At 41.9% G+C, this 144179-nt stretch overlaps 1 protein-coding gene across 1 annotated transcript; it reads left to right on the forward strand.

Moving 5' to 3' along the window:
- Nucleotides 1-18205: 18205 nt before the first annotated feature.
- On the forward strand, nt 18206-69365 carry NUAK1 (NUAK family kinase 1). Its single transcript, XM_062589209.1, has 7 exons — nt 18206-18484; nt 43784-43904; nt 54875-55026; nt 56314-56379; nt 63646-63765; nt 64039-64171; nt 65275-69365. The coding sequence occupies exons 1-7, from the start codon at nt 18206-18208 to the stop codon at nt 66426-66428; spliced, it is 2025 nt and encodes a 674-aa protein (XP_062445193.1). The 3' UTR covers nt 66429-69365.
- The last annotated feature ends 74814 nt before the right edge of the window (nt 69366-144179 follow it).

Here is a 144179-nt window from a genome sequence, read left to right on the forward strand (position 1 = left end):
CAAGGAAAAGAAACAGCTTCTTCATTCAGGAAGGAGATATTTGTATTTCTAAAAAATAGCCCTATTAAGCTTTTGTGAACCTGAGATTGATGGAAGGATAATTAACGTGCTGGAGTCCAAATCCTCAGAGATAATTAACAGAGGTGATAACAGCTTCTTAGACCCATGAAAAATACCTCTGTACTTGAAGACGTTCCATGATCAAACTGCATTACAACATCCCAGAAGAACGTCAGGGCCTTTCCGTGCCTGCAGGTTGGTGGTGGGGTTGGAAAAAGCCCTGTACCCACTCCCTGAGCTATTTCACCTGTAAAACAGCAGCAGTTGTAGAGGTAGCAGGACAACTCATGGCCTCCTTTGCATCCAGGGCAGGTCGTCTTAAAGCTTTCAGGTTGCCACGCATTAACACACATGCACTTCTGGGTTCTGCTGTGACAACATGAGGGAAACTAATGTAGCTGCGGAGCTGCATAAAACAAGGGTGCAGGCGACATTTGTCCCTTGTGCCGTTGTTCCCTCCCTCCATTGTATAGGCACAGGAGAAGAGCCAATCTCCCCAAAGCAGCTAAGCAACCAAGAAGAGGAGAGGGCTGAAGATGAAGTGGGCTAAAGAGATGCGGCATACAGCACGGGGAGCTCCTCCAGCGCGGGAGACCAGTAGCAGCCTCTATATCTGTTACATTTTTATAATGTTAACTTTTAGGTGTTTCTGAGTCTCCCCTCCCTGCCTTCCATGGACTCACACCTTTTATGGGATATGAGCTGAGGCCCCCGGATGTTGATGGATCCCCCAGTGTTGATTTCCATAGTCACTGGATGAGTTACATATGGGAATGGGATAGGGGAGGGTGATGACTTTGGTTACAGAGCAAAGTCTGCAAGGACCAAATAGAACGAGTAGCTCTGCTTTCCTGTCTCCTGCCTCACTACATATTTGCCAGTGTTTTGGGAGTGTTACCAGTTACTAACTTCTTCCAGGGCAAAAAATCTTCTGTTTTATCCATCCGTTCTTTCACTATGGACAGGGAGCACTTAAAATGTAGTTGGCAGTAGGTAGTGGAATTGCAGTAGTACTTGTTAAATGTAACCCTCAAAATAGTGTTTCATTCAAGTTATGTAAAAGCTATCAAGGACTTTAAGCACTGCAAATAAGTGCTCCAGAAGTGTTGGCAACTCTATAAGGTGAGGCAGAAATCACATGTTTGAACTTTCTGGAATCAGTGTATTTTCACCAAAATCCGCAGAGATCGCTTTTAATTTTGCTGCTCAAGGAAAAGCTTTGTGAGTGGCTTTGGAAGAGGATTGTGCGTCACTGAATCTAGTCCTGCACCTTGTAGTGTGCATGCTGGCTGTCTGCTGAACACAGCTGAGTGATGCAGCTCTTTTGCATGTGGAGGTCTGTCCCCAAACCTCTAACTATTGGGAAAAAAAAAACTTAATCTATCCACAAGTCCTGTTACACTACCCTTTGTTCAGCTCCTGATTTGTCTTTACTTCTCTTCGCAAAGCTTTTCGGTTTCCTTAGGTTTACTATTTCATACTTATGCTTTACCTCTAAAAATTAATTCAGTAACAGAGCTGCTTGGTTGCATTTGCTAAATCCCTGTATCTCAGCTATAAAAAAGAAGTACATCTATTAAAAAGAGTCTTTGGAACACTGTTTTCATTTTTTTTCAGTGTCTCCCATGTCACCCTAACAAAAAGTCATCCTGCTCCCAGAAAGCAATTAAATAAATCCAAGTTATAATGTTCACTGCGCAATCCAATTTCAGGACTAGGTGTGCTTGCTTGTGTTGGCAAAAGAGAAGCAAGCTGAGAAAAGATGCATTGTAGCAAGTGAAGGTTAGTGTTTGTACTTTTGTCTGAAGTATTAGAAGCTGTCAGGTGGTTTAATACAGCACTGATTTCAGTGTTCCCTAGACCTGACCTGTGAGCCAAATTTTTCTCAGGATTATGACTAAGGCTGGCTATCTGCACCTGATTCATGCAAAAAGCACTCAAAAAAGCAACAAACAAATGCCTGTTGCCATGTTCTTGAGTGAATCCAGACAGCTCCTGTGCCATGGTCGGCAAATGGGAAGGGAGTTTTGAAAGGTGCAGCAGCACTCTATTTTGAGTGTGAATGCAAGCTTGTGTTTGAGTCCAAACTGCCCTCATGCCTAAATCATTTGGAAAAAAGGCCATGCTTGGGAGCGGTATTTGGGCAGAGGAGCCTGCACTCCCTCTGCTTTCTCCCCTCTCCGCCTGCATCCAGAAAGCAGAAGCAGCACTCTGCTGGCTTATATAGGCAAAGAGAGCTTGGAGGCTCAGCTTAGACCTCTCTGTCCCACCAGTGCAATGCAACATGCTTATGTCTCTCCAAAGTTTGCACTGACTAAAGATAAACACCCCAAAGTGCTTTGTTAATACCGCAGGGATGGTCTCGACCCAGGGACCTGATTTGAAAGAGTTCTCCACTGCAAATGAAAAGCTCGAGTCAATAGATGATTTATTAGTCCCTCTTCAATGATGCTTTTGTTCTAAGAAGGCTTCAGTTACTCTCTGCTGCCTGGAATTTTTCATTTATGCTGGAGAAGTATTGCTCCTTGACTTGAAAAATGACTTCCAGGGAGCAATAAATGCTGCAGGGCTCAGCCTGCGGCTTTGGGCATGACAGCTCACCACTGGTCACTTTGCCACAGGATCCTTGCCATTCTCTCTCTGTTTGCTTTTTCTTGCTGTATGTTTTACACATGTGTTTGTAATTAACTTTTCTTTCTTTCTTTCTTTTTTCTGTTTTTTTCTAAATGTTGCCTTGTTCCACCTCCCTCTGTTCCAGGCTGTTAGTTAAGTGTTTCCCCCTAGTTAGGCCATGGGCATTCCTCACCAATGCACCTGTTGAAAAGTTTTTTACTGCAGGAGAACCCCTTTTCCTGCACTGTTCCCAGTAAAGTAAGCTTTAGCGAGTCCTTGTAGTTAAGGAAAATTTCTTTTGGAGAAAAATCCTAAGTGCAGCAAAGGACTCAAGACCACCAATTAACCTGTTTTTTTTCAATACTAATGGCAACTTTCAGAGTGTTGTTGCAATATTTTTGTACATTTTGATCTTAGTCCTTTTATGTACATTTCTGATAAAGAAATTTATCAGAATTGGTTGTACTTCTAAGTCTCCTTTTCCTCAAGGAAAGCAGCCAGGTGCTTTGGCAAATCTCTGTGCAGATTTTACAGGTAAGGATATTCTAAACAAATATTTTATTTAATATCAGTCCTCTCTACTTTTTATTAGCTGTTGATTAATTAACTGTTTATTAACTGTAGGGTCTGTCTCTTCTTTCCCCGTCTTCTGCTGTTCCCTTCAGTATTTGTTACAGACAAATACTTTATTTCAAATCTGTTCAACACAATTTACTGTTTTCAAGGACAAAAATAAACCTCTTCAAAGCAAGTTTGTTATCTAACACAGAAACTCTTGCATACCTGCAAACAAGTGGAAATGTACTTTCTTATGGTGATCTATGACAAAATCAGTAAGGCTGGAAGGGAGCTCTGGAGATCATCTAGTCTAACCTCCCAAAGATTTCTTGGTGCTGGTTCCACTGGGGCTTGAAATCAGGACCTTCATCATGTAAAGCAAATGTGATAACCATCTAAAGATGCTAAATGTCTAAATCCATGTAATTACTTGTGTGGGAGACCTTCCCAGAGCATCTGGGTGCAGCAGGATGTAGAGCTTCAACTGCAATGGTGCATATTCCTGGTTGTGCATTGGTTCTGCAGCAGAGCACAGGAAGCCTGCAACATTCTTAGGATGAGATGTAATGTTAAAGCCCTTAATTCTGCACCTTGGTTTGTTGAGACATTAGAGTCCTTTCCCATCTCTCTGGCAATGTAAATGTACATTAAAGTCAAAACAATCCCATAATCAGTCAAGATCACTTAACTCGCATTACTTAAGATCTTGTGGAGAACATGCCTGGGAGTGCCCATCTCTGGGCTAAACAACACGCTGATTAACTGCCTTTAAATCTCTCAGTATTCTCCAGCTGGAACATTTGCTGCCCTAAGCACTGCTTAGGGAAGCGAGATGCTGTTGACCAGCTTTTCTGTGGCAGAAGAAGAGATCACATGCATAATTCACACACCATTTGCTAAAGCATGCATGGATCTCTGAAGAAGAACACTGACCGCTTCTTATAAATATAGCTCAATTACAAATGTACAGATTTTCCCAAATATAGGGATGTATTGCAATTATCTTGCTAGTTGGTTTGCCTGCATGGACTTGGACAGACCACCAGCAGTCTATCTGATAATAGATCCAGACAGTGCCAAAATTCCCCTTGTATTTCTTTACACCCTTACATAGCATAATGTAAGGGTTGTGCCTGGGGATTCTTCTATAGCTTCCAACACAGCTACTGCAATAGCAATACTCAGTGCTTACTCAGTCCTGGGGGAGTAGCAGCACGTCTTGCTTCGTGCAAGATCTAGGATTCAGCTTTGTGCTGGGATTTGTTCAAAGGTGGTGAGGAAATCCCACTGCAATTCTTTTGGGATTCAGTCCCACTTCCCCTGGGTGGCTTTGAAAATCCCACTCTCAGCTCCATATCTTCCTATTTGCTTCATATGCAAACCCCTGTGCTGTAGCTTGGCTAGCATCAGTTCCTTGGAGGCAACTTGCCTTTGGCTGCCTTAAAAAGCCACAATTTAGCAGATGTGCCCGAAGAACAGACTCAGGAAACACATTAAAGTAAAGAAGAAAATCAAGAGAAAATCAGATAAGAACACTCCTCCTCATCTTTGCCTTGAAAGGAGTGAGTTAGGTTTAGAGATCAGAAGGAGCAGCCACCAAAGGAATATGTCAGGCTACCAGCAGGAGGCTACTCGGACAGCGATAACGTGAACGACGATGAGGCACGCAAAGCTTTCGAGATGCAGATATAAATTCCCTTGGTCACCGACAGAGCTCCAGGTGGCTGCTGATGTAGCAGAGCAGAACCGTACCACTGTAATCCCATTTTCTCTGCTAGGTTTCACTGACCATAAATGTCTCATTAGCGCCCTCAGCCTGAGGCAGAAAAGTCTTCAGACTAACACCTGCAGCGTCTATTTCTATAAGGCAAATGACTGATTGGTTCCATAGAGGATTCAAAAATAAAATATATTTAGTAGCCTCAAAAGGTTTCTGTTAGCTTTGTGTTTCTTTTCCCTTCCAAACTTGGGACTATATAGCCTTTACATGCTGGCTGCCACTGTTGCAGTTTTCCATAAATCTCTCCTTGTTTGGCTTCTTTAAACTTGGTGCCAGATGCTGCTCTCACTTATGCCTGCGTAAATCCAAAATAACTCCTCAGAGGCTAATAAAGCTACGCTCTGGGCTACCTGAGAAGAAAAGCTGGCCCTCGTCAGCCCCAATTTACCCCCGGCGTGACTTCATGGTGGCTGGCGGAGCCGCGGTGTGGGTGTTTGGCCTCAGCGCCGTGGCAGCACCAAACCTTTCCTCCGGGCCGCCCGCGGTCCGAGCGGTAGCAGTCGCCCAGCCGCGCGCGAGGAACGCAGCGCAGCTCCGACCCCAGGGAAAGCTCAGGAGCCGAGCCGGGGCGGTGGCGTCCCCCCTCGCTCTGCCCCACGGCACCGCGCAGCGAGGTCCAGCCCCTTGGCATGATGCTTAGGTTGCTTTTTTTTTGCCTTCCTGCCTTTCCTGCATTGCATGCAGCCCTAAGATTGTCTTCATCCTGATCTGCTCTCTGCACCTCCAAACCTTAGGCCCTTCCGCTGGCTCTGACGCTGTCTATTATTTACATGATACTACTATATTTAATCATTCTGTGGTCTGCTACCTAGTCATGCTGACATGGCCTACGGTATTAACTGCAAGCTGTGTTTCCAGGGAAAATGAGGCTGCGCGGCCGAGGAAGAGAGGGGCTGCCTCGTGCGCGTGGAGCACGAGCCGTCAGGCTCCGGTCTTTGGACAGTTAGCAAGCAGCAGAAATGACCTGCGAAGGACGCAGGCCTTCCCTGCTGGCGCCGTGGTGGCTCTGACGGCTTGCGGCAGCAGGCAGAAGGGAACAGAGCAGTCCCCAGCACCACAAACAGGATACGTACCGGGGGGGAAAATATCTGCTCCAAGGAGAAGGGATCGGGTCTGGGCACCGAAGGCCTGACTGCCTTTTTGCTGAGACTAAGTGAACCTGAAGTAAATCTATAAAAATCAGAGGGGGGTTACCTGCAGCAAAACTAGAGAAAAGCAGGAAAAGAAAATAAAACCTCCATGTTTTACTCCCTGACTTACACTAGTATAAGTTAGTATCATTTCTATCTGTCAAAATGGAGTTACTCTGGCAGGACCACAAAGAAAAACGTAGTCTCATAAAGAACAAAGGTCTGTAGATTAAATCCATTACTGGTGTAAGCAAATACATTCCATAGACCTCAAAGGAGCCATGCCTGTTTGTACCCATGGTGAATTCGGTTCACTTTCCCCTGAGGCCTTTCTCCATTTTAAATACAGAATTCTTGCAGATGGCTAGAGCTACAGTGGGGTGCACAGCCTTGCGTTAAAACAGGCAGCTTGACTTTGGTTTGAACACAATGACATCCTCCACCATGATTACATTTCTTAGAGCTATCAGTGAAGATTATTCCAGCTCCTTGTCAACTTTGGCTTTAGTATTACTTGCAGGGCCTTAAGCATCAAAATAAACATAAAAAGATGTTTAATACTGATGTTTAATATTGACAGGTTTTCTAGAATAGCTATTTAAGCAGTATGAGCTTGTGTGTGTACATCTATTGGTTTTATATATACTCATATATATGCTTGCTGCTGTTTGCCATTAAGGACATACACACATGCAGTTACTATCGGTTATAATTGTCCCTTGGAAATTAGACACTGCCATACCGATTTATCTCCTTTCCCTCAGGGTCAATCCCACCTTCTTTTCAGGAAGGCTGAATACCCACTGCTTCCATCAAATGCAGTGGCAGCCATGCACAGTAACCTCCTTTGAGAATTACATTTCCAAAAATCACAAGTCAGCTTATGACAAGATTTGGTCTGCTGGTGTTTTCCTTTTAAATAAAAATATTTCGTTATACTTCTGCAGGATCATGGTACTACCCAGCACTGGAGGGTCTGAGTCCAACAGCCATACCACTGGTGGCTGCTTTTCTTGAAAAGTCAATCTGCAAAGCCTCACCTCCAACTGAAAAGGCTCCTTTGAGCTTTGCCTGTTGTACTAAAAAGCATGTTTCCAAAAGCAAGTGCCTGTTATCAGGAGTCCAGAGTCTTCTGCTGCATTTCCAAACAGCAGCTCCTCGGGCATCTCTGACTGCATTGCACATTTGTAGGCAGGCAAAAAGACTGGCCAGGCAGCATCTGCTTTATTAAGCTTTATTAAGCACAGGAACATTTATTAGTACAGAAGAGGGTGTTCTTTTGTTCTTCCCATGGCTCTTTGCACGTGTGATGGGCAGAGAAGCTGCTCGTTCTTGTATTTTTGGAGGTAGAACAGGGCTAACATTGCTGAGGCACTGTAAAATGTCCGTGCTTGTTGTGATGAACACAGTCTCACGGCCCCCCTTTTTGCCCAGGGAGCAAATTGTTGTGGGTTGAGACCTAGTGGTACCTACAACTGATGAATGCAGCAATTAAGGGGGGATATGACAGCTGAGGGGCATATTGCACGCATGCCTTGCTAAAGCCTAATTATCATAGACACAAGCACATTACTTGTGTGTTGAAGCCCGCTTACATTCATTTTACGCGGATGTATTTTTAGTCTTTCCATGAGTTATTGCTGGTTCATAATCGGGACCATATGAGCAGCAAAGTGGATGCTCTCATACGCCTGGTGCTTGTGTGGTCCCAAAGGCTACGCCAGGACCCTTGTTTTACAAGGGACACCCCAGGCACTCCCTTTCTCTGCAAATCCCTTTGTGGCCAGGGTGAGGTTGGGCAGGAAAGCTGTTGTAGGACCCTTCCATCAGAAGAAGCCTCAAAGCAAAGAAGTGTCCTTGCATAGCAAACAGCAGTATGCAGAGTCTCCAAAGCATGTCTCTTCCCCATTTACTGATGCTGCCCTTTCTGCTGCCACTGCTCAGGTTTGGGATAAGCACATGGCATCAGCAGCAAGCGACTGGGCAATGGGAGAAGTGAGCAGGGGGTCTACAGCTGCTGCAGGGGGCACATGTTATGCAATATGAACAAGTTTTGCTCACCATTTGTCCCTGGTACAAGGGCAGCTAAGGGTACCTAAGGGCAATTTTACACTGGGAGCCTTTCCTGGAACCAGGAACCAGAGGCTGTGTTCATTTCCAATGCAAACTAAGGTCTCAAAATCTGATTACAAATTCACACAGAACTTCTTTTCAGGATAAGAAAGGTAAGCTCTGCTCAAAAAGCATGAAAAGATCTCATCTACCACTGATTCCCGATACCATTCTTCCAGTGAAAAAAATTGCCAACAGACACCTGGCTTTCAGTTCTTGCCTGTAGCACTCATAATGCAGCAAGATCATGATTTGCAACTGTAAATATCAGTTCCCCCCCCACCCCCCCAATAACAGTGAATAGACATTAAGGTTTTGTCAGCCTTTTTCCTACAGCTTTGAGTTCAGCATATCTGATACTGTCCTCGCCCACACTCACACTGGCTTCAGTGAAGCTAATCCCAATTCGCATCCAGATTTGCACAAAGAGAATAAGTTGTACCACTTCAAATGCTGTAAAGTAGTTGGCCAGTGTTGCTGTGAAGCACAGCTGCACGCTTTGGTTTTTGCTGACAGATTTTTCTACAGTTACTCAACCACTTGGTGGTGCTACAGAAAGCATCTGCTTCCTTTTCCAAAGCAAAGCAGGCTTCTTCTCTTTCTTGAAGATAGCCACAGATGGTACTAGATAAAATTGTAGCATGAAGCTGCTTTTAACCTTTTCCCCTTTCTCTTCTTTCATATGACATTGCCTTTGTGATGGTCAGGTTGAAAACCTAGAAATCCAGTCATCACATTTGTCTTTTGAATGTGCATAAAGCTGCAACCCCAGGTTATGGATCGTACTGAAAATTGCAGGGAGAGGGAGGAGCATCCCCTAAGACCTCACCCACTTAAAAATGAACATTTTGCATGCCACCTTGTGTGAAGTCAGTGAGAGCCGGGCACCAGCCTCTCCTGGATCCCTCAGGAGACCCCATGCACACTCTGACCAAGGAGGTCAACGCAAGTGAGGAGAAGGGAGCCCCAAGCAACACCCTTCTTTTTGTCAAGCAAGGCCAAAAAGACAGTGAAAACACTGGTGTAGCAATGTTCTTGAGTTTCATGCGTAGGACTAAAGGGGGAGCTGACTGCAAGAGACCTATTACATCTACTCATGGCAAGTGATAGTAGTGTTGGGGGCTGAGGGGGAAGAGTGGTGGGATCAGACAGAAGACTTCAGATAATATCATGGTGATTGTGGATGAGAGGACAGACAAGGTTAATAATTTCCAGTGGTTCTGCAGTAGCATCTGGTTGACTCTAAGCTGGCAAATTGGTATTATCTTTGTAGGCTCAGGTGCAAGCAAAGGCTCCTGTTCATGGAGCTCTCCCAGTCATTAGTGTAAGCTAAGTAAAGTGAGAAGGAGTTGGCCTTGCAATAGCCACGGGAAATAGGCAGAGGTCACATTGCTCCTCTTACTAGAATTAAATACTTCTTTCATTTTGGTAACAGACCCTCAGAAGCGTTCTTTAGAAATGAGTGCCCTGTTCCATTAAAAATATATCTGTTTCTTTCTTATAACACAATTAGTGTCAGCAAAGCATTCTGCAGATCTGAGAAGATTTATTTTTGTATAATTCTTGGGAGGTAGGAAAGAGTATTCCAGTTCTGTAGGAGAGATAAGGAGAGACAAGTTTAAAAGTGGTTTTAGGCACTGGGCCAGATTTTCCAGTTCACCATAGCACAGGGAGAACAGGGAGGAGTCTCACAGTGTCTGCAGGGATTTGCTGGGGACTGTAGCTCTGTCCTACAGCTGGTATTACCAAAAGCAGCACAGGTTTTGCATTGGTAGTGGAAATTGGCTGCATTGATACGTTGCCTTGCTTGTCCTCCATAGGATCATGGTTGCATCTTCTCTGAATGGCTGTCTCCCTGCCCTCCTCTGCAAGGCGGCTGAGCCATGAGTGTTGTTCTCCAGCACAGGCTGGTGAAGCCCATGGGTGGCTGTCACGCAGACCAGCTTGCCCTAACTCCAAAGGAAACCGCCTATCATCTCAACACTGCAAGAATGTAGCTCACCTCAGCCTCTCCTCCCCATCCCTAAAACAACCCCATCCTGACACCCTGCTGTGGGCACAGCTGTGAGGGTGACAGGGGCTCCCGCTGCTTCTCACGGGTGCCAGCACACCGTGGGGGCATCCTTTGCTCCCTTACGTCTGCTGCAGGGACTCAGAAACTCCCTATTCCCTTCATATGGCAGCAGAAGCACAAAGGAAACCTAGAGAAACACGAAGTCTTCTCCCTTGCAATTCCCTAGCCAGTGAAATGAAATTTTCATGCATAATGAATCCTTGATCAAGTTTGTCACTTAGCTAATTCGCTATTGATTTAACAGGTTCTCTCTGCTAGCCAATATGTATAAAGGATGGGAGTTTAAAAAGACCTAATGGAAGATTATATTTGATAATCTTGGGCATCAATACATGAACAGATCCATTTGACACTTAACTGCTCTTTGTAATTTGCTGCTCCAGATTTCTGGGTGTGTCTTTCTCCTGGGGAACACATTCCCTATCATTGCTACATATCCTAAAGTCATAATATTCTGTTTACATCTTTGTAATCACTTGGAATAAAATGATTATGTTGCCATTAACAGTTTTTATTTTTTGACCTAATTTTATTTACAAGTCACAGACAACGCTGTTTTCTAAAGCCAGGAAGTGGCTGCAGACAAATAAAAAAGTAAACAAAAGGAAGCTGGCAGCCTTTGTGCTGAACGCAGTTTCTAATTTGGTATTGTTTTGACTTTGAGGAACTAATGATCAGTGCAGAAAAAATGCAGACCAAATTACAGCTATGTAGCTGAGCCATGATACAAGCCATGATGAATTCCAATATTTTAGTGGGAATTTTGAGGGCGGTGCAGACTGAGGGATGATTTCTCGGAGCTGGGCTGCGTCCCTAGAACGGGGCCTGAGGCAAGGGGTGGGGTCCTCCACCGTTCCCAAGCAAGAGAAAGAGCAGCTGTTTGGGAAGGTACAATTCGGTCCTTGCTCCCCTTGGTCTACTGAGGGAAGGAGTTTGCTGGCCAGCTTGCAGCATTTGTGGGGAAGAGGCAATAGAGAGTCACTCTGTCATTTATTCCCTACACATTTATCTCCTGAAAGGAGCAACAGATACGTAATGCTCTTTCCACCTCTACACTTGAACCACACATCCATGTTGCTAAGCCAGGGCTGAACACAGGAAAGTGACGCAAATTACCAATTGAATATAATGAATGCTGTTCTTTTTGAAGAGATATCAGGGTGAATATTATTTTCTATGTTTCATGTGGTTAATTTGCTGTAATTGGGTAGGATTTGCTGTCATTGTCACTAACCAGCAGATATTTGGGATAGTGTCCTGGAAAAGCTGGCTGAGATGAGTGTGTCTGATGACATTAACATCCAGTAACTGATTTATGCTCTATCTGACATGAATCTTAGCATAAAATACTCTGCTTAAGCTTCTTGACTCTAAGAAAGATATGTATAACAAAAAGAAAACATGTTTTTACTCCCTGTATTACTAGAGTAGGCTTTTCTCAAATTAAAAAAGTATACATCTAATTGTTGCATGAAAAGAGTTAGACCTAGACCTAGATCCCCAGACCTCAACATGAAAACAAACATCTTGAGCAAAACATACATGTGGCTTTCTTCAGCACAGGCACCAGTGCAAAGACAGCCCTGCAAAAGCCACAAGCGAGGCTAGGATGCAGCTCCAGTGTGATAGGACGGGGCAGGAAATCCCAGAGTCCTGCAGGGACATATCTGCCTTGTCTCATCTGTGAGTCATCCAGGATGAAGGGGTCAAAATAGCAAAAGTTCACGCTTCCCCTTTACGTTCCCATATGAATATCTCCGAGTGAAGGCTCTTCCAGGGCGTAGGTCCTTGAGGTACATCGGGAGCCTGTGGTGGGATGCCCCAAGTCAGTCGGTGTCACAGCGGCATTTCGCTTGCCACTTCCCCTTCGCAGCCCCTGCCACCTCCCAGCCCCAACTGCAGCCGCACAACTCCACCCGTTTCCGCAGCCACCCACAGGCACTGCCACATCCTGCTCTTGTTCACCAGCCAAGAGCTCGGGGCAGCAATGCCCAAAACCGTGGTGAAGGCGATTTGCTTTTTTTTTCATAGCCTGTACCATTGCACCAGGAGGCACAGTGGCAGATTGCAAAACGGTGGCAGAAGGACAGCTCTGCCTTTAGTGCTTTGCAGAAATGCTACGTGGGGATAAGTGGCGCTGATGATGGCTGTTCTGGATTTGAGATCAGACTGTGGGCGCCATATGAAGAGCTGAGGTCCAGTTGTGTGCACGTGGCCTCGAATGCTGGCGGTTGAAAGTGAGGAAGCCTGTTTGTGCCACAAGATAAGGGCAGAAAAACACTGGTGCCGGAAGGGAGGTAACCAAAGACAAGAAAAGAAAGTGATGAGAGGAGAGGAACCTGGCACCAAGTGACTTAATTACTTATTTCACTTCTTGTTGCAGTTTGCATAGGTGAGATACACCATCCAGCCGCTGTAACTCACTGCAACTCCCTCCTAGCCATGACAAAAGCTGCAACGCTGGTTTTCCTTATTGCAGCCCGCTGATGTATGTGGACTCTAATCCTGAAAGAATTAATGTCCAGGGGAAGGGAGGGATGTTGGTAGTTTGGATTGCATGGCTCATTTATTTAATTAAAAATAATATATAAGTAACACAATAAACATGCTATCACAGTTTTACTGAAAGAATATTTAAGCTGAATGAGAAATATGAGAGCGACAGAAAACAAAGGAATTGTGTACACGTTATCCTTCTGGAAATCCAGTCCTGTGCTCTGCAGCAGAAGAGAAATTAGGCCCTTACATTTTTGTTTTCTCTTCTCTGAAGTTTGGGTAGGTTTCTCCTCCCTTCACAGTTGGGTTGAACAGTTTAGTTTAGCAACAGCTGTGAGGTGTTCAGGCATCATGCAACATTGCTGAGCACAGAAAAGCAGGCTTTACATGTACAAAATAATATATGTGTACGTATGTATGTACATACAAAGGCACCAACACACACACCTATATAAATATGTAAATGAAGTTTCAGATCTGGGGAACTGAATTCAGCTGATAATCGGTTTCCTCTGCATGACGGATAGTCTAGCAAAACACAGTCCCAAGTAAAACAAGTAACCAATATTATAAGAGAAAATGATAACATGTTCATTGTTAAAGTCATAGGAGCAAACATCTGATGCTTGGAAATGGAATTTTTAAAGATGTTTCATGGCTGTAGGACTCATCTCATATTGAAACTGTAATATATACCCTTAACAAGAACAACCCAGCGTAAACATTTCAGAGTCCTCTCCTATTCCCAACAGACATTACAACAATTTCTCCATTTTCTCATTGCCCGTAAAGCTCTGTGATGGGTCCAGGATTCAGATTCAAGGGGCCTTGACTTAAGTGATTGCATCAAGGGTTTCCCAGTGGACTGACATCTCAAGAGGCCTAGGGGCAATCAATGGGCAAGAGGAGATACACAAATTTAGATAGAACTTACACCCTCTGAGTTTGGACCCTGCATGGAGATCCAGGATCTAGACCTGGGCCTTGGTGTTCATTACTTGACTGAAGTATTGCTTTAACAGTGAAATTAAATCAGTGGTTTGCAAACAACATTGCCTGGTTGAGACATGCCTTAAAAAACACTACTTGTCAGGGTAGATTTTTTTTAATGGACTATGACAGAGAAAATCAGTGTTACAATCATAATCCTGAACTTGTCTGACTCTTGTGATTTTCATACATTGCTTCCACAAAGAATGTAAGTTCCAGGATTGGATGTGATCTAACAAGGCAGATAATATGCAGATACCTGCTGCAGGAAACAGATGGATGCCAGCCCTCTCTCTTTTTAAAGGATAATCCCTATCACTGAGTGGAACACTAACATACTTTCATTCCATCATACCAGAAAGCTCTCTATTAACATGTACTTAAATAGAGGAGGAAGTTCTGTGGAGATGATGTCCTCCTGTTTTGTCTGCTAGCAGTTGTGTAATCTTTAGATTTGCAAACCAAACTGAGCTGAGCACTTTAGCCTGCTCCAGCAAAAGGCTTATGCCTACACCTAGCCCGAGTACCCAACACAGGCAGTCAAAGCAACTGTACTGTGCTCCAATGTCTTCAGGAGTATGGCTATGCATTTCTGTAGGTATGGACTAGGGTTCAACAGGGAGGACTGCAAGGTAAGAGCAGCCCAACAACGTATTCCAGGTCTCCAACAGGCCCCTCAGTTCTATCTTCGCAGGACAGTAATCATACTGTCTCTAACACTTCACTCAAGTGTGCTTAGGAGCAAAGAATTTGTTTACGTACAAACACCACCACCTTACCCAGCTGTGCTGCAAAATATGTAATTGTTGCACAGAAAGTTTCTGGCCTCATTTTTTGAAATAATTATTTATAGGAAATGTATTTGCAATCCGATGATTAATTCTTCCAGCTAAAATACATAGAAGGAATTGACATCAGCTCTGTCAATCGTATGTATCCTTCTAGGTGTTGCAGATTTTCTGAGAAGACTTTAACATTTGACTGAAAGCTGTGAGGCCACTGTTTTTTAGCTCGAGTGTCCCTACGTCAGATATGAAGTAAGTTGTACAATTTTGAAAGTATGTGGGAAAAATTAATCCTAAAAATGTAGTGAGTTTTATGATAAATTTACATTCCTAACATGTTGCAATGTTTCAAGATTCTTTTCTGATTCACATTGACTTAAGGAAGATAAATCTATTGGCTTTATTGTTGTTATTATTATTATTACTATTATCACCTATATAGCTGAGATTTGCTGCAACATATCCTCCAATACGGTCTTGCAAATCAGAGTCTAATCCTATTTCCTTTGAAGGTGGTTAGCAGAAATCTACCGGTTTCAATGGGAGAACAACTCCTTCTTGTGAACAAGGAAAGGCATTTACATAAAATCATAATGTCAGAACTGACAAATTCCCTGGTGGTATCTACAAACTCAGAGGACAGAAATTCTTACCAAATGCTTATTTCAGAAACAACAAAACACTACATTCTTTACACTGACATGAACAACTAGGATGATGCAAATTGTCTAAAGAATTCAAAAAAGGCATTATCTAAGATTTTTGATGTCTACTCTAATATTGTTTCTTCTTTCCTCTGTGATTTTTTACTTCTTGGTATTCTCATATACATTGTGAAGGACATGATTTACTATTTGCTCTACTATTATTATTCTGGCAGTGACAAGGATAACGCTCATTGCAAAGTTGACAGAATGTTAAGACGTAAAAGGGAATATTTCCATTTAATCATATGTAATTCTATATTTAGCATTATTTCTGTTGCCACTGCTACTACTTATGAGTATATAAAGTTTCTTGTGTTCCATTTTAATTTACAAATTTGATTTGCTTAATGCCCTTTAGCTTTACATGCAAGAGAATGGAAATTTAAAGGGAAAAGTGGTATCTTTAATGCTACACAATGCCTATACTTATGCCACCATAAAAATGGCATTTTTCATTTTGGAGTTTCTGGAAATTTATTATGCTTTTTATCTGTCCAGTCACAATATGTAATGATGATTCATGACTTGTTTCTTTATGTAATTGATGGTGTGTAGTTCTAGGTAACTACAAGGGAACACTCTCCTTGGAATATTAATAAGGCTCATGACTATGACACAAATGAAAACTATTTTTTTCATGGAGATCGCTGCTTTTGGGTTACTCAAGAGGTGTAAAGGACCCAGATTTGGCTATACTGAATTCCAGCCTAAAGAGAGCTTCCAGCAGTCAGAGGGGAACCTAGCTGGACATTCCTCCCTGCTGCCTTCTGGAAGGAAAAAGCGATTTCTGAGCTGCTGTGGCAGTCCAGACCCCAGTCAAGCAGCACAGGTTAGAGCAGAAGCCAGGCTGCTGTAATTTCTGGCAGGACTAGGGCTGGCACTCCATACACAAATCCACCAGGCAGTTTTAATGTCACCTTAACAGATTGCCCTCGCCTTTGCACTCAGCGAGATTGAGACTGATCTAATCTGTTTAAGTGAAGTTGCACTGAGGCAAACCCAGCCAAACCAATTTCTCATTTCTCTTGCCAAACAAGGGCACCTCTTCAGCTCTCTGTATTGCCAGTCCCTCCCCTAGCTCGCTTTGGCCTTTCAGTGCTGCTCCATCCTCATCCCATCCCTGTGCAATCCCTACTTGCAGTACTGCCCTCTCTTCCTTCACACAACCTTTTTGTGGGGGTTTGCTCCCAGTTTGAGAAGTTCTTCCTCAGCAGGTTTCAAAGCAGGGGTGTGCAAGGAGTGGGCACAGAAGGTAACTGAGGCAGTGCCAGACCTACCTCTCCTGTCCATTCAAGTAGCCTAGGCGCTGCTTTATGTTATGTCAGCTGGCAGGAATGCAATAGCACTTTGGAGTATTAAAATAAAACAAAGAAAAAGACTGAGAGCTACTAATATAGTCTGATTGCTTACAAAGAAAAGGCCACAGAATATCCATCCTTTCCATTCCTAAAGCAAAGGAGAGGGTTGTAGGACACAGCTCTCCCTTTTGTTTAATAACTGAGTGAGGTTTCCTGCACCTTTTTTGGTTTGGAATATCTAGTTGTGTTGCACTTGTGAAAGAGATGTTGCATTTCATTCTTCAGAGCTTATGCCAGTACCTGTCTCCCAGAGATCAAGAACCTAATGGGAGATGCATTACTTCTCCTCTGACCACTAGGAGAGTCTTCTGTTTTTCCCTCAGAATGACCAGCACAGTGCTGCCTTCTGTCAGAAACAGGGTACTGCACTAGACAGACTTTTGCCTAGAGCCAGGCAGGCAATTCTGCTGATCCTAAAATGAAGCTATGGAGTCAGCAATTACGGAGAAACCTGTGTTTTCCAGTTTATCTAGTCAGAGGTGCTAGGGCTGTAACCTCAGAAAAGCCTGCTCCTGATTGCTATCTTGGTCAGAAGCCTTGAGGAAGTCTAGCCTGATGCGGGAGCCCAGGGCGCCCGAGGCACTGAACAGGCAAGCTTGCACCTCGCGGCACCCAGGCATCACCCCGTCCCGCCAACGCTCCCGAGTTAGTTGCCCCTGACAATCCCAAGCATCCGCACGAGACGGCGACTCAAACACGCTGGGCACCTGCAGCAACGCGAGCCTGAGCCCCTAAACTCCATGCCCTACCATCACCGCAGCCGCAGAGCTGGGCCGGGCGCTCACAAGCTCAGCACGTTACCCTCGCGGGGAACAGGCACTGCCGGCTGTGACCTGTAGCTTGGAGGCTGTCGGTGAGAAGGAGATGTGGAAGTCAGGGATTTCAGAGGTAGGCCTTCGCATCTGTCGGGCCAGCTACACATGCTGAAAAACGCTGAAGTTGATTTCACTCCACATTAAAAATATATATATATATTCCCACTTCTGCTAAAGCAGAGACCATCAATCTTCTGCAGTCGCGGATTTGGAGAGGGTGCCCGTTTCTAAGGGAAACATCTGATACATTTTAACCCCGGCAATAATTTATATGCCTACATTGGTTTAAGTTTTCAAGATGCCTTTTGTAAGAGAAATAACCAGCTCGCTTTAAAGCGCGGGAAGCGGTTTTTCCTCGGCGGCCCCCGGGCGGGGCGAGGGGCCGTTGGGCCCCGCGGCAACGGCCGCCCGCGGGCGGCGCGTGAGGCGGCGGGTGGGGGGACACGCACAAGGCCCCAGCGGCCGCCTCAGCGCCGCCGCGGCACAAAGGAGGCCGCGGCCGTTGCCGTTGCCGTGGCCGTTACCGTTGCCGCCCCTCCCCGCCCCGCCCCCACGCTCCGCGGCGGCGGCGCGGGCTCCCCGCGGCGAGCGGCCGCCGGGGCGGGGGGCGGTGGGGAGCCGCGGCGCCGCCCCCCGCCCCGCCCCGCCCCGCGGTGGCGGCGCGGGGCTGAGGCAGAGGCGGCGAGGCCGGCGGGGGCGCTCAGAGCCGCGCCCGCCGCCGCGGCGCATGGAGGGCGCCGAGCCGGCCGCCAGCGGCAGCGCCGCGCAGCCCCGCCGCCTCGCCGGCGGCTCCGGGGCGGCGGCCGCCATGGAGGAGCCACTCGCGGAGGCTCCGCGCCCGGAGGCGGTGGCGGTAGCGGCCGCCCCGGAGCCGAGGAAGCAGCAGGGGGTGAAGCGGCATCACCACAAGCACAACCTGAAGCACCGCTACGAGCTGCAGGAGACGCTGGGCAAAGGCACCTACGGCAAAGTCAAGCGGGCCATCGAGAGGTTTTCCGGCAGAGTGGTAAGACGGGCTGCTCTCTTCGGTTTGCGGTTATTATTGTTTTTAACACTTATTTCAAAATTAAAGCCGATTCGAGGCATCCCCGAGCCGGTGCCCCGCGGAGCTCTGCGGCGGGCGAGAGCCGCCCGGGCACCGGTGCCGGTGCCCTCCGGGAGCTCCTCTGCATCGCACCTTCCTTTGGGTCCGGTGCTGTGAGTGCAAGTCCTAGGCAGCAATTACTCATTTATTTTTGGAAAGGGGAAAGGTATTATAGTTACCCATCACTTTTAAAAATGGTATATTATTATTATTGGAAAAAATAGGGTGGCTCATTGTTTTTATTTTTGCACATGGGCGCACCACTAACAGTTTATTCTTTCCTAACTGGAAATTAACGCTGTAGGGAAACCTGTCACATTCCCCAGCTAACCCAAGCAGCTCATAAAGCACCGCCAGAGTGCCAAATGTTGGTTCTTAAATTAAAAACGCTGTGGTTCAGTCGTACTTTTGCGACCTGAACTTTGCTGACACCTTAAAAAAAAACCTGCAGGGACTGCAACACGGCCCCACTGGTTTTTACGATCCGTTTCACTGCTCGGTTGTGCCGGCTGGCGCAAGTATTAAAGCAGCCCTGAGACTGTCCTGTAATAACTCAGCCTCAGCATTTCCTCATTGGTACAGCGCTCCAACAGAGCACAAAAATACAATTGAAGAAATGTATGCATTAGTCAGTTATTGTCATTTTTCCTTCCCTGAAGTATGTAACCATTCACAGAGGACAAGCGAATGAGGGGCAGGGATTGCTTTAAAGACTGCCTGGAGAAGTAGATGCTTTTCTAAAGAGTTCTTAACACAGCTTTTCATACGAAGTAGACTAATTGATTTTTCACCAGACTTCATATTAGAGCAAGGCATTTCCCTAGTGACATTACAGGTTTTGTTTCGTTTATTTATTTTTTTATTTTTGGTTGTCTGCAAAGTCAGCACACACTGAGAGGCAGTAGCAACTGTAAAACAGAAAAATAAATTGGAGATGCAACGGCTTTAATAAGAGGTGTTTACTTTGCAACTGAATATCTTTGTGTCGACAGTGAAAATGAGAGTTTCAGCCAAGTTGTAGAGTCATATCATGTATGCTTTCAGTTTATTAGCTCATTTGGAGGCTGGCTAAAGAGAAACCAGAGATGGACATCTTTGCACATGCTTACTCCAAATGTATGATTTTTAAAGTTTGCTGTCTTGACTGTTTTACAGTTTCAGGCTAGCAAAAGCTTCTAGGCTATATTACTTACTAAGTATCATTTTATAGGTAGATAACTTTGAAGTGGATTGCACAATTTAGCAAACAAATATATTGAGAATACCTTTTTTAAAGATTTGAGAATGGGACTGTAGTTTAAACCAGATATGGTTTTGGTACAGGTTCTCTCAGAGGAAAGGATGTAGTGTAGACATATCTTCCCTTTAAGCTAACATCATATCTGCTCTTTCCATATTTTGTTAACTGTCAAGCACTGAAGCTGTACAGCTAATGATAGTTAGATGATGTGGTCTGAGCAGAATTTATATGCCTAATATGATCTTGGAGATGGAGAGAGTGAAAAATCAAAATACTCACAGAATCTTAAGGGCAATAAAAATTTAACACCTACTCTATCATCTGGTATGTAGAAACTAAACAAATCCTTATGGGGGTATTAGTTTTATATTGTAGTAATATAACCTTGGGCATATAGCACTTCATAATTATTAATTATGAACTTGTCTACAGTCGAGTTTGGGTGTAATGTTTCTATTTGAACTTCTATGTCTGTGAATGTATGTAAAATATCCACATTTTGTCTACTTACAGAATAGAAGCTAGTTGTCAGGAATCCAGCCAGACCTGAATGAAGAGAAAACACATCTTGTTTTCTGATGGTTTCCTTGTCTACCTGTTCCAGTGAATATTAATTACCCCCCTGAAAATTGCTTTCTGTCAATGAGCAGAGAGCACTGACAGGGAGACTAGTCAGAGAGGGACAGAGTTTTCCTTCAGGTTTTGTCCTTCCCTTCCTCTTTTTCTCCTCTATTCTTATTAGTCACTAGCATTTACAGTGTGAAAAAGTTTGCCTAGATGCTGCAGTGTGTCCAGCAGGGGATGCACAGAGAGAGCAATGTGGCAGGCACCATTCCTACCGGGACTTCCAAAGCAAATCATCTAAAACCAGAAGCTAGGTAGCAAGAGTCCCAAGGTCACTCTAGTCTAATCTGTTTGCTTCCCATTCTGCTACTGGTTTAGCTAATAATCTTTTTCTTTACTCAGCAGTAAGCAGATATTTGAAGCTGTATAGTAACAGACTGCAAACCTGGACCTTGGAAGCAACATTGTGTTCCCAGTATTCAGCCCTGTCCAAGTTTTTCTCATATTTGGCCTTTCCATTTTTTTTGTTCACTAACAATCTCTTTAGCTGTGTAGTGTTTCATAGAGATATTTGTGTGATTAACCAGGCTTTTAATATGAAACATGAACTTTGGATTTGCTGCCATCTGCATGGCTACAATAAACAGCTCAAGCATGAAACAGAAATTGGCAAATTTGAGTTAATGAAATAAGAGGATGAGAAGACAGTTCAGTCCCAGGTACATACATACTTCAGTCTTGTGCCATTCAAAATCAATAGCAAGATCCCTGTTGACTTGAATGGAAGTAATATTTGGCACTTTTCAACAGGTTATGTTTCTTTTTCCTTTTATCTCACTGAAATGTGATCATAAAGTTTCCTGCAATAAAGCTCCAGGGTAGATTGTATGATATATTTAGTTTGTTATTGGAAACAACGTATATGAATTTGTGTATTAGTTACCACAGTGACTACAGGCAGTATTGCGTGCTGCACAAACCAGTTAAAATAATGCCCACCACATGACGTACGAAGTGCCCAATTTTGCCAGAAAGATTTCCTTCATTAGTACTGGCTCAGTATATGCTGTGTAACTTATGATATTTTAAATTAATGCACCTGTTAGTAAGTGTAAGGATGAAGAGATGATATTGCAAGCCTGTGAAGTAGCACTCATGTTGACATTTCTGTGGGTGTTTTCTCTTCTTGTCATCTTGCACATGTTAAACCAAAGAGCTGAACTTTTGCTCATGTTATGCATTCAGTATTTGCTAGCCAAGAAATCCGGTTACACTTATGTCAGCATAAGATTTGCTGGATGTTGAAGATTTGCTGGCTATCGACCATCTCTAGCCATTCGCATGCAAGATACGCAAAGAAGGTAGATGCTGCTCGATTCTGCTGCAAGTAAAGGGCCCCACTGGAGTAAAGACTCTTTGCAATACAACTCTAAATTAGATGGGCATTTCTAGTCTTTTTAATCTGTCTTTTTTTAAGTTCTGAAATTGCACAGAAGGCACTGCCTGGTATTGCATGGATACATTTTTGTTAATCTTAGTATGCCACTCTGTAAAGCAGGGAAGACACCTGGTGAAAGGAAGCCTGTTGTGCTGCCTGACGCACTTGCAGCAGAGCTGAGCTCAATAGTTTAATACTGTGGCCTCTTTGGGAGACTTGTGCTCTCCTGGCACTGGACGTGAAGCTTGCTAGCATTGCCTGTCATTCTTTATAACCTGTCACGAAGCAGCCAGTGTTAGCTGCTCTTTTTTTTTCAGTTGCCATCTGTCCGCAACACAGATGCTCCTCTCTGCAAAAGCAAGGAGCTTTTTTTCCCTTTCTTTCCCAAGGCTGCACTTGGGAGATGGTAGGGAATAGCTGTGGGGGCCTCTGCTCCTCCCTTACTTTCTTCTCTCTGCCTCAGAGCCAGGACTTCTTTTCTTCCTCCTCACCAGCAGGTGGAGGAAGCACTATTCTTCTCTAGCCATTCCTCTAGCAAGTTAATTATTTTGGGAATTGATGACAAGCTGCAGCCCAATATGAAAACCAGGCATGTGGTGCATATTTGTGCAGGCATGTTACGGTTAATGGTGCATGTTATTTATCTTTTTTTTTGTACAGAAATGCAGGTGGAAGGATGTTGTTGGATGAAATTGGTTTCCAAATTAACATTTTACTTTTTTTTTTTTTTTTTTTAAGAGCCTTAGATCAACATAACTATTTTCATGTGCAGCTGCAGTGCAAATCTTTACTTTGAAATAATTCTGCTTTGTGATGATTCAGGAAATCCACACAGGGCTTTTGAAAATCTGAAACAGAAACATTATATATCCAAAGAAGCCCTTGCTTTGCAGATTGTATTTCTCAGTATTATGGCAATCCCAAAACACAAATGCCAGCAGTGACAGCTCTGTCATGTCAGGAATTAAGACCTTTTTTACCGCACAACCATTCATTTGTTTGCAGTGTTGCTTTTAAACATTTCAAATGACAAGATAAAAATGCGTTCATGGGTTACCAGGGACAGCGAAAGCCAAGTAGGATGTTTGTCCCAATTTTCTTGTCAGGTTTGCTGGTGCCATAAGGAGGGAGGTGGCTGTCCGCCACTTTCAAGCGCTTCAGCCAGGAACCTCAAGCCTGGTTAGCAGTCAGTACGCTGGGATTCAGTGGCTCATTACTAATTGCCTGGACACACATTCGCCTTTGTTTTCTCAGTGTATCTTCCATACAAAGAACTGGAAGTGCTCTGGCAGCCTTCAAGAACTAGTCTGTCCCAGTTAATAAAAAAGTTATGTTAAAAGCGTGTTAATGTTGCAAAGTCAAACTTTCCACAAATAGAAAATGTCAGTATCCCGCTCTTCTCTTACACACAAGAATTATCATATGATTTTAATGACATGATATACTTCCTTGTTTTCCTCAGAACTTCTGCTTCATTTAGCATGTGGGCCAGTACTTCCTATTGATTTTTGTCTTGGTCATGCAGTATGCATCATTTGCACAATAATGTCCAAATCTGGCACAAACTTAATTTTTGGGATTTTTATTTGTTGTTTTCATTAAAATATCTTTCTTGCAGATACAGGTGGAAGTATCTACTCAACACTGCTGTAATGTGAAGTGCTGGTACAGTGCTTTGCACAGCAGGCTCTTGGTTCATGAATGTGACTTCTGCAGCTATGATAATACACATGAATAATAGTAATAACGGCTTGTATCACTACCCTCATTTGACACATGAAAAATAAATTTGTAGATTAAAGTCAAAATCATCAGAAGTGTTTGCTAGTTTTGAGTGCACAGCCTAATACCTGATTTTTCAGACATGCAGAGCATGTAACATCAGAGTCCGACAGATGACAGCTGAGCAGCAGAGCTCAGTCTTCTTTTTGCAGTCTGCTCCCGCTCTTTGCCTGGAGCGTTTGTCCCTGTATGACATTCAGCTTTGCTCTTCAGTGCTGACCCCTTTGCGCTGCACTTGTGCTGCTGCCTCTGCCTTTGTTCTGCATGCCAGCGCCATGACCCGCGCGGAAGGTGCTGCTTTGCTCACTGCTTCGCAGCTCGTAGCTGCCTGCAGAGTCCTTGCAGGCTGCAATGGGTCCTGCATATGCCTCCCAGCCACTGAGCAGCTATAGGGAGCCAGAGATTCCTCAGTGGAAGAGGGGTTCTTGCAAAAAGTAGATTAGATGCCAAAAGCTAACTTTTTTTTTTTCCCTGAGAATGTATTTTTTTTTTTTTTTTTTTTTTACCTAGCAATTCATAATGTGGCTAAACTTGGACATGTTTTCGCAATGCTGGTAACGGCATGTTCCTGAAACTTCAGTTGTCTTCTGTACAATTTGTACCAAAGCATGGAAATTCTATATCTGGAATGCATGGAAATTGGAAAGAAGATATAGACTTGTATATAGTTTGTTGTTAATCTGTTATTTGTTCCATCCCTAATTATTAGCTATGTTCTGAGACTCTAAAGGGAAAAGAAAAAAAAAACTACCACATCTAATCTTGTGTGATTTGTAGTGAATACCGCAGGCTTACTACAATAGGAGTTACCATCAGGTTGTAAAAAAATTGCTTCATTCAGTCTTTGCATACATGCTTGTGTAACAGAAAAATCAAGGAAGAACTGAATTTCAAGGACTGCAAACAGAAATTACTGATTACAGCAGGTTATTAGGTAAAAGACACTAGTCTAAAATCATTGTATTATGTGCTGAAAAGTCCTGTTAGAGCAGCAGCTTGGTTCAGAGGAGTATAGTTCAGTGGTATAAAAGTCTGAATTAATGACTAGCCAGTAAGGGATCATCAAATATATTAGCTTGTCAAATCTTTTACTCAATTTAAATAACAACATTTTCTTCTTTAGCCTTGAGTGAGCATCAAGTAGTATTCCTGCAAAGATGTTGGAGTCCTTCAGATGTGAAAGAATTAGAAGGTTTTGAGGGTCTGTTGCTTCTTTTTTCATTAGATTGAGCAATTTTCAGCAGGTAATTACCTTTCCTATGTCTCAGTATATCCCTATGTGAAGGGGTACTACTTAGTGTAAGGAAGCTAGATTAATTAATGGGTGAATTTTGACCTGCTATATGTATACTGTGATCCCACTAAATCTGAAAATCACAGCAGAATTTGAGCCAATGTTTATAACGCAGTCCTCAGCTTAAAACACTGTAAAAATGCCTAAGCATTTTTACAAATGGTTTCAAAGTACCATATGTGAGAGAATTCGGCAGAATGGAAATTGCTTGTACAATGTCTTTCATTAGATATAGATAAAATATATTGTGTTTTTGGTGGCATGTGTTTTAAAAATTATTATTATTTTTTAAGAACCACAATGTGAATTTGACATGTGGAGACAATTATTGTATATATTGTAGTTCGGGGTCATGCATATTGAATAAAACCATTTGGAATGTGCAGTTCTTGCTAGCAATTGTTTATCCTTTATAGAACTGTAATCGCAGTTAGTCTGTGTTTTGTCTGGTAAATAAATAACTAGAGAATTTTTGCTGGTTGAAGAATCAGGAAGAGGCACATGGTGGCCGCAGCAGTGCCAAGGAAGAATGCCATATGTGGGTTAAAAATCAGTCGCACGTATATTAGGCATGAACACAGGCACGTCAACACGAGTAAAGGTATGATAATCAAAATGCAGAGCATAAGTGGCATATTTTCAATGACATATACCAGGGATTCATCAGCACGGTCTGCCCGACTTCTGACTTTGCCTTGATGTGGGCACCTCTGTGGCTGGTGACAGCGGCAGGATTCTCAGTCCTTTGTCTGCTGGACCACACTTACCGTACCATCTGTCTTCCCAGACCAGGAGACTTGCACCATAGCATCCCTTCCTACTGTACAAGCGGGTTCCTCCTGCTAAGACACTGTTGTTGTCCTTGCTGTCCTCTTGCACCCTCTACCTAAGTGAAGTGGGACCAAAGCCATGTTTTTCGCCTTGGCTCTGGTTGATGCTTGTGAGCTAGAAGTGCAGATGTGCCTGCAGGCATGCAGTGGGCTGGGAGCAAGGAGCAGTAGTGGCCATAGCCAGCAGCTCGGCTGTGCAGAGTGGCTGGAACATCCACAGCTCCTGATGCAGGCAGTGGCTGCTGCCAGTGCCCAGCTCTGATGTACAGTTTTGATGAGTTGCGGGCCACCAGGGGTATGAATATTTTGGCATGGGGATCTTTGATCTACACAGAGTGCTGATCTCATCCCTTCCTTGCCTTCTTTATAAATCAGGCTTTGTCCTTAAACTGTCCAGGTGTGCACCTGACACTTTATAGAAAATATTCTTGTTGTTACCTCTGATGGGTCAATGTGCTTGGAATAGTTGGTATTTCAGAGGAAATGTCTCAGATGAAAAAAGTCTGTTACTAAATATGCAAATGATATTTGTCAGTGTTTCCCTCAAATATCTTCCAGCAGATGTGAGTACCATGTGTGTCCATTTAATAAACTAAACTCAAAATAATTTCCACTTTGCTAGATATATGGGGAATAGCTGGGGGTGGGGGGCAGGGAGTGAACTACAAAGCAAGGTAAAAACTGCATATGTGTGTTGTTATATTTGATGACCAATTCATTAAAGCCATAAGTGTATCCAGTCTTTCAATAGTGTTCTCCTGCTGTTGCTTCCTGTACTCCCTGGCTACAAAATCGGTCTCTATGGCTCTCATTTGTCTTACCCACATGAAAGACTTTGAGCATCTGCAAGTTATGATTTGAGAAGTATCTGCTTTTAAACAGAATATATTTATCACCATGTCTTCACAGACAACATGGTACATTATATAAATTAGAGGATCCCAGACCTTTGAACACTAGGGGGCTGAGTGAGATATTGCATGAGGCTATGGTGTCTGGCCATCCTGATCAAACAGCCTGGACCCACACCAAAAATGCCAGATGTTGCATAGATGTAGAAGCCGTCCTATAACCTTTACTACATGCTACAATGGGAGATGGGTGGAGGATACCAGACTGTAGCTATCTACTGCTGATACGCTGTTTAATGCTCTCATTTTAGTTCAGTATTTTTCATATTTTAAATTAATCACCATGGATCTCGATCATCTTGAACTAATCACCTCAATTCATTCCTTTAAACTAATGCATAGCATTCGTACTTAACCCTCCAAAGGCAGATAGCATTTGCTGCTAGCTTTGATGGTTTACAAGATGTCAGCCCTTAAAACTGTCACTGGCCCACAATTGGATGCAAGTTCTGGATCTTGCTCAAATGTGATTTTTTTTTAGTCTCTATTCTTACACATGGAGGAAAAAAAATAAAATATTGTAATGAGTAATTCCTGATATAAATGCGCAACAATGAAGCAGTTTTGGGAAAGGGACTTGACATGACTGGAATGTTCAAAATGGTCCTGACCAGTTGCAGGTAAAGGCAAAATCACAAAAAAAAAAAATGCAGGTTATTTAGTGGTTTATGACTTATTTCATGGCTGCAGAATCTATTTCAGTGACCTCTACTAACTAGAGCGAAAACATTGTTAAGAAGACAGTTGACAGTGGTCAAGTTAATATTTGACCAACACAACTAATTTCAGGGTGACTCCTCAGCCTCCCCTTCTAGCTCACTATCTTTCTCACGACACCTCAGCCCAATCTGTAATAGAAAACTCTCCTCTTCCCAAGCCTGCTCACTCATCTTCCTGCTCAGCCCGGGTCTTTTATTGTAACTCTGCTCAGCCCTGTGCAGGCCACTTGCAACTGTCCTTGTTCCCACTGTGCTTTTTCAGAGTGGGCCAAGGGCAGTTTTGGATGCTGTGGAAGTAAGGAGAGAGGTCCTGCATACTCTGTGGAGCTGTCTATAACACAGCATTAATGCTGGAAAGGCAACTCCATCCTCATCACCTTGTCTTCCTCAGGGATATCTGCCTCTGGTGAGCCCTAAATATTATGTTAAGCCTAGAGCCCCATAGCTACTCTGGCCCCACTGCTGGCATATGGGACAACTTAGGCAAAAACTGTAGAGGAGCCAAATGTCTCTGCTCTGAGGTCTAGCTGCTTGAGGAACTTGTAATTATGCTAATGTCTCACTGTGATCGAGAGCTGAGTCAAGCACTAGTGCCTTGGAATATAGACAGTAGTTAAGGGATATTGGACTTAAAAAAGAAATTCATTGTTCCTATGAAAAGATACTGTTCCAAGTTTGGAAACTAAATTTAGCCATTCATGGATAGATCAGCAGGCTGTAGATGGAAATCACAAAAGCCTCCATATCATGTTTCCCATTCACAAAAAAGGGATTTCATCTCTCTTACAGTTTCTAATCTCCTCAAAACTCCTGCTAATGAGTGATATCTCCCTTTATTTAAGATAAAAGTGTTACTTTAAAAGTGAGTATGAATTTTTTTTACAGTGCTGATCACAAAAGGTAGCAACAAGGATTGGATGAAAGTATATCTGTTTGATCTTTCTGGTACTAAACAAGTTTTCCTTTTTGTTGAACACTGTTTTGTTGTTGTTAATGCTAAAAGAGTAAGCCTTTTGCATGTAATTTTAAAGGAGAAAGATTGCTAAGCATTTTTTTTTAAAAAGAAACTCCTATGGCATATGTTTGGAGATTTCATTCATTTGTTTATTTTTGCCATTGCATTCTGCATAAATCAAATCAAGTAACTTCTAGAATGGAGTTTAATTATGTCTGTTGCAAGGCATGATTGCCTGTTAGCCCATTGGGTAGTCTTGGAAGCTAGGGCACCTGAAGATGTCCTTAAACTTTAAACATCATTCTTAGCAGTGATTTCAGCAGTGCCAGGCTGCAGTTCATCGTTCCTGTAGAAACATTTTGGCACACGAAAAAGGTGTCTGGTAGGAGAATACTGAAAAGTGAAACATCCCTGGTTGTTGAATGCTGTACCCCTGCACAGCTTAGAGCATGAAATATCTGTGTACTACTATACTACTGTTTGAGCACAATGGTATTTAAGATACAGAAGTAAGCAGGACATTTGGACCTATGCTTGACAACTGTAATGTGATAGTTAGGATTAGCTGGCTTTGGTGGTGGGGAGGCTTAGTACATATTTTTATAATTCACTTGGTTCTGATGCCAGGAATAGATTTGGCATGGGCTTAGCTGACCTGCATAGGGGTACAGTTGAGAGACATCCACATTACCCCCTCAGGAAGATAATTTTTAACCAGACCTATACATGAGTCATACACTGTCCTTTACGCTAAGCTGCCTCTTCCTTTTGTACAGTTCAGCTTTCCCTCATTTGTATTTATTTATAGGCTTTATGTGTCATTCATCACTCTACTATTGGAGCACCTCAGAAACTCTTCCCTTGCCTCACAATTCTTTTGTTTAGTAAGTGGAATTATTCCCTCCATTTTTCCAAAGAGGAAATGAGGCAACATCTATACTTAAATGTTGCGTTAGTTTTGCTGGGTCAGCTAGTCAAGTGCAAAAGTTGCACCTTGGGCCATCCCAGGATGAGCAGGAGCTGAACAGTGGGAGCAGTTCTGGCAAGCACAGATATCCTTTCCTAGTAGTATTTATTTTCTTTGGGGTACTAAAATAAGGTGAAATAAAGAAACACTCTTCTGTGGGTTTAAGCGCTGTCTCCTATAGGATTGTGTTGTTACAGCTGTAGTTTGAGCACTGAGGGGGTAAGTGGTTTCCCTAAGGTCATCCAGAGCATCTGTGGCAGAGCCGCGAAGAGGACGATCTACGCTGGTTTCAACACTTCACTGAGCCTAGCCTTGTCTTAAACGTGTGTAACCATCTCTGTCTTAGGAAGATAGCTGGTAAAGTGATGTCCTCTTTCGTGGGTCTAGGCACATGCTGGAAGCAATGGTGCCACCTTTTCCAAAGCCCCCAGGTTGTTGCATCTGCTTCATGATTGGTCACTACTCCATACCACTTCAAGTCCTTAGGACCTGGAGAGAACAAGGCCTTCAGCTAGACTGCATGGTGTATTTACATCAAGGCCCTGGACTAGCCCTGATTTTCAACAATAGGTCTATTCTGCGTGCAATATGAGGATTTTCTCTCCGTCTCTCTATTTCTGTGAAACAAATGTGTTCTCTCAGTTCATCCTGTCTGGCATTTCATTATGAGAATGTGTTCTAATGGGACCTATGAAATGCTTCATTGTGGATTGCATATTACTAGAGAGGAATTTGTCAGGGAAAATAATTTCATTCTGTACTTTAACCTTCTTCCAGCCTTTTGCAGATGAAAAGAAAACTCTGTAGCCATGAATGTAACTGGTTATCATTATTGGATATCATTATTCACTCTCTTTGAGTGTAAAACTAAAAAAAATCATATCCCTTGTGATGTCCGTGGGTAAAATGCTGCTCATGGTTACATTAACACTGTTGTAAACTGAAGAGTAGAGCTGGCCCTTTGCTTCAATTGAAATATTTGGTTAACACAGGGACTAAACAACACTCTTGAAAGCAATTTGTGTTATTGTCTGTAGAGCAAAGCTTGTATTTTATGAACTGGCTGATCATAAAGACAGCATAAATCATATAAAGCATTCTCATTTACTTTTTCTTTCTTTCTTTCTTTCTTTTTTTTTTTTTTTTTTTTTTTTTTTTTTTTTTTTTTTTAGATGAGGCTTGTAGAGTAGAGTTGCAGTCAAATCTCTGCTCCAGGATATTTTAGTTGAACTGTGTGAGTCCATTAAACAAATGTAATGGCTTTTTGGAAAGAAGTGCTGCATGTTTCAAACCAAATGTTTTACATAGAGAACATCTGGGTAGTTCTGGGTGTTTGTATGTAGAGCACATCAGACAGCAGCCTTAGCGAGCTCAGCTGGGAGGTTGCCTGGGATGTAGTTGTAGGATATGACAGTTCAGTTGTTACAGAGAATAATTCCTATGAAGTATTGCCATGAACTGAATGCTTGGCACAAACAGCTGTATCTTCGTTTCACTCTACACCCAAGTTATTCTTCTTATCTGCCCAGCAAAACTCCGAACAGTGCTTGAACAACCCAGTAAATGCTGGCCCCTCTAAGCTGCGATGTGCGTGCTAAAGCGGGCTGCGGAAAGCAGCTGTCGTTAAGGGGAAGCTAAGCGCTGGTGTGGTTCTGCCCATTCCTGCCCTGGACAGTGCGGGGCGAGGGAGCGAGTGGCGCAGTATGTGCAAGCGCTGCGGCAGGATCGAGTTGGGAGGGATCAGCGCCGTGGCGGCGTGGCGTGTTGTTGTTTTGAGGCGTGTGAAAACACATGTAATGAGCCTGACATTTGAGTTTATTGAGGCTACTAAAAGAACTCTAACCCGCCTAAATTAGTAAGGCTCTATTTAGTTGCAACACTGGAAGTAACGTATTTCCAGGAAATGTAGAAAAGAGTCTTATTGGGGAGTTTGTTCTTAAATTATTTCTGCAGTTTAACTGAGGAATGTGTGGCTCAAATGAGATGAAAGTTGTAATTTCCAGAGTAGCAACGCAGCTTCCCCTTTCAGGGCTGTTTAAGTAAAAGTTAAACAAAATGGGTTAGGCAGTCTTCTTGCTGCAGTCCCTTGTGGACAGCAATTCACATTGCACAGCACCGCTTTAATAGTTCTCCTCGGCATGACATGATTTGTGGTATTTGCTGAGATAAATTTCTGGACTAAGCAGCGTGAGAGGGAATTGCTCCTCACCCTGAGGAAGGTGGTATATCCAAGTCTGTGCGAAGGTCACTGGCAGAGTGAAGTGGGAAGTCTGCGCCGCTGCTGCAGCACTACCTAACAGCTTAGCTTTTGGCAAAAGGAGCCCCCGAAATCTGAGTGCTAACCCTCCCTTGTTCGACTGACCCTGGCCAAGGCACATGCCAAAAAAGGTGTCTGTGCACGCTGAAGAAGGGGGCAGCAGTCCTGGAGATCACACAGTCTGGCGGAGTCCTTTGCCAAAAGCTTTCTCCTCAAGAAAAAAAAATTTGATTTGCCAAAAACCCCTCCAACATTAACTATCCCTGTAACTACTTGTGACAACAGCCTGTATCCGTGAGCTTCTCTTGCATCAGGGAAAGCAAAAATTATACCTTTAAGGCTGCAAAATTGCTTGATAGCCAGCCACTTCATTGTAGGAAAGCATAATTCATTCTTCACCCTGTCACAGCGCTCTCTGTTCCAAGCCCAGCTGGCCGTAGGGAGCCAGAGCATTCCTGTTTCTGTATTACTCTCTCCACTAAGCCGTTGGGGTGGCCTTGGTAATTTTCTTTCGATAAATAGAAAGAAACAACAGGAGGTTCCTTTACCTTCAGGAGTATAAATATTTCTTAGAAATCAGAGACGGATGGGGAAGAAATATTAGCAAAGTCCTTTCCTCCCTTTGTAGCAATTCCACCATATTCTGCCATAAATTCTAGGACAGTCCCTTCCAAAAAGGGAACGTTAAACAGGTAACTCTGGACTGGACAATGTAATACTGAAGTAGTGCTTTTACAAAAACAAATTTAATGTTATAAAGCGATCTGCAAGCCCTAGAGCAAAATAACCTGGATAAGGCTTAATAAACACAGTTGCCAATCTTCTTGTTTTCAAAAATATTTTTCCAGATAGGATGTGGGACTATGGTTCACTAGATTCCTGTCAGGAAGCAGTGTTTATCTGTTGATCCATTTGAGACTAATTTAGAATTATATGGCTATAGTTGCTCCTGAGTTGCTAGACCTGTGTCATTAACCCCTCTGACTATGCCATGTACATACATCTGTGTATATTTTGTCATATGATCTCTGTGGTCCATCATCCTTGTGTAATGAATGCCAACTCATGAATGCCAACTCATGAATGTTAACTCAAAGCCTGAACTCTAAACTCAACTTTAAAGTTGTGGCAGGTTTAAAAATCTCACTAAGTTAATTAGGAATTTGAGGTGGTTAAACAGCATGGTACTAGAGTTTAATTACCATTACCATTACCATTGCTGTGCCCCAAAATATGGAAATTCTCTGAAAGAAGAATCAATCTTCCCAAGTTTCCATGTTCTGCTGATATTCTCACAGTGAAACAATACTTTCTTTCTTTCTCAGTTGAATTAACTCTTAACCTGCTTTGAAGGAATGCAGAACCAGGAGAGCAAAATTAAAATATGTCGGCAGTTCTGAGGCTTCTCTGAACTCATAAAATACTCTAGTGAAAGAAAGAATAAGCTGAGTTACATTTATTTACCCACAGTTTCCTTCAGCAGGACTTACTGATGAACGAAGGTGTGGGGTGGCTTGTTGGAAAAAAATAGTTGTAAGAAAAACTTCAGCCAGTGTTCAACCTCCTCCTTTGCTTAATGTGAATTGCAGTCTTGCACTGATATAGCACCTTTCACCTGAACGTATGCAAAATCACTTTAGAGACTCTGGTAACTGGTGAGGCTACCATTATTTAGCAATTATTTAGCAATACATTGCAATTTTTTGCAACAGTTGATTCGAGGGTGTGAATAACCCCATTTCCAATTTAAATTATTGGGAGGAATTGCAGAACACTTAATTTCCAACTGGAACTAGATCCAGGCTTCTTAAGAAAGTCATAAAAGTCTTTTTCTAAGTAAGTAGTCAGAATCTTGGTTTTGTGTTTCATCCCCAAATCAGTGCCTTGAATAGTGTACACTCTCACTTTGGGGGATTACTTCAGTATGGTTCATTGCTTATTCACAATGAGAAAAACCCAACATTGAATTAAAGTCCCTCATTGCTGCTCCAGGTTAGCATTTTTCATTACATCAGCAGCTATGGTAGTTGCAAGATCAAGCCTCAAATTAATGTGAAATCTATCTTCCAGTTTTTGGAGGGGGAATCTGTAATACCCATATAACACTGGGAACAGTAATCTTGGGGCTTGTGAATTCTTTCACTCCTCTTTAACCTGACTTTCCAGTAATTTAATTAGTGCTAAACAGTTTGCACACAGACTTGCAGAAGTTAAAAGACTGACATATGATTCACTTCCAGTGACTTTTCCTCTTTTGCACATGTGCTGGATGGAGTTGTGCTGCAGTTGGAAGTCAATCAATAATAATTGCACAATTCTAACCTTATTTAAACTATGATATAAACAGACATGATAGAAACGGATACTACCAGGTTTTTTTCCAACTTATAAGTGAAGTCAGATTTTTTTTTTTGTTCCAATGAAATTGTAACCTGGAAGAAAAGCAGTTAGACTTTGTGAAATCCCAATTTAGTGTAGCATTTGGCTTTAGTGGAATTGGAAGCCAAAAATAAACATCTGCTTGGCAACTTCACCAGAAGTTAACTATAAATGCAGTTTTCATCTTTTCAGTGAATGTGGCATTCTGTGCTGGTTAACGTCTATTAAGGAGGAGTGATCCACAGTTGGGCTTGTAAAACATTTTTTAAAATTTTAATTACAATTATGAACATCCATTGCCTCAGGGAAATCCCCTACCCCAGTTTCTTTCCAGATAAAATTTCTAATGTGCCAAGACATGAACTTTCCTTGAAAGCTTGAAGGTAGTTGGATGGGATATTTGTGAGTTATTAGACTCTGGAAAATAGATGGTGTTTCATCAGTCTGTTCATGACATCCTCAAAACTTCAACCTGGCCATTTTTTCCCCTCTCTTCTTTAGTCCTTCTTCTGAATTAGATCATAAGACTGTTTTTTTGCAGACTAAGTTATGAACATTCTGAAGTATTAGATATTGCATCTTTGGATATGCAGACAGATCTGACCAATAGTCCCAGGTTTCCTTCCACCTCATTTGGAAGTGAAAAAAGTAAGTATGCTTGATCTTTTCACTAGGAAGATAAACTTGGTTTGTTACAGTAATTCTTTCAGGATGCCTCTCTTGGCTTCTAGTCCTGTTAGCTCATGACCACAAACATCTCTAATAACCCTATCTTGTCAGATGTCTGCTTTTCAGCAGATCCTTTGTAACCTTTGCTGCTACCAGGGCAAATTTGTTTCAGTGTGGATCTGCAAGATTGAAGTGGATGCAGGCATGTAGTAGCATGCCTTTGGGACAGTGGGAAGGGGTGAGAGAGAGCTTGATTTAGCGCCATGGGAAATACTTTGTTATTACAGAGAATAGTGATTATGTGTAAGGTCTTTCTTCTAAAACTGAACATTTCTGCAACTTGGGAATTCATTAATGTCGAATTATAAACTTCTATTTTGAGAAGAGAAAGGTGTTTTTCAATGGAGTTCTGACATATGTCAGTAGAAGTGTTGGTTTGAGGGGGTACATTCTTGTCCTTTGGGAATGCAGTTAACACTACAAAATTCAAGAGTTATCAAATGATAGCTAAGTTGGTCTAGGCTGGAACCACTGACGATCTAGAAGGAAAGAACTGGACTTCCTTTCTGAATTCTGTAGCTCTCCCTTCTTCTCCCTGTTTTGAAGAGTCACTGCCCCAAAACAAAAAATCAATAGCCACATTGCTGGCCTCTGTTTTTAAATGCTATTGGAAAGATCTCTGCTAAACTAGATGAAGGTTTTTTTTACTCCTAAGGGTAATTCAGTCCTGAAATGATTACTACGGAGCTGTCAGATCCATCTGGAAGTAAGAACGAATCAAGGCCAAGCTTCTCAGCCTTAAAAGGAAAAAGGTCTGCCAGGTAAATTTGTCAGAGGATGCATGGGGTAAAAAAGGCCAGGCTTCACAGACACAGCTGAGGATAGCAGGTACCAAACAATGAAGGGTTATAAATTTTCCAGGCAAGTGGCAGTTACTCAGGAAATGTGCACACAAATTTTGTTAACGGGCATGTTTGCAGGGGTGAGGAAAAAAGTGGAGGAAGGGTGTTGTACGTGTTCCTCCTGATACCCAGTTTGTATGTGTACAGCATAAATGTGTTAATCTGCTACCTTCCACTGCTCATTAAAACTTGGTTCCACAGGCAGTTTTCTTTATGAATAGAGATGGAACTAGAAAGAAGATATAAACCCCTTGCCTATTGTTTATGGTTAATAAATTCCTCTTCACTTGCTGAATCATCATTTGTGATATGATAACAGCAACTGCATCCAGCAGAGTTGGAAAAGGAGGATTAAAATGGAGATAAAAGTATCGAGGCTCTCACCAGTGGTGCTGGCACATTGTGCTTCAGCTTATGTAAATAAAATTTTGAATTAACATTTATGACATAGACTTGAGATGTCCAGTGCCTTGCTGCATGATTGAGTTGCTCTGTAGGTTGTTATACAGTAGTAGTAAATCAGCTTCAGTTTTCAGAAATAAAATCTCTTTTAGGTGATACATTGGGAAGAGGGAGATGAAGCAGAGAGCTGCTGATGTTTGCTCTATGCTTTTGCCTTATAGAATGAGATAGTTGTGAAAGACACTTTTGCTCTTAAAGCAGCTGGTGCATTGGGGCACCTGCACCCTCACCCTTTATGTGCTTGTTGATGGGGCGGCTGGCTTTTGAACAACAGTGTTCTGTCTTTGGTAACATCCATGTAATGACACGAACAAGCATGCAATGGAAAAGAGAAACGTGCAGAAGCCCTGAGGTTTAAATCAGCAGGGTCTTACCAGGTGCAGATGGCACCGTTTACTGTTTAGAGCAGCTTGCCTGATGATTAGATAGTTTGCCAACCCACCAGACAATAGAGTTGGGTTGTTTATAAATAATTAATTAGGATTTTGCTGCATGGTTGTCTCCCAGGCTGTATCACCATGGAGATGATCTGGCTTTCAGGATCTGAAAAGTAGCAATCTCCAAAACAATAGCATTGTGTTGACCCTACTCTTTTTCTCCTGAAGAGAGAGCTCTTGGAGACCTGTTAGCCAAATGCACAAGGCCAGGCACTAATTTTGCATTGGCTCACAATGCTCTTTTGTCCAACATTTCAGTCAGTGCATGGAGTGTTTTCTATGACTGTGCAGAAGCTGACTCTTAGACTTGCAGAGTCTGCATGCTGCTCTTTATTATTGAATTTGGCCTGGGAGTGGATTCTCAAGATCATTTTTTTCTGCACCTCAGGGAGCACAGCAAAGAAATACTTACGGGGGAAGGAGGCTTATGAGAAGAAGTCTGCATAAGGGTAGCTTTGCAGAACCCTTTGGTGCTTGACTTCCCTGTAAAAATATCCATGGTTCCCATTCAAGACCTGGAAGGTCCAGATGCCTGGTCGACACTTTTTCAGCCCATCCCCTGCCTTTCCTTGCCCAGCCTCTGGCAGTGCCATTTCAGTGCAACTGCGTTATCAGCATCCCCTTCCTTATCATCCAATTGCAGCAACTTCAGGGGCCACCCAGTTTCAGAGCTTTGTTTCTCTTCCCCTTGCACTGATGATGTCTGAGCCAAGAACTGTAGGCAGAGACTCCCCTAAAAAAACCTAACACAGTGCCGGGCTTTATTCTTCCTTGCTAAACTCCATGGAGGTGGAGAAGGAACAATGTACCTTTTCTCTCCCCACCCCCAAACATCCTCTGCTCTCCCCTTCTCTTCCTCCAGCTACTCGATCCCCCTATTCTTTACCTTCCCACCCTTGCTGGCACTTGCCCCATTGCACTTCCCACCTAGGAGACTCAAAGAAAGGAAACAGAGCTGTGAAACTGGCTGGGCTCACCCATTTCCCATTGCTGGGTGGGGTTGGCCTCAATTCACAGCTTTAGGGAAGTAGAGGTTTGTATATATTTAACCCAACTCCAGCATGAAAATTGCTTCCAATAATTTGCTTTAAGCTGCTTTTCTGATATGTCTCGCAGTGACAGTGAGTTGGTTTCCAGGTCTCAGGGGGCTGCATTCCCTTTCCTGACGTCGTTTTCCCTGCGCTCCAGAGCGCCATTGCAATAACCCATTGGAATTTGCTCCAGAGCATGACTGGTATGCACAAGAGCGGGAACCAGCTTAATATTTACAGCCCCCGCACTGGAAAAAAGCAGTTTGTTAATATCTAGCCATGGTCCTAAAAATAGCCTTGATAGATAATAGAGCAGAAGATTGTTTTCAATGAAACTGAATGAAACTGCTGAGGCAGGGTCTCTAGCTTGTGTAATTCAGGTGCTCAGTCTAGGTTACAAGACTAGCTGACTTTAAAAATCCGTAACTTCATGCGGTGTGGCGATTTCCACCTTTGTTTCTATTCACATGTCTCATGTGGAAGATATAGGTTCATTGCATTAAAAGAGAGAAACACATGAACCAACTTCCTGGAAAGAATAGAAACAGCTTTATGCTTTGATGGAAATATGATTTAGTTGCTCATCCCGTGATGCTTCAGCCACACAGGTACACTGGTGAAACCGGAATGCCCGCAATGACTCTTTGGACATAGAGGTTTGGTATGGAAACAGCCACCTACTGGCTGCTGTCCTCCGCTGGATGTTTAGAGTTTGAGATATTTTGCTGTACATGATGATCTTGATCTGCCTCTGTAAAGGAAAATTCCAACCATTTTGCTTTGCCCAACAGCCTAGAAGCCTGTAAAGGAGAGACGTTGCTCTTACCAACAGAACTGAATGTACAGAGACCTTTGCAACTGTCATGTTTTTGAAGTATTTATAGCCCAATTCAAGTTATTTGTACCAAAGAAAAGCAAAGAAGCATGAAATGTATTGGAAAATACTTTATAATCTCTCTACACTAGTTCAGAGAGTAAGTATAAATCCTGTTTCCAGCAAATGGAAACAGGTAATTTATTGCAGCTTTGAAGAGAGCAGCTTATTTCTCCATGCTTCCTGTCCAGCAAGCTCTGCAAGCTGACTCATGGAGGGGTAGCAAGCCAAAAATTGCGCTCCATCTTTCCTTTCTGCTTACTGATGGCAGAGCAATGGCTGAGCAGGAGCTGTGCTCTTGCAGAGCTGCTTGGAATTGCCTGGTGATAGCAGAGAATCACAGCCCCCTGCTTCCTCTCTGCTGCACCACACGTTTTGGACAGGACGTTCTCTCTGCCTGTTCTTGAGCTGAAGCCAGAGCCAAAACTGTCAGTGCAGGTGAAGGCGCTTCAGTCCCTTTCTGGAGCTGTCCTTTCCCCTCTCTTATCCTGTGTGGGGCACCACACCGCCGCCAAGGTTGCCGAGGCGGTACCGAGGATGTTAGTTACCTCCAGCCAGAGAGGGAGTGTGACACCATCATTTTGTTCTGTTGCTGTCACGCTTCAGGCCTATTGCTCATCCGAAAGTTTAATTTCCAGCTCTCTTACAAGGATGACTGGTGTACAGAGCCCTCTCACCTCAGAAGTTCCTACTCTCAGGCTTTGCTTTGAGACATATTTTCTTTCCTTGTCAATGTGCAAGCAGCCCTCTTCCAAACTCTTACCACTGGACGTGTCAAGCTTATTTCCTTGAGAGTGAGCAACCACTGCTAGATGGTTTTGCTTTAATTTTTGTTCATGTTTGGAGTGAATGCAGCTGTTCTGGAAGGTTACAGGATTTATGCTAGTTACAGGATTTATGCTAGTAACTCCTCTTTCTCTTTCCTGGAGAGAGTAGAGTATAGGGGCTGAATCTTTCTCAGACCCACCAGATGAATGTGATTTGATTCTGACTGGTTCAACGTTGAAGGAGTATTCCAGATGGTCTGTCCATATAAACCTTTGTTTACTATGTATCTAGCTCACAAAGCTTCTCCTAGTGTTAACTGGGAAAGGGTGTATGTGAATTTGCATGCATGCATGCAAGCAGTAAACTAGCAACTAGATCAAGGCCATCAAATTGTTCAGTACTGATCCCCGTAGGGGCCATCACATGGTCTAGTTCTAATCTGTGACCTTGATGCTTACTCACATACTGAACTTTACATGTGTGAGCTATCCCACAAGAGTCAGTGGTCTGCTCACATATGTGAAGCTAGGCATGTGCTTAAGTGTTTTGCCAGATTGGATCCTTCGTCTATAGGGACTGAGGGTGAACTTGAACCTGTTTTGCTGGGGTAAGAGGCTTTAGATTTCATTATTAAGAATCTGATATGTCACTCTGAATGCAAGGCCTTAGAGTTATCTGAAATTCTCATCAGGACAAGAAGCTAGGAAAAAAATATAAATTCCTATTACTAGAAGTACCATAATTAAATAGTCTAAGTCTTAAAACCAGTAATAAAACCAGGGAGAAGGTGTGATAGAGGTGTAAGTACAGTGTTCTGAGAATACTGAAGCAACTAATAGCACTTTCTCTGCACATCTTGAAGGGGAATATTTTGAGTAGTTAATGTAGCTGTTGTACAACAGCATATTGCATTTGCTCTACTGCTGATTCATATACTGTGACTCTTAATAAATTGTCATGGTGAATACAGTGGAGCTCTTGCTTTCAGAGAAAGCAAGGAAGGCAAGCAAGTAAGCAAGCAAGCAAGAACAGGAACCAAAGAATGCACAAACAAGTTCTTTCACAATGTATTTCTCAGTTGAGCTTATTTCTTCTTAGGCTTGCGTTGTTCAGGTTCATCAGGTTCCATATCTGGCACCAGTCCTGTAAGTGAGGTTTTGAAAAATGGAGTCAGCTCTGTCTGTGTTAAAAGCGTAAGCCTATGCTGGACATACTTTTTTTCCAGAATATATTTCTGAGTAAAATACAGTTCATAAAAGAAATTCCATTACTGGAATTTATTATTTATTCATTATTTAGAAGAGAGACTTGTTTTACAAGCTAATATCATACAGGGACCTTATTTTGCTCAAACAGATAAAAACAATGAAATATATAATAAATATCTAAAATGTGACCTTGACATGTAATGCTTCTGTGAAATATTAAAAAAAAAACCCACTGAACTGCACTCGTTTGTATTATTCTTTCAAATCAATAGATTTAAGCCCACCTGCAGCTGCTCACACAGTCTGGGTAGATTGATGCAGGTGAAAGAGTGAAGGTGAATTTTCTTGGCTGGCAGAAATCTCTTTTGTGAAGAAGAAGAGTTGGAACAAATGCCAGTATAAATTGCTGTGCACTGTTCTGCTGCTCTGTTAATCCTGTAATGGGATGCCACCTCTACCACTGAAGGTCTGCTGACAGTGATCACTCACTGCTTGGCCTTTGGGTAAGATCGTCTGCAAGGCTGTTTGCTATTGATAGTCTTTGCGATGGGGAACCCATTCACTTGGTAAGCAGGGCAGGGGAATGGGCAGGCCACCAGGCAGACGTCACAGGATAAAAATACTTATCGAGCTGCGTTTAAACTCATGAATGGAAGACTCCTTATTCTGTCTGAGCCACAGAGATGCACCTTTCACTTCCCTGAGACGCTTTGTGAGGGGAAAAAATAGCAACTGAGCAGGAGAAAAATACTGGAAACTGGCCTTTAATAATTCTATGATTTGCTGAGCAGGGCAAAAAAGGTTTGGAAGGGAGAGGCAGACAGTTATTTCTGAGATGCTACTGTCCTTGTTTCCTTTAGGAGTCCCATCAGCTTTCTGTTTCAGTTTCCCCATCTCCTAAAAGTGAATGGTGCTGTTTCATCACTTGCCGCCTAGGTTTTAAATAATTCAGGACTGTGCTTTGAGCATAATAATGTGCTATGCATGTATAAAACATTATTACGTGCAACTGTCCAGAGCCTTCCTTCAATACAGAGAGCTCATACTGGCAACTTAACTGTATCTCCGTTAAGGGGCATCACCTGCTGATTGCCTGTTTCTAAATGGCAGTCACTGCCATCTGAAGCAGTTGAGGGAGAGAAGAGAAGTCAAACTGTTGGTTAGCACCTTGAACATTAAACCCCAGTGGTGTATTTGACATCTTTCTTTCTCTATGATGGGAGGAAGTCTTAGACCTTGGATGTTACAAACAAAATCCCAAGTACTTCAACTAGACTGGTGAAGTACCATTTTCAAAATTCAATTAAACTTTTAGGAATAGCCTTTATAAATTAAGGCTCCTAGGTGGTTTACATAATACATTTATAGCACTGCTGCTCTTCGAATCACATCCGCATTTTTTAAAAATCTAAAAAGATGTTTTTGCGTATAAAATTATTCCAGACACACTACTTGCGGTAATTATGTATAGACTTAAAAAAGTTCTGTCTGCAAAACCTAGCATCAAGGCCTAGCATGCCCTCCTGGAAGCCGTTATTACTTTACCAGCTATGAATGGTGAAGAACTTGCTCCCTGTTGTATATTTGACAGTGAAAGCCTTCTTAAATTTTTCCTCAGAGCCAAGTACAAGGCTGTCTTTTAATAAAAAATGTGTTTTTACCCATGTCTATATTTACTTCTTTCAGGAATGCACATGCTGCTCCAAGAGCCACCCACATCCTTCTTGTATACAGGGTTTATTTGCATTCGCAGCCTGTCCCAGTGCAAACATGGGATGGAGGGGAAAAAAACCCAACTTTGTCTGTACTGCTAGCTGCTTTATCCATCTCTAGAACTGCTTGGTGATTATATTGATCACTCAGTCAATTAAGATCTGCTATATTACCTTTGCTAGAAATATGTGCATGATAGATAAGAGCAAAGTTATGTTGCTGCTTTTAAAATCTGTATACCAAATATTTTGGTCAAGAGGAAGAAAATAATTGTTTGGGTTTTGACATACAAATATGTTTGTCCCGTATGCTCTGCTTTTGGTTCTGTTGTCTCTGTGGGTCCCAAAGCAAGATAGCACTTGAGCATGTGGTTAATTCTAAGCATGTACTGAAATCTTTGGGAGTTCAAGGGGACTGGGCATGTGCTTAATGCTTTTTTTGAACAATGTTGCTTTTCAGAGTTGAAACCTTTGTTGGAAACTTGATCCTTTAAACTAGCTCCTGTTTATGTACATTTCAATTTTATAATATTATAAGTTTTTCCCTTCTCTCTTCAATATGCTTAATGCTGCGTCATATAATGAAAACAGTACTAGTCATGCCACTTGCAATTACTGAAGTAGGCAGTGAAATTATTTTTGTGCAGGAACCAGGAAAATCACATAAATCACAAATTTACAAATGTTTTCCCAAAAGAGGTCCATAGTAGTTGGCTGCATAGAATGACAAAAGTGTTGTTTACCCATAAAAGGGTGGTCATCTCGGCAGGTCAGTGATGTTTTTCAAAGGCTTGCTGTTGATTTTAAACTAGCTAGTAATTTATTCCTTGAACTCTGGCTTACACAAATAAAATAGGGTAAATATTTATTACAGTAGAGGCTGTGCTGCCACTCAGAATGTGCAGTACCTCCCACACTAGCTCCTCTCCATTGTTGGGTGGGCATTTCTTGTAGGGCATGATCTGACTCCTACAATTATTTATGGGGTTGTTCAGATAAGCTCTTTTTCACAGGCTACACACACACACTCACAGGGGCTGTTATAATTTGAATTTATACTGCAAATTCAGCTATCACTTCCTCTGTTCCCACCCTGCCTTTTGGAAAGGTACCCAGTCACACGATGTGCTTGTAAAAAGGTTGCTGATTGAGGAAGGATGCAGGAAGGAAATGGTTTTGCAGTGATTGCATAAGTGCTCTGCAGGACATGAAAACCTAGGGTTTACATGAGGACGAGTTTAGATGTGAATTTCAAAGAATCATTTCTTCTGATTGTTAAACAAATCATAACCCCTGAGCCTGCTTTAGAGAACAGTGGAGCAACCTGTATTAATGTAGTCCTCATTGTATTAACATAGCCAAAAAATTTGTAATCATCACCTGAAATCATCTGCCTCCTTTCCATCAGAGAACTTTACTTCAGGGAAATTGTCTCCAAATTTCTGCTTGAAATTGTCAGATGTAGTTATGTCTAACCAAAGTGCTGTTCCTGTCAGTCTTTTGAGAGTTTTACCATTTACCTCAGCTGAAGAATATTTAGGCTAACACAGAGTTCCTTTTAAAAAATCCTACATTCCCCTTCAATGAATCCCTAATACCAAAAGAACTTAAAGCTTTATGTCACTGATTACTGTAATGAGAGTGTACTTATTACTATAAAATGAAGGAGCTGGGGCATGGAGGTTTGTATTTTAAAGCCTTGTTTTGGTCATTCCACATTCTGCCAACATCTAACATCTGTATTTGTTTTTTGAACTCTCCTTAACGGATTATGTGCATCTGTTCAGTTCCAAGAGTAATGCTTGGTTTCCTGAATTTATAGGTTGCAATAAAATCCATTCGTAAGGACAAAATTAAGGATGAACAAGATATGGTTCACATCAGACGGGAGATTGAGATCATGTCATCCCTCAGCCACCCTCATATCATCACCATATATGAAGGTTAGTGAATGTGATTCTCCTCCCCAACTACTCTGTTATGTTCTTGCAGACCTAATGTTTGTATTTCTTGAGAATATGCACCAAACTCTTACTCCTAGTGTAACCCATCTCTTACCAAAGAAATTGTTTTGAGCATTACCTTCCTTCTGAACCATAATGTTTCACAATGGCATAAGCCCTTGCCTACAGGAACTTGTTTATTATTTTGTTAACTTAAGAGCTGTATCCATGGAAGATGGGCAAGTATAGCACGTACCATCTAATTTTCTTACTCCCAGTGGAAAGTTTGTTTTAATTTCAGCCTCACTCACACACCAACCTCAGCTTGTCAGCTTGTGTTCTCCAACCCTGAAACTGATCCTCATATATTTTATTTCCCCTGGACTTCACAAGATCAGTGTTGTTTGGTCTAGGCCTTTGGTCCTTCCTTACCCGCCCATTTGTCTTGCTAGTTCTGTAATAGTTGCTTTTCTCCCATGAATCTGAGCATCTGCTTCCTATCCATCTCTGTATTATTTCCTGTCAGTCTGGTTGCTGGCTAGCATTCCTGTTTCCTAATCCTGCCTTTGCTCGCTAACTCCTTTCTTCCTGGGACATGGCAGTGAAGCTGGTAATTCCTGGCTCCAGAGCTGCTCCCTAGTCTGGAGGGAAGAGCAGGAAACTAGAGACATTCTTCATTTATTTGCTTGTTTTTTTGTTTATATATTTATAGAATATCACCATGCAGTAAAATTTCCGCCTCCTTCCTTCCTTCCTTAAGTCTGTAACATCCCAAGTAGAGTTAAATAGTTCAGGCTGGGAACGTGCTAAAAAGATGCTGGCCAAGAGGTCTGCTCCCAGGGCTCCAACTAGGTTCTCAGTTGCACAGAGTACACCGGGTGTGAATTCCAGAAACTCTGAAGGATGTGAGCCTAACGACTTCGTCTCAGAGGATCACATCCTTCCTTATATGCAGAAGAGGCAGCCTGTATTAGCCCTTCATATTTACATACCCATAAGGTAAACGTACAAGGTGATGATATGTATATGGCAGCTCCATTCTGAGAGTTGATATGACTGATTAAAACAAGGACTGGCTTGGAATACTGTTACAGTATCACATATTGAGTTATTCAAAAGCATGTTCTTTTACTTGAAAAGAGATGAATATCTGTCTTTTTATTGAATAAACTCAAAACAGAATCTGGGAACAGAAAAGGGGAGGGATGCTGTGTCAGCATGTGGGTTGCAAATGGAACAAAAGTTATTTCAAATGTGCACAGGAACTCAGAAAGAAAAAAGATTAAGCATGCTGCAGTACTTTGACCAATTGCCCTTCTCATCCCTACTTTAATAGTTTTTTACTGAGTTAAAACATTTGTAAAAGTTAAAAAGATTACAGAATTTTTAAGAAGCAGGCAGTGAAATCCTGTGGGAGCAAAACTTTCCTTTCCAGCCCTGTGGAGGGAGGCGCATTGCCTCCTAGTTACACACAGCCCAACCAGTCAAGTTTTGCAATGGAGATTTCATCTAGTCTCCAGGAGGGCAAGTGCAGATGGCAAGTGACATTGTTTCCTTCCATGAACTTGAGTGGCATGGTGCTTTTGTGATCCATTAGCCAGCAGCAGCACTTTGCAGTGACAGACCTGGAGACAGCTTCTCTCTCATTTCTGGGAAGCTTTTTGTTCTGGTTTGTTTTATTTTAGAATGATCTCTGAGGAAAAAGCTATTCTCTTACTGTAACACAATAATTGTCTAGAAAGCAGAGCAGCCTTTCATGGCTTCTTATGTTTAATTCATGGCCTGAAGGGCTGAGCAGCAGAAGTCAGCTTGTTAGTTTGACAGTAGTCCAGTGGAACAAGAAATTATGTACAACAGAGGTAGAGCTACTATATAGCTCATCAAGTCTTCCCAAGCGGTCAGAACTGATGTTCTGCCTTTAGCAGCCAATATTGTCACATATATTTTGTAGTCCTGGGAAGATGTGTGAATGCACAGCCAAATTCAGAGGTGCAGTTACAAACTGCCCAGAGATTAGGATGCAAGTTCAGTGACCCTTAAGCATGTGCTTCTTTGTAAGCCTAAGAGTACTTGTAGTGAAGTTGTGGAACTACATGTGTGACTGAAATATTTGTATCCTGTTGAGGCTATATTTTGAATGTGTAGCCATTCCTCTGGAATGATACATAAAAATGATAATATTGCTCTCCTCTGGCACTAAATATTGAAGTTACTCAGTCCTCAGGGGTGGGCTTCATCTCACCAGATTTAAGTTATCCAACATGCAGGCAGTTAGTGTACATTAGAGGTCTAGTTTCCCTCTGTAGAAAAGTGAGATCAGCATCTGCACAAGGTGGTTTGCGCCCTCCTGGGACAGACTTTTCAGATAGATGGGAGAAATGACATGCTGGAACTGCTTTTCTCTCTCTCTGTTGGCTATGGACAGAGTCTAGCTGACTAACTTAGATCAGATGCTTAACTTCTAGACTGGAGAAGCCCCACATATATTTTTCTTATCTCTCACTATTTTTTAATGTAGGTATTCAGACTATGATTACACTCCTGACAGTGTTTGCTCTAGGTGCCAGGTTGCAGTGAGCCTACCTAGCATGGACCATGCTTCATTTCTCTCAAATAGCTTTGTAAGCTCTTTGTATTGCATTTACAAATGTGTTTTCCTTAAGTGGGATCCTTGTTTAGGTATCCTTTTGACCTGCCTGGTTAAAGGCAATTAACCTTTGAATTTTTTCTCAACTTGATGTAAACACAAGCTTATCTTTTTTTTTGATACTGAGCAAATCCGAATGTATGGAAACAAAGCTTTCCAGTTTAATGATATTTTTTGTAACCTAACCAAAAGGAAGACATCTTGCCCATTACTGCAAGGGTAGACATACAATTCTGAGCCCAAAGGAATTCCATCTTCTCAGCAGGGCTGTAATTGGCAATCTGTCGAGTGTGGCTGCAAGGGAAGTGCTCTTTCAAGTGACTTTAAACTCCTTGAAAGGGATTGGATAAATGAAGCTGGCTTTACCAGAACTGTTCTGATTTCAGGGCATAAATTTTCATTTATAAAATAATGGCTCTGTCCATTCATCTGTCCATCTGCCCCCCCACACACATACCTCTCCCTACCCTGTTTCTCTTTCCTCTTAAAAACTCCAGGATTTGATAATAAAGCCTATGAGAGCTAACATATTTTTCCAGGGGTAGCCTGAGTGCAAAATCTATCCCATCTGGCAATACTTTATAAAAGTTAAACCAGGGGAAGAGCGTAGGGCCTGATCCTGCAAACACTTAAACATGTGTTGAACCAATTATGAGAGTAAACTTGTGCTTGGGACATTCAGGGGCAAGCTTTTGTGTCTTTGTAGTATGAAATACAGTGCCTGCATGAGAGTTTCTGTGCTTAGGAGGACCTGTGCTGGCCTTTTTCAGCATAACCATACAGAAAAGTCCATCCATTTGCGAAATACACTTACATAATAAATAGATTTTTTGCTAACAGGTTTGTAGAAGTAGTTTAATGATGATATTCTCTGACGAATGAATAAATGTTAGGATCACAATTCAGTGCCCACAGAAGGTGATGGCATTAACAGGAACAAGTAACTAAAGGAAAGCACGTGCTTAAGTGCTTTGCTGGATTGGGGCCAGGCTGCTCGGCACTCGACTGGACTCTACATCAGCAAAGCTCTAAAAATGAATTTCCCATGTAAAAGGGACATCTTGTTTTTGTAGGCTGCGCTTTTGAAAATCATAGGAAAAAGAAACAGAAAGAATACAAAGATTCTCCATCATATAAGTACAGAGTGACTTGAGATATTTTGCATGTTTTGGTTAATCAGGAATTTAGTTCAGCTCTTGTACTTTTGAAGTCCAAAGACAATTAAAGAAAATCTGACAGTATGTAACAGTGGATGTGTAGTGTTACACAATATTAATTTTGCTTGCAAAATTCATGTTCATTCTTACATTCCATAACAGACTTCTGTGAAACAAAAAGAAAGTCAGCATTTGACATTTTAGATATACACAGGCATGTCTTCAATGCAGTGTTGTTTGAGTTTTGTCAGCCAAGTTGCTGTGTTGTGAGTGAAAGCAGCTGTTTTGCAAAAAAAAAAATGGTACATGAGTGCCTAGGTAGCAGCTGGCAGGTGCTGTCTTGAACCACTGCTTGCAGCCTGCCTCCCCACAGCAGTGCTGCTCCAGCAAGTACTCTCAGCACGTCCGCTTCACTGCCTACCCTTGGATGAGCCAGGCAGCTCAAGACTGAAATTATGGTCTACTCACTCTAGAGATTTTTGTTGCGGATAACAGTCTGGTTAAATGCAGCACTGAAGTTACGTATCTGAGGCTAGCACTACTGTGGAGGCAGTGCCAGTCTTTGCTATCTCGTATTTTTCAGACATATTCAAAACAAAGTTTAGTGCCGAATTGCACGATCCCTTCTGTGTGCAAAACACCTGAAAAGGTCAATTAAAGTCCCTTGCAACATCATATGAAGGACTGGGCTTTAAACAAGAATGATGAAAGTTGGAAAGCTGGAATGACTTTTTGACATTTAGCCAAGAGAAAGAATTTCAGCAGTGACACGATTTAACCACATTTCTAATTGGCTTCCTCTAATTATGTAAGTTTTTGACCTTATAGGGTGTTAGTTCCATTGTTTTCAGTTGATAACAAGAACATAAAGTAATATTTCTAGAGTCTGCTGATAGTAATGAAACAAGTATAAACAAACATAACTCTTTAGTTTTCATACACCACCTTAATGGATTTCCTTTTATTCAGGACGATGCCCTGCACAATGCTGCTTCTGACATAATACGAACTCAGATGTATGAGGTCATTGGCAAGTTTGATTAAGATGTCTAAATGATTCTAAGCAATGATAAAATTTATTTCCATCCCTTCACTTAAACAGGCCTCCCACGACAATGTAAATGTTTGCTTGTTTGTGGTTCCTCAGCAGTTTGTAATCATAATTAAAAATAAAAGGGGAATTAGCTCTTTTATTCTTTGCTGCAGCAAAAGGCAATTAGTGTAACATGTAGTATTGTGGCTGAATTAGCAAGTCTCATTTTTCCTTCTTTTTTAAATAGTAGACCGTCAAAACCTGTGTATCCTTGTTCTCTGAGAAACAAAATTGGCAAGGATAACGGTTCTCATTTTGATTTAATCCCCTCACTGAGGATTAATTCTAGCATGCTGTCTGATTTAAAATGATTATTGCAGGATCTTAACTGCATTCCTTTACTTTAAGAAGAGAACTGAATAAGGCCATCACTCAAGAAAGCTATTTAGCACATGCTTATCTTTAAAATGTGTATTTTGTATTTCGCTAACTTTAATTATAATTAAGCATATGCATAAATTTGAGTATATGCACCCAAGTGGTTTTCTAAATTGGACCTTGGAGGGAGAAAACTTGCTTGATTTTTTCATGCCTGCTGCATGCTCTATTTAAAAACAATCATAAACAAATAATAATGGTAAATAAAATAAAAAAATACAGTTCTAAAGTATTTTTACATCAAGGGGCTACAAAGCTTTCCAAGTATTTATGAACACAGAAGATGCATAGGACTGAAATTCTAACATAAAAAATGCTTTTCAGCATTCAGATGTCTTTTTGAAGAATAATTTGTGCATTATTACACAAATGAGGTAATTGGGTCATACATGACTTTTCTGAATGAAAAGGTTATTCTAGTCTGCATCTCTAAAATTAAAAACAAACTTGCTTGTTCTTTTGATTTGGCTGACCTTTAATAAAAGAGCATTTTGTAGCAATGGAAAGGTACTTCTGTCTGCGGCTGTTAGGAGAGTAATAAAAATACCGCTGAATGGAAAGACACCAGATGGAAGGAATGTCAACATACTGGAACTAATTTAGGAGATTGCTCTGATAGAGAGCAAAGGCATGAGGAGAATTCAAATGGTTCCAATGCAAAGAGATTGGCCGCCTCTCTTAAACTAACAAACTAAAATTCTTACCCCAGGGTTACATGTAAACCAAATGGAATCAGCCCATGAGGAGGCAGTCCATTAGTGGGAAAAAAAAATTCAACTCCCCCCTCCCCTTGCACTCAGTCTGCTTTTAGCATCCTGTAAGCTTGGAGGAAGAGAACAAGAATTTCGTTTTGCCTTTTAAATTTGATGGTAAGTAAGTCCAAAGTGAACTATGCTAATAGAGAGATGTCCAGTGTACCATGAAATCTTTCTGATTGGTCTTTGCACCATGTCTGTGTGTGTTTTCAACACTTCTGGCCTGAAACTTCATCTTCAGACACATTTAAGACAGACATTGAATATGTTCATCTGATGTCAAATTTGTCCGGGGGAGTTTCAGCGGAGAGGACTTCTGTGTAGCTAATGGGAAGAATTTAGCAACAGGGTTGAAAAGAAAAGAAGAGCATGATCAAAGTGAGGTCTCTACACTACCACTGCTATTTGGAATATGTAAAGCTGTAGAGAGAAACTGAGCTCATCATTTCATGGCCTCTAAATATAGATAAGTGGAGAGATTATATCCAAAAATTATTACTGTAGTAGAACAGACTGTGAAAGAGACTGATTGTTGATGTTACAAAATGTACTTTGTTTCGGATATGTCTTTGGTAGTGAGAAGTTAAGTTCCTTTCCAGTTTCACATTTGTATTCTTTAATGAGCTCTGAAGCTGAACAGATTTTGTTCAAATTATCTGTTTCTTTAAATAAACAAATTACATTACATTTAAGGGGAGGAATTAAAGAAAAGCTGTAAGAAATCTGTACTTGACCACTAGAACTGATTGTGCAGAGCCCTGTTCTTAGCTTCTGCTAAGGCTCGTTGGGATGGACAGAGATTTGAAACAAGTTCGTAGCCCATGGGAAAATACTTTTTCTCTGCGATGCCTTGAGCCATGTCTTAGTACATTAACACGATACTCTTGCCTCGTGTCCTAGGGATACAGTCACATTGTTCCTCATACTCTGTGATACGTCCTATTACTGCTCCGTGTTCCCCAATTTCTGATGTGCTTTCACCTTGCTGTCCCTCCCTCCTCCTCAGTGGACAGGTGGAAGTGTAGCAGTCTCGGAAGTCAGTCAGTCTTTCATTCTGTCTCAAAAGGTGTGCTCTCATATTGCAACCATTACATTACACCACTTGACCATTACAGCTCAGGTGGTATAGCTTCCCTCCAACCACACTGAGATCCTGCTGCAGCTCTCTTAGCATAATGCAGCTTGTAGAGTAGTGCGAGTAAACACAGATGGTGTGACACACAGCTTGGAGCAAGCATTTCTTCTGCTGCCTTCTCTAATATATGAGGCCCATTTCATGTCTAGGCAACCCCCATCTCTTGATTTTCAATTCACAGACCATCTCTCCTCTTACCACCTGGCTGGGTGTTGATGCTCACAATTCTCCATTTATTTTATTTGGTCAGCTCTGTTTGCAGAGTATTGATGCTTTGAAAGAAACAAGAGCAGCCCCATCTTTCTTGTAGATAACATCCCTCATTCCCTTGACCTTAATCAGGGGTTGAGGTCTGTGGAAGGCAGATTTTTATGACATCCCACCACTAGCAAGCTGTGGAGAATTCTTGGAGTGCGATATCCTGCCTAAATCATGCTGCTCTGTAATCGGTGGCTATAGCCAGGGCTCAGGCTCACTTCTAGATGGGAGTGAGTTGCAGAATGAATATGCAGTAGGATGGCAGATAATAAATCATACACAATGGAAACAAAGAGTGAACCAAGCAGTCCCAGAAGCTATATAGAGGCAATCTGTCCATCATCAGCCTGTAGGTTACAACCCAGGTGTTAACAGGGCAGTATATTTATTACCTCATTATTATTTGCAGTAAGTAAAATCCAGCCTTTAATTAATACCCTCCTCTCTTCCCCCAATCACTGGCCACAATGCTTTCTTGGAGCGTATGTTGATAAAACTACATACTGTGCTCAGAAGGGAAATTTGGAAGTGTCTCTATGAAGCATGCCTGGCATCCTAGCTGCTGCTGTGAAAATATGTGGTATACATGGCTGATGTTCTGAGAATTGCCAAAATACCATCTCATCACTGCCCAATTATTTTGACCACTGAATTCCCTTTCAAGTGCATGTGCATGTGTATGTGTGTGTATGGACATAAATCCTATTGCCTTTCCACTTCCTACTCCTTCAGTGGCAGCTCCCATTTAAGACATTTTTGTCCACTGTCCAATTCCCTTTCTAGAGAAAAGTAGCCGTACACCCTCTCATTAGATTCAGGTAATTGGATGGGTACGCTCTCAACTGAAATGATTCAGTTATAAAAAAATATTCCTCCACCTGTCTGTAAAGAAAGATTCACCCTCCACCTTTTCTCCTTGGTGAAGAGATGGATGGGTGTTCAATTCTGTAACCATTCAGCTATGGTCATGCTGAGCCTATCTACATAGAGTTATCTAGGGTAGTGTTATCCAAGGGTAGTGTTCTTGTCATAATGCTCCCTCATGAAGAAAGAGGATTGTGTACATACGTGCTTGTATTCTCATTGATTCTATTGTATTTTTGTGACAAAAATTCAAAATTCAGAACAGTCATTATCATTTCCTAAATTCAATCTTTAAGGTATTATCTTAATTTGCTAGAGGAGCAGAAAAATCATTTGAAATGGGAAGTACCTTCAAATGCATGTTCCTCCAGCCAAGTGCTCCCTACTCTGTATAAATGTAAGAAAATATTTCTGGACCAGGAATGTTACTGATATGGCACATTTTAGTCCACAGAAATTTGATATCAGAATTTAACAATTTGGAATATCAGAGACGATTTGAGCAAGCTCACCTGACTAAGCAATGAAGGCAAAACTTTAAGAAAAACATGCACTGGAAGAATACCTTGTTGTAGGAGAATGTCATTCTCAAATGCAACAGTGAGCACTTTCTAGGGCACCAGCAATTAGGAGATGGTAGTGGGAAGTGCCCCCTTTCCTTGATCTGTACCCCTCTGGCATGGCAAATGACCACCTGAATGCAGGATAGACTGGTATCGCTTGGAGTATGTGCTCCTGTGAGATACCATTGACATCAGTGTGACTACTTTACTTAACCATGAATAATGTAATAATCCCTAACTCATTAAATCAGCTGCTTATTTTTCTAATTAAATCTCTTGAATAAAATCATTTTCAGTGATTTGTCTCAGCTTAATGAAACTTTTTTCCCCCTCCCTAAGCAGCTCTGTAGTTAGCAGCCCTTTCCAAGCTTAGACATGAGAGTATGCACATTACTGCTCCACTGGTAATACATCACAACACTTCTGTGCATGACATAGGGTATGTTCAGTTTTTCCCAGGAAATATCAATCTATCATTCTTGGAGAGGATACTATAAGTAGAATCCATCCAGAGACAACTCTTCCAGTTTCCGAAGTTTATTGTTAATGAGGATGCATATAGGATGTAATCACTGGCAGGAGTCTGTGCTTCAGGGTACAGTAAGGCCAGCAGACGAGTAAGCGGCCAATTTTATCTGGCTCCTCACTCTCTCTTTTATCAGAGCTGTTTGGCTGGGGTTCAGTGGTGTCAGAGGGAACTGCGGAGGCTTATGTTTGGGGAATGGAGTGACAAGGTGTGAGAGGCATGAGACAAAGCTCGAGAGCAGCAAATATCTGTGTGTTGAGAGCGGCAGCTTTGCATTTCACTGCAAAAGCTATTTTTTTAAGCACTAAGGACTACTGGCTGAGCTTTGCTAAAGAGATATTGGAAGGCATCACTCCAGCAGTGCTGGTTAAAACTAGCATCCGTTTGTAGTAACCTCTATAGCCTCATTAATTTGCAGAAGCTTTGTTGCCAGTGCAACCTGGCTTCAGCAGGCTGCTGCCATAGAATAAAAGAGAAAGAAATCACTATGTTTTAATGGGAACAGTCATTCTTTTATGGCAGATGCAGGGAGTTTCCAGTGAGTTGCAGAGAATTTTCAGTGTCAGAAAGAAAAAAATATTTAGCACCCAGTGCATTATGGCAATTTGAGAAAACTCACAGCCTGTTTTGCTAGCTTAATTTAGTTATCAGCAACTCCCAGTAGAGTCCTTGACAGCATGTGGCACAAAGTACTTGGAGCCATGAAGGAACAGTCACGTTATAATGTGTATTAAATGAATGTTCCTTGCGCTCTTTATGTGGTAGCTACGCATTGCTGTTGGCTCTGTGCAAGTGGCAAAGGATGTATCTACAGCATGCAAGCAAACATGAGACAGAGGCACCTAATTTGGTAAGTACCATACACTGTGAGGAGATAACTGAGCTAAAGGACAGGTTAGGTGCATGAGACAGGGTGCAGAACTATGCTGACAAGAGATTGGATGCCAGCCTTTGGAGCCAAGTTGCAGTCCCAGCTCCCTCTGGTGTCAGTGCCCACCATACTCTTGCAGAGAGTTGTGCCCAAGAAGGACATAAGCATCAATTCTTCTGTTGGTTTCTGAGGGAAGGTGAAAGCAAACCAGCAGCCATTCTGAATCAGCCAAATGGTTATTCTGCATCAGCCAGTCCTTGGAGATAGAGGTTCTTATCTCTTCTATTAACTCTTTTCAAATGATGCGATAGCTTCTGATTCATATAGCCCCAAGAGTACTACAGGTAACAGACAGTCAGAGCCAGGATTCGAATACAGGCATCGCTAGCCCAAGAGCTCACCTCATCGTGTTATGATCAAGTTGACTTTTCCACCCTGTGACCCCATGTTATAGTGGCAAAGTCCTTCTTTCAGATAGCCATGGGAAAGTGAAAGTAGTCGCAACTTGCTTCTCTTGATCTTGAACATTGTAATCTTCTTTTGGAAAAGATTAACTTTGGAACTTGCTGTTTTCAATGGGGTTGGTAGTACATCTCTCTAAGCTGCCGTGATGACATGAGATTGTTTAGTCATCCTAATTCTTCTTCTCCCTGAAAAGTACCAGTTTTTAAATTCACTAGATCAACTGTTTTCTTTTTTATTTTTCTTCTTTGACCTGTGCAGTATTTGAAAATAAAGATAAGATTGTGATCATCATGGAGTACGCAAGTAAAGGAGAGTTGTATGATTACATCAGTGAGAGGCGGCGGCTGAGTGAAAGAGAGACAAGACATTTCTTCCGACAGATAGTCTCTGCTGTACATTACTGCCACAAGGTAAGCAAAGGACTTGATATTAAAAAAAGACTGTTTGAAGACTGTATAGTGTTTTATGTATTTGAAAGCATGACGGAGGCAACAGCATTTATTATTAAGTATGACAGCATATGATTGTATCAGTACAACAGGAGAGCTTGAAATGGATTGCTGACAGCAGTTCACTGCTTGCTTTTAAAGACCAGGGATATTTTGCTGTGTTATGGCATACACCAGCCATAGCAGGTATACCAGCCATAAGGGTATACCATATACTCTTATGCTAGCCCTGCATCCCATTTTTGCTTTGAAGTTATTCTCCTAACATTAAAAAAAAGATTGACATTAACAAAAAAGGCACCCCATAGTACCTGTAGAACATTAATCATTTTGATGCCTTCAAATAAATGATAGTTTGCAATTTGAATATGCAAGTGTACAACTTCAGATATCAAAGAAAATTCAAGAGGAAGGTATAAATGTTCAAATTCTACCATGTACTCATTCCAGATATGCAAAAGTAACTTTCCTGGTGTAGTAGGAGCATGGGAAAGATACCCTTTGCTATTGTCTTCATCCATCACAGCACCCACTAGAATGACAATTTACACAATTAAACCCAAGTAACTGACTGGTTATCTTCATGGACCTTTTATCCTTGCTTATGAACCAATTGCATGCTTTGCATGCAGCTAAAGGCAATGAGTAGTTAACAGTTTCTTATTTCAATTCTCAAACATTTATAATCACCACTTGAATTCTAATAAGGAAGGGAAGTTTGTGAAGTCCTCATTGCACAGTGCTGAAAAGCTACAGTGGCCTTCTCTGCAGTTATTTTTTTCCTCAAAATTCTTTAAAGAAGGCTCTGACCTAAACCCAGCTTGTGAGTTTCCATCCCTAACTTTTACAGTCTTTTAGGATTATAACTTCCTTGATCCAAGCGGTTGCACATTGGAGGAATGAGAGCTTTTGTAAGGACTAACGTCATTGACAGATATTGTTTTCTGGTGCCTGGGAAGAATATATTGCTTTCACACAGTGGGGGTAGGATACGAATTGGAATTAAGTTCCGAAAAGAATCCCCCTGCTGTTTTACAGGCTTTGTGGGAGGACAGATTCCAGTCATTCTTCTCTTAACCACACACCAAGTGACTAATACATCTCCTGTCACTAGTCACTGGGCCGTGAGTGTTATGACAGTGGAATCAGCCCTGAAATGTAGATGCAAAGACCACCCTGCCAGGTCACCTTTAATTTGTCCAATATTTTTTCATCTTATTTCCCTTGGTTTTTTTCTTCTCATTTCAGAATGGTGTTGTCCACAGGGACCTAAAATTGGAAAACATCCTTCTTGATGACAATTTTAACATTAAGGTAGGATTCATTCTCTCAGCTTCTCTGAATAGATTTGCATGTTTTGTAGCACTTTTATCCAAGGTGTTAGAAGAACCAGTGTTATGGCAACAGCTACTAAGCAACAGCATCTGGCAAGAGACTCAGGGATTTGGAGCTTGGGGAAGGAGCATCACTTGTGACTAGGCATAAACACTAAATGAAGCTTTGTGTAATTTGGGGGAAAAGGGCCTGTCCTGCCACTCAAGAGCCACGATTGCTGAAGCAATATCTATTTATTGGTAGAAAACAGCAATGCATTTTGTGCAATCAGGTTTATTTTACAAATGGTATTCTTGGTGGCTGTTGCTGAGGCTAGAAAAAACTCTCCTGGTCTACAGGGTTTAAGTGGCTCCTACTGAACACTCTGAATGTCCTTTTGATCATGCCTGGAAAATAAGCAAATAGAGTTTCAAAATAAACCTAGTAAAGCACATGTGCTTCATTAGGAAATGGCCTTGGAGCTCCAGACACAAACGTATACTTTTGATAGTGATGTCTGTGATGTCATTTCCATGTCATTTCTCCCCAGTGAAAGCATGGGAATGACCTTTTTTCCCTTTCTCGTCTTTTTTTCCTAATACCTGTAACACAAAGATAAATAATGCAGAGATTAGTGAAGTTTCCAGGTGGCTGAACCTGTCTCACTTTCAACTTTGTTCCTGCCTGGGCAACTAGATGAGAAAGTGGCTGACTGCACTGATCTGTAGACAAACAAGGACAGGGAGGGATGGTAAAGTTCCTGTCAACTCCTGGGTATCCTTGCTTAATTACCAAAGCAAAGCAATGAAGGAACTATCTCCATAGCCAAGCTTCTAAATAGCCTGGATTTTGGTTCGGTCTCCACTGAAAGTCACAAGGCTGCGTGAGCTGCTTTTTGAGTTTTACACTGGCGAGATTGTCTTCAATTGCTGATGTGCAATGGAAATGGAAAGTAACATATGGTAGCTGCCATCTGTGTAAAACTGATGACAGAAGCTAACTTGGATCAACCAGTGGATTAAAGACACACAAATATGTGGTCTCTAAAAATAGACTTTTACAGAAGACACATCCTATGCAATACGTGGACATTGTGCTGTTAAAGACCAGTGTTAGAATGAACCTCTTCACTTCTGTTCCAAAAGTATCACTAGCTGCAGTAGCCTGAACTGTTTTCAGCAGTGCTGAAAACAAAAAGTCGCCTTTATAGGATATTGTATACGAAACAGACTTCCGCAGGCAGGATGACCTTTCCTTCCACATTACACACCAAACTATCTTCCCAGCTAATCAGAGTATTCTTGAGAGAAAAGAAGAATTTGGGGAATTTGCTAACTGTGGTGATGTGGACATCAGAAGTGTAGTCATCATATGCAAAACCCATCACTTTCCCAAGCCTCCAGGGAGCCTGGCTTTGTCAAAAGACTCAATCCTCCTCCTGTGTCTTTTTTATGAGAGCCTAATCTTTGTGCTGAGGGAAGCAGGAGAAAGGGACAGGGACAATTAGCTTTGTATTTATATCCAGACCATTTAGGTGACTGAAGGACATCAGAACTACAGAGGTATTTCAGCTATTATAGTGACTGGCATTACTGTAGAAAGATGGACAGGTGAAAGGAAAAAATGTCAGAGGGCTCCAACATACAAGCACTTCACTCACTCTTTGGTAGTTGTAAGAAAGAGACAGTCTTTTATTTTTTTTTTCTGTGTGTGTGTGTGTGTGTGTGACCAGGAGTCTGGACTAGTGTCCATGTCCATCCCATTAAAAACAATATTCTCTTGGTGACCTCAGAGGGATCAAGCTTTTCCAACTGAGTCTTAAATATTTTGAGTACTGCTACAGTTGTTTGAAGTAAATGCAGTACTCAGGAAATACATGAAGAAGTTCTGTTAGCTGCAACTCCTCACATCCCCTCCAATAATTTGGGCTCCTCTTTTTCTTGAAGATTTGCCTTTCCTGAACTGAGGTGTGTTTAAGCTGCCATGTAGGTATTTTGCCTGTTTCCAGCCTTTTCTCAGTTAGTATTCTCAGTCACTGTTCTCCATTACTGCAAACTGTAAGGCATGCCTATGAGTGGGAAGAATGCCTGGGCATAGATATACATGTACAAGTGGTTGTAAGCTATCTTGCTGTCTACCAGTAACTGTTTTCACGAAGGGACTCATGAAGCCGATAGACTGAGCTTGGGAAGCAGTTTGTATTTCATACATCTTACTAGCAATGGCACTAAAATTGGGATTACTTCAAGATTACTTATGTTGTATTCCTTTATTTCACCTTTCCTACAGCATGACAGAATGACTCGTTTTGAGTACTTGATGTTAAGCGTATTGACACTATCTGCTTTGATACCAAAGCTTTGAATGTGTTATTCTGGTTTCTGTGTTACTTATATAGAATTTTATCTCCCACCTTTTCTTTGTTTCACTAAACAATAACTGTTGGCAAGGAAACAGATATGGAGCAGTAGGCTATTTATTAGCAGTTGAGTAAATCTATCAGGTCCTGATTCTGAAAGTATTTATATATAGTTTATTCAGGCACAAAAATAAATATACAATTTAGGGCTTGGTATGGATGGTTGGCTTCAAATAGTCAGTGGAAGACATTTTCCAGAAATAGGGTGATAGTTGTATCTGTACGTTCCCAGGACTGTAATTATATTTCATTCAATAGACTACAAAGCACTTACAAACTTCACAGATTGATTTTAAGAATGGAAAAATGAAAGGAATCCCTTTGTTCCTGGGTGTAATATATAATTAAATACATATTTCTGAAGAAGTCAGTGATCTAGACGTTATGGTTTACATAAATATGCCATAGTAATGTGAGAAAAAAAAACATAAAAATAGATCCATATATATATGTAGCAACTTAAGCAGTACTTTCAGAATAGGAAATAAAGAGGATAATTAATCCATTAGAAATTATTATGTCATCTAAAATGGTCCATGAGTCAATGTATATAATACAGTGCTAAATTTGGAACCATTTAAATTTTAGCTAATTAAATGTAGGTAATGAAACTGGTGAGCAGTGTATGGCGATATAGTCAGCTTTTTTTTAAGTTTAAACATTGAGCAAAAGTCTCTGGAAACAGAGTCATGTGTTGAAGCACAGTAACTAGGAAACACCAGCGGCTGAAGGGGACAAATACTTAAAAGTTTTGAAGAGTTCTGCAGGTCCTCAGGCCAGAGCTTGAGGATGATTTGGGAAAGCTGACCTGTATTATGTAATAATGTTTTTGAGGGACTTGGTGTCTGCGTGGTAGTATTTCCTGCAAACTATTATTTAACGGTTTACTATGCTAAATGCTGCAAACACAAATAAATAAACTGAGTTTTAAACTATGAGACTGAATATGCACACAGATCTGTTGGGTACCAGGAGTTCAGCCAGCCAGTTCATCAAACAGTGGCTTGTCTGTCTCCCCAGATGTACACCCTTGTATCCAACAGAAACCCCAAGTCTGAATGTTTCTCCTGTGAACTAGTCTATCTGGCAAGGTCAATAGTGGGGCAAAATCCTAAAACTAAACCTTCCCAAGACATTGCCACCTCCCAAGGTAGAAAAAGATTATTTACTTTCTTGCCTTATTCATAGTGCCACATACTTAAAACAAATATTTAAGTAACACGACAAAGAAATTAGGGACTCTACCACATGTACAAGCCTATCCTTCTTCATATTCATGTGCCAGCTACTAACAGCACAAATCAGCTTAAAACTACTCTGTTCTGCTTTCATCTCCCACTGCTTCTTCCACTTCTCCTTTGCATCCTCCAGCTCTAGGTGACTTGGAGCTGCCCCCTCTGCTTGCCCTGAATTCCCATGGGGAGATAACAGCTGCTGCCTCAACAGCGCAGCAGCAAAGCAGTCTCTCCCTGACATTTTCATTCTATGAAGAGGATATCGTCTTTCATAATCGTAACACAAATGCATGTGGGCAAGGTTAGATAGATAGCAGGGCTAAAGGAACCCTAAAGCATCAAAAGAGCTCCTCTGAACTGGTGAACTAGAAAGTTACACGCAGGGGGAATTTCACACCAACTTAAGGCATCTGCCTTTGGTGGTCTTAAAAGCCTGCTGGTGGTACCATCTTCTCACCATTAGTTTTAAAGGGACAGAGGATGCTATTTTTTGATTCATTGTAGGTGTGAATTTACTCAAAGAAATAGCAGTGGGGTGAGGGTATAGTTTCCCCCAAATAACATGTAGCTCCTGCAGTTTAGCATGATGAGGGCTGGTATAGTCCCAGCGCAGCCTTGCTGCTGCTTTCTAGTACCAAAATCCTGTATGCAGCGAGCTGGAGAGAAACTGCTGCACATTGCAGCAGCTAAGGAATCAGTGCTTCTCTCAGACTTATCCAAGTGCTGCATCTCTGCCTCCATCCCACAGCCTACCCCAAGGGGAGGCCACTGTCATGTAGCCTGGCGCGATGGAGAAAAAAACCTTCCTGTTCACAGTAGGGCTGTGGCGGCCGTTGGGCTGGGAATCGCATCTAAAAGGGACGCATAGCACAGCTTGAAGTAAACTATATGATCCATCCTGAAGTGATAGAAGGAGAGAAAAATGTGAGTATAGTAGTAACATAATCCTGCTAACTATGCTTTCTCTGGGGCTGGTAAGCAGACACCGATCAGACTAACCACTAAAAACCCATGAGGGTTTCATATATACGCAGTAAGTGTATGTAATTGGGATTTACTGTGCTGGAAGTCTCACCCACTGCACATAAGTTTCATTTGCTTTGAGAGACCTAATTATTTGTCTATCTGGAAGTACAAAGCGCCAGATTCTTAAGTAGTGTAAAATTGGCAATTTCCATGAATGCAAACTTCACAGAATTTATAGTCCATGCTTAAGCAACAAAATTACATCTGATTTATCATAGCTAACAGTAAATATGAAACATACACCTCTTGAAGCAAAGGGAATACATTCCACTTCCCAGCTCCTCCCAATTTAGGAAGTTTTTTGACTTGATGCCTTAGTTCCACTTAAGTGCCAAGAACATGAAGTAATGTTGGCTTCTATTAATCTTGTTTTGGGGGGCATGACAGTTTTAATGGGAAAAGCTGATAAACATCAGTCTGTGAGTATGGGAGTGGACTGTAACATAAATACTCTTTTCCTGAATGGTCAAAATGAAAACATGAATGTCCAAGTCTGAGAGTTTCTTAGTATGAGGAATGGTATGTGTATCTCTATATATGTTCATGCACATCTACATGCATTTTATACATTCCATGGTGTTCAGGGAATATATTTTCTTAAGGAAGCATATTGTGCAGTGTTTGCCCCTGTCTTAGCTGCATCCTGAACTAAAATAAAACTCAATGACCAGCACAAAGTTTTAACACTGAAATGATCCCATTCTTCCCCTGATTGACAGGGCACACTTCATAAGACTTAAAACCAACTTCCTGCAAGCTAGTCTGGGTGACCTGATAAGAAAGTGGAATTTAGGGCAATTAAGTGCAATCTGAGCCATGAGAATATGCTTGCAGACTGCAATTGTACACCAGCTGTTTTCAATGACATTCCAGCCATACAATGAAGATTTTACAAACCACATTTATTTAAAGGTTGAATTTTCTGTCATGGGTTGATAATACCCTATTTGGGGGATTGAACAAATTCAGACTATGAATGGATATGGTGAGATGAATTAACATTAATGAACAGGAATCAGCTGCTCTTTGTGCCGGATATTGAGTCCAAATTTTCAGCAGAACACCTGCAAATGCAGGAAATCAAAATAGGAGTGTAAAGTGTGAAATCTCATATTTGCTCTGTGAGTTTGAAAAAATATGTGGATTTTTTTTTAATGTAAAAAGGTATATATATCTAGCTATGTTAAGGTAAAAGAAAGGAAATTTGGATCTCCTGTCCATACCTCACCAACTTTTTTTATTTTTATCTTGACTGTCATTTTTTTGTTGTAGTTGTAGGAGTTTAGATGGTTAATAGAGATAAAGGCTTTATGTCTCCCAAGAGTTTGCTAAGTCTTGCAGTAGAAAGGTATTAGCAGCAATGATGATACATATTTTAAAAAGCCAGGGGTGAATGATGCTGTTGGTAAATCCATTTCCTTTCTGATCACTTTGTCTTTTCTTGATTTTTCTGTTGTGATTTCAATTAATCACTACTACTCCCCAGGTTTTAATTTCTTTCTGGTATGAAAGATCTCAGCAGGATGAAGAAAACCCAATAGAGAACTCCTGTCTCTTATGGCTACAAATTGATAATGCTTTTTTTTTTTGCGTGTGCTTTATATCTTTTATGTATGTCTTATGTCAATAGTGAGCAGTAAAAAAAGTGTCTTTAGGAAAACAGAAGCATTTTGGTTTTAAACAAGATAAAAATTGAGATGTGCTGCTTTAAGCTAGAGAAACAAAGGAAATGCAAAGGTTGTGGGAGTATTTAGTGTTGCTATCCTCAGCCTTTGTTTTATAAGAACAAGAGCAGAGAATTGAAGTAAACAAACTGTTTGGACTTAATCCTGCAATTCCTATATGGGCAAAATTCCCAACAGTCTCAAGGGGAGTTTTACTTCTGTTGGGAAAGCCGGATTTGGGCCCATTGTTTCCAGTTAGGAACCGGACTTGTGTTTATTATCTTGTGATAGACATCTTGTTTGTTTAACAACTCAGATTCCTCAGCGTGGAGTCCCTGAATCTGGAACAGTTAGCAAGTACCTCACTCTCCCACTTCTTCTAGCAGAGTTATGTTCCAGATGATTTAAAAATTCCCTTTCTTCTGTAATCTTGTGCTTAGTTTCCTATGACACTCCTGCCTCACTCCTCCTGTTGAATTTAAAGGTCCTGGCTCTGGCTTTGCATGCGCAAGAACATGTATTGCTTTCCCTTGATTTAATGATTATACACAACAAACAGCAGTCAGTGGTGAATAGGTCCATTGCCTTCTAGCAGAAGATTGTCTTTGCACTTCATCCTGGACGACTGATGGCTGTGCAGCCAGTTAGTCAGTGACCTGACTATGAATAGAACCCAAGAGTCCTGGTTCCTAATCTGGAGGATTTAACCTGGGGATCCTTCTACCTCTTTAGAATACCCTTAGAGAGGAATGTCATAAAATCACAGAAAAAATGGTTATGTAGGGAACTTGAGAGATTATCCAAGTCGAGATTCCTGCCCTACAGCATGGTCAAGTACAGCTAAGTCTTTCCCGATAAACATTTTTCTATTATATTAAAAAATTGTTAATGCTACAGAAGCTTTGTGTAATTGTCTTTGCAGATTGCTGATTTTGGACTCTCCAACCTTTATCACAAAGACAAGTTTCTACAGACCTTTTGTGGAAGCCCACTGTATGCTTCTCCTGAAATAGTTAATGGGCGACCTTACAGAGGCCCAGAGGTAAGAAGAATCAGATTTCTGGTAGTGGTATGAGGATGGCTTGCCTTTGCTGATAGTGCTTTATGCTTGTACTACTGCACATGTGGGCTAGAGTGGTTCTCTCTCATACTGATAGTTGTCAAGCTGTTTTGCTTATGGTTTGTCAGATGTTAGATACCTGTATGCCGTAAGTAAGCGCAGCTGGACTTGATGCTGCTATTGTGGTGCTAATAGTTTGGAAGATGGTGCGGATCAACTTTCCTAGCTTTTACATGCATTGTCTCTCTGTTTCAGGTTGACAGCTGGGCCCTTGGTGTATTGCTTTACACTCTGGTTTATGGAACGATGCCCTTTGATGGCTTTGATCACAAAAATCTCATCAGGCAGATCAGCAGTGGAGAATATCGTGAGCCAACACAGACCTCAGGTATATAAAAGGAGTGAGGGTAATGTATGGAGCTGACAGAAGTTCGGAATGAAGGGTTTACCCTGCCTCTTTCAACATGTTTTGGTGTCACGTTAGAATGACACAAAAAAAAAAAAAAAAAATCTCAGATTCCCCTACTGACTTCATCTGCTATCAATTCCCATCTGGGTAAAGCATTTACCAAAAGCCCTTTTGAAATGAAAGTTTTATAGCAGATAGATTTTATTGCCTTGGGGAAGCTTTAACAGGCTCTTTTAACTAGATCTATGACAGTGGAAATCTGTTAGCTATTGCAAGTGGAATTGTTCAGACAAGCTGTAAACTGATACAACATACTGGTACAGATCAGTCCTCTGCTCTAACTACACTGTAGTATATCACAAGCAGAAAGAAGATGAATGGTCAGAGGGAAGCAGTCTCTTATCCAAGAAGCTAGTCCAAAATCTAAATTAAATACCACTATTTTCGCAATTACTTATACTTAGGGGATAACATATTTATTAGCCATCTGACAGAAAAGCATCCACTAAGTCCAGCTCATTGCTTATGACGACTCCTTCCCAGCCTTTAGCATCTTTGTATATATTATTATATTTAACTGGATGTTTACCTTTCATCATTTGTTTGCTACTTCTTTCCATTTTCTCCTTCCTGGTTGCTCTCTTTACAAAAAAATGCCTTAAAATATTCTGAAGGCTACATTTTTTTGGGGAAAAAATATAAAAGCAGTAATATGTAGATCATGTAAGATATCCTAATTCCCCTTTGTTTTCCTCCAGTTTTATGATAAGCAGAGTTGACAGAAAGGTCAGTAACTTCCTTCAGTAATATGGAACTATTCATTGATTTAAGAGCACAAATATTAATTACTTTGATAACCCGGTATACATTTCCCTGGGTGGTTCATATTCTTCTGATAAGAAATAATGCTCAAATGCATTTCCCAAAGTTGACTGATGTCCAAAGCCTTGCCCCCTTTCACTTCTTCTGTAGAGAGAAGCATTATTTTTGTTAATTTGATTGGCTTACATTTCTATTTTAAAGTGATGAAACCCAATAGAGCCTGTATTCCAAATATGTTATATTCCATTCTTTGTCCATAGATGCTCGTGGTCTCATCAGATGGATGCTGATGGTGAACCCTGAACGCCGAGCAACTATTGAAGACATTGCCAATCACTGGTGGGTTAACTGGGGCTACAAGAGTAGTGTTTGTGACTGTGATGCCATGAGGGACTCTGAGTCCCCGTTGCTGGCACGGTTCATTGATTGGCATCACCGTTCCACTGGCCTCCAACCAGAGACTGATACCAAAATTAAGTGCCTTTCTAAGCCCAAAGGTCCTGAAGTCACACTAGAGAGACAAAGGTCTCTGAAAAAATCAAAAAAGGAAAATGACATTGCACAGTCCATCCAGGAAGGAGGAGCTGAAAATGCATCTAAACCCACCTCCAAGAGACCCAAAGGCATCCTGAAGAAACGGAGCAACAGTGAACATCGATCTCACAGTGCAGGGTTCATTGAAGGAGTGGTCAACCCAGTGTTACCCTCTGCTTTTAAGTTGGAGCAAGAGTTGTGTAGAACTGGCGTAGCCATTAAAAGTGTTGTGGAGGGAGAGGTAGCATGCAAATACAGCACTAAGCAGTCTTCACTAATGCCAAAAAAAGGAATCTTAAAGAAGACTCAGCAGAGAGAGTCTGGCTATTACTCCTCTCCAGAACGAAGTGAATCTTCTGAACTCTTGGACAATAATGATGAGACAGTAAACAGTGACACTTCTCCAGGGGTCACAGAGCCATCCAGAAATGGGTCTTATAGCCATTCTTGCAGGCGTAAGGGCATCTTAAAACATAACAGCAAGTATTCTGCAAGCAGCACTGAATCTGCTTTGATTAGCCCTGATACACCTACACTGGATGCCATGGAAGAAGTGGTCCTGCCTGGGGATGGGTTACCTCGAAGTTACAGTCGCCCTTCCAGTGTGATTAGTGATGACAGTATTTTGTCCAGTGATTCCTTTGATTTGTTGGATTTGCAAGAGAATAGGCCAAACAGACAGAGGATAAGGAGCTGTGTCTCTGCTGAAAACTTCCTCCAGATCCAAGACTTTGAAGGACTTCAGAACCGCCCACGGCCACAGTACCTAAAACGTTATCGCAACCGTCTGGGAGATAGCAGTTTTTCCCTTCTCACAGACATGGATGATGTGACTCAGGTCTATAAGAAAGCCCTAGAGATCTGCAACAAGCTCAACTAGCAGAGAGAAGATGGAAATGGTGGGAGGGGAATTGTTCTGTGTACCTTTATGTTGGAGTAAGCCAGGTCACTGTTTTGTTGACAGTGGTAGGTTTTCCTTCAAAGGACTTGACTGTATCTACATAACTGAATTCATAGCAAAATGTAGAACAACCCTGAAGTCATCTCACACTTCTCTAGTTTCGTTTCCTCGAAATGTTACCTAGCTCCCCAGAGAAAACCTATGGTCTTTGTAAATGTGATGAAAGCATATCAAGCTCTAGCAAGCAAAAGCATTGAGATCTAATGGCTCAAATTTAAAGTTAGATAAATTTCAAACTGGAAGTGAGGCACACACATTTTCTGTAGTTTGTAATTCTATCAAGAGTTCTATCAAGAGATGAGATGAATTCTTCAAGACAATTTTGATATCTTTTAGAAAGAGAACCTTTATTTCCCCTGAAGTTATTCATCTGGATATGGGAATTGCACATTGAGAATATTTGGCATGCATGATGGGGAGACTAGGCTAGATGGACACCATGGTCAGATGGTCTTCTAGCAGAGAGACCTGAGATGTTCTGGATCCATTCTGGGACAGATAATTTGAGAGGATCACCTCAGTATAACCTCACGTGATGTACATGGACAAGTGGTGGAGCTAGGTATTCACTGGCAGTTCTTCCCACAGGCATTGCTCTTCAGTGAGCAGGAGGCCCTCAAATCTTTTCTGGCTACCACTCTTACCAGCCAGAAATGCAATCACAGGAACAATAAGGGGAAGTGGCAGGACATGGACATTATAAACAGCTTTTAAAAGCCTTTCAACCTGTATGTTTGATTTGTGATTTTTTCTAAATTGCCAGCCAGATGAAAGCCCAGAGAAAGGTAGATCTAACAAACTGTATGAAGGGTTAAACTAACCTTGCAATCTAGAGTTCAGTCACTGTCAGCAAATGGTGCCACCTTGCTGTTAGCTTGTAGTATCTGAAGGTGACAGGTAGTTTGCTATCAGAAAGTTAGCTAAAGAAAAGATTGTAGCATGTAGGAAATGGATAGAGGTCAGAATGTTGGTGGGACTGTGCCTTTCTCCAAATGAAAATGTTTCTAAGTAGGTAGTAATGGAGCAGAAAGAATTGAACGATGAAATGATAATGGTAGATTTGATAACAGAGTTAGTGTAAAAATGCAGGCCTCTATGTACAGTGTAGCTGGTACTGCGTGTGCGATGATATCCATTTGGGGGAAAAAAAAGGATATGTGTATGTATTCTTGGACATATCTAAATGTCTAGACTGAAGGCTTCAACTCCCATAAAGGTACCACATGGGTCTACTGGATTACCTGAATGTAAGCCTATGTTAGAAAGGCACTGTGCGTTTGACAGGCCTGGGCAAACTGGAATCATAAGGAAGGCCCATTTCAGTCTCATTTACATGAGCGCATAGCCCTTGGCTTTCTTAAAGGTGCACTGCTGTGAATAAATGGCAGATTTCAGCCTATGATGTCAAATTATCTGCAGTTCTAAAATTTGTGTGTGCACATACACCCAGAGCAGAGGAGCATGGGGCAAACTTCTTCTCATTCCCACCTAAAAGCAGAATTTGGCCCACTATGCCCAAAATCTTAGAGATCATGAGGAATGGGAATCGAGTTCCGTAGGGGATTCTTGGAGAATCAAGAATAACCCATAAATGATTGGAAGCTGGGCAGGGAGCTATTTCACTTCTTATTTCCCAACTTGCAATTCCTTATTTGGTGTATCATGGTACCTAAGTCTGCCAGTTGCTCCTAAAAATCACCTGGAATGTCCAGTGTAAAGATGAATGAACTGTAGTTTCCTCTACCAGCTGATCTGACTCTGTGCAGAACCTTTCCTTATTGTGGAACACAGGACCAAATTTGGCCTTAGAGTAAATGGCGTCAGTACCCATGAAATCTGTGAGAGGTGTGCTCTCAGGCAGTAAAGTGAAATTTGGCTCACTGTTCATTTGCTCAAGAATGGCAACATCAGGTCATTTCTCTGTTGATGTATACCTTTCTATGATACTCAGATGTTCCATCTTCTCACAGGGCCTGTATGTGCTCTTTTAGCCCTCCTGAAATCAATACCCTGTTTTGCAGTGTATTCAGTTAACAAGTTTGCCGTGCTGCATTTAAAACAACCTGACGCAGTTTCCATGGTGTTTCTGAATCGTGGATGTGCTTTTCAGCCACGGCTTTTAACTTGTGCCCCAGAACGTAAGAACCAGATCTTCAGCCGGCATCAATCAGTGCTGTTGTGTTGATACAATGGAGCACGACTCCAGTGGCGTTACGCTGATTGATTGACACCTTCCTTGCAGATCTGGTGCTAAACATTTAATTGATTTCTGTAGATTTCAAGCTGAAGGGAAGAGAACTCAACTGGCTGTTGCAGGGAACTGAGAAGCACTCTGAAGGCCCATATCTACCTAGACTTTTGCCCAGGCCTGCTTCCTTGTGTACAAATGTGAATGAATGAGTGACTGCTTGCTGCCAAACTGGAAATGTTATGTAGGGATTTACTGGCATGTTACTGGCATGTTACATGTTTACTGGCATGTTACCATTCCTAGAAGAGAAGAAAAAAACTTGACTGCACATTGTTATTATTAGTGTTGTGATTTTTATTTAATTTTTTTGTAATACAAAGTTGACTTTTTTATTTGAATTTGTCTTTTTTTATTTATTGGTCTGAAAGCCATTTCAAAGGTATAATAATATATTTGGTGTAATTTAATTGGTGCAACATTATTTTACAGCTCCGGCCAAAATTGGTGTTATTTTTTGTTTTTTTGTTTTGTTTTTTCCCAATCCTTGGTTGGTTTGAGCTCTTCAAGGCACACAGGGGAAAACGCTGGATAATCACCCAAAGTGTTTGTATTTTTAATCTGATACTGTTTTTTATTAAATAAAATGAAATTAATGTAACTGTGAAGACTCTTTTTCTGTGCATTTCTCTCTTGTCTGTACATCAGCATAAGCTGAGGCCAAACAGTGAACTTGTCATGCAGAAATACAGCAGCAGCTCAGCAAATTGTACAAAGTTGTTCATGCGAAAGCTTAGCTCATTTGAACATTTGAATATAATGTGGGTAGCCACAGAGACTCCTATGCTGTAAGCTATTTGGTACTGCTAAACAACCAAGGCTTTCAGCTATGTAAATGTCTCATGGTATCTGACTGGGGTTTCTCTCCTGGAAATCAATGAGATTTGTGGGCCAGGTGTGCTGCAGGTGAGACAGAACGGGTTGTCTGGCAAATAGACACAGCACAACTCATTTGTAGCCCAAAGACATGCTGCAACAGTCCTTTCCTCTCTTTGGTGAGGGGAAGGACAGTTTATTACCAATTTTAATGTTCCTGTTGGTATCATTTAGGGGGTTGTTTGGGCAAAAGACTGGTGGCCATCTGCTACTGTACGATGTAGCATGGTTTAAGTCAGATGGCTTCCAGCAATCAGAGCGATCAGCTGGTGGGAGGCAAAAAGGAGTTGGTTTTCATATTTTGGAGTACTCTTGATAATCAGAAGGCTTTAGATTGTTCTTCTTGGAAAAGGAGTGGGCATCGTAAGGGAAAGTCAGTGTTAGATATGCTCTATGTGCTGGAGACCTGTTTCAATAAAGGAAATGGCTGGCAGTGTGCTGAAGTTGGCTCTGAGCAAGGCACTACTGAACTTCACCCTTCATTCATTCAGCCAAGATACCTGTGGTGTGTATTTCTTCTGATTTTTAAATTACAGGAGGTTTGGATTAGGATCCAAGGTGTTGAAACCATGCAAAATAAGCTTCCATTTTTTTCTAATTCCATTTTCTCTCTTGAGCTTTCTAAAGCAAGGAACCATGGCTGTAGGTGCTAGATTTATTTATCATCAGTACTTAACAGCCCCTGGGAATAGAGGGAACAAGCAAATGATGCAGAAAGGCAAATAGCCATTAATACATTGCAAAGGAAATGATCAGCTGCTGTGTGCTAATAGACTCAGAAAGTGTTAGGCACATATTCAGAGTTAGCATGTGTGTTCTTGTACCTAAGGTGAATAAGGTCTAACTGCGTGGGTACCGGATGGTGGAAAACGTAATGCAAGTCTCTTCTGCAATACCAAATATGAAACTTTTTTTTTTTTTTTTTTTTTTTTTTTTCACATACTAGAAAAAAGGGAAGTTGAGGGGAAACCACTTTGTAGTGCTGGCAAGAGAAACAAAATTCAGAGCAAAGCAAAACAGCACTTTTTTCCAGCCCCAGAAATTCTCATTTATTATTTGATTTGTATTTGTATCTCTTCTCACAGGTCAGTCTAATCTCTATTTAGACAGTTCAGAGACAGCAATACTAAGGTGCTACATCAAGGTGAAGATAAAGCATCGTCAGATACTACATATAAACATACTTACTTACAGACAAATTTGCTAGTGAGTCTATAAACATGTGTAATAATAAACCTTCCAAGACCAGAACCTGAGTTACAGCTACAGGGTAAGTTGTAACCTGTCCAGTGAAGAGAGAAGTTCATTTCCAATGTGACTTTGGTATGTATGAGAAGCTTATCAATTTAGTCAGGCATTTATCTTGGGGATTTGTATCTCATTTTAATTAGATGCTCCTGGAGACAAAGCTGCAGAAAATGCATTTACTGAGCCAACAGAAAATTTAGTGTAGGCTAGTGTAAGCCCAGGCTCTCTAGTACTAATCCCAAGGTTCCTGGTTTTAGGGTTTCAATCCAAAGTTCTACCACGGGAGAGAACAGGTCATATTTCCCCTGGAATAATGGTATTTAGTATTCAACTAGGGCTTCTTTTTTCATTATTGTCTGGTGGAGCGGTCTCTTGCTCCTTGCCAAACCCAGACATCTTTCTCATAAAGACTGCGTAATTTGGCTGGAGAAGCAACTTTTTTGGATAGATCATCGAGCATTTTGTTTCTGGCTATCTATCTCTAGCCCTTCCCCCCACCCAAAATTTCCTGGAATTTCATCAGTGCAGAAAAACCTTTGATCATCTGGCCCTACAGAACCCTGTACTTTTAAGGCTATGATACATATTTTCACAGATGCTTAATGTTCCTGAAACAAAAAACATTTTTAAAGGCAAATTTATGCAATACTGGAAGGCTTCTTCTCATGCCTGGCCTATCTGCTGGTCTTAGGATTCATGCTGAGAAGTGTACCAAGCCCAGCTCCACAAACAGATTAGATAGCCAAATTCCATAAAAATAAGAAAAAGAAACAGCTGTGGATGTTGGCAATAGGTATACTTGCAGATCAGGATATCAGACTAAGCACCTGTTTATGCAGCAAAATAATGCTACTACCAGCTCAGGGTAGCTCTCACAGGGTTTTAGATACTGAGCACCTTTGAAAACCAGGCCTGGGATTTCTCAAGACGGGCATCCAGAATCAGAACCTTTGCTATCAGAGACTGTGCAGAAATACTGGTATCAACTCGCCTGGATTTTTCTTTTTGTTCTTTCCCCATTCATCTTATCCAATTTATTTAACACCAATAATTATTCTTTCTCTCTTAGTTTAAATCTTGTTTGCAGTCCTGTTTATTTAGCTTTACTTCACAGGTATAATCCCTGGTCAGTATAGTGCATTGAATTTTACTCACTAAAATGCTTTTGTAGCACCTACCATGGCCTTGGCATCGACCTAGTGTTGAAAGCTATTTAGATCATTGGCCTAAGGCACGATCCTGTTCTGTAGCCATGGCTCCAGTTCTAATGCCTTTCAGCAGATAGTTTTTCTTCCTTGAGGTTGAATTAGAGGAGGGAAATGGCAAATGAGACCTTGAGCTAACAGCAGACTGCTCTCTGAAAAAGATACCACGTGGAGGAACAATTAAAAAGCTGGACTCCCAGGACAAATGGGTTAGATCAATTGAATATAGATCAGTAGAAGCTGTGATGAGATTATAAAGTACCCAGCAGGAATCCACTTAGAAAACTGTGCTCCCTTCATACATTGGGAAGATACTGTTACAGTTAGCAAGGAATAAGCAAGGAACAGCTGTAGACCTGGCTGAAAAGCAAAGTAGGAGGGAGGGTTTCTATTGTTGTTCCGCAGTGATATAGTTTATTAATAGACCCCTCAAATTTCAGTCTCAGAGATAATAGGAAAAGACATACTTTAAATAGAACTAAAGGGAAAACAAATTCAAAACAGATGCTAGGAAGTATGTAAATACATGTTTATATTTACATATAAAGCTCTAACTGCCTGCCAAGTGAGATTGCTAGAACTAGAGTGCATGTCATCATTCTGGCTGCACTGGGAATTATCAAAAATATTTCTTTATATGTTCCTTCAATCCCGGTTGTTCTTCTTAGCTGCACGTCTCAGAGCCTGACAGTTTAATTGGAAGATTTCCTCAGATGAAGGATCTGCTGCCTGAGAAGCCAAGGTAGGTAAGTGTCTATATAACCCAGTGCCACAAGGAACATTCAGTGAACTCTGGCCCTTAGAGCCTCCGAGGTATTTAGCCCCCTGGCACTCACAGGAGTAATTTATGTGCCTGTGGAAAGAGGCAATGGTTCAAGTAGTAGATTCCCAGACAGTGCAAATTGATGCTGACCCAACCAAGAGAACATCTAGCCTTAAAAAGCAAATTGAAATTTACACCACTGTGATATTCTGGTTAGATTTAATGGGAACAGCTTCAAATCCTAAATGCTGATCATTGGATTTCCTGTATGAAGAGTTCCAGATTTGCAAAAGTTATTTTAGAAATGCCTGTTTCTGAGAAGCCAGTGTGAGATGCCTTGACCTGAATCTTCGAAATAGATGACTAGCTTCTCCTTCCTATGCCTTCTGCTGGAGCTACAGTCACTTGGTGCTTACAAGGAGAAGGTGTACTGAACCTCAGGCTGAACACTCCAAAATGGAGATACTCCAGACTAGTGGCTCACTCTGAAACCATTAGCCTTGCCTTAGCTGGCAGAAGTCTTTCAAATCATTGATACACTGTGGTATTGTATAAATAAGTCTCTGTTTCCAAGATTTGGGGGAAATACATAATTCTTCAGATGAAATGGTATTAATCATTACTGGCTTTTTTAAGGAAAATCAAAATGTTTTTCATTTAGTGAGACTAAATGGCTCAGAGTACTGCTCAGAGAATAGAGGAATGGTCAGCCCCTGGGATTTCAGATGAAATCTTTGCAAGGTTCCCAACAGCCCAAAACTTTTGTTATAGTTTCATGAATCTGCTGTTTTCCAGATGAACTAAAGTGATGTCTCTGGTCAAGTTTCTAATGTGGTCTTAACTCAGAATATCCTGGTAGGGCTGCAATCATCAGTGGCAATAGCATATAGATCAATACATGCCTGGATGGACAAGGAAACTGCCCTCTTTTGACATTAGTAGACATGGTACAAACAGCTTAGCTAGTACATGAAAGTTGTCACCAGGTCTGTAAAGAAATGACTGCAATGTCCAGGCTTGTCACTGTAGTTCTTCTTTGCCAGACTGAAATAACTTATCTAAAAAGTTCCACATTAAAACCCTGATCTAGCAATGACTTGGGGAGATACCTCTCTTTACAAGATACTGAGATTCAATAGTATTGCTTATGGAAGCAACAGCACTATTGACAATTACAAAAAAATTAGGAAGAATGAAGGCTACGTTTCATCTCAGTGAAAGGAAAAGGGACAATCGTCTTCTCTTGCAGTTGAGATACATGAATAAATAAAAGTTTTCCCATGTTCCATTCTAAGCAGATTCACTGCAGTGTCACTCATTACTTCTCCTACAGAAAATAAAAGTGGTTATGTGTGCTCATAAGAATACTTGCAAGTTTGCACATTGTGACTATTTGCGAGAGAACAATACTGCATGTAGGATAGGATCTTGCTTGATATAGCCAGAGGTCAAGCTCTTTGAGCCTGTACAAAGACAATTGTAGCATGAGAGAAGGATCAGAGCCCATAAGGTGCTTGAATAGGGCTCTCAGGGACATTCTTTGTTAAAGTTCTGCCATGTAAAGAAAGGAAGATTTGCATATTTTCCCCTCTGACATATGCACACTTTCCCCTTCTCCTAACACCTGCTAAGTCACCCTTGCCACAGAGACCACCCCTAAAAATATTTCAGACAATACAGGCGTTGTGAAAGAACCAGATTGCTTCAAGGAACAGAAAAGCCATTTGTGTTACCACGCTCACTAAACCTTAATTAAAACTGTGCACCCACTCCACCGTCAAGTTATCTGACTTGTCTTTTAGTGAAGCTGGCACTGCTGGGAATGGAACTGCCTCACCTGGTTTGCAGGTATTCATTGCAGGTATTTCTTCTCCTGGAGAAGCACTGGTTAAAAGCTGAAGCAAGTTCCTCCAGTCATAAAAAAGATGCTTACTTCAGTCTGAGAAATGAAACAAAAAAAAAAAAAATACATGATTTCTTTGACCAGTCACAGCTTTTCCACTCAGCTTGCACTGAGCATTGCATACCTAGCCGAAAATTCCTTGTGATCAATTCCTCCTATGAAAAGAAGGCACAGAAATACTGTGAAGCCATACCAACAAACAAGCACACTGGTGGGAAGTGAATTTTGCTCATCGGATATTAAGGCAGCATCAAAAGACTTCATACGAATTTGGTCAACTGATCTGATATATAGACTCCTTACTCCTGGTAAACACTCCAAACAAACATTTAGTTGGCTGTTTTCTGAAAGGACAGTGAAACCCTCAGAGATGCTACAATTAGCCTATCCACTGCAAAGTTCAAAAGAGAGATTTGATCTTTCACCACAAAAATATCCACACTCTCTTTCACATGCATGTGAATAGAAAGCCTTTGTTCAGATCAAGGCGGGAAGAAATAAACTATTGTTAGAAGGTCATTTCAGCTTGCTTCGAGGGGTGGGGAAGAATTACAAAAAATAACCAAATGTGGTCTTCTTACCAGTGATTGCAGATATTGTCTTTCAGTAGAACAGAGATGTTTTTGTTAAAGAGATCTATTCTTGTGTGGGACTGATTCATTACAGGTTCAGGCCAGGGTTTTATAAAATGTCTAGTGGTTTTAGGTACCATAATTCCTGAATGTCCCGTTTGAAACACCTTAACAAGGTTTGCTTTTTAGAGAATGAGTGGTTTCTATTAGAAAACAAAAAATGTAGACAATCAAGTCTTTTGCAACTCTTAGAAGTTGCATTCAGAAAATCACGAGTTTAATTTGCTATTAAAATAGGAAAGATTTCCAGTAATCTGTTCTATTTTGATAATTGGAGGCTTTGTTTGGAATTCACAGTCCACCTTTACTAAGTCTACTACCAGGATGGCAGCAGTCACATTCAGTCCACCTTCCAGCAAACCACCAGCACTTTTATAAAGAAGAGTTTTGCTGTAACTGATAAATTCTTTGAAGATGTTGGAGGTGGGGGGCAAATGTGACATTCCAAACATAACTCTGCCAGGATTTCCTACAGTTTAGTCTTTTTATGAAATCTTCCCCCTTATCTCTCTCATACGAGGCTTGATTCAGTAAATTACTCCTATAAATCACTTTCACATGTTTAAAGGTAGGCTTGTTAGTTCCTTGCTGACTCAGAGGAATGGCTTTCTACCCGAGGATGAAATACTATCCAGGAAAATCCCCAAAGGTCAGTTTTCAGTATTATTTTTTGACATGAACTCAAAAAGGCTGGCAAAAACTCTTTAGTAGTGGTTTTTTAGAAAAAAAATGAGGAATATTATATATCTATCTTTCAGCAAATCTGAAGCTTTGGTACAAACCACAGTTTGCCTGGCTGTGTCCTGTTTTGTTCTATTTTGAGTATTTATTTCTGTGGATAAATGGCTTGCAGTAGTCCATCATACAAATGGCCATTAACAAATCAAAGCTGAGATTTTCAAAAATATTCAGCATAAGCCTAGCTCTGTTCTTGTTCAGGTAACTGGCAAAACCTCCAGTGACTTTTTTTCTGCAGATATCCCTGCAAAAATGTATCCTATGCCTCTGCCCCAGAAGAAAACTTCAATTCCTTTTGAAAGGATACATGTAGGAGTTACTGCATACAGAGTGAACATTTTGACAAGATTAAAATATCAGCCCACTTATTTTCTTTTATGAATTCAGAAATAATTCATTCAACAAGTTTAGTGATGGAGGGAAAAGCCAGGGAGCTTGTTCAAGAATATCCACAGTCACTATGGGATTTTATTTTGCAATCCATAAAAATTCCCTTCTGTGGTGGAGAAAGCATCCTCACTTACCTCACAAATGAATGGTTTTATATGAAGATTTTTGTCTTCCAAATGGAAAAGGTAATCTCTTTAGGCCCTGGCTTAAACTTCCTTAAAAACCAACAAAAATAATAAAGCTGACCTTTAACCTGTTTGATCTCTGCTTAAATGCCAAAGTAAAGTAAACATATTTTGAAGGAAAGAAAAGAGGCAAAGCTAAAGCTCAAATAAAATGGCCATTCCAAGGGTGCCTTACCACCTGCAGATGTTCCTCATCATCCCATAGGCTATTTGGCTTGGCACAGCACAGGTGGACACCTTGGCGCAGCAGCTTCTGCTGCCAGCTCTGAACTTCCTGCCCTCAGAAAGTACCAGCACACCGAGGAAATCTCCCAGGCCCCTGCCCTGTCCCTCTTGCATCACCCTGGCGCCAAACACCCCCCCCCCGCCCCGAGCTGAACAACTTCTGGGACCTCCTTTGAGGGTTCCTCGTACTCCTCTTTTCCTCCACTGTGTTTTTCTCCTTGGAACTCCCCCCTTATTAACTGACAGCCAGGGCTCCAAGACCACACATTTTCCTCAGTTACTTCTGGTATAATCCTCTCCTAAGATAAGCTGATTCATGGGTTTGCACAGTCAACAGCAGAGCTGGAATCTTAGTTAGACATCATATCCAATGGTTCCTTTTCACTGGCTCCTCCAATACAGGCTGGCTAATTTGCTGGGGCAGGCAATTCCCTTCAAAAGCAGAAAGTCAAATACTGGAAGGAAGGAAGGGCTAGAGAAGCCGAAGTAGTTGGTTTCTGTGTTGGGAATCCCCATTTGGTCAAATGACGGCTATCTGGTTTCCTGAGATGCAGAACAGGAAGACAGAGTCATGCCGGGATGCCTTACACCTGTAACAGCTTGCTGAGCCAGTGGCCTTCTATCCACTGGCTAAAACAGATGGCAAAGCCAGTTTTCTTTCCTCTAGACGCATTTCTTTCAGTCAAACGTCTGTTCCTGGCCATAAGTCCAGCTTACTTCCTATTCATAAAAACAGGTAGAAGTATATATTTTTTTAAAAGGTGAACTAAGAAGGACAGCTGTAGGCTCCATCTTCTGTACACCTTCCATATTTTCTGATCATTGTTGTCTGTGTAGAGCATATTGCAGTTGCATGTTCCTTGCAGAGGGCAACCCGGTATGTACATAGCTATGCAATTTTTATGCACATTTATATTATAGTCCTTAGCCGAGCACAACACTGACTGATGTCGTTATTACTTACTTCAGACTTCTCATGGTAGTGTTCAGGCTTTCGTTCCAGTATCTTCCTGACTATGGGGAATGACATTGGGCACATCTTGTAAGAGAAGTATCATCATGAAAAGAACTAACAATCAGCTAGAATCTTGCTTATGTCAGCGTGTGGAAACTGCTGCTTAGGGCATTTTGAGCTATTATAATAAGAAGAACAGTTCCCTTTCCTTTGATTTCCATTTGACTAGGCTTTGATCTTTCACTTAGCATTTCCACATTTGTATTCCTTATGAACTCATTAAGAGCTAAACCAAGGAAACCTGGAGATCTGCATATCACAATTGCTGTCCAGCTGATTTTGAATAGAGACAGAGTAACCATGGTAGCTAACTGGCAGAGCATGAGGTGTGAGATAAAAATCACCTGACTGCCCCACATCTGCACGTTTTCTAAGAGTTCTTTCCAACAGACTCAGCATGATTTTACTGGCAGTGAATTTATGCATAAAAGGGATCAAAATTAAGTTTGTTTTCCACATTTTCATTGAAAGAGATGTGAAAACTATAGTCTGGAAAAATGGAGACATTTTTCTGCTTCTGCTGAAATTGTAATTAAAACATTTAGTCTAAATTACAAAATTTCAAAAATCTTCAAGCAACCACACTGATCACTAACTCTGCAGCTGTATTTAGAGGAGGCTTGGGAGTCTGTAAATAAGAGGTCTGAAGAACAAAGACTTCTGCCCTTAGGAAGGATATTAAAATTGAAGGAGGCCTATTCTTGAGTATGCTTCTTCCCCTGCCTCAAGGGATTTTCTTGCAGCCGGGATTTTCCTGCTTCATTTGCTACTTTCCCCGAAGGCATTTTGATGAGTCGGAGTCTTCTTTACATTTTTTACCATAGCTATGGTATTTGAACAAGACAAAGTGAAAACTTATGAATCTGTACATACACAATGAAGGAAGGCGCTGTTACAATATGCTTAAGGGCAAACAAAGGATTAGTTTCTAATCTGTCCTTTTTGCTAAACAGAAGTTACAGAATTTTACCAGGCATGACATGCATCTGTTTAAATTACAGCTTATCATTTAGAAAATAACAGCCAGCCTTGCTACAAGCACTCCAAAGGGTGAAAAATCAATTGCATTCTTTAGAAAATTGTTCTAGTCAGGTATTACTAATACATGAAACTGAGATTTTTAGAGTCACCTTGAGAACTGAGCAGCCAAAGTCCTGAAAGCAGTTCATCTTTAAAATCTCTGTATGGACGTATTTCTTTAGCATTTCAATAACGTCCTTCTGGAACATATCTGAAATGGAATCTTATTAAGCCCCTGAAGTCTTTTGATCTCAAGGAGAAATTTAAAAATGGTTGGAGAATATGACTACTCAAAGCCTATCCACTGGGTCCACTTAACCCCTTGTCCCTTTCTCCCCCCAAATCTGGCTATATATTAAATAATGATTGAATAAGTAAATAGATGCTGCCTGCAATCAGAATCAATAGCTGTAAAAAACATTTCTTTGGTTAAGCTTTGGTTTACTCCTGAGGATGCATATGCTGGGATATACTTTCCTCTCATTTACACGGGTCTAAAAATGGGGCCTGAGATTCACATAGCCAATGTTTACCATGGCTAGGGTGTGTGCACTGGGGCAAATGAGTGCTTGCTTCACTCATGTCAAACGAAAAATAGTCCGGATAACATTTTCTGATTTGTTTGGGTAGCTCCTATTTGATAAAACATAATTTTTCTCCATCAGTCAGCAAATTTTCATGATAGATAAATGAATCTTCCCTGTTTTCTGCTGCTATGCACTATAAAATGTAGACAAAATTCCTAACTAATTTCCTACATCAATTTGCTTTCAAAATATTGTACAGTGTTTGAGTTTTATAAATGTGCATTTATGTATTCAAAGGAAAGCCTAAGTTATCTGGCAGTGAAGCTAAGTTTTATTACAAAGAGCAGAAAATTTACCTAGAACACAAACCATCCTGGATCTACTGCTTGATGTTCTGATGTCTCTTCCTACTGGTGTCAGTGATAGTATGTGGAAAACAACCACAAAGTATGTAGCTTCATCATTCCAAAGAGACTTTTAAATAGAAGAAGGGGGCTGGATCTCAAGAAAGCAAACTGGATTTATGGAGGAAGATTAAAAAAGCTAATTATGTTTAACTTGGCTGCCAGACAGCTAAAAAGGGGATATGATAACTGTCTACAAATATTTGAAAGATGCAAAATATACCAATGTGAGAGGGAAACAGTTTAAAATGAAGTCTGGTAAAGCAAAATTTAGGCTGGTTAGAATGCTAATAATGAAACCTATCAGACTATAGAATAGTTTCCCAAGGGAATTAGTAGACACTTCATTAAAAATACCTTGGACAACATGCATCAGGAGGGAGTTTGGGGAGTAATCCTTCACTGAGAAAGTCATGGACCAGAGAGATTAAGAGGTCTCATTCTGCCCTAATGACAGTGCTGTTGTCAATAAGCTCGTGATTTTAAAGGTTCTTCCAACAATATTTTTGAAGTGGGAGACGTATTTCCAACCAGACATGTTGTAGGTGCAGGAAAACTCTTTTTGAGGGAAGTCACTCTTCTCACAGGAAATCTGAAACATGAAGGGAACGTCATTACATTTGGAACTGAAGCTCTGCAGCACACCAGAATGGTGTTACAGCTACCTTTCCTTTCCCCAGGACAGTTCAGTGTGTCTGATAGGATTGCTCAGGTTAAAATGCCAGTGAACTTCAGACAATCTGGGTTTTGAATCATGTAAGTAACTCTAGTTCAACATGAGCTCCGTGGTAGACTTGCACTTGAGCAGTTATCCTGTGTCAGAAGCCAAGTCGCCTTGAGTTTGTGGAGTTTTTAACCTAAATCAGCTAATTTGATTTTGTCAGCCCAGCTCCAGAGCACATTATTTTTTTGCAGTCTAGACCTTCACTATTAGGGGTGCAATTTCTATGCCAGAAATACCAGCCTATATTTTTTCCGAGGCTGGCTCCCCCGCATGATCTACCAAAAGTGACATTTAATGTAGCTGGAGTGGAGCAACTGTGAATCTACTTAGTGTTGGTCTTACTAAAGTCAGTGGAAACATGCTGACCCTGTAAAAAGAAAACGGAACCAGTGTATCACTACACATTTATGCCCAGGCAACTCCTCTGCCTCATACTAGGATAAACTGCATTTAGACAGCAGTGAACCAGACCTAATATGTTTAGTACTTCCATGCTGAATTTACGAGGCACCCAGTGACATTTGCCTTATGTAAAATGGTAGCGCTCTCAGCCAGATGATCTAATCATTCATGAGGAACTATGCTATGATGTTGCCGTTTTAATGCTTACCGTTCACAACAGCCTCCAGAATTGGCTTTAATCTCGTCGCTGCATGCACTGTGAAACCAAGCTCTGCGCAGCAGCAGCAGCCGCCTCAGCCGCAGCCCGTGCGGGGTGGCGTGTATTGGCGGTACGAGGGTCTGCTCTTCCTCCGACAAGCAGAGGAAGCAGCATTCGTTCGCACACCAGAACGATTCCTCTCAGCGCGGGCCCCGCGAGTGCAGCAAAGGAAAGCGGACTTTCTCTGAAAGCTTCCTCTGAGTAACCGTTTACTGTAAGTCTGAGGCGAACAAGAATAGCGCTTTCTAAACTGGTACACTTGACCAAAAAAAAAAAAAAAAAAACCAACAAAACAGGAAAGTGCATGGAGATCTGGATCCAGCAGGAAGGAAGCGCACATTAAGGCATTAATTTTGCAATGCGTATTCAGACTGCTGCATGTTTCTGCTTCTCACGTCATATTCCCTCAGGAGGGAGATTCGGGGTCTCTGCCTCCAAGAGAGTCACTGTATCTTAAAAAGAAGCAAGGATGGAAGAAAAGGAGGGAGGAGGATGTTTTTGCAAACTCAATACAGTTCTAGGGAAAGAGTTTCAAATAAGCCAACGAGCTTTTCATAACCCACATCTTCTCTTGTGGTACCTGCAGTTTTGAGCTGGAACATGGTCTCTTCATGGTTGCCTCCAAGTCATTTTAACAGCAAATATTTCCCAAGCAGGAAGGGCAAATTGTCCTGCTAGTGGAATTCAGTCCCAAGATTTTAGGGAAATAACATTAATATTCACAGCTGCTGCATCAGTGCCACTGAGAAGAAAGTCCTGCTGGAGGCCGGCTGGTTTGTACCGTGTCCGGCCTTCGGCCAGGCCTGCCAAGCTCATTTCGCTGATTTTCCCCCAGAGAGATCACTGCTTTATCCCCTCCATGATTTCTTGAGCTACTTGCTTAAGAGAAGTATTTACATGGCATCTGCTTGCGTGATTGATTGGTCTGATGACTTGCTTGTTGCCTGGCAGCCGTTTAAATATGACATTTGGGGGAGGGGGAAAAAAAAGAATTTCTAAATTCCTTTGTGGCAACTTGAAGCGATGTTAAGGGGATTCTCCCATTTAACGACTCTCAGGGGTGCGTGAGGACAAAATGGAGTCGGCAGCAGGGCGGCGAGCGCGAGATGGAGGCCGGGCGCTGCAGGAAGCTTCCAGAAGGCGGGAGGTTGCAGGCAGCGCCCCACTTAACCCCGCAAGAGAGGAAACTGCCCTCTCCTGAGCCCGGGATGGCACCAGACGGCCGGAGTTCAGCAGCGACAGTGGTGGCGGCGGCGGGGGGCTCCCTGCGGCCAGCGCTGGGGCTCGGTGTGGGCACGCACGGGCTGCCCAGGAGCAGTGCGATTATCGGGTAACGCGTCTGGTTACTTTATAGATCCCATTAGCAAGAAAGGGGGGAAATTCCTACGTTGTGCAAGGAACTATTTTCTGTCCTGTCCTCCCCCTCATGCCCTGTCCCCCCCCTCCGCCTTGTTTGGACCTTTGCCACAGCTTAAATTTAAGCAGATTTGCTATCCCAACATCTGCAGTTTGATTATTTGACTATTGCCTGGCTCGTGGTCAAACCACAGCAGAACACGCTAGTCTCTGATTTACAGCCTAGGCTGTGATTATAATGGTTTTATTTTAGTTGGAGCCCTATTTACAAGCTCATTTGTATTAGTGCACCGCGTTATAATAACAACGGCAGAATTATTAGGTCTCGCAGAAGCAATCGCACGTAGTAAATGGCCGCGACTCGCAGTGTGCTGCTTAAGTGCTCCAGCAGCCCAGCTGCGGCTGTAACCAACCTGGGGGTTTCCATCTTAACAGCCAGGTGAGGAAAGGAGCGCAGAGGAAGGACAGGGGAGAGGGAACGGGCCGAGGAGAAACGTGGCTGTTAACTCGTTCTTCTCTAAGTAAATAGAGAGGACGTGTGTTTCCTGGATTAGCAACTGAAAACAAATGCTGCGAGGGGGAAATGCTGGTGTTTCCCTCGCCAGGGTTACGTGAGGTACGCTGCTGTGGCGCTGCAGGCCGGCGGCGGCTCGGAGAGCTGCTTGCAGCTGCCAGGAGGGTCCATGCGCCGCTGCGGCCTGCCGTGGCGGAGGTGCCGGCGACGCAGAGGTCAGGTCCCAAAGGCTTTCGTTGGCAGCAGGCTCGCAGATGGACAAGGCGAGAGCAGCTGCTGCGTGGCACCCCGCGTGGACGTACGCCGAAGGGCCGTCTGCAAGCGCCCCCGCAGTTTGGTGTGAACCGGCACGGTGGCCACACGTGGCTGACTCGGTGATTTGCAGGCATTTTTATGTGTTTTGGCTTGGGACTCATATCTCATGGAAAAACTCCTTTTTTTTTTTTTTAATAGCAGGAATAGTATTCAGGGCTTTGCTTAGCACTTCATGAAGACTAATGAACCAGACCTCACAACTGTGCCAAAAAGCAGGCAACAGCTCTATCCCCATATCCAAGTGGAGACCATCATCAGAGACCTGAGGTGCTTGATTTGCCGGCAGGAGCAGCACTGACAGCACCCACTGGATTTGCAGGTGTTCAGCATTTCTGCAAGTTAAGGCCTTATGGCAACTCGAGGGTCAACATCAGAGCTGGGACAAACAGGCAGGGAAGCATGACCCCTGTACTCAGCTCACTGGTCAGCACCACTATTGCCTTCACACAATAAATAGAAAATCGGGTTTTTGTCCTTGCCAATCTCTTGCTGTCCCTGCAGGATGTCAGGGAAAGGAGAGCTTGCTTCATTCAAGGAAACACCGCCAGAGGATTTCTACCTCCACCTCCCACAGTCAAAACATGACTATCAAAGGATGCTGGTTCTCCAGTCTCAAAGAGAAAAAAAACATTTAACAGATCTCAATTTACTGCCCAGAAATGCTAAAATCCCTGTCTTGAGTGTTCTTGTACTCAAGTGCTTGATTTTAAACTGCATTTTTGTTCTAGCTTTATAAACTGAAACATGCTGGGTTGGTGCTGTTACTTAGGTTACCAGAAGGAATTAAAAACATCTGTGTCAGGTGAGGTTAAGAGAAGTGACCAAGGGGAAAATTTAGACTCTCTGAGTTTGAACGGCAGAAGCAGATGCTCTGTCTTAAGGTCAAGAAGGTATTTTGAGATTTTCTTTTTTAATTAAAAAATCTTCTTGCAAAAAAGTGACTTTTTCTCGGGGAAAAATTGGAAATATACGCCAAATGTATTCAAATTCTCCTCACTTCCCCCAGCTATAATAATGAAAATAGTAGCCAATATTTTCCATATCTTCTGTGAGCAGAAAACTGTATTCATTTCCTCTCATGATGTGAAGTTTTAGACCCTCTTTTTTGCCATTAGGTAAACAAATATGTAGAGGATATTCACGCATGTGAAGTTTATAGGGTTAAAAAAAAAAAAAGCACACATTCCTAACAAAGAATATGAACAACGGAGCAAGCTAAGCATGTTTCAAGTTCTGTATTTTTTCAAGACTCCTCTGAACAAATATAACTTAGCTGGGGCTCCTAGAACTGTAGAGATGATGCTTGCAGCGGCATTTGCTAGTGAACTATGCCTCATGAACATAACAGTTTTCCAAGGAGCCCCTTGGAAAGTTTCATTTGAAATAAAAATGACAAACAACCATTGCTAGGGTCCTTCACTGCTCCCCTCCAAGGCAAGACCAGTTCAGAGACTACATTATTATTTATATTACTGTAGTACGTGGAGACCTCTGCCTATCAGAGATACTTCATAACTATGTTGAGAAGTCAAATAAAGAGTGGGTCCAAGAAATATTATTATTCTTTGTAAAGAAGGTAAAAAGGGAAACAACCCTGACCCAACTTGTAGTCCTTAAGTAGTCATCTGAGGCTGTACATGAGGAAAAGATGAGCTAGATCACCTTCTCTCCTTTGGCCATGGAAGCAGCATGAGAGCAATTAAACACCTTATATGGATGTTTCAGGAAATGACTCAAGATACATAGGATTAAACAAGGTTTAATGTATTCTAGCTAAGATGAGAGAAGGATATTCACACATGTAAGTTCTATGCTAGTTCTGTTTAAAGGCCGACCCTTCCTCTTAACAGATGTTGCTTCATTTTGCTAACCAGCTTTGTTCAAAGGTAAAACACTTCAAAGTAAAGAGAAAAAGTAGTATTTCTCTCCCACTGTCTAACCTCTAACTGGGTACCTCTGTCCACTTAAAATTTGCTAGTTTCCAGGGTGTTTTGGTCTTTTCTGAAAGAAAGATTTTTAGGGCTTTCTGCAATCTCTTTGTACTAATTGATTCCCCACTGCATTAGCAAAGCTAGATTAATCTTCTTTTTATTTTGGTGCTGAGATAAATGTCTCTGTCAACATTGTTTATTGAACCTTGTGCTGTTTTACCACTTACCTTTGCCTCCTTAAGGATGGCCCTTCTCTTGAGTGTGTCCTGAGAAAGTATACTTCTTTAAAATTCTCATTGTCCATGCTGCAGAGCAGACTTGTTCTTCTGGGGGGCATAGTCCAATGCCAAAACCCCTCCAGTTTCATCACAGTTGCCAGATCTCCCAGCAGCTGTGACAGCTTTAAGAATCAAGCTGTGTCTTTTTATCAGGGAGAAATTAAGATGGAATTCTCTGCTAAAGGGAAGGGCCAGTAGAAGATACTTTCAGATGCTGGCTGTACAGTTTGGGCTCTTCTTGCAGCTGTAACACAGCAGTTCTGCAGTGCAAAACTTGCTTTATGACAGAGCCAGATATCTTTCTTGTATTTTTCAGGTGCCATTGTATTAATTCCTTCAAAACTTGGCAACAGCCTTTCTCCGTTTTCATTTCTTTTATCATAGGTTTTATTTTGGCCAGTTGACATTTTGTGACTTATTTCCAAAAGAAAATGCTGAGATAGAGTTGGCGTTGAGAACAAAGCCCTGGGTCCGCCTGAATAGCCACTGCCTGTGACTGGCAGAATATGATATACCCTCAGATCCAGAGCAAGCCACCATGTCTCTGCTGTTCTCTGCTGTCTCCATGTAACCTTTTCCCCATGGAGGCTGCTTGTAATGACAGTACAGATTAACAACAAGGCTGAAATGCTTAAGAACTGTTCATTTATAGTCAGTTTTATTACACTATACCTCACATTTGGTCTTTGTCTTATATGAGAAAAATCAGGCCAAGAAGTAGTTCCTGTATAGTTACCCAGCTTTATAAAAGAGATTGCAGAGAAGATTTGTAGATGGTCTTGCCCAAGCTCATTTGTTTCCATGCCACAATAGTCTGGGAAAAACAATCTTCCTGCTTATTAAATGCCACAGGCAGCAGAAGGTACAGATCCTCCTTTGGCTCTGAGTCTGCTTCTGCTGAAACTGGTGGTAAACTGCCCCTGACTTCAGGGGCAGATGGACATAATTTGTCCTTTTTTTTTTTTTTTTTTTTTTTGATTGGGTTTACACTGTTTTCTCTTTCATTTGCTTATATAATGATCAGTCCCTGCAAACTTTCTGCAAATCAGTTGCTTCCACTGACTTCAAGGATATACTTGAGTGGATGAAGATTATTCACTCTTATGTGGCTTGCAAGATTAGAGCCAAAAATAAATAATTAAATGCATGAGCCTTGCCTTGGAGGACTGCAGCTGAGCTTAGTTCACTCATCTGCTTCTGTCACATGCAGTGAACCTGACTCTTAGCCCTATTCTGGCTTCAGCATTGTGCTAATCCTTTGCAGCACGGCACTTCCCGAAAGAGCCTGGGACCCCCACATCTGCAGAGAAAACCAAACAAACAAAATGGAGAATTTAATTGTAGAGTTCCCACACACAGTTCTACATTTAAAAATAACATAAGCAAATGTATCTGACAAGCTAGGCTACTTAAAAAAGAAACTGGCGATGTAAAACAGAAAAATCAGTTTGCATTTATGATATTTTAATTATGTATACTATGATTAAACAAAGCACTTAAGTAGCTCTTATGTTTCAATGAAATTGAAAGGATTTAAGCACATGCTTAAAATTCTGTGAGTGTTTAAAAGTTTTGCCAGACAATACTGCAAGTCTTCAAAGTGCTTAGGCTGAGCATATACTTAAATGTTTTGCTGAATCAGATCCGTGGTGTCACAGAGCCCTGAAGTGAGCTCAGAGGCTTCCGCTTAGATGGGAGCTTAAGCAGCGTAAGAGGAAATGCTCTGTATTTTCCAGAGTCTACTGCATAATTAGATTAAAAATGCAATCCCATTTTGGTATTTTTGGTTTTTTTATCTTATTAAAAAGAGAATAAACCCTCCTTTGCAGAGGTATACAGTATCTGTCATATAGCTTTTCCTATGCTTGTATGTGTCACAGTATGTGGCCTTTCAAAATTGAGGAAATGTCAGTGACATTGCAGTTTAGTCCTGAATGACAAATAATATCCCAATCATGAGGGCAAACCCTTCCCCTTGTCCATCCAAATAGTGCTAAATTCCTCACCAAGTTTCCCTTGAGCATCTAAATGGATTGTAATGGTATTGCAAGCACAGCAAAAAATGGACCATAACAACTACATCTAAGCTATGATAACCATACATTTAATAAAATAATTCTTTTTGATTGTATATCTTATGGCATATATACTTATTTATTTTAGTTCACATTTAATATGTTTAAAATATTTCTCCTGCCTCTAATCCTTTTTAGCCACATCCATTGCCTGCAGTAATGCATGAGGAAGAGCACAGTGCATGAATTACTAGAGCTGCTTGTTCCCACTGCTTCAGATCTCCATCCTCCTTAAAATTATATTCTGTTGTTTGGTTCCAGTCTGTCCAGCATTGCTGAGCTTCAGGGATGTGGTAATCATTTTGAAATTGATGAAAAGCACTGCAAAGAAGACTAAAGAAATGAAAAATATCTGTTACCTTCTTACCAGATTCATCTGTATCTGCCATCTGATTCCTTTCAGTTGTTCTTTTGAATGTAAAGTTTGAAGTTACTCAGTCATCCCAGCGTAGGCCCTCATGCTGTATAGTTTTTCGAACAAAATCCCACTGATTTTAGAAAAGCTCTGCACCCCTCAGGAGAGTTAGACTCTCTCCTTACACTTGTTTGAGCTTTTCCTACACTTGACCCAAGCTGTTTGCTGATATTTTGCAACCATCCTGCTCCTGGGACAGGGTATGCAGGGCAGGCACTGCCATCAGCCCTCTGCTAACTGGGGTCCATTTTCTAGGATATCTCAGTAGTGTTCTCATCTTCTTCCTCCCTCCCTTGAACAGAGAGGGAGGTTCACGGTGGAGTGGCACCTGCCCCATACCACCACATGTGCCTCTGATGCCTACAGCTGGAACTGCACAGCACAGAAGCAGGATAGTATTGACTAATAAACAGTGTTTGAGCAAAAACAAAAGCAACGGGAAATTTATGAATTCATAAAACCAGTTTCATTTCAAAGATGCCATTTGCCTGCTTTGCCTTTCATTCACCCTATGTATCTGACTTTAAAGGCAGTTAGTAGTGGGACTTAGAATCCAGTTGAAAAGTGCGTAAAATAATGATAGTGGAAATTTTGAAGGTGTATGAAGGCTTGATTCTCCCCTGCTGTGGCTCCACAGAGATGCCCAGGCATGTCCGCGCTGCCAAGCCTCAGTCCCAGATCAGGATTGCCTCCCTCACACAGTGTGGTGGCTGGCAAGCCTTACTGAGAGCCCTCCTTAGCACTGTGAGCTCTGCCCAACCGCTCTGCCCTGGATCTGGAGCTAATACACAGGACATCAGCTCAGGTGGCTTTGCCTCACTCTGCACACCACTGTATAGCTGCCCCAAGTGTTCTTTTTCTCAGTGCTTAAGCTCCAAAGTGCAATCACCAAATGCAGGGAAGACCATAAGTTGCAGTTTCCTTCTGGCAGCAAATTAGTACACAGATAGGGCCCCAAAGGAGGTGTGGAGGCAGGTGCAGCACAGTACTGTCCTGGTAGCAGCTACCCACTGCTCCTCCTACAGCACCAAAACTTGAGCATTGACTTTTTTGCAGATATAAAGGCATAATCCAATTATAATTAAAAAAACCCTTCCATCCCTATCATATCTTACTAAGTAGTAAATTATATAAATAGTATTCTGCCACATCAGCTTTAAAATCTACTGAATCCCAGAGCAGTTGAGATCTAGACCTCCTGTGAGTGATAGAGTCCTAAGTAACAAGGAAATTAGCAGCTGTGAGATAAAGATGCCATGGAAAAAGGAAACAAACAGAACTTTCAAAAGCTTTTGGGAAAACATCATTGAGAATGCTCAATTAAATATGAATATTGTTTATAATGCATGGGTGGAGGCAACAACAGGCAAGGAACAGCTGTGCCTCTTGAATCCCATCCCTTTGTTTGAGCAACAGCACAAATCTCCACAGATGCGGGATCTTTTTTATTAGCTTGCCCCCCACCCTACATATACTTATCTTTATTTATAGTATCTCTAACAGCATTTCAGGTTGTAATTTTGATTTATAATATTGGAAATGCTGGCACACCATTTTGTTTGCATAAAAGTTAGCTAGGTGAATTGCATAGCTAGGCTGTAACACTGCCGTGAAGAATAGCAGATGTTTAGCTGTTTTCACTTCCACTCCTTGGTGGACAATCAACAATGTCTGATAACTTCTCTTGTTTGCAGTGAGGTGGCCCAGAAAACTAAGTGGGGGGTCTGGCCAGAACATCCTACTGTACTGAACCAGCACAATAGCTCATACAGGCTTTACATTGCTTTAACAACAATGGATAGGTCAGTGATTTGGGCATTGTTTAGAACTTTTTATGTGCTTTTCACTGCTCTGGGTATGTTGCCAAACTTCTCAGCGTTATTTTGCATAGTCTTCTGGGACTTCCCACAAGACTTCAGCCACCTTTCATTTTTCTTCTTCAGAACCTGAAAGCAGTCAGTACAGATGGCTGAGAAATTTTCTTTCCCCTAGTGAATATTTTCACTAAAATGGAAACATCTTTATTATAACTGAATTTCCCATAAACTCCTTTAATGAGAAACCTCCCACTTTTTACAGGAAAACAAACAAATGAGCAGAATTCTTAACCCACCCTTGCACTCAGCAAGTCACCCCAGCTCTCCCTGCCCCAGACAGGCTGCAGAAACTGTGTTGTGTGTGGAAAGGTAACAAACATCACGAATCACCATCCTTCATCCCTCAGTCAATCTGTCTTCACCTGATAGCTTTTTTTGGGGGAGCTTCTCTCTAGGGAGTCCTAGGCTGCATAATGCAGAGGCTGTATGATTCAAACCATGGCAGTGTTTGTCACTCACTGCAATTCAGTTCAGTTCCACTTGTTGCTCTGAATTGATCTGGATATACTGGAGCTGCATGGAGTTGTAAACCAGTTGATTCAACCCAATATCAAAGCTGAATCATGCTGAACTGAGGGAGGCTGATCTAGAATCGCTAAGAAGTGTGGCTACTTAAAAGGGTGTTAGCTTCATCAATTTTGAGGGAGTTACTCTTGTTTTGTGCCACTATAAACAACAGCAGAGCTAAGCCATGAGTCATCACCCATCTCTCTTTCACTGCTTCTATTTCAGGGCAGATCTGCTGGCTTTGCTGCTGGCTGAGCTTTCAGTGATACTTTTTGGAGCTTCTTGCTACTTAAAAATGGATGGACTTTGATCTCTGTGGGAGAGCAGAGAGAATGAGGATGCTATGATCAGGGAAAGACCAAAACCCCAAGGATCATATAACATTTTTAGTAATATTTAAAAGCTCAGGTGCCCCAAGGCCTAGGTTTTGTCTCAACTGGTAACGAGGGTTCAAGAGCAATAATTCTGTGGGTGTAATGGATTCCAAAAAAAGTCCTTGTCCTGAGTAATCTAAACATAGGTCCCAAGGAAAACAGTTTATGGTATTACACTGACCTGGACAAAATATGCCTGAGGTGAATTATTACTTCTGAACCCCTTAAGTGTCTTTTCATTGCCATATAATCAGGCGGTATTTTTAATAGACACAGCTGTTTTAAAACTCACTCTTCTGACACAGGCATGCATGTACCAGTGAGACAGGCAAGATGCATCCATTTCCTAAAGTAAGACTGAACATGTAGCAATCCATCAGCTGAGAAACATCTGAAAAAGGGTGGTTTTTCTCAGAAGGAAAATGGCTAAAAAAGCATGTGGCTTTCAATGGAGGCATACTTTATTATTATTGTAGAAAAAAATCAGTCCACAAAATGTTTTTAGGTTGAACATTTAGCATTTGAACTATCCCATGTGGTTTAACACTCTAGCTATTAAAATAAGTTACTTGCACCTGCCAGTCAGCAAATAAAGTGGTGATAGAAGGTGCTGTGTTCATGTCTTTCCTTTCCACCAAAACTGTCCATCAGCTATTTGGTCTTTGTTTTAAGAAACCATTCATTATTTTCATCAGACCTGAAGATACGATGTGGTAGGAGCTATTAGGAATAGACAGATTCTGTTTCCAGACTCAGAAGTGTGGATACTATGCCCACTGGACTGATGATAATCAAGCCTTCCATGCACACTGTTGGATATGTTTTGTCCTGAAGATTGCCATGCTGGCAAAAAGAACAGGCTCAAATTCTCTCCTGTGTAGGTGGCCAACATGGGGTCCGTGCTTTACCAGTCTCCCCCCAGCCTTATTTTGGCAACACAGTAATGCACAAGCATTCTCTTGGTATTCTGAAAATGGGTGAATTCCAGTCTTAGAACTTAACTGGTGTCATATTATTATGAATCATCACCAAAATATTTTCAGTGTTCCTTAGAATAAATAGAAAACTCAAGCAAAAGCAGAGGAAGATCTAAATAGGAATTTAGTGTTTATATATGGAGCCATAAAATTACTCTAGTTAGAGCCCTATAAGCCTTGATATAAGCATGCCGAATAAAACTGCCTTTTTGTTTCTTTCAGGCCACCTTTTGTTTAATTTGCACTCATGCCAGGTTGGGCTGATCTGCTGCAGCCCAGCAATCAAACAAAGAAACAACTTGCTGGCAAAGCTAAAGAGAGCTTGTGGACTGCGAACTCCACTCTGGTGTGTGAGAATGCATGTATAGACATGCCTGGGTTGGAAGAAATTTCAAGAGATCCTCCTAATTTTCTGCTGGATTCTGCTGCTGTTGCACCCAATTTTATCCAGTGCAACCCTGTTGACTTCAGTGGAGTTATTCCATCTGAATGGCAAGGATCCTTAAAACAGACTCGGACTATTGAAGTCAATGGGAAATTTGCCATGTCCATTGGCTTCATAGTTACTGCTGGGTAAAAATTGCAATCAGCTTTCAATTATTTTTTCTGGCTTGGAAGGGAAGGGCTTGGAGAGGAAAATGGATGGAGGGAAACATTAAATAAAGCCAAGAGAAGGGCTTTGAGAGCAACATCATTATACTTTCTTAGAACAACAGAAACACAACACGTTTCCAGAAGAATGTAGACTGAAGTCAAACTGAAGACTCATATATTTACCCTTAGGAAAAACACTGCATTGAAAAATGTTAATGATTTTTAAGTGATGCTCCATTTTGCAGGGAACAATTTCCAAGTAGTCTTTACTTCCAGAGCAATTGCTGACCATGTAATGACATGGTAAGTATCAAACACAGACAGAAGGTATATGTGGTAAGCACCATATAATCACAAAGTAAATTCATCATTATTTTTGCCTTAAAAACCAGCACACGTGTTAAATGATATTTTTGGGTCTGCTGTGTGTAATTACCAAGCATCATACACTTCAGGAGCACATAATTACTATGTAGTTGCACTGGGAATATACAATTACTCCCTCAGGTCCAAATATTTCTCTCGGGTACTATGACTGCCCTGTCTGAAAGGCCAAGTGTGAGCCCAAGTATAGAAGCTTTATTGCCCAGGACTCTGGGGGCTTTCATGTAAATAGCCAAGTCGTCATTTTCCCCTCTTCCAGCTTCCTCGAGAAAGCTCTGGGTGAGGCCAAGACCTAAAGCAAATGCCACAAAGGCACTATAAGTTGTCTCAGCAGGCTTAGTGTTACCTCAAAGGTAAAGGTGCTTTATCTTCCTGGCTCTTCCTCTTGCATTTGTATTGCTGCACTGGGCTGTGGTGTGTACACTTTCTGAAGGACCTTGAAAATTTCAGATTGGGTGCAGGAAAAGAATGACGCTGTGACTGGAAAGTACGCCTGGCAGGCAGGCGTTTAAGGAATTCAACTTATTTAGTCTGTCAACAGGAAGTTCAAAGGGGTGACTTTGGAAAACACCAGGTACAAAGTCAACAAAAGGCATAACAAAATGAGTGCCTGGAAATTAATGTCAGACAAGCTCAAATAAAAAAATAAGGGCAGCAGTTTTAACAGTCAATGGAATTAACTACTGAAGCAAGCTGCCCAGGAAACTATGAAATCTTCACCTCTGAGAGTGATCTAATCAAATACTCACTGCCTTTCTAGAAGGAAGACAAACACAAATTATGGGGCTCGGGGGGAAATGACCACCATTTTATGGCCTTCAATATACAGAAGGTCACACCAGTCACAGTTGATCTTAAATACCTTGAAGCTCTGGCCTGACAGATGAACTCAGGATTCATAAAAATCTGAAACTGGGCACACAGCAGAAAAAATGCCAGATTGTACTGTCAATAACCTAGGTGTCATAAATTCATGACACTGAAGCCTGATTGGAAAGTAACGCTGTTGGCTTTCATAGCAGTACTTGGGACTGGCACGGGTGCAAAGGCGGGCAGGACTGAGCATACAGCAGGCCCTCTGCAGGGAGAAAAAGGGCAAGGAAGGAGGAAAAAATGGGAAAACCACTCTGGAAAGGTTCCTGACTGAAATATGGGGCATAAGGGGATTTCTCACCTCATTGCACATTGGGAGATTGTATCTGCCCCAGGCTTCATTTCCCAAATGCTCCCCCTAGACAGAAAGGCTCCCTCTTTCTTAGGTAAAAACACCAGATCCATGCAGTTGTCAGGCTCCCAGAGGGAAGGAGAACGTGGGCGGATTTGTGGGCTGAAGGGCTGAGGGAAGCCCTGGGGGATGTTGCCTGTTGTTGTGGATTTGATGGTTACTGTCAGTGTCTGGAACAACTCGGGGCCCAGAGGAAGACAGAGATGTAACCAGACAGGATTTCTGCATTGCACTGAATTTCCAGAGCATGCACAGAATGGTTAACCAGTATAAAATATTTTGCCAGAAAACTCCCAGTTGTACAAAGTTCTCCTCTGTTGACTGCAAACCTCTAAAGGCCTGTTAAATCCTTCTGGTGAGGGAAAGAATCCTTTTAGCTATGAGAGACAGAATTAGTTGTCCTCTGTCTAGCAGCTTTGAGTCCTGGGAGTGAGTGCTGTGGAGTTTCTCTAGCCACGTTCCTGAAGCCTCTCTTCTCAGAGGATATATAGCATGGAGTGAAAATACGTTTTTTTTCCTTTTGGGTTCTTTCCCCCTTTACCACATTTTTCTCCCTATGGTCGCTAACTGACAAGTGCTTACTTGCTGCATCTGAGGAAAAAAAGGAATTTCACTTCAGCAGATGAATGTAACCACAGGACTATAAAACGGAGCCACTAATGCTCTGCTATCCCTTCGTGTGACTCAGAAATCTCTGGTACAGCTGAAGCATGTCCTGGCACCTTCTTTAACTCTGCCCCGCCACGTCCCCGATGCCTCAGCTTTACCTTTCTTAGTCAGAGCTGTGCTACGTTGCTAGAGCCAGATACAGGCTCTGGGTGACTGCAGTTTGATATGTGTCTGCTTTGCTTATAATGAAATCCATGATATGAGGGAACAATTACCTTAATTTCCTCTGTCTTCCCATTTGTACTCGGCAGTCTAGGGGATGCTAGTTAGGATAGATCCCTATGTAAACCATACCATAAAATTTGGGAGAAAGATCACTTCTGCTAGTATACTCCCACCAGTGTTAATCAAGTGCTGCCAGTTCGTATTTTGACATATCATAAACATTAATTTAAGAAACGTCTGGATAATGTCAAAAGGCTCCATGACTCCCACACTTAGGTGCTACCACGCTTTGCACTGTCTGCTGTCCACCATGCCCCAGCTGCACAGATTTTATTCAGGATAATGCCAGCAAGTGTTTCTCCACTGGTGTTAGATAGCATTAAATGAGTAAGTACAAAAAACCCCCCGAAACAACAACAACAACAACAAAACAAACCTAGATGCCAGTCTTTCAGAAAAAAATCAAGATAATACGTAGTCTGTTTTCACAGCCAGTCTGTAAGATTCTGTTAATATTTCTTCCTGATGTTACTTAGTACTTCAACAGCAGCATATATTTTGTAATAATTGCAAAATTGTGCAACGCCTTAGATGTGGTTTCTGCCCCATGCCAGGGCAGGTCTGGGGTGATTCTGCTTGTAACGTGAGCAGCAGCAAACCAAAGTCTACAGCCTTTATTTGTGAAGAAATAAAAATAACGATGACACAGGAAATATCTGGAGGCAGTGCGACTCAGGGGATTAATAACAGTGACAAACGGGCCTTGTCAATTTGCAGCTGCACCCATTTGGTAGCGTATTGCAGCCACCTCGCCTTTCCTTTGCCCAGATGTAAATGACCAAGGCAGAAGCAAGCTGCTGGCAAGTTAAGCCCTACATGAATATTTCAGATCTTGCGGGTAGCAACAGAAAGTCAATATTGCCCAAGGTACAGGCTGAAATACCCCTCGGCACACCTGGGAGTTGAGGAATGAGGAGGTAAATGGCTCGCGGATGGCGCGGAGAAAACTGCAGCTGGAGAGGGCGAGCTGCACGTAACCGCGCTGCAAAAAACAGCGTCAGGGAGTGCCAATAGCTGGAAGGGACCCAGGGCAAGAGGAATGTGGAAAGGCAAAGGAGCAGAAAAAAAGATCGTGGGTGTTCGGGAGGGTCTCAGAGACACAAAAGGAGGTTGGTTCAGAGGAGCAAAGGGAGCAGGGGTCCGGGCAGCCTGGCAAGGGCCAGTGCCAGCACGAAGTACAGAGCTAGGAGCGCTTCCTGCCAACTTTTGCTCTTTTTTTTCCCCTCTTCTCAAAATAGTTACTTGTTAGAACAAGCTTCTTGCCAGGATGTCACAATCAAGACGTTTGCTCCAGCTCCTGGCTGTGATTCCTGTAGCACAAATATACCGGGTAAATCCACCACCCCCCCGCCCCACCTCAAATGGCAGAAAACACAGGCCTGACTGCACTGAAAATAACAAACTTTGACTCACTTCCTCTTCAGAAACTCTTCAGTATGGCCCATTATGCAATTCTGCAGCCTCTCACGAGGGAATTAATACCCGTTTAGTCCCTTAGCAGTGAGCTGCTCAGGGATACTTCTCCCAGCACAGCTCCTTCAGTCATGCTCATTTAAAAAGTGGTGCCACCGCTCCAGGCCCTGTACCGACCAGGGAGCGCTCTGCTAGTTTCAGCGACCGCTTTCTGTGTGTGCCCGCCTGTGCGTGCACGTGCATGGGGTCCAGACCCCTCCTCGCTACTCAGTTTACAGAGGATACAGTCTCTTAGCACCTTAAGCCAGAACGCCTCAAATCCGTTGCTCAGACTCCGGTAGATCACTCTTTCAGCTCTTAATGTGTATTTCAGTCTCCAGGACATTATCCCAACAGTCTGTCATCAAACCAGCACCTGACATATGGGTCCTGCTTCAGTGGGTAACACTATACATTTCTCTGGTGTGTACTGGGAGGTGAAGGGAAAAAAATTGCTGGGCAGTGTGTATAAAGAACATTTTTATCAGCCCAGGACTGAATCAGGATTTCAGACTGCAGTGCTGCTGGGTTTTAGATCTGTCATTAAGCTCTTTAGACTTCTGAGCTGCAGCAATAAATTTTTTCCTGCCAATGACAGCGAGGCAGCATGGCAACTAGTTAGGAGAAACTGCCCTGCACGCAAACATACAGACACATGCCCTTTTGGTGACTGTGTGTTGTAAAAAAACACCCCACACAACAGATTAAGGACAGATGTGCAAAAATAAAAATATCTTCTTAGTCTTTGGTGTGAATGAAGCTCTGCAAAAGAGCTGAAAAGGGTGAAGGGAATTTCCATGAATTCAGGTGCTGGCTCAGCAACCTCAGACAGCCTCAGTCCTCTAACAGGGGTATTCCTCTGCTTAAAACCCAGGCATATGCCTATGAACTGCACCTAATCTATGGAGAATGAGGGGACACGCAGGAAACTTTTCAGCCAAATCGTCCCATTGAGCTGCAATTTCCCTCTGGGCACAGCAACATGTAGGACCTATCCCAAGCATGAAGAGATGCAGCAACAAATCAGACATCAATGTACTGTGAAGATGAATGCTGAATGTTGACCTCTAAATTAAATTCATCATATTACAGTTTCCTAGTGATACTTGGGTGGAGTTTAGCAGAGCAGAAATAGCTGTAGTAGGGACAGACCACAGTCGTTTTGAAAAAACTACTTTTATTACCACCCAGAAAGATGCCACAGATCCTGTTCCTCACGGGGCTCTAGACATTCTATTATTAATTCCTAACAAAATGCCTAACTACTTTTTGAAAATCTGGGCTTCTGTGTTTTGATTAGTGCCACAATCACAGACAAAACCCTATTGTCCTAGGTCCCATTCAACAAAGATTAATCCTGAAGGATTTATAATTTAAATAATGTATCAAAAACTTTAATCTGGATCATCCAAGGGGTTCTTCATGTATTTTATTCCAGATTCCAATCAAGAAGATAAAGGAAAGGGATCTGAAGCTTTTTCTTATAAAATAGGAACAGAGGTATGATGGACACCTCCTTCTGACCCTTCTCAAATTGCATCAGCTCTGCCACAGGGTGTCTTTGCAGCAACATCCCAGGATTACAGGGAACAGGCCAGGCTGGAAGCAGCTAAGCATTTTCTTGCTGAGAACACTACTATTTGTCATTCCAATTTCAACCTATAATTCCTTCCTACTTCCTCCTGAACTGTTTCTACCTCAGTGAAAGCCAAGAGCTACGAATAGAGGTTTATGTCCACAGAGCAAATGGCAGGTGACCAGCAAGCATATCTGGTTTCTGTCACAGGCAGTTGTCACCCAGATGAGACTCATGAGAGAGTTTGTGTCAGAAGGAAGGCTGGGACTTGGCCAGTTGTCCATGCGAACAACAACCAAAGCAAGAATAGGATGCAATAAATACTATGACCCTTTTTTTTTAAATGAGGACCTGAGATAAAAAGAGATTAAACAATTTATCTTTTAATACTGTGCAAATCTGCATCAGACCCAAGAACTGCATGCAGAGTCCATGTGCACTGCTTTTGCCACACCGTCCTCTCTCCCCAGCTCCTTCTATTTCGTACTTGCAACTAGACAGTATCCGTCTGGCAGCTGTGGTGAGAGGGGCAGCCGATCCCTCATGACTCCTTCATGACTCCAAACTCTGGCAGTTTGGCGGCAGTTGAACAAGCTGACTCCCCACGGGGAGATGTGTATGTGCATGCACAGAATTAGCAAAACACCAGCCTTGCCAAAGTAGTCTTGCTACTGAGGAAGCGTGCTCGACAAGTCTCCCGAAGCTGGAGGAAGCTATGCCCTGGCTGACACAGCAACAGGCAGGGTGCCCACATGTAAGGCTGGCTTTTCCAAAAGGGCCAAAAAGATAGGCAAACATATGACCCAGTCTGCTTGCTTGGGCCTGCCTGGCATTACGCACCCTACTCAAGTGCAAAAACATCGCTTTTATTCTCCTGGAAAGGTAAAATGACCATAGTTGTTTATTGTCTTTGGCAAAACCATTTACTATACCTATTTTCTGTGGAGAAAAGCATGAAGTCTCTTAACCTTTCAGTTGCTTCTCAGAGAACCGAGATGGGCCTGGCACAAGATAGTGTTATTATACAAGGTACAAATGCTTTCCTTCCTTCTTGCCCACAGCATTTCACTCTTTCAGGTGAATGTAGGAGGAGGGAGCTGGGCTCCTTGCACCAGCCATGGGCATGGGTAGGTGTCTGCCAAGGAGCTCTATGAGGACCCAAAAGTGTCGAGAGTTGGGTGGCTTCTTTAGGTGTCCAAGGTGTCCACTTCATTTCTGGTGCCACCTCACGTGGTACTCTCCCATCAAAGGAAATGTGTTTCTGAAGGGGTAGTTCAACAGCTTGTCTGCAGTTTATTACCAGCCTGCAGGGATGTCCTCAAGGGACACAGAGGCTGCCCTGGGTCTGACTTTGTTCAATGTCTTCAGTAGCGAGGTGGAGGGTAAACAGAGACAAAGTTTGGTTGATCTCTAGATGACATAAAACTGGGAAAACTGCAGTGCATCAGGGTGAGGACTGGAATGTAAAATTACCTTGACAGCTTAGAAAAAGAGTCTGGAAAAAGTGTGATGAAATTCAGAAGAGACAAGTGCAAGATGCTATATTTAGGCCTTATCAAACAGCTCTTTAAATTGTGAAGTCTTTTAGCTTGAACAAAATGAGAAAGAATCCTATTCTGCTAAGCACTGGAAAAACCTCAGCTGGATTTGTGTTCAGTTTCATGATCAGCAGATAACCCAGTTTCTATAGTTTCTTCATGATTCATTGTAAAACAGGCTTTTTGAAACAACAAACAGCAGCTATTTAAAGATCTTTCATCATCTTCGTACAGCACAAATATTTCTGTTGGTTTGGCTGATAGCATAAACTCCTGGAGCTCAGTCTGATAGCACCAGGGTTAGACTTTGAGTGAATTTCTCCAGGAAGAACCTGGCTATCCTCTGAGACATCCTCTCAGTGAGAGAAACCATGGTGATATGATTAAGGTAGTGAATACTTCTTGATTCCCTGCTGTGTTACTCCAGTTTATAGTGGTATTATTCCAATAACATCAAGGGATTTAGGCTGGCATGAAACTGGAAATAATGCAGTGTTTAATTAAGGATTTGGATGAGACGAACCTGGGGTAACATGCGTAGTTAGAGAAGATTAATTGCAGCTTCATTTCCCTAGGTAATTCCATGTAGGATTGCCTGTAGTCACAACACAGTCTCACTATAATGGTGCTGTGCATTGTTAAAAGTCAGCAATCATTTATTTTGTGCTGAACAGGCTACATTATGAAGGAGATAATCCAGTTTGCTGTCATTCTGGCAGCCTGTTAATGACACAGGGCAGCATCATATTGCATGGGTTCCGAATTTAGCTGCTAAGCTTCAAGCTTTGTGTTCTGCACATACTGCCATTCTTCAGAAATAGTTTTTGCTTTGTCCTAAAACTCTGCATTAAATTTACTGTCACTTCTGGCTGATGTCTAAAGGGCAACCAAGTGATATTTTTCTAAATGATATAATAGCAGGGGGAAAAAGCACAGGCAATTAACATGGCTAGAGCCTTTGTAAGAAGCAGACAAAATGGAAAAGAGAACAGATCTGCCTCACTCAAATGAGTTTTGAACAAATCCTTCATTGCTACAGATGTATACATTCCCCTTGTCTAGGAGGGCAGAAAGTCCATGGCTTGGGTGTTAGCCCAGGACCCACACCAAGGTACCCTCCGTCCTGTACTTCATTCCTCTGCTCTAATTTCTAAGCAAAGCAAAGTCAAGCATGCAGCCCAGCCAGGAGCCACAGCGTGTTGCAGGACAGCCGGGAGCAACAGGGCCTCAGAGTTAAGACCCGGGGGCAGGATTAGATGAAGCTTTACGCACTTTGGCTTCCATAGTATCATCATAGTGGTGCTATTGCAGGGAATGTCCTGGTCCTGTGCTTACTCAGAGGGCAGATTGCTTGGCTCTACCCCCCCATCACTGCCTGTGTCCTTCCTGGGATAGGAGGAAGCATGGAGGGTTTCAGCTTGGGGTTCTACAGCTCTTTCTGGTTTGGTTTCCAGGGCTATAGTAAAGATTATTTGCTGATTTTGGTTTGCATGATCTCAAAGCTTCTGAGTTTTACTTTGAGTTTCAGGAAGAAAAAGGGAAAATTGCTTAAAATTGAGAGCCTGCTGATTTTTTCATCACAAATTACCAAGATTGCACTGCACTGCATTGAACTCCTAGGCCAGTTTTGCCACAGGCTTGTTTTTAGGGTTTTTTCATGCTGAAAATCGTTTCAGGTTCATGGAGCATAACAAACCCTTCCGGAAATCATGCAGAGTTTTGGAGGTGATCTCTTGGGTTTGATTGGTTGGTTTGGTTTGGTTATTGTTCATTTAGAGTTTCCCAAATGAGAAGTGAGCGCTCGGCTCTCCCGCTTGCTCCTAACAGCTGTCTATTCATAAAGGGTGGGAACTCAGACTCCCTCCGTCAGCTCAGGCTTTGTAAGAGCAGGTAAGCAGAGGGATCTGGCTGTGGATGGCATTCAAAAGGGATACAAAAAGCTTGACCTTCATGTCCCGAAGCAAAGGGAGGCTGAGAAGTGATTCAAAGAGGGTAGGAGGAGCTGACACTGGGGCATTGACGGGCAAAGAATATGATCTTAGCAACTGCATTTTGAATGGGGACTATCAGCAACTAAGAAAAAAAAAGAAAGAAAATGAGAACAGGAATGAAGGTTTTAGAAGAGCCAGTTGACCTTTGTTGATGGTGAGCACTATGAATTATATCAGTTTATGCCAGCAGAGGAACTGAGCCTGAATTTATTTTTCTTACAGACTTCCCTATTAGATGAATTCACTGGTAAGTGAGATAAAAGCAGGAGGAAGCTGAGTGCTGATACTGCTAACAGCAAAGTCCACCTCTCAAGCCAGCCTTTCCTACAAAACAGCTATGATCTCATACTTTTGTGCCTAACAAAAAGGACTGAAATAAACTCAAAAGTGGCCTTCTCTTGGCACCAAAGCTGACTACGAGTTGCTGAGCTGGGTATGTAGGAAAGGCCCACAGCAGGGTTCCTGGGGTGTAAGGAAAGTTCCCTGTACAGGGGGACAAGGAGCACCCTTGGGTTGAGCAGGACTGAAGGTGTCTGGGACAGCAACCGGGGGCAGCTGGAGATAACAGGGGCTGTGCACCACTGCAAGAGGTATGTGCCGCCCTCAGTGGTGCTAGTGGAGGTAGGGGGCATCCCACCACCTTCCCCCTTTCTCCCTCCTCCCTTCCTTTCACCCAGTAAAATATGCCTGATTGAAAAGGGGTAAAATTTGTCCAGCTCTGAGTCCGGTCCTTCTGGACAAGGCTGGGTAACCATGGTTACCTCATGTAGGCTGCGTTGGTGTTTAAATAGCTGGAGAGAGGAGCAGAAGCTGGAGAGAAACCGAAAGGGCTGCTGCTGGGTGTGTGGGGTCCTGGAGAAGTGGTGGCAATAGACTTACGCTTTGGCAGAGAAAAGGTACCAGGGTGATATTTCTTATTGCCAGACCTACTACTAGCACCATTGCTTCCATTACATATGGCCATAAATAAATCCCACCATCATCACTACTGCCACCAAGAAACCCGAACCTTTTATGAGGAGTGCCTGCTCAACCAGGGGCACAAATCCTGGGGCTTCCAGATGGCAGAGGGGCTGAGGGCTGGAGACAGTAACACTCCTTCTAAAGGCAAAAAGTGAATTGATGCATTTATTAGCAGGCTAAAGCTGGACTAAGAGCATAAAATGGAGCTCAGCAGAGTCAGGCTCTCAGCTTTGTCCAGGTTGCCCCTAGGTTGCAGTCTACCTTTTCAGATGCTTTAGCCAAACTGAAGAGAGACACAAATTGGTGACCTGAAAATGAAGAGAGGGCGAAATAGAGGAAAAATAGTCTGTTTTCAATAGTTGAAAGGCTTTAAATGCAACAATAAGGGGTCAGTCTGGATAAGAAAATACAGAGTAAGCAGAAACAGCAGCATTGGCAAATTGCTCAGAAACAAGAAGTAAAGGAAGGTTAAGAGCTGAAGATGACCGACATTTTAAGGACCTGAATGAGAAAGAGGATGGGGTATTCAGTAGTTTCCTAAGAAGTAGTGCTTTAAAAAACAAATCTCATCTTTCAAAGAAAAAATGGTAAGAGAGACAAAATCCAGAAGCTTGTCAGGAGATTTTGAGTAATTTATAAATGCCTTTTGCATTTTTCCCATCCTTAGAAAATTCCTGAAGAAATCAGTGGCTTTCTATTGTGGGTGCGTGCTTTCATCCACAGATTGACCAAGAAACAATGTTCGTGTCAATCTTTTGCCAGTCGCTCACATTAAGGACCATCTGTGTCGTCCCAGTGACTGGGTTTGCACAATGCCCTGCAACATTGCCGCTGGATCCTGGGGCAAGGGCAAAGCACTCCCCTGAAGGTGCTGCACCCCATTGCTCCTCATTTCTTGGTTCCTTTCTCTATCACATGAAAATAACAAGAAATATTTGCTTTTCTGCTAACATTTTGCTTCTCTTCCTCCTATGATTTATATGGGGCGTAAGTGAAAAGCATTTCCATCAACACCCACAGATTTACAAGGGCTTTGAATTACTAGGCGGAAAGGGTATACATCTTCTGGTTTTAATTTGTAGAAGCCCTATTTTGAAAAACTGTTTTTTTTTTTAATTATTCTCCCAGAGAGAGAGGATTAACAGTATGACACTGAAGTTGGACATACTCATATCTTCTGGGAAAGTGTGTACAGAATGGAGGATCATCTTAATCCTTCATCTATTAGGAGAAACAGATTGTAATTTCATGCAATTTGAGAGATATGGGTGTCTCTCTCTTGCTCTTGCTGTCTCTCTCAGTTTCCTCTGCCATCCCCAGCAGGAAAACCTTTAAACTGAACATGTTCTCCAGGAATTAAAACTTCAAGGTACTTCTTCTGCCCCTTAACGTTACCCTTTCCATGCCCCCAAACAGCAGTATGTATTTTGCTCTATACTACTGGGTTGCTATGATTCACCTCAGAGATGGCTGCATTTCAGGCAAATATCTATAGCTAGGACAAGATCCCCCACTTCATGTGGGAGAAAACTTGGAAAGGGAATAAAAAGAGTCTCCAAGGTTTCCCATGCAATAATTTTCCTGGGTGGTCTCTCTGATGAGAGATGAGAGGATGGTTATGGAATTTGGAGGCTGCAACCTTCTCCCACTCCTGTAACCCATGGAGTTCACGAGGGTGTGGAAAACTTTTCCTAATTGACCCAAGCACCATCTTCTAGAGACATATCTTGTTTCTGGTGCATGCTTTCACTGAACAACATGGCTCTACCTGCCATCACTTCCTTTGCAGCACTGCTCTCTATCACATTCACAAGACTTTTTTGCCCTTCCTTATCATGCTTATCCCATCATTCTTAGATAAGTAATTCTGCTCTCCACTGGGTGTTAATCCCTTGCAAATATTTGTGAGTGTCTCTCCTCATACCGTTACTCAGCCAGTCCCTTCAAATCTTTCCTCAAAGCCCCTCAAGACTCTGGTAACTGCTGCTATTCTTCTGCTGTGCTCAATACTTCTCTGGTTACATAGCCTCCAGAACAGAACACTACGCGTATTTATCTTACAACAAGAGTCCTCCTTATAAATGTGCCCTATCACTGTCCTCTTTCCATAGGCAACAGCTGTAGCTCCAGTGATAGTGAGTTACCTCTACGACCTGAGCCCCTGTGTGCAGCTATTTTCCCACTTGCACACATAGATTGGGCTTAATCTATGCTTCCTGCAGAGATGAGTTAAGCCCTATGATCTCTGATTGCTATTTGTAAACCCACCATACTTTCCAGTGATCCTGCTTGTGGAGTTATTTTCTCCCTGTCTGTGTGTGTGATTCAGGTTATTGGTCCCCCCCCCGCATTAATTCATAACACAAGAAAGAGTTAGTTGTTCACTGCTCAGCTTTAAATAATTATGTGTTTGGAGCTTTAATTAGAATGCCACTAAAATCAGAAAAGACAAAATAATCCTGCTCTAAGACATCATCTAATGACCTAAATGCATTTTCAAATTAAGACACGGCTCTTTTGATATCAGAGCCACTTAAAGCAATCCACATTGGTAACATTGTTTACTAAGGAACTGTGCACACAGCACCACCTGCACCCATCAAAACTGAGGGTGCTTTAAATCATCCAATGCCAAAATGTAATGCAAACAACCAGCAAAAGGATAAAGAACAAAGAAAATAACATACCAGCCCTGGGGCCTCTCTCTCTAATCTTGGAAGAGCCTTGGGGTAGACACGTCAGTTATTTTCTTTGTTTGTCCTTCTGTACACTGTTTGCCTTACAATTTGGATAATGATTTAAGAAGCCCCGAGTTGTGTTGGATGTGGGTGGTGAATTCATGGTTTGGAGATTGTTGTTGTTGTTGTTGTATATTACTGTCTAACTCTCAGGAGACTGAGCTTACTGTACTCCATCTGCAATTAATTTATCACTTTACATGTGTGTGTTTATACAGTATATATATTATGTATAATGTATGCATACATACCCCTGTAGCTATTAAGCAATATAATTTTATTTTTCCTTATTATGCTGTAGACAGCAAATGCCTGTCCAGAGTCCTCCGTCCATGTTTGGAACGTTTAACAAACAATAGAGCGAATTTTGCTATGTACAGTTGAACAAACAGCAATGTTAATTTTATTTTCATGTTGCTCGCTTTTGGGTTACAAAGATATAACTCCAGAGAGCAAGACGTTCTAGGTGCGTAGTAATACCTCTGGGGCACAGCTGGGGACTCTTTTTTCAGGCAATTCATCCTAGTTATACTTTGCTAGGGATTTGGTTCAGAAAACTGTCATCGAGAATCTGGGATATTTCTTCTTAATGAGAGTGATAGGAGAGGCATTGAACATATTGAGCCAATAAAGTTATGCTGAAATAACTAAGAGAAGGATCGGATCCGTATTGACCTCAGGCTGTACCACTGGCACGTCATCCAAGAAGGCTGGAAGAGTTGCATTCTTCTAAGATTCAACTATGCTTTGAGGTGAATAAACCACTTAGCAAATACATATATCAGCAATTCATCCTGTGGTCTGTTTCCTTAATACCACAGATTTTAAACCAAATTCAAGACTGGTGTCTGCTCTCTGACTTCAATGGGCTTTTGTCAGAGTTAGCATTTCATCCCTTCCACTTAAACCAGAACCAAACTCCTGCAGTGAAATAAGTGCATATACATCAATTAAATAGTAAGTGCAGCACTGGAATGTGGGCAAGTAGTAAAGGTGCTACTGAAGAAACTTTATGCTGTAAGTGTAATTGGAGACTAATCAGGAAAAGAATCTAATCGTTAAAAGCATTAGTAATTCTCTCCCAAATCAACACGACAATCAGTTTGGTAAATTGATCCTTTGGCAGCACAGCACACAAGCTCGGTCACTTTACAGATTAGATTTTGGCTGGCCTTTGTGACATCCTGTTAGGAAATACTCTGAGCTGTACAGAGTATAGCAAATGGTGGTTTTTCAATACTGGATTGTTAACAAGGAAAGTGCAATGTAATACCATTCTAGCTTTGGACTGTATGTCCGTTGGAAAATGGTGGGTGGTAGAGATGTCTGCGCAGCAGATTGCCAGTGGTCCAAGGCACTGGTCATTGCAGCCAGGTTTGATAAATCTTTCACAAACACACATGCTGCAAAGTCTCGCTCGCTGCCTCTGTAATTTGCATTGCACCAGGTAGAGTTTCTCAGTATTTGGTAGGATAACTTGCCCATCCTTCCTAAGCACTTGTGCTGTGATATGTTTAGCTCACCATCATGCTCTATTGAGTAGGAAAGCAGAGACTTACTAAAAGCAGAACTGATTCCTCTTGCCTAAACACCTCTGAAGCAGAAAGCACATGGTAAATGGATGCAGGGAGTCAAGTCTTTTCACCCTCTATGGACCATCTTCTTCCATGCAGACAGAGAGACTCATAATCTAGATTGGGCTAACATGTAGAAATAGAGCAGACTATGTGGAATGAAGAGTCAGGTTTCATTTAGCTGCGGAGAAATTTGCGGGTAGTTTCTACTATACTGAAGATGAGTAGGAAATGAGTAGATAATAGAGGCTTGGAAAATTGTGGGGTACACCTGAAGAAGTGTGAGAAAAAAGCTCTGCTGCTTTAGCTCTATCTTCGTTCTCACTGTGAAACAGGTAACTCTGAATTCTGCTTCTTCCAACACTGTTTATTCCTTGGACGATGTAACAGGACCTTCTAAAGGGCATAGCCAATTTTATGCACACCATGGAGGATCTGAGAGAAGTATTAGTAAAAAAGTCAGGCTTGCAACGTATTTACAAGCTAGTCAGAGCATTATTTTATAGCCCATCTCCTCTCCCTCCCCATACAAGAGTTAGGGATGAAGAACTGCTACCATGTAAAAGCCTTTCAGAGTTGGGGGAGCCCAGGCCATGCTTTGTAGTCTCACAAACGAGCTCATAGGTGACGCCATGCATATGTATTAATGTGCCTTGTAAGGGAGGCAGAAGTAAAACTGTCTAGTCCCCAAATCTGTGCTCTTCACACTTTTCTGGTGCTTGAACCAGAACTTCTTTACTGGTTTAACCAAGCTGACAGATTTTCCTGTTTAATTCACTGTCTATATGCAGATCATCTTCTTTTGTCCCCAATTTTTGTGCTTAAGTCATCTGAGGATAAACCAGCCACTTAGAGGAAATCCAGGAACTGGAAAGGAGACTTATTGCTAGAGAATCCTGTCCTTTATAGCTGTTCTTTGATGCAGAAAAGCAAGGAGCCTCCAAGGCATGAGATTTGAACATTTTCTGAGATAGAACCATGTTTTTAACTTCAGTTTTAGAAAGTGGGGTTAAGCCCTCAGTGATGGGATAAAACAGTCTTGTGACAGCATAATATTTTTAAGGGAAAATGTTTAGCCATTTCTGCTGTGTTAGCAGAGTATACAATTCAGACATGAATAAAATATATACATAATTATACTGAAGTGTGAAAAGCAAATCCTCTTTATTTATGAATAACCAGATAAACCCAGTCCTCACTGAAAATTTCTGTATACTTTGATCATTATGTTCATGACTATAATTGAAAAGCACAAAAGGATATCACAGAGGATAAACAGAGTTGTTACATTGCAGAGGTCTGATTTTGATTAGATTTGTAAAGAGTAGTTGAGTAAGTTTCTGCTTACGTTCTAATTTATGAGGATGTGGGTCAAAGCCATTTGCTAGAGCTCAGGGTAAAGCCAGCAGATACATTCTTTACCTATTATGACTAATATGACATCTGTAGGGAGTTAAACAAGGAGTATCTCTCCTCCCTGAGTCTTCTAAGTAGCTTTCTACTACCGAAATGGGAAATAAATTCTAGGTTAAAATGTGATTAAAAACAACAAAATGAGGACAACCTCAGACATGTGCCTGAAACCTAATGAGCTTCCAGAAGAGCTCTACCTTTAAGGTAAAGTCGGGGGAAGAAGCCATAGAGAAGTGGAAATTTCACGCCTAATTCTTCACTTGATTACACTAGTTGAAAGGAAGCAGATGAAGTTTCATCATTCTGATTCACTGATTAAAGAGTGTAAAATGAAATCCTGTACTTCAGAATAAAAGTGTTGCCGACAAACTGGTGCCCAGCTAGGCTATGAGACAAGCCTTAAACCTCAATGAGAAAGAAGAGACACTTGGTCAGACAGGTACTACATTGTGGGAGAAAACTCAGGGCTATGCAGTTTGCTTGAGCAGCCCCAGAGGGGGAGTGTGGCTGGATGGTGGTACGTGGACTGGGAAATGTGCTAACCTGGGCTCAGTTCCAGGTTCTGCCACTTATCTTACTGATTGATTCTATGATTCTATGATCTCTCCTGTGCTCTCAAGTCAATCACGTTTGCCAGTGTTTGAATAAGCCATCATCATTTTGCATCTGCATTTGAAAATCCTAAGCCCGATTTTTTTGCAAGCCTCTAGAACCGTAGCTGAAGCCCAAGAATTTTTCAGCTGGACAGAACCTTTGAAAATTAGGAGGAAAGTAGGTTGAGTTGATCCTTCAAAATCAGAAGATACTTATTATTCACCTGTGCACATCACAGATCTACTGCAAGGATTAACCAAAGAAATACTTTAAACCTTGAGGTGGAAAGTATTTCACATAATAAATGACAATTTTGTTCTTCTATTTGTGCCTATGCTTTTTTTTTTCTCACACATAAAGACATTTAGTTTTAAACTGTGGAGTATTAGCCGGTTTGATATTTTAAGGAGTAGTCCAAACAATTATTGGATTATACCAGCACATGATGTCCTAGGATCATTTTAAGAAGTACAATGAGATTTGAAACGGAACTTGGCCCTGGCTCAAAACCAATATCAAGAAAAATCTTCACTACAAAAGAGGAGGCAGTGCCTACGACTTTTAATTAGTATAAACAGGGATAAACTTAGATATTTACTGCCTTGTGCTTCAGGTGAAATATCATCTGGTGCGTATCTCTTCAAGAGTATGGCTTTATAAAGGATCTGCTTCTAGAGTCTGTTTATAGCTGCTTCTTACTCACTACTGCTCATGAAGTTTTCAGGAATGTAGCTTTCCTGTACAGCTTGTTCACAGGCTCCCCAGTATCTCGGTGTTTAGGAGCTAATATATCTTTTCTACACATACACACACACACACACACACACTTATATATATTTATATATAAACTTATATGCATAAATAAATAAAAATATATATGTATATACTCATTATACTGGGACAATCATATTAATTAAGATGGGGTATTCACGAAGTTCATATTTACAGGAGCAGCCTCATTAGGCCTTATTATGCCACATGAAGAAAGACAAGTCTCTGTGGAGGTAGCCCCTGTCCCCTGCGGTATGCAAACATTTGATGTCAGTGTCTATAAAGGGTACCTGAGAAATTAGACACCTAGAAGCAAAGACATAAAAATGGGTGCTCTCTGCAAGTGGCTGGTCAAGGTGATTGGAGGAGCTCTGAGCACAGCTCCTGGGTAGTGCACGATCAGACTCCACGCTGTTGTGTGACTAACCCAGCAGTGAAATCTGCACCATTAAAATTTTCCCTAGCAAGTAAAAGGTGCAGCAAATGTCTTCAATGAGAGTTTTGAGCCTACAGTCTGGGGTATCACTTTCAGGGCTAGAGGGACAAAATTAGAGGTGGGGTCTTCTAAGAGCTATCCATCTGAACAAGCCTTTGCTTCCTGTTGTGACACTTGCTCTTTTCTCAAGGCTTGGAGATTCCCAGTTTGCCCACACCCTGACTGCTCAGATGAGCCCTTGTGCAACCCAGCCTCAGTGAGGAGGAGCTATGCGTGTGCGACTCAGTAACATTTCTCCCACTGCAGTGGCCAGAGACCCTCCATCCTTCCTTCTTCTACCTCTTGCTTTCTGACACAAATTATCCTGCAAAAATATCTATCCTGCACATTATAGCAGAAATTTCTTTTGTGCTCTCCAGGGTATTGCAAATCAAAACTTACATCCAGGTCATTTCTTTTGGGTGGTGCATTTCTTTTTTAAAAAACCTCTACTTTCAAAGGCCGTACTGCCAAACAGACTCAGCATCTTTCATCCTCAGTCATAGCAGCACCAAGGCTGTGCCGTGCTGTCAGAGCACATGCAGTTATGAGATCTTTTAAAATTAAATTTGAGAAATTTGATATCAAGTTCTAAAGCATTTTTACTTCTTTAGTCCTTCTGCAAATTTTCCTCTGACATTTCCAACACTCTTACCTATTCCTCTGAGACATCTCCTCAGGGGACTGTGTCTCTCAGTGATTTCACAAGGTGGGATACTGTTAGGTCTGCTGGTGGTTCTATATTTGCACAGAAGTGTTTCTGATTTTAAAGGTGTTTAAAAATTTCCTTGTCGCTCACAACTTCCACTACATGATATCACAAGAACAAGCCACTTACTTAACTTGAAGCATGGGAAGCAGAGATCTGCTCCATCTACAGTAGTTACTGCATCAGTCAGGTGTAGACACAGGTTTGCATTTTTGCTGCAGAACAGCTGTGGGGAGAGCGTCATGTCCCATTTAGCCAGTATAGCTTACGTATTTTCGTAGATGCATCATGAAACCTTTATTAACCCCAGACTGTGTAGAACTGAAGAGCTACCTGTGATTCTTGCAACCCAGGCGAAGGGTATATTTTTAAGAAGTCCATATTAGCAATCTTTATGGTTTTATGATTGCAGCCTGAAAGCCAGCAGAAGAATGTTCAGTCCTGCACAGGCTCCCAAATTTCTTCATGCTGACAGTGACAAATATGTACAGATTATCCATAGCTTGAATGCTGAGTGATTTCACCAACCCAGTAGGAAAGATTCTTCTCTTAATTACACAGAAACAAGTAGAGAGTTGCTTTAGTGACGTGAATGGAGTTATTTTGGATAGACACCAATAAAGGAAAGAACACAATCTGGCGCCTTGAATGCTGCCAGCAAAAGCCCGGTTGTATTATCCATGATTTGACTGTGGCAGCCAGTCTCACTGAATTGATGTCTGATCCAGCTCCCATGGAAGTCGACGCAAGCCTTTGCACTGATTGAAATGCTTCTCAGCAGATCTTCCTGGCAATCGGATCGGATTTCAGATCAAGGCCTTGGCTGCCTACTTTGATTGAAACTCACAGCCTTGCTGGTACTGAGCTAACTTCTATCTAATTGCAAGCTTGCCTTGCTTTGAGCAAGGGTTCAGACCAGGTGGCCTTCTGAGGCCTTCTCTCCAACCTGAAATAGTCTGTGATGCTGTAGCTGTGTGACCTGGTAGCAAACAGGAGTTTGGGAGACACAGCAGTGCTCCCATCTGTTAGCCCATCCTGTGCTTTCGTTGGAAGAAGGACTGTTGTGCAAGTGCACTTGGGAATTTCAGGCATTATATAACTACTGTATGAGCCTGCCTGTTCTTACTGCCTTATGATGCTCTTGTCATGTTGCTGCTTAGATCAGAACAAGTCCCAAACCCCAAAGATTTTCTTCTCTAAAGGAATATTTCCAAGCCTTTAACACAGTAAACACTAGAGCTTACTTGGGATTTAGGAAGAATTACTTTTCCTATTTAATTTGCAAGGTCTGTATTTCCCTACCTCAAGTACAAATTTCCAGAATCTGGGGTGATAGGGTTTCATTTAAACAGTTTAAACTCCCTAGAACAAATCAAACACATTTAATTTTTCATCTAGAAAAAAACTTACTTAGATGACATAAATCTGGAACTATATGCCAGTGAGACCTGAGTGCTGAAAAATACAGTTTCTGCAGAACCCACCCAATCACTGAAGCTTGTGCCCAGGGAAGTTTGCTTTAAATAGTTACCTTTAGGGGCTGTTAGGCTTTACATTTTTTCCCTTCTTCCATTTTAATCTGAGTCTGGGTGCATTAAAAAAGCTACTTTTTTTTCCTCAGATCTTTGGAAGAAGGGCAGAGATGGGGTAGCAAGATTAAATAAATGCATGTGGATGTATATATATTAAAAATTGGGATGGAGACACAAATAAAGGAGAGACTTTCTAGATCTGGCCTTTCTGCTAGATTCCTCTGTACAACTTGGATTATGGAAAGACTGATGATCTACCTGACTGACTACTGAAGCAAATCATTCTTCTTCCTGGTTGTTTTTGACCTGATGAATAGCTTATGAATTGCTGACAATGTTCCCTCCATTAAGCAGACTGCACACTTACAAAGGGCAGACTTACTTCTATCTGTTCCTTCTCCCTCCTCCCAGGATTCAACATCCCTATCCTAGTTTGGATAGATTTTCTGCAAAATTATGATACTATTTGGAGAATGTAGTTCTCTGATATCAAAGATGAGTAGTTTCATTAGGGAAATGTATCTACTCCCTTTCCTCTTGAAAATCCGAACCCATGGGCTGTGAATGTACGAAGAATAAAAGGAGCCCAGAACCCTTCAGGAGTACCTATAAAGTTAAGCAATAACTAAACTAGAAAAATAAAAAACCCATAGCAGTTGTTGTATAAGTGAAGTATGAATTACCCATAATTAATGGAGCGTTGTTCCAAATCTTACCATAATTACCATGCTCTTACTAAAGAAGACATGTGGTCAAAAGCATGAGTATTTTGGAAGCCAGTTTGGTACCACAATAAGACAAGCATATAGCACACAGGTCTGATGATATTTGATATTATTATATTATTAAACTGGCAGTGTTCTACACTCTAGTTGTAATCAAAAAATATGGGGCCCAAGATTACTATAATTTTATAGAGTAAAAGCTTGAGCAAAATTGTGTTTAATCCGATAGAGCCTGCTACTGAGATCCTTACATGGTCAAATGACTTATTGACGTCACTGGAGTTTTGCCTGAATAAGAACTTCAGAATGAGCCCTGAGGGATTAACTGTGCTCTTCTCTACTTACTCATTAAGTAAATCCTATGCAGCTTCTAATGAATACAAAATGGCATAAATGGAAAGATGAGTCTTATTCACATAAAACATGAAAAAGGATTTACTGCAGGTACCTTCATTTAGGCTGCTTTTTACACATTTTGTCTTCAGAAGAGTGCTTTCCATGGGACAATAGGAATAGGAACATCTGTAATCTGGTTATGATAACCAACATGACGGAAAATCTCTCAAGGACTGTGTTTTTCAATCTTTTTTTGATGTGGAGGCCTTTAGAAAATGTCCAATGGAAGTGCAGATCTTCTGAGGAAATTAGGCAGCCTGCCAGCAGAAGGAGTTGTCTCCATTACTTTTTGTGGACCTCTTGAAAGTGGCCCACCCACAGATCTTCAGTTTAAAATGTAGGTTGTAGGTGGCTTGCTTTTACCAAAGAGGCAGTAACTACTACTACTTGGGCTAGCCCCCTAAGCACAGAAATAGACATTTGAGTGGGGAACATTTAGATCCAGTGTAATCAGCAGCTGACTCCGGGGTATTCAGCATCTGCTGTGCATCCTTCTTTCTTCACAACAGGAATTGTCCTGTTGGATGAGAGCCAGAATGCAGCCCTAACACTTGTCCGTCCTGCCAGATTGCTCCCAAACTGGACAACAGGGGGAGGACCTCATGCTGTTGGGAAGGAGGTCCATCCTTCTTTCCCCATAAGCACTGTGTATAATCCTGCAGCTTGCTAGCAAACAAAGGATATAAAAGATTTCTAATTTCCCCAGACCTGATGGCTTTTTTTCTGATGACAATCTCCAATCATCCTGAAAGAGATGGTGAAAGTGTAAAGTCAAGAGAGTGCCTTTTACTCTAGCCCATGTGCCTGCACTAGATCGTGTCTAGAAGGCTTGACTTCACGAAGGACTCTGGCTCCACTGATCCTGGAAAATAGTCTTTGAATTTCTTATACTAGTCAACTTCTTAAAATTCCTCCAGGCTGGCTGATGGGATTGTTGGCTGTTTCACATTCATCCTAACATGTATCCACACCACTGACTCCTGCCTGTCCCGACAGCAGTGTTTTCCTACCTTGACAAAGCTTTTCTTTGCATTTTTATGGAAAACACCAGAAAGCTCAGTTCTAACAGAGGCACTCAATGCATATCTTTCGTACAGTAAGAAATTCACTGCCCTGTTCTCCAGCACCATGGACTTCTCTTCTCTGCAGTGAGTCAAAGGTGACATCCTGCCTTGGTGCATGAAGGGGAGCACCTCCATTATCCGATCTAGATCTTGTCCAGGTATAGACAGGCTGGACACATGTAAGGCTCATACCTCTACTAATAGGCTGTATGCTAATATTTTCTCTCCCTTTTTTTGGACAGATGATTTTTTTGGACAATCATCTTCTCAGCCTCTCAGACAAAACAGCAAATGGGAGACCAACCTGAGATGTCATTCGTTTCACTGGCAGAGTATTTTTTTCATCTTCTTCAGTAATATTAGGGGGCTCTTTTTTTTTTTTAAGGCAGAAAATGCAGCTAACTTTGCCATGTCCCAGCAAAAAGGCACTTTGTTTGTTGTGTCACAAAAAGGAACAAAACATTTTCATTGTTAAATAAACATTTATTCAAAGGTTCAGCATGACTGCTTAAAGCTTAAGTAAATCAATCACTGTAAGTTAACCTTTGCTCATGACACTATTTTTCCTTTCTGAAAGCACTGTAACCATCAGATCTCACAGTTACATGGCTTTTCAACATGCCACTGTCAGAAGAAATACTTAGCAGAAAAATCTGGCACAGTAAATACTTTTCCATCCAATGCTCTGTGAAGCTCAAGAAGTTTAGGCATTGCTGTGCTCTATCTTAAGGACGTTAAAGATACAGTTGCAGCTACAATCCATCTGGAAAAATACCATGAATGTGAAACTATTGAGAATCTAGGAGAAGTTAATGTTCCCTGGCACATGCATATCAGCACAGTCCAATTACACAGTTACAAGCGTGCTTTCCTTCTAAATTGGCTCAGTGGAACAGATCCTAACATGTCATACCAAGGTGTTTGCGTTACAAAGGGTTATTGTGCTGTGGTGTAGCCAAAGGAGATGAGACTAAGAAGATAGAAGAAAACATTTGCTAGGAATTTAGGCTGTGGCAAACAATGGCTGCTTTCTGCCCTGACAGAGCAAATATGTTTGTACCTGTGAAGCTCCAATTAACTTGGGTAAGTAGAAAAGTTACCAGCTAAACTAAACAACACCCCAATGGAAATCTGAGAAGAGCAAGGTGCCTTGTCCACTGTAAGGCAATGTTTTTTGTTTTTGTTTTTTTAAGAATTTTTTCCTTCTCCTCGTTGATAGGGTTGGCCATTTCCCTGTGTCTGCACGTCAAAAACAGGCGACAGCACTGCACTGAGTCAATGTGGGAAAAACATATGAATGGAGCACACAAGTGAAATGCTTTCTGCTGTGCGAGGCTGTTTTTAGAGAAGGGTAAATGACATGGTGAAGGTAAAAAAGGTGGGTTCCTTTTCACCGCATGTGGCTGAGCCAGCTCGTACTTGTTCCAGAGGGGATCTTAAAGAATTTTCTCACTTCCCTGGAAATTCCTTTTTCTCCTGCTGTAAAGTCCTGGACCACTTTTAATTTGGATGAAAATCAGGAGCTGGGACTATGGGGAATGCACCTTATGCTTCCTGGCTACCTTTTGGGTCTGCTAGAACTACTCCCCAATTTTCTTGGACTAAATGTCTCAGCTCTTCTTCCTCCTGTGGAGATTTTCTGTTAGTTAGCAATGTTTAAGCCACGTACTCTTAAGCCACGTATAGCCATGGTATCTACTGTTTGTGATTCAGCTGAACTGGACTGTACAGTTTCAGGTCAGAGGCTGCACAGGCTGCAGAGGTCTGCTGGTGGGACCTCAGGGGTGGGGCAAGAGGTCGCAGTTCTCCTCTTGCATCCCCTGGGAGAGTGGAAAAGGCTTCAGTAGAGCGAATCCTGGCTGCCCTGGAGTAAGGCAAAGTGTAGGCTTTACAGAAACTCAAGACTGTGACCTGTCCAGGGGAATGTTCGTTCTCTTGCACTCTTTAAAACCAAACACAGAAGCTGTTTGTGAGGGAAGGCTGCAGCCAAACAAAGCTAGGCGACTTATTACAGAGATACTTGGAAATCTGCAGCCTATGATTGCAGGAGATCAGCTTAGATGAACTTCAGTTTCTTTCACAGGAGGTCCACTGAAGCCCCAGTGAGCTGTTGCCAGTCTCCCTGTACGGTAGCTGTCATGTTTTGTTCTGCCAAACCCAAGAGTCTCTTTCAGAAATGTTGTTTTTAACATATAAGATGGACTTCGTTTCTTCATCCAGCCAAACCTAAAACGTCCAGAGATGCTTTCCCTTTTCTCACATGTGCCAGGGCCACGGTAATGGCCTGCTTCCTCCTTACAGCCTTACTATTTTATCTTTGTGCAGATAATTTGATCATTTCTTAGCAAAGTGACTGGGCTTAGGTGTAAGGCTGGAACACAGAGAGGCACCTAAGGAATCTATAGCCTGATCAACAACTAGCAGAGTACTGCATGTTCCCAATCATGAGAGGCTCTTCTGAACATTCCTCTATGTAACTCTCCCATTTACAGCACCAGACATGGATACGACAATTGTCTGGGCCCCTAAAGGGAAAGACTACTCTGTCATAGCCTTTGTGAAGCACTGTCAGACATAAAAAGTGCAATAATCCACTCCTGTGTCATTTGCAAGCTTTGCGAATGTTGCATTCAGAATTGATGTGGGGCACACTCCCCATTTCCTCACAACTTTATCTGGAAGTTGGTTTCTTCCTCATCCACAAGCCCACTGAGATGAGCCACATGCAGGTTTTATGGCTAAGTGAAACCACAAGAAATCCTTTCAAATCCCGGGACATTTCAGTCTGTTCCTGGAGACCATGCAAGAGAATACATGAAGTATGCAAAATGTGCTGCTCAGGTGATACTACTGATGTAAATGCAAGCTGGCAACTCTGTGAGATTAATTTTCTCAAATTCCCTCCACAGTTAATGAAGAAATAATGCCTCCTTTACAGGTTGGTTCAGAAGGAACACTGAGCTTAGCTGCTTTGAATCTCTCCATGGAGAAAGCCTCTGCTGACTAGAGGAGGCATCTAGGGTGAACAGACTCCCTGAGATGAAGATACCTGTTGTGAATCTCACTTCTCCCTGACCTGCATCCTCTCACATCCTTAAAGGCTGGGATAGGTCTGCTGGGAGCTGTAAATAGCCACATACTGCTCAAGCGATGGTCCCTCACTAGGTGACAGTGCTAAGTTTAACATTCTCCATGCTGGATTTCAGTGAGCTACAGCCTCTCAACTGTTGGTCACAGGGACCTCACCCCCTTCATCTCTCCAACATACTGAAACGGTTTTCTTGTATGATCCAAAGAGCATCAGATCTGCCATATCTAATCCAAAGGGCATCTCAGTCAGTCAGAAAGAGATGATTTCCAGACTGGCCATCAGCGTGCCTCAGGCTATAAATACGTCTATTGAAAAGGAAGAAAGTTCATACTTCTAAAAATGGGCAAGACTTTTGCCTCTCCGGTAGCTGCTGCTGGAATGCCCTGATGGGGACGTTATGATGCTCACACTGCCACTTACCCAAGGCTGTGTTAGAAAATTGCTGTACTCTACCACAGTCCTTTCCCTTTTCTCCACCTCTAAGCAACATTCGTCAACCCATGCTGCTTCAAAACCACTATGGCTGTGGTACTCTTCTGCTTAAAGAGCTAAGTGATTTCCTCCAAGTATTTCTTGAGGTAAACCACCAACCCGAGTCGACTGTGTGCAGTGTTACTGGTTTGAGCTTCACCCTAAAAAAGCTTTGTCAGCGATCAGAAAGGCGCTAATATGTTCTGTCCCTTGCACCAGTACCAGCAGTCCAGGTCTTGCTGGGTGACTGTCTGGGGACTGGAGCTCCTAGCACAGGGCTCCCCACTTGTGTTGTGTGGGAACATCACCTGTCCAGGGCACGCACATAGCCCCTTCGATGAGGCCCCCTGCACGGAAAAATCCAGCAGAGATTACCCTTCGAAAATAGCCTTTGCAAGAAAGGGTTTGGCCTTGAAAAAATATCATTTAGCTTCAATGAGACAAATAGGATTTAGTCATCCCTTTGAAAGGAAAACTGCAAACAAATGGTTGTTTTCTCCAGCCACGCTGCAAAGTGCTCTTTGAAGTAATTTGCCCGAGGCAAAACATATAAAATATACACCCCTGTTCAGACTAGCTGCAGCTTGTGGGGGGAAAACACACAGGCTCGGCAGCTGCTTTGGAGTGACTCACTGACAGTGTTTATCCGTCATGATGATGCAGGTTCGGTTCATTAATTGCCCACCTATTATGGCACTAATTAGAGAGCCTTAAATGACCAGGACAGTAGATGTTCACAACAGCTTGGCAGGGGGGAGCGACAAACAAGTCGGAGGCTAGATGTGAGCTCCCTTTAGATAAGCGGCAAGATGGGAAGAATCAAGAACAAAAACTTCTTGTCTGGGGCTTTGCCACACGGCTGCCCCAGAAAAGAGACACTCTTTTCCCTGCTTGAATGTGGGCTGCAGAGTGAATGTTGTGCCATAGTGGGCTTCTTCTGTGCTTATTGGTAATATGGGGAGGGAAAACGAAGTGGACAAAAAAATTGCATCATTTTAAACCTACAGCATGAAGCTTTGTACAGAAAGTAGCAACCGCATCTAACATCCCACTTGGGCAGTGACAATGCCGAATGCCGGGTGAGCAGTGTGCGGCACACACACAGGTTGCCTGGAGGACAAGCTGCAACGTGACCTTAGAGCACTTCCCACCGTAAATGTGTGTGCTCTCAGGCCCACTGTAAATATGAGGTCTCAGAGCATGCTCCCGGGCAAAGACAGCTAAGCATCTAGCACACTGGCTGTTCTTTGCTTCTTGCTCGCTCCAAGATAAGTGCGGACATTAATTGCTGTAATAAAATGGCAAAGAAGCACATCACGGCTGTTCCTAGAATCTACAATTATGGAGGCAGCTAATGGGATAATCTAAATTGCTTGCAGAGAAATACCCATGGCAGGGAGAGAAGTGCCCCCCTCACCACCACCACCCACCTTCCACCTTGTTCTGCTGGCCTGCAGACATGGGTCTGAGGAAAAGAAGGCAATCGAGCTTGGAAATCAAGAACTGCTCGGAAGTGAGAACTTGAGGAAGATGAAAGAGCAGCCATCAAAATGTCGTTTCTTCATGTTTGCAATTAGCAACAGAGCATATGGGGCAGTGGGAGGACTTGCTGCCTGCTCGGAGAGGAGCATCTGTTACCGAAGAGGAACAGCAGTGCCAAGCTTCCCGTCGATGGCACACAACCCTCCTTGTAAAGCAGATGCGCACCGGCATGTTGTGCCTCCATGCCCCGTTCTCTCTCGCGCAGAACCATGGCACATGCAAGACACTAATTACACACTGCGAGCCGGAAGGGGGACATGCCATGCTTAGCATTTGGCAATAGGGTTGTCTCAGATGCCAGCTTGTCTCCTGCCTGTTTCTTTTAATTGAAGCATTTGATATTAATACTCATCACCAAAGCACTGGAGCATGCTTAGAAAGGAAAAACATTTTATCCACAGGAAGTGGTTAATGTTTAACCCTCTGGTTTTGCTTTTTCCTTTTTTAGCGCATTCCTCTGTTTTGTATGTTTTGCAGTGGAACCAGCTAGAACCTCCTTTCACTGAATCCTCAGCTCTTGGCATTCACTGGAAACATTTTCCAGCTGTGAGATGAAAAGTAAAAGATTTAAAATTACATAGTGAACCAGTTCACCTCTGAAACAGTTTATTCACAGGGAATCTGACATAGTCTCTGCTAAATACCGCAGACTGTAAGAAAACCTTTGAGTGTAGCAACCTGGCAATTTTTCTTGGAATATGTGAAAAACAGACCATGCAGAGATTTGAAATTTTCTGCATATGTTACCTGGAAATGGGCAAAATCCACAACTGGCCAGAGGGTCCCAGAATTCTTCGACTCTTCACACCCAAAATATGCAACCTGGGAACCTAAGGCAGGCAACCCTGGGCAGCAGCCACTGCCCAGTCCTCTAGGTAACCTTCCTGGTAACTAGCAGTTCGGCACAATTATTTACCAAGCCACATGGCAGCTGTACAGGGCCATCCTGCTTCGATACCCATGCCCTTTCCTCCACATATCATCTTTTCACATGGGCTTTGCTCTCAGAATTGAAAATTCCTCACATCCCCATCACAAAAACACTCTGCCCCTCACTCTCAACCTCCATTTTGGTGTTTTTCCTTCTTTATAGTTTCCATTGGTTCAGCTGCTCAGATCAAGAGCAGTAATATTTTCACTGCAGCTAAATAAAACATACTCCACCCACTCATTGCCACAACTTGTCTTTAAACTAGCTGGAGAAAAAAAAAATCCAACAGGTAAAATATTAATTTACTGTGGGCTCCAATGAGCCTTGGAGCTTTGCAATGCTCTATGAAATTGTGCAGGACAGAGCAGGTATTGTCTGCACCAGAATTCGTTAGACTTTAATAGAAAAGGTTGGAGTGTGGCCCAGCGGAAACTTCAGATCCAGGTCCTGCATCCTGTTCTGTCTGCACATTTCTGTCTCACTCACACTCACCATGAAGCTGCCCAATATTTGGAGGTGCTCAGGACCCTGAGATGCCTAAAATCCAACTCAGATTTGCCTGATGCTCCAGGTAAAATGGAAAAATGGCTGAATAGAGAAAAAAGCCTGGAGATGGTATTTCTGTTGCTCAGACCATTACCTAGCATCTGTTTCAGAGACACATCTGTGTAACTTTGCTGATGCTGTAAAAGCTCCGGAGCCCTCAGCGACTGTCCTTCACTCTGGGAGACACGCGAATCTTTCACTGTCATGGTCAGTATACTTCAAGGCATCTTCACTTTTAGCAAGATGCAAAAAGGCAGCCAGAAGAGCTATGGAAAGAGTGAGAAAAGGCATGATACCTGACCTATGTGACACCATCTAGAAGCAGCAAACACTTGATAACTCAATCTAACCGGTCAGCTATATAATTTAAGTTGACAGTGTGGATTACTGTTACAAAAGAGAAAACTGAAACCATGTTTTCCCAAATTGCAGCAATTAATCCAGTTGGAGGAGATCCCATTTCCAGCAGCAGGCAGCTCGCTGTCCCCTCCTTGCTGCACCCTCTCGCTTGCAGGTCACAAACCAGGGGCAAGAGGAGGGCGCCCAGTGTGAAAGTAGTGAGGCCCAGCAAAATCTGAAAGGACCCACAGGTCAGCTCGCCCTGCTGGCAGTCATGAAGAGGGGTGCAGGCTGGAGGCCCTTAGCTGCACCGTGGGTTTGGTAGAGTGTCCAGGGTAGAGGTCTGGGCAATAAGGAGCACAAGCCAGCACGAAGCTCAGCAGGGCCCATCGGTCACCCGGCACCATCCCAGTCTCTGTGCTCCTCTGAACAGCGCCTGCTGTACCGGGTAGCAAATGGTGGCTTCCAAGGGCTTGTTGTGGTTGCCCAGTAACTGGTTGCACTGCAGTAAAAAAGCTTACTTCAATTCAGCGCGATAAACTGAAGCAAAGGATGGAGCAAATGCTCCACTCTGAAAAGAAAGGGTGGGGAAGTAACCCAAAGCACCAAGCTCAGCAATGACTGATAGTGGTGCTCCCGTTTGCTTTTTCCCTGCAGAGTTGACAATGAAAAGCACTTTTGAAATGGAAGTTCTCAGACCAGCCCCCTTGAGGTCCAAATCCCTCTGTATTCACCATGTCCTTTCCTTCTGTTTTTCCGCACCATTGTTCATGTTATTGTTTTTCTGAGATTCAAGTTGAGTCTCAGGCCAAGCAAGACCTGATATAAATTTAGGCAGAGGAAGTTTGTGAGCATCTAGCTGATTTAGAATTTGTGAGGCCCTCCTTGGGACCTTCTTCTCTTCACTGACAATATTTCCTTTGGTTTGCATAACTTTTAGTCAGTGAGTTAAAACAGGTAGTTAAACTGGATATTGGTTAAGTAATTGAAAAATATATAAAAAGGCCAGATACAACTGGGATATGGCAATGAAGACAAAGGTAAGTGCAAGGTTCAAGCTATTGAAGTAGGAAGCAAAATCTAAATCATTTATTCTGGAAAACAAAAGGCAAGAGAGGAAGCTTGAGTGGCACTTTCAAAAATTTAAAAGGTTAAAAATGGGAAACATGAATCCCTTTTCATTACGTTCTCCCCTAAGGCTGGAAAGGGGAACATTTGATGCAATTAGAACACTGCAAATGAGCCCTAACAAAACGGATAGTTTCTTCATGCAGTTTATAATTAAACCTTTTTGAGAAATTCAGTGATAAATTGAATCAGTCATTGAATCAAATGTTGTGTCTGAATTTAAATAAGAAATATATAATTTCATTTCAGCTGTAATAACATTTGTTGCTGAGATAATAACTAGGGCCAGTCAAATGTAATGATGCAGGATATAGGTTGATGACTCTCAGGACTGGGAAGCTGTAGCAGTCCTTGGTACTCCCTTTTTCAGTTTGCTTGGATGGAGGGGAGATGCTTTCCTGATTTATGATGGGCTCCACAATTTTTATCTCAAAGTTCATCACTTGTGGCAGGTGAATTGCAGGTGATTTGATGGCTCCTGTGCAAGTTAGAGTCACCAGCTGGTATTGCCCATTCTCATACTGGTGGTAGAACTCACTGCTGACAAGCCCAGGTAGGACATGCTCAGAGAGCTCCTTGGTTTCGCAACAACTTGCAGGAGATGTTTTTCTCTGTTGTCACACATCCCCAGCCGTGGTATATTTGAGCTAATGCAGCAATATTACCATTACCGCTTGAGGCCTCAGTCAGGTCAGAATCCAAGATAAATAAAAGTAAAGATAAATCTCTCATTCCCCTCATGTATTAAGGCATTAGGGAGGGCCAGCACACAAGCAAACAACCGGAACAAATCTGATCTGCTGTAAAAGGATTTTGTTCATCTAATAAAATTAATGTGCATTTTAAGAATTTTACAGTTTTGCATAGCACTTAATAGATGGCAAACCCCACACAGATCTATTTTGTCTGGATTTTACCATGGTATTCACTCCTTCAGAGCAAAAACAAGACCTTAAGTGCAAACTAGAGACAGCCTGCAGCTTTAAATATCAGCTATGGAGGACAGCTATTTCAGCACAACAGATGCCTTTCTCTTGTGAAATTCCCACGCATGGGAGATGCTTAGGTTCATGTATGCTTAACTACTCCATCCTTCAGCACTTCATTTCCCTAGAGCGAGTGAAAGTTAAAGAGGGCTCCACATCCAGCAAGGACAGAAATGCTGTTTTGAATTACAAAGAACAAAATAAAGGACTCTCCCTGGGTAGCTTGACATGTGTTACAAATTCCTTTGTTGTAGGCATAGTCTTGGGTCTTCCTCTGGGGAATCTGAAGACCAAGAGGTTCAAAATATTTTAGTAACACAAAGAACCCAGCTTAACTCCAAAACCTTAGCAACCTCCTCCTAAAAACATGCCCTCCAAAGAACATTAGGAGTAGGTAACAGCTTACAAAATATTTTTGTTGTGGTAACATCTCCCTCAGTGCAGCAGAGCACTGGCCAGCAATGGCCTGCTCTTTTTAAGCAAGAAAGAAGAAAACATGAAGGAGTTGGGACAAACCGTAACAAGCACGAGCTCAAAGCTGCCAGGGAAGCAGGAAGAATTAAACAAGAAAGGCTCTCTCAGCACAAGCATTTCCAATCATTTCTCCCTGATTTGATCACACTGCTGCACATAGAGACTAGGCTGATTGTATGACTTGTCTGATCCCAAGCAGCTACCTTCTTTGCTTGTTCTCCAAGACAGCTTTGAAAAGATTAGAGAAACACTTGGGCTTCTACATAGTGTTTCAAAGAAGAAAGATATTATCAGCCTAATCCTTGCATTGCTGAAGTATGGGGAGACACATGGAGGAGGGATTGTGCATTGTAGTTTAATATAAGCTTGTTAAGAAACAATAGTGAACCCCCAAAAGAGAGAGAAAAAATGCTAATGCCCAATAATCTTTCAAAGTTGGTTGTGAAAGATCAAGAAACACAACGTCAAAAGGAACTTGAACTTTCCTGCCCAACAACCAGGAATATAAGCCTGACCAGTAATATAAAAATAGCATCTTCTTATAAAATGAAAAATCTGTGCTAAGCCACAAAGCTCAAAAGTAGCATCTGGTTCTTCTGTTAAAGTATCACTCTTCTCCATCAGATGCAGTCCTTCCAAACAGAAAAAAGGGAGTGGGGGGGACTGCTCAAACAGGATGAAATAAACTCATTACAAAAATCTATAATAATTACAGATAAGGATGTGGCAGGGGATACTTGGAGGAGAATTTTGCGGTGCTTCATCTAAAATGATTGACGTGTAGCAGTGAGCTTACAGAGTTATCACCTCTGAAAGAGTTATCACCTCTGAAAGAGATCATCTTCTGGAACTCAGGGTAGACTCATTATCTAATGTATATTAAAAGGAGAAAATTATGTGGGTACCTGTGAACAAGGAATCAGTATTCCCTTCTGTGCTGGGATAGAAAGAAGAGGATGGTTTGCTACTGCCCCGTCATTTGAGAGATGAGAGTTCATCAGCTTGTTACTCTCAAAGAGAAAAGGAGGTGTTATAGAAAGGGTTTCAATATTTGCAGTTGGCTCTGTATCTTCTATGATGGAAGGATTAAATTTCAAGGAGTCTGGAGGTGGCTTAGGTAGGCCACCACACCACCCAGCTCAGATGCTTAGTTAGGTACTTGGGGCTTGCAGGAGTGGCCAGAAATACCATCGGGATCGAATCCTTGTAATGCTCATGAGCATGCCCACTGTTTGAACCAACCTGGTGGCTGTGCTGAGAACTTCACACTCTCTTGGGATGTGAAGCTAACGAACGTGAACAAGGCTAAACTGCCAACCAGAGACAACTCAATGAGTAATCCTAGCCAAGGTCAGCAGGCAAGCTGGCTGATCCTCATGAGTGCTGAAGTGTGATGGTTGTGCATTGAGCAGTCTGGAAGTCTCTCAAGTGGTCACAAAAGTGTTATTGGCTGATTCTTGCTGTTTCTGACAAAATTGTACATTTGTCTTTCTCTGTCACAACAACTTTTTCTCCTGCTGGATACCAAGTGGAAATATACTTGTCATCCTTCTGCTACATCTTGACTGCCAGCTAAAGGATTGGGTTCAACAGCTAAGAGTGCCCTCTTAAGTCCTACTTTAAAATGGCCCACCTGGAACCTGTTCTGCTTTCAAGCAACAAAAATATTTTAAAAATAGGCTTGCCTAAACATTACTCTGTCTGATGAAGACAGGAAAGGACAGAACAAATAATCTCCTGGAGGCAAACACCACCACTGTTCTCTTAACTGCGAAACACAAGGATGAAAATTGGAGCTCTCCTTTCCTCGGGAAGGCAGCGTACCACTACCATCTTCTCACAGTCCTCCTACTCCCATGCTGCAGGGCCAATGGGGTGACAAGCACTGAGGCCTCTTCACCCAGCCCTGCACAAGTGGCTGGGCAGGAAGCCTGCGCAGGAGCTGCCAGTTGACTCAGAAGAGCTGAGCAATCCACCACTCGCTCCTGCTAGTGGTCTTCTCCATGCTGCCAACCACCTTCTTCTCAGTTGTCAGCCCCTTGGTAGAAGATGGGAGCACAGAAGCCCCATGCAGACACCTTCCCACAGACGCCTTCTCTCCTTCCCCACAGTGTCCAGACCTTCAGGGCCTGCAAGCTACATCACTGGATTAGGCTTGTTGGATACCTTTGGGTTGGCTAAGACTTTGCATGTCACTATTATATCTTTCCCAGTTCCTTCAGTTTTTACAACCTGTCTGTGTTGAAATGGAAATGACCTATGTATTGTACAAGGTGCAAGGAGAACAGAATATTTTCAAGCCTTCCTGCTGATTTTGTCCAACTCTCTTTGCTAACCTTATGCTTTTTGACCCTGAGTCATTCTTCAGGGGAATCTTCTCTTCCTCTTTAGACCTCATGCCAATGTTATACATTAGACTAATAGAAACTGCATTTTCTGAAGGGCTATAAAAAATAGCTGGGTTGTCTGAAGAGGCCCCAGTTTTACTGCAATTACTGCAAAAAAGAAAAAATCTGTAAAAGCTGTATTTTTTTTTCTGTGTTAGTTATTTTTACAAAATATATAGTGAGTGTTGCTTAAGAATACACAAACAGTTGACAGACATTTTACTTATTTGACTCAGCATTTGTACAGTCAGCAGAAAAATTGGGCCTAGGTCTACTTTTTGTGACAGTTCAGTGGCTGCCTTTTTCCTATCATTTTCATACACCCCCTCCATTCTCTCACTTCATTATCATGTCACTTCTAGATCTGTTGGAACTAGATTACTGATGCTCTGTTTGCTTATAAACCTTAAAGCCTCTAAACATCTTTAGTATTCTGCGAAGGACTGCGTTAAAAGGTTTTTAAAAGAATGGCTAGATTAGATCTACCACTTTGTTTCTTTTTGCTCTCTGGCTGTGCAATGCAATCAGCCAGCATCTAGCTCTGAGCTAGATGGAATTGTGACATTAAAAAAACACAAGTGAAATTAATGAGTGGACAATGGCCTACCTAAAGAAATATATTTATTCCTAATGACCTTCATGTTAAACTGCAATATAAGCATTTATTTTTTGTGATAAGATCGGTCAATAGTCCAAACATACCAAGAGTAGACCTCACAAAGAGAGGTTTTCAGGCTCTTCACTTGATGTGACCTGTGAATACATTATTTTCCCAGTCCTAGAGCTACTGTAGTCTTTCTAACATACTTTTTGCTGAGTTTTTTTCAAGTGCATTTGTGGAACAGAAAGAGAAGGAACAACAGGAAAAGTTAATGATACACCAAAAGAGAGGAGGAGAGAGAGAAGATAATCATCCATAATACTCCAGCTTATGCAATTTCCAGATGTTTGCTGATGAAAAAAACACAGAAGGGATGAAATTAAGAGGAAAACTTACATAAAAATAATCCAAAACTAAGTTCACATTTGTCTGAAGGTTTGCTGCAGCTCAGAAACCCTTTATGTGAACCTGGACTGATTTATGATTTCACGTCAAAGCCATGCTAGCCAGGGGATTTTGCATGGTTAGGTTGTGAGACCAGATGATTCTTGCTACTTTTAGGGTTTACTCTATTCCCAGAACACAAAAGAAAAGTCTGGGGGTGCAAGCCTGCATGAACTGACATAAAAGAGAAAGACAGCAAATCTCTGAAAAGCACAAGGGCCAAGTTTTACATAGGTCCACTTGTGAATGAGGAATTTCCACATATTCTTTCCACTCTAGTGATTCCTTTGAAATTGCACCCTCTTCCCCTTCCAGTCCAGAGAGCCTAAAATTACATGTGTCTTGGCTCTTCTATAACAACTACATAGCTTGGCCCTTGATCCTGATCTGCAATGCAACATTAAAGGTCGCTGGAATCCTTAGCCAGGCACAGATTTAGGACAGAGGAAGAAATCAAGAGAGTCTGTGCATGCTCTAGGTCATGTAAGGCAGGAGCGATCGTGCAGCTGTGCAGCTCTCACCATTCTCAGCATGGCTGCCCTGGCTTAAGCTAAGCTATTTTTAAATCACAGTATGCCATTTCCTCATGCTTTTCATGCTTTTATGTGGCTATTGCTTAGAAATGTTATTCTCATTTATTTAAATGGCTGGAATATCAAGCAGTCTTGATTTCCTTTCTGTTGACTGCAATCTGCTGCTTCTCAGTCATGCTGACCCTTTTAAACATGCAGAATTTACACTTCCCTTTACTGTGTCTATACTGCTCTGTGATATCACTTTGTCTGCACCTCTGTTCATTGCAGCAGGGCTGAGGCTGTACGAAACTATCCTAAGAATACCACAGAGGTTTTTTCACAACATTTATTTGGGCTCTGTTTCCCAAATGGGGGAGTTATTTGTTGCAGCCTCAAACCTACACAGTGGGGACAACAGATACCCAGCTGGAGGTCCTACATCCATACATTTTCTCTGACATGATTCATCAGTCTGTTTCTCTCCTCTGTTGAAGACACCTTGAGGTTTCACTGGGAAGAGTGGTCCTTTCTGGTATCAAAATGACTGATGGTGACAATAAGAAACACTCGAAGTACCTTCCTGCAACTAAAAGCCAACAAATATCTTTGAAATACGGTCTCTTATCTGCAACTACAATCTTTTCCTTGATATGTATATGAATAGATCATCCTGCAGTGATTGCTAGGAAGTATAATGTGACTATCACTGTCGCTAAGAGTTACACAACTTCCCTCTAAGTGGGATGTGAATGGGCACCAAACAGAAGCATGTCTCCTTTGGGCTTGAAAACTGCTAGGACTGCAGCCCTGAAATCCTGCTACTGCTGCCATTGCTACTGTTAGTTTCCAAACCACGGAGGGTTTGGGAAGCTCTCTCCTGGGCTATTCTTGCTATGCAGAAACCATCATTATTAGCAATTCTCTCTGAAAGAATAAAATGATTCTTGCCTGAATTAGGTCATATGGGTCTCTGTGTTTTGAGCAGGAGAATTATCATGTCTGCTTCTGGAAATGTGGCCAATTCTCTTTTTGTCTCTAAGAGCCGTTGGACAATCTTTCTTGCCAAGTCTTCAACTAGTGCCAGACAAGCTAATTCCTTTGAAGTGTAGGGCGCTGTACCACATCGTGCCACTGTGGAGCCCGCACTGTGGGACAGTGCTTGCCTTGTGAAGTAACCTAGGAGCCACAGGGACTTTCAGAAGCTCTACTTTCAGCTTCTCGCTGTGGTTCTCATTTATGTAAGGTATTTCATGTATTTATTTATTGGCTGTGATGTAGCAGAAGATTACATATCATGCACTGGTTATTCCACCACTGCTAACCAACCAAAAATACATCCCTTTGTGATTTGGATTTGTGTCCTATTCTGGTATTTTAGGATAACAAATGCATTGTCATAGAGCATGTTGGTCCATGCCCTGAATGAACAGAATTACCACAGAAATTCTGACAACTGTCAAGAGCTCCTGAGCCAACTCTGAGATCAGCAGTTCTTCTAGAAAAAAATAACTGAGGGAAAAAAACAAAACCAATTAGGCTGTGGCTCCGGGTAATCGGTTCACTCAACCCTACTCCTTGGAAGACATTCATATTACATGAGACCTGTGCCATTGGACGAGCACATGCTTCACGGATTCCTGGCATCATAATCGTAAATCACTTCCTATTTCTGGGTTACTTTGAAATGGTTCATGTTAAATAATAGTCTAAAGTTACAAAAGTGTTATGATATTTTAATAAATTACAGATCTGTTGAAAAGGTAGAGAAAGCAAGAAATGTTCCATGTTTCGTTTTTGCAATCAAGCTGGTGAGCAGTTGTGGGCTTGGCCCTATTAATAAGATGATTCCCAAGGCAATTAGGCATAAGATACCTTCTTAAACTCTCATTGCTTTGAGTTTCTCAGAAACTACCAGAGCAGGCAAAATAGTAGCACATGATTGGACAAAATTTCCAAAATTTCACTTTCTTGACACTGACTTGACAATAGAACCAAGTTGCCACTTTATTAAGTTGAATCAGTCTATGGGATTGTTGGAGAAAAAATTAACAATGTCAGTACCTCAGACTACTTTCCGACATAATCACTGCTGGACCTTGTGCAGTTGCAAAGCCTGCAGAATTCCTTGCTCGAGTCTGGCAAAGAACATTTTTTCCAATAGAGAATTTTTCAATCTTACTGACTTCAGATTTTAATGAGTTGGCAGGAGATTTAGAAATTTAAGGCTAAACCTGAAATTAAAGATACCTTACTGCACACTTTCTCAGCTTGTGCTCTTTGAAACAAGTTTGTTTAATTTAGGCTTATTTCACTTTTAGTAGGGCTTGATTTAGAAGAAGAAAGGTGATAGTTTATGGAAGCTGGCAGGGTTACAGAGCAAGGGAATCCTATCCTTCATTTGATCTTATTTTGTGTGTGAACTCAAGTGCTTTCGGAGCAAATCTTCTAGCTGCCACTTGAGAAAGGAGAAGCAAGAATGTCTCAGTCGCTGTCCTGGTTAATTCACTCTGCTTGATCTTTGCATTAGAGGTATCTGCTGAGTTCTTCCTCACAGCATTTCAAAGCAAGTGATTCGAAGTGCCTACTCAGAACATGGATATTAATGTACTTGCCAAAAGTCTTTTACAGCCCTGAGAGAAGTGCTTGTACAGATTCCAGCTTGTGAGACTGGCTTTGTGTCCCTCGTGCTGGGCTGAAGCCCCCCATGAAGTTGTAATCAATGAAGTCCAACACTACCTCCTCTGCGGAAATGGCTTTTAGACCTAAAGCTACGTAAGGGGTCACAGCCCTACATTCATCTCAGCTCTGCTTTTAAATGACAGTAAGCTGTTTGTGGCTGAAATTTCAGCACCTTTGGTCATATAGTTAGATTAGCTACAACAAATGTTTTCAGAGCTGAACTTACTAGTGGTCTTCTGATAGTTTTGGTAGCATCTGTTAGGATACGTAGTATTGATTGGTCTGCCTACTTCACTCAGCTGTCTAAATTAGACAACTTGATATACTCTAATCTGAATTACCAAATGAGATTCTCTGAATGACCGAATCTAGATTCTCCAGATGGGAAAGTAAACACAGCAATTGCCAGATTCACTGTTGCTCCAGCCCTGTGCTTTGCCTCCATCCATGGTCCATATCAGATGCATCAGAGGGAGATACAAACATCTCTTGGAAGGCATTTGTGGTGTAATCAGCTCTCTGCACAAAAATTTCACCCCTATTTTGTATTACTTAGAGTGTGATGTGAACCCAAAAGCAGTGGGTCCCAGATTTTTTCGGTTCATCTTGTCTTTCAGCAGTTTCATTTGAAAACACTATACTGGGCCATGAAATTGCACTTCATTGCCTGTTGACTGTGTCACAAAGAAAAGGTTTGAGAGAGGCATTACCCTAAAATCTATCCTTCACAAAATATTCCTGGTGATGGTTCTAACTGTTATTATAATCAATTAATCCAAACCTTCTCCACATCTTACAAAATTCTTGGTCTTAGAGACTGTCCGGGGTCGTATAGCTTCAAATTATAGTTCTTCTAATCAGCATGTGGCAAATGTTGGCTCTCAACCTCATTTCAGTTGGCCAGCAGTATAGTGCTATGTTGTGTGCTCTGCAGCTCATTCACATAACACATCTCTGTAGCACATCGTGAGAGGAAAAGCTCTGATCCAGCCTTACATTAGGGCTTTTTTTAATGTAAAGTCTTATTCCTTTAAAAGTAATTCTTCATACAGCATTTGCACTTATCATTGAAAAAAATAGTAAAAATGACTTGTAGCAAAGATTTTTGTTTGCATTTCTTTGGTGAGAAGTTCTCACAAGCAATCTTTATTTATTGTAGAAGGTCAAATGAAGAATAATCCCAGTAGAATGTTGCTGTATACTAGTACTCCACCTTCCCAGAAAATTAATAAATCTATACCATCTCATCACTTTCTTATCTGGAATAATCTTCTGGAGATAATGGATTTTGCTAAGTTCCTGCTAATTTCTAAGTAATTATTACTATAGCTATTCCATATAATATTGCTTTTAAATCTCTTTCTGCACTTGTGGACAGCACTACTTCTTTAAAGATGTCGCATAAATAATAAAACACATCTGGCATGGCAAGTTAAATGTTATTCCTTTAATATAACCACTTTTATGCTAAAAGATTGCTTCTATGTTTCCAAAGCCCAGTGCTTTATTTTCAGTCCTGTCATAGTTTATTAATGTTTAACACATTAAGAGTGACTATCATCAGTGGTTAAGAAATAAATAATAGTAAAAGCTTCTCACTTAATGCACCATCAAGACTTCGATTCTGTCATTCTCACCTTTCGTCACATTTTTTTGTCCTAGTCACTCCTCCTCAAACCTTGTACCACAATTTCTATCAAACACATCAAGCCCAACTGATGACTTCAAGCAGTTGTGCAATATTGTTTACAACTACTCTTTCCCCCATCTCTATCTCAGTCTTTGCTAATAAGGACTCAGCCCAATTTTCAGAAGGATCTAGTAATTTTGCATGAGCGTAATCAGAAACCTCACTGGTGTTTGCTCGCTGTCAGGAAGCACTGAGCTCCCTAGAGAGCAGCTCCCTTTGGGATTGCCAGTTTGTGCACAAAACAAAATGAAAACTTCAGTAACAGAAATTAGCTCCCAGGCAGCAAAAGCCACCATCCTGGTGGGCTGACTGTACGTATGCAGGCACAGCACACATGACTTAGGATCGCTGTCCTTCAGCATCTTCATTCAGTTCTGCATGCCTTTTGTGAACTCTCACAATTCACTGATTTTTCCTGTGGGCTTCCCCGTTACTCCCATTCGTCTCTTCTTTGTCTTCCCTGACAAATGCTTCTGCTGCACTCCACCAGTCCCCTTTGTGAACAATATTGATTTCAGTGGAAATCCTGTCTCTGAAGGATTCATTCAAACAGGTTCATTGGCCTCTTCTCCATTCTCCTACTCTGTGTTGTCAGCTTGCTTGACCACTGAATATCATTCCGTGTTTTTTTCAAAGTTAACAATTTCCCAGGAGCCTCCACAGATGGATATTTCATCTTTGCTACATTTTTTTTTCTTCTTAAGTTTTAGAAATACACACAACTTTAAGCCACTCTCCAATTCAGCTAAATTATTCCCTAAGGCAATTAAGGTGAACCATTACTTTGAAACATGCTGCTAGTGTTTCCAATTAATAGCCCCATTTGATACAGTTGTCAGTATTTTTCCATTAACGGTGCTAACCTCCCTATCCTCCCTACAAACCCATAAAATTGATCTGATTCCCATGGAGCTGATGTGAAGGGTCTAGGTACAGTTTCTCCCCGTGAAGTTAAAATAAAACATTTGCAAGGACAAGCGGATTCTCAGAACTCCCCGGTTCATTTATTGGTCTCTTTCATTCAGCACATTACAACTCAAAAAGCTCTTTTTTTCCCCTCTTGATCCCCTTTAATCAGTAGTAGATCATGTTTCAGCAGGGCTTTAATGGATACTTGAGGATAGTTATGGATCGCTTTACCCTTATGACTTGGCTGCTCTATAATCAGTCTAATGGCCTAAAATCCATCCGATTTCCTGGAATTCTTCTAAAGAGAACTGAAAGAAGCCTGACACTGACAGAATTATAATGCTGTAGGGAAATCCATGCATACTCACATACGGGCTACTGGTATGAGTACTGGCTACTCATTTCTCTCAATACATGCCTGGCAATGATTGTCCAGTAGATGTGGCGGGAAAGTAGCAATGTTCACCCATGGGATTTTTAAAAAGGCTGTTAATCAATGTATGCGCAACATATTTCCTAAGCAAATGTGTAGTTACACTGTCCAGAGTGGTACTTCATTTGGCATTATTTATAAAGCTTTAAGCTCTTATTCCCTGCTGATGGAGGATAAGGAACAAGTTTTGGGCAATGTAATTCTCTAAAATATATTCAAAACCCTTCTGATCTGTCTTTGACTTCAGCAATGCTGGCACTAAGTTAAGCCTCAGCTGAATGACAGTGTTGTCTTTGCTTAACTAATGCATAGTTCTTGAAGTCTTCATGCATAGTTCTTGCATGTATATTCCCTACTTTTTTTTCTTTTCATTCAGGCTCAGGTTAATTTTAAAGCAAATAAATATTAACATATTGCTCAGTTGTAAATGTTGGCTTTTGAGATGAATCAAAGTATAAGGATACATAAAACCATGCTCCATTAGTCTGATTGAACAAGAAAGTACAGAAGGATACTTTAAAATGGCAAAGTAGGCCTTTTAAATGCAGTGGCAACTATAACACCTGGAAAACTGGTCTGAAGGAAACATCTGAGATTAAAAACAGCTCAGTTTTGTAGCATTATCCTAATAAAATTTTTAAAAACAACACTCTTCTGGCTTTATACTTACAGACCCTGGGAGGTCTCAAATCATCTTAGAAGTATTATGAGGTATGCAGTGAACAGGCATCCTAAGGAAATGATTAGACATAACAGGAGAGCTAGTGCAGGAATGGCCCTGCGGTGTGACATGAACGTGGTGTTACCTCAAGCCCTTGGACTGCACAGCTACGGCACCTAGAATTTTTTATAGATCTGTTCCTGCCACAACATTTCATTAACATTAAGTGATATGGCAGGCAAGCAGGATGGCTTGTATAGAACTTAATAAAATGTTGAGAGGATAAAGTTTCAAGCTAAGGCTACACTTTCTGGCAATTGTCTGGCCTAGTTTGTATTCAGAGTCTATGGCCCAGACTATCCCAAATCTTTCCAAAAACCCGACCTGTTTTCTCTAGTTCTATTTATCATACTGTAGTAGATGTCTCTGTGGCTGACAGCATTTTGGCACATAGGCACTAAGCTCAGTCATGAAACACTCTGCTACCATATTCACAAAGTAGGAACAACCTAAACTATAGCTCTTCCATGGAAAACATATTTTATTCTCCCTAGAAGACCATGATATGACCTCATACCTCAGTTTACAAGCCACAGGCAGAAGTTAGGAATTTACATGAATAGACCAAGGCATAGAGCAAAGAACTGATAATAAACTAGGAAAAAGAAAAAAAAAAACCCACATATTGTCTTTCTCAAGAAATATGGCAATTGTCATGTGTACTACAGCCAAGACCATTGTAAGAGAAATCATCCTACACAGATGTGCTTGTGATTTATTCTGCGGGAATTAATCTCCACATCACAAATATTTTTGCTACTAGTAAACATTGAGGACAGATGGAATAACAACTACAGACAGGAGAATAACTGCTGTGCATAGTTGCAGAGTCTATGTCACTGCAGCAACAACTCGTAGATCCAGCACACCAGGACAGATGAGCCCTTATGCCTTTATTCAGGCTTCCTAAGTGCAGGTAACAAGCACAGAAAACGTATGAGAATGAATGTGAACTTATAATGAGGACAAGGCTTCAAATCCCAGTTCAGCTGCCTATTTGTTGTTTGATTCACAGACCCCAGCCATGAATTGCACTGAGAGCCTGTGGCCCTCAGTTACACTTCTACTGCAAGTTATTCTAAAAGCAACTATGAGATACGGGAATAGGGATAAAACATGAGACTGAGTATGAAATTCATTCTCTTAAAGGCTGTATGAGCTCTAAGAAAAGTCACACATTTAAAAATAGTCTAATAGGTAATGTTTTGAGTGAGCTTTGCTTTATTTTTTTCCAAACATCCAGAAAATAGTTGACCCTACTTTGAGCAGGAGGTGGGACTAGAGACCTTCTGAAGTTCCTTTCGACTTGAATTGCCTAGCGATCCTATAATTAAAAATTGCTTGAGAACTGAGAGATTTTAAAATCCAGCTTAACCAGTGTGAACAAGCTGAATGTCCCCTTTAAAATGATGTACTCTCAAGTAGTCTGGCTGTCCTGTTTTAGAGCACACAAGCCAATGCTCAGAAGTGGGCTGCACTGATAACAACTGGAGTGACATAAAGAGGGAATGAAAAAGGTAACGCTGTTTCTTTTGCTGCATTTGAAGCTGCTAGAGAAGAGCACCCTAAATATTCAAATCTTTGAGTTCTTCAGAAGTGCCATATGGCTTCCAAGTAGCAGTATGATATCCCCTCTCCTCACCACTTTCCTCTTTCCTTCATAAGCCTTGTAGGTAAACTCTACAAATGGCACTGCTGGCAGAGCACAAGAGCTGTCTGCAGACCTAGAACCACATGTGAGCTGCGAAGCTCCATCCCTAAGAGCAAGGAAAAGAGAAGAGAGAAAAAAAAGAAAACCTTATCCTTATGAGATTGCCTGTATTTTTAAACATGATGCCTAGCTTTTATATTAGAGATCTAGCCAGATTTCAAAGTGACAAGACAAATACCAAGGTCTGCTGTTTCAGGAAGAGCCCCCAGCTCCTGACCAAAGCTTTTACAGCCTCTTTCAGACTTGCACTCCTGATACAAACTGGAGAAGGCAATAGGTTTATCCTGAAGCTCTAGATTTCACCTACTAGGAAGAAGAAGAAAAAGGAAAGAAATCAAATCCATCCAACCGAAAAACCCCACAACATACCACTCAGAGATGAGCACCTTCCTGGTTATAACGCAGCAGATTGAATAGGCCTCATTGTTTTAATCCCCATGGGGATGGCTCAACAGAACAGCCATCAGCTGGGCCAGGTTTTGTCCATGTTCGGATGCTCAGGGAAGGTGACTTTGCGCCCCTTGTGTCCTGTCAGACCATCTGAGCAGCCTGCACAGGGCGACCAGAATAGGGGGGCTGCAGGTCACCAGCTGAGAGCCTGGCCCATGTTGGTTCAACTCTATCAACTGCTTGGATCTGGTTAATATTAGAGACTAATAAAACTCATCTGTTTTGGAAATAAAGGTGAGCCAACAGTTAAATCTGCCATCAGTAAAATAATAAAAGAAGGTTAGAGGAAGCCTGAGAATGATTAATGCTGGGTCCAAACTAACCAGAAGACAAATACTCCTCAAAGCTACTATCAAGAGGAAGAGATTGAAGCCAACATTTTGATGCATGATGTAGAAATAACTCTGACTGAGAAACGTAATGCTGGAATCAATTTTATTCAATAGAGCAAACAATAAAAATCACAAGCCAAAGTCTACCCTCGATGTACACATGGGACTCCCATTGATTTTAGTCCTAGCCACACACATGCATCTGAGCATGGGTTTTGGAACTCCAGGTCTTTCATCCACTACCTCTACTAAGCTCAATTATTACATGTATTAAGGAGGAGGGTTGCATAGCTGTAACTGAGAATAGAATTTGGCCCATTTATTATAAGTGCCATGTCTGAAGTGGGTTTTATCCTACTAAAAAACCTCGAATTTTTAGGGTTATGAAAAGTCATAAGTGGCATATTGTAAAAAACTTCAAATCTACAATATAAAATACACCCTGGAAAACTACTTAAATGAGCAGAATCCGTCTTCCAGAGTCAGGAAATGATTCACCGTAGAAGGAGAATGAGGAAAGACTGCTTCAGCTGCTTTGACTCTACACTAGACTGATCTCTCTGCTAGCTTTCTGACTTTCAAGTTCTTTAATGCCATTCTATCTAAATTCTACTGTCCCTGAAAAAATGTGACCCTTTGCTCAAACATAGTATTACTGCATCTGTTTCTCCCTTCCTTGCTTTGGCTAGCAACACTAGGAGGAGAGATAAATAACTGAAGATGTCAAAAACATACATCATAAATTATGAGGAAATTGAAGTAATTTGAATAGTCTCACTGACTTCTGATATACATTAACTATACGTGCAGCTTTAGGAATGATTACATGCAATTGTAAGTCATTAACCTGAGGTGCAGCCCGCATCCCCTAGTGTGCTTGGCGGGACCTGACCCAGTGCAGTTCACCTTGAGGGAGTGTTCTCTAGAGTTCATGGCTCATGTACTGAATGTTTCAATCCTCCTGGAAAATCAACCACATTATATTTTTCTTAAGACTTCTATGCTGATGTTCAGAAAACATAAATTATCACAACAACTGTTAGCAAAACAAAAGGGGGGCTTCCAGGGAAGTAGAAAAATGTAGGTGTTTGCACAGGTTCTGCATTTGTTTCGGGTCACTGAAAAGTTCTGTTCTTTATGGGCTGAATTTTCCAAAGACATAAGGAGCAGCTAGGACATCAATTGCAACTGAAAGCAAATGGAAACCTCCCGTTCTACCTTTAAGAATTTTCCTGAGGATTTAGCCATACGATTGATATTAATTTCAAGGGGACCCAGATCTCTGGCCATGAGGGCTCTGAGCACATCCTTCCTGGGGTTTGGCTGTGGGGCTCAGGGCCAGCGATGGCCACCCCTGTCCCCTGGAGGCTGTGGGGAGCACTCCCGGGCTGTGCTGTGGGGAGGTCACAGCCTGGGATGACCTCTGCCTTAGGGAGGTAGCACTTGGCGACCATAACATCCACCATCATGCAACTCTGTAGAAGCATCCCAAAAGGATATGCCACCATAACCTTGAAAAGGTCTAAAGAGAGGACATGCTGAGTCTCCCTGATGCAAAGTGCCCAACCTCAAGGAATATTCAGAGACAGACTAAAGCTGAGTCCCAGCCTTACCTCCTGCCCAGGAATCTGCCCATGGACTTCAAGAAAATCCCACAGGGGCTATGCGAAACTTTGTATTTGTTTCAGATGTACAGTGGAATTTTTTAAAGGTGTCGATTTACTTTTCTGAGCATCTTTGGAACTAGGTGCAGAGAAAAACAACTACAGTGTAATAAAAACCCTTCCAACATCACTTCCGAATAACATCTTGGGAAAAGAGATGCCCAACAAACTGCCCATCTGCCATGACCATTTGTTCCACCTTTCTTCTAGATTCAGACCCACAAATGAAATCGTATTACAAAGATCAAGAGTATATGACCAAAGGTAGGAACTCGCTTCAAAGAACTGGGGATCTCACTGAGAATTAGCTCTGATTGTTGAGGCTGTAGACAGCAGTCTTGGGAAGCACGATAAATAAGTTCAAGGAAACTAGTAACAAATACACTAACATATCCTGGAGCTGCCCATTACTATCTTTCTCTGTCTGCTTTTGGAGAGTAAGGGAAATTGATTTACCACAATAAGCATTTGACCACAATAAGCATCTATTTAAGAAAAAAGGAAAACGTACATTGATATGTGATGGTTTAGCTCTTGGGCTGGAAATGGTAAAAGTAATAGTATGTCCTGTAATCCAATGTGCTTATAAATCAAAATGTGCTGGTAAAAATAAAAATCTGTACTTATTGTTCTTTCTGTTTCCATGCCCTGAATTGGGTAACAAGTGAGTGTCAGCTTAGATAATCATGGTATACTCTTTGGGTTTAAACTCCAGGAAGTCAAAAGACAGGAAGTCTAAAATAAAACTAAATGTAACCGAGTCTTCCACACTTTTCATCCACACGCCTACATCTGCACAGAGGCACCAGCTCACTTGGCGCAGATGAAACTTGAATGAGGGAACAGACTCTTCTTGCAGACTGAATCTTTTCATCATTTGGTGCTATTTGTGCTCTCGAGCCTATAGACAATATACACAACATACCATTTCCTTTGCTGAAGCCCTGTGCAAATGCTTCTGATAAATTTATCTCATGCTACCCTGCATAATGGACAGTTCAAGTGCTTTGGTGAGGCTTCTGAAAGGGTTGACTATCATTAGTTGATACCCCAGGCCTGTGTGCAGACACAATTGCCACAAAAGAGGCAAAAAGCTAAAATAAACACTACAATATCTGATGAAAGATGGCCGTTTCTTATCGGAGCCATTAAAATTCCAGTGCTGAAGGGAGAGTGGGCTGGGTTGTCCCCTGGAATTCACAGTCGTCATTCAGAACAGTATGGTATTCAATAAAGCAGTAAATAGTTTAGAAAATGTCAAATACATTTTTTTATTACAGTGTTGTATGGCTGCCTGTTCTCTGATTGATGTTGTATGACAATGTTTTGCTGATAAGAGCACTTGTGAGCGCTGACTTAGCTTCCTCGGGTGGGTTTGCTTCTACTTCGTGGGAGAATGGTTTTGGATAGAAAACCAGACTTGTCTTGTTTGAGTTACCTGAAGAAACTCAGCCTTGTAAACTAAGTGAGACACAGGCCTTCTGCAGAAGGTGAATATCACTCTTGTAAACCACAAAAGCTGCAAAATATGTATTTCCAGCTCTGATATAAGCCAACAGAAAACAACAAGTTCAGAGCTGGAACCTCTGCTGCTGTCATTTTGCTTTGTACAAATTCATTGCACAAACGAGAAATCAGTCTCTAATTGTATGGGTAAATTGCACCAAAATTAAAAGGAAGGGAAATTAGGCATGCCATGCTATTTCTTTTACATTGTAAAACTTTTCTCCAGCTATACTGAAGCTGAACTTTACTCAATCACATGAATTAAAAAGACTTGGTCCTTACTTTGAAGACTTACTTTACCCTATAGACGCTGGGCTAATATTGTTTTGTTCAGTAGGCCTTCAACATTGCTAACATGCACATAAGTATTCCTCAGATGCTTAGAGAGATGCACTCTATTTTCTAGTTCACTCCTGGAAAAATGGTAAATACTTTTTAAACGGCCTTTCAAAATTTACAGGCTTTTAAAAGGTACACTCAAGTAACCGAGTGCTGGTGAATGATAACAGAATCACAGAATCACAGAATGGTTGAGGTTGGAAGGGACCTCTGGAGATCATCTAGTCCAACCCCCCTGCTCAAACAGGGTCACCTAGAGCATGTTAGACAGGGTTGCATCCAGGCGGGCTTTGAATATCTCCAGAGAAGGAGACTCCACAGCCTCTCTGGACAACCTCTTCCAGTGCTCTGTCACACTCACAGTGAAGAAATTCCCCCCCACGTTCAGGCGGAACTTCCTGTGCTTCAATTTCTGCCCATTGCCTCTTGTCCTGCCATATGAGACAACTGAAAAGAGTTTGTCCCCATCCCCTTGACAGCCTCCCTTCAGGTACTTGTCCACATTGCTAAGATCTCCCCTTAGTCTTCTCTCCTCCAGGCTAAACAGGCCCAGCTCTCACAGCCTTTCCTCGTAGGGGAGATGATAGACAGATGCTCCAGCCCTCTGATCATCTTTGTAGCCCTATGCTGGACTCTCTCCAGTAGCTCCATGTCTCTCTTGTACTGGGGAGCCCAGAACTGGACACAGTACTCCAGATGTGGCCTCAGCAGGACTAAGTAGAGCAGCAGGATCACCTCCCTCGACCTGCTGGCCACGCTCTTCCTAATGCACCCCAGGATACCATTGGCCTTCTTGGCTATAAGGGCACATTGCTGGCTCATACTAAACCTGTTGTCCACCAAAAAAAAAAAAAAAAAAAAAAAAAAAAAAAAAAGAGTAATTCAAAAAAGTAATTCATAAAAAAAGTAATTCAAAAACTTTCAAAAATAATTTTATCCCGTTACCTATCACCTACATGGCTATATTGGTGTGTACTCTTCCCCCATTTTTCTCCCTGTGCCTGCCATGCTTATGACTGGATTCACTTCACACTGAGCTTCTCCACTCTCTACCGTGCATGGACTATTCAAATTATCTTTTTAGCATGATCAGCCTTCATATCTTTATACTGTTGTTACTGCAAATAGTTACCACTATTCCTATGTTTATTATAGGGAGCACTGAGGCAGAAAGAGGGTTTAAGCTGTAGACAGGCCTAACCTTAATATTCTGAGAACTGATTAATTATCTGCTGAGAATCTGGTGACAGTCACTCTGGTGATAGCAATTACCTGCCAATTTCAAGTACGAAGATGTAAGTGGTAGCTGTTGCCCAGGCTATCTCAGTACAAATATTTGAGCCCTACCCCTAACAACAAATTCTATTGATATTGAGATCATTACTAGGAAAAATGCAATGTTACATCAGTGATTTGTTTCATTTTGCTGTTCAGTGGATCTCCAACCTCAATGTCGAGGCCAGCATTAGGTAGGTCTGAGGGAGCACTGACACTGAACCTTCATATGGTTTCTGTTTCCTAGAGAGCCAGAAGAAACATTGCATAATATGTCACAGATGCTAAAAGGGAGGTGTCCACAGACATAACGGATATAAAGAATGTTCTCTGTAAATGCATTGGGTTAAACAGAAAATCTATCTGAGCCTGTGTTCAGAGGGGGAGAGTTTTGAGGATGACAATTAAAGTGCCAAATGACACTAACTGCAGTATGTTCACTCTTGCAGTGAAAGAAGGAAAGATTTTCCTGCATAAACTTGATACTTTTTAAGACACCAGAGGAAAATATAAGACAAGTTTGGCCTATGTTGGGGACAGTATGCCCCTAATGCACAGACACTACCCATGTATGAGTGACGTCACCACTTCTAAATCTAATTTGAGTTGTTCTAGATGAATGATGACCATAATCACTGCGACCTAGCAGCTAATTCAAACCAGTGGAATATGCATTTAGAGAGGAGCAAGACATACATTGTATAAAGATTACATAGTGCAAAGATTCTTGCAGGGCATAACAGAGTTTATGAGCGGCTGGTAGATAATAGCTTTTTTAAATAAACACTGTCTAAATGTACGATCCAGATTGCATGAAGTTCTTTGAATCTCAGTGGCTGCTGTTCTGTTTTCCCTGCCAGTTGCAGCCAGAGCCCTGAAAAATGTCAATGGATTGACTGCTGGTTGCAATTAGAGAAGCCCAGTAAGATGGCATCTCCATTAGCAGATGACCTCTCTAGCTGCTAGGTTTGCTTTTAAGCTCTCAGGGGAAAGTGTGCCACCTCCCAGGTCACCATCCTCCCCAGGACCAGGAGTGCTAGGAAGGAGGAGCTCAGAGGGATTTTTCTGTACAAATTACTTTTCAAGTCTCAGCATGCTTTGCCTAAGGGGTTGCTATTACAGGCTGCAGTATGAACCTCACTCTCAGAATTTGTCATATTACTTTTATGCCTGACCTACAGGAAAGTCCAGAATCACCTCTAGAGACTTCTGGCCAACTTTTGGCTGGTTTATTTTGGCCAGATTTCAGAATCATTGGTGTTTTCTTTAGCAGGTTGTCATTTTAATGGTGAAATATTTGCTGATTTTAAGATGGCATCTGTAGATCTCTCCTTTGCTTGACTGTGTCACCATTGCACTAGGAGATACCTCTGCCAGTGACTGTGTGCAGCTGTTCTCTTCCTGGGGTTCAGGAACAGCCAGCACTGTACAGAAAAGCTCCCCAGACAGTGTATTGTGTTATTAACAACCACAGAAGATTGCTCAGCTGTGAGGAGAAGTCAGCAAGTCTGACAAACAGGCTCGTTGACTAGGAGGACTTTGCCCAGATCAATAACTAGCAGCAATACGCAAGCAGTGTCTCATGTTCTCACTTGCTGTGAGCACTCTCAGTTCAGTTTGATCAAACCAGTAAGACTGGAGATTTTTCCAACCAAGAGGTATCTCTGTTCCCTCATAAACCTTGCATATAAACCTTTGCTTGAATAACTGACTTTTGGAAACCTGCTCATCTGGGTCAAAGGAATCCATCAAAAGCACAGATGAACAGCTAGGTGAATCAATAAAGCACTTACATTGGCTTGGATGGATCACTGTTAGATACCTGAACTCAAGCCTCTCCTATAGCTGTCAATATCAGCTCTTAATGCAAAACATCTGAGCCCCATGGCAGGGCCAGTTCCTGCCATCGGACAGCCCAAAAGTGCTGCTGGCCTCTGTCTCTGTGCTACAGCAACGAGGATTCATCAGGGTGTCAGGGTACTAACCTAGACCTGTTGCCTCTCCTGAGGTGTAGAGACAACGAGAGCAATGAAGAACTGATAGGTGAAAGGGAAAAGGAAAAACCAAAAGCTTGATTTTCAAATGTATCACGTTAAAATACAACCAATTCTACATCATTCCAGCTGTACAAAATTCAAGCCCTTAAGATTTTTCCAAGCAAGGATATTAATAATGGAGACAAGCATTCCTGATGCGATGCTTTTTATTTAAAAGAATATAGAGAGTCTGCTCTCACAAGCACAGTAGGACGCAAACAACCAGAGGCAACTTCTCTTCTAGCAGCACCAAATCTTTTCCAGACAGCTCTGGCTTTTCAGGCTTCTCCCTGGACACGCATTCATGCAGTTCTGGCTGTGCTACAGTTTCCCTTGCTGTCTGCTTCCCACATGCTGTCTCTCTCCTTCACCACCTGAATCGTCTCTCATTCACCCACAAATATTCCTTTCCCAAAATAATACCCAGACAAAGCCCAGATTCCCACGATATTCAAATTCCTGAGCTGCCTTTGTTTTGG

Source organism: Rhea pennata, chromosome 1 (genome assembly GCF_028389875.1).
Source record: "Rhea pennata isolate bPtePen1 chromosome 1, bPtePen1.pri, whole genome shotgun sequence".
Classification (NCBI taxonomy): Eukaryota; Metazoa; Chordata; class Aves; order Rheiformes; family Rheidae; genus Rhea; species Rhea pennata.

Excerpts from the sequence above, each read along its gene's own strand:
- NUAK1 (XM_062589209.1), top strand. The coding sequence starts at position 18,206 with ATGGAGGGCGCCGAGCCGGCCGCCAGCGGCAGCGCCGCGCAGCCCCGC. Across the intron at positions 18,485-43,783 it reads AGAGGTTTTCCGGCAGAGTG|GTTGCAATAAAATCCATTCG; the intron begins GTAAGACGGGCT and ends CTGAATTTATAG. Across the intron at positions 64,172-65,274 it reads TGAGCCAACACAGACCTCAG|ATGCTCGTGGTCTCATCAGA; the intron begins GTATATAAAAGG and ends CTTTGTCCATAG.